We start from the raw sequence: 144,179 nt of genomic DNA on the forward strand, positions 1-144,179 counted from the left end.
AAGTTTTTATTTAAATTCCAGTTAGTTAACATACAGTATAATATTAGTTTCAGGTGTAGAATTTAGTGATTCACCACTTACATATAACACCCAGTGCTCATCACAACAAGTGTCCTCTTTTTTTTTTAAGAATTTATTTATTTATTTGAGAGAGAGAGAGAGAGCCTGAGTGAGGGGCAGAAGGAGAGGGAGAAGCAGACTCCCCGCTGAGCAGGGGGCCTGATGCAGGGCTCGATCTCGGGGCCCTGAGATCATGACCTGAGCCGAAAGCACATGCTTAACCGACTGAGCCACCCAGGCACACCCCAACAAGTGCCCTCTTTAATACCCATCACCCATTTAGCCCATCCCCCTGCCCACCTCTTCGCCAATAACCATCAGTCTGTTCTCTATAGTTAAGAGTCTGTTTCGTGGTTTGCCTCTCTCTCTTTTTCCCCCATGTTCATTTGTTTTGTTTCCTAAATTCCACATATGAGTGAAATCATATGCTGTTTGTCTTTCTCTGACTGACTTATTTCGCTTGGCATAATACTCTCTAGCTCCATCCATGTCATTGCAAATGGCATATATATATATCTGTCTATCTATCTATCTATCTATCTATCTATCTATCTATCTATACACACACACCACTTCTACTTTATCCATTCATCTATCGATGGACATTGGGATTCTTTCCATAATTTGGCTATTGTTGATAATGTTGCTATAAACATTGGGGCGCACGTGTCCCTTCAAATCAGTATTTTTGTATCCTTTGGGTAAATAGTAGTGTAATTGCTGGATAGTAGGGGAGTTCTATTTTTAACTTTTTGAGGAACCTCCATACTATAAAAAACAAAATTTAAAATTTACTTCAAAATTCTAGCAAAAGATACATTTAATGTAGGATATGTGTACGTGTTAAAGTATAAATGGTAAAATGTAGGGTGGTGCTTTCAAAAGCAGGAGTGCTTAGGTTTTAGCATTGTCTTAAAATATTCTGCATATGTTTTGAGCACCTACTATGTGCCAGACACTTAATATGCACCATATTCTTTATTTTTTTAAAAAAAGATTTTATTTATTTATTTGACAGAGAGAGAACACAAGTAGGGGAGCGGCAGACAGAGGGAGAAGGAGAAGAAGGCTCCCCGGCTGAGCAGGACCCTGGGATCATGACCTGAGCTGAAGGCAGATGCTTAACTGACTGAGCCACCCAGGCGCCTTATTTTTCTTTAAGTAATCTCTACACCCAGCTTGGGGCTCAAACTCACAACCCCAAGATCGAGAGTCACATGCTCTACTGACTGAGATAGCCAGGTGCCCCTGCACCATCTTCTTTAATCCCCACAATAGCTGGGAAAGGTAGAATTGGAGTTTGAAGGCAGGTGGCTTTGACTCCAAATGCTGAGCCTTTAATGAGAACTGACATATGTTATAGCATCAAACTTTTTTTAACAAAAAGAGCTTACAAAATTGTTTACATGGTTTAATTATAATTTTAGAAACAACACAGTATTCATTGAAAATAAAATATTAAAATAAAGTAAAATATTTTTTCTTACTGTTCTGCATTTTCTAAAATATTTTTACAACAGTCATGTAGCACATTAATTTTTAAGAACATAGAGTTTGAGAATTCTTGTATAATAGTGACATCGCGTGGCTACAAGGGATCATTACAAAAGTAACTTGGGAAATTCCTTTAATTTCAATTTGGGAGCTGGCTACTAGAGGGCAGCACTGAGCCTCATTCCGGTCAAGTTTTCTGGGGTTGAAGGTGGCAGAAAATTGGGTAAAGATTCCACCTCTCCCCTCAAAACTGCCATAAATAAATCGATAAATCAATAGCTCGATAGATAAACTAAATACCCTTAATTAGCCTCTTTGCATCCAGTAGCAATATAGCAAAGTTATTTAGCTCTGAGCCCTGGAACCATGCTGCTTAAATTTGATCCCTGACTCCACCATGTATAGCTGCGTGAACTTGGCCAAACACATAACCTCTCTGGATTTTATCTTTTTCTCCACCTCTGAGGTGAGAATAAGAATTGTCCTCACCTTGGGGTGCCTGGCTGGCTCAGTCGGTAGAGCATTTTACTCTTGATCTCAGAGTCAGGAATTTAAAACCCCACACTGGGCATAGAGCTTACTTAAAAAAATAAAATAGGGGCTCCTGGGTGGCTCAGTCCGTTAAGCATCTGCCTTGCGCTTGGGTCATGATTCCAGGGTCCTGGGATCGAGCCCCACATCATCAGGCTCTCTGCTTAGCTGGGAGCCTGCTTTTCCCTGCCCCTCTGCCTGCCACTCTGCCTGCTTCTGCACTCTCTCTCTCTCTCTGTCAAATGAATAAATAAAATCTTTTTATTTAAATTCAATTAGCCAACATATAATACATCATTAGTTTTTTTTCATATTTTCTGATTTTTAATAGGTCCTGTCAACATTTAACATTTATAATTTGTTGTGGTTTCTTTTTCTTTTTCTTTTCTTTTCTTTTCTTTTATTATGTTATGTTAACCACCATACATTACATCATTAGTTTTTAATGTAGTGTTCCGTGATTCATTGTTTGCATATAACACCCAGTGCTCTATTCAATACGTGCCCTCCTTAATACCCATCACCAGGCTAGCCCATTCCCCCACCCCCCTCCCCTCTAGAACCCTCAGTTTGTTTCTCAGTGTCCATAGTCTCTCATGGTTCGTCTCTCCCACCGATTCCGCCCCCCTTCATTTCTCCCTTCCTACTACCTTCTTCTTTTTTTTAACGTATAATGTATTATTTGTTTCAGAGCTACAGGTCTGTGATTCAACAGTTTAACACAATTCACAGCACTCACCATAGCACATACCCTCCCCAATGTCTATCACCCAGCCACCCAATCCCTCCCACCCCCACCACTCCAGCAACCCTCAGTCTGTTTCTTGAAATTAAGAATTCCTCATATCAGTGAGATCATGTGATACATATCTTTCTCTGATTGACTTATTTCACTCAGCATAATACCCTCCAGTTCCATCCATGTCGTTGCAAATGGCAAGATTCCATTCCTTTTGATGGCTGCATAATATTCCATTGTATATATATACCACCTCTTCTTTATCCATTCATCTGTCGATGGACATCTTGGCTCTTTCCACAATTTGGCTATTGTGGACATTGCTGCTATAAACATCGGGGTGCACGTACCCCTTCGGATCCCTACATTTGTATCTTTGGGGTAAATACCCAGTAGTACAATTGCTGGGTCGTATGGTAGCTCTATTTTCAACTTTTTGAGGAACCTCCATACTGTTTTCCAGAGTGGCTGCACCAGCTTGCATTCCCACCAACAGTGTAGGAGGGTTCCCCTTTCTCCGCATCCCCGCCAACATCTGTCATTTCCTGACTTGTTAATTTTAGCCATTCTGACTGGTGTGAGGTGGTATCTCCTTGAGGTTTTGATTTGGATTTCCCTGATGCCGAGCTATGTTGAGCACTTTTTCATGTGTCTGTTGGCCATTTGGATGTCTTCTTTGGAGAAATCTCTGTTCATGTCTTCTGCCCATTTCTTGATTGGATCATTTGTTCTTTGGGTGTTGAGTTTGATAAGTTCTTTATAGATTTTGGATACTAGCCCTTTATCTGATATGTCATTTGCAAATATCTTCTCCCATTCCGTCGGTTGTCTTTTGGTTTTGTTGACTGTTTCTTTTGCTGTGCAAAAGCTTTTTATCTTGATGAAGTCCCAATAGTTCATTTTTGCCCTTGCTTCCATTGCCTTTGGTGATGTTTCTAGGAAGAAGTTGCTGAGGCTGAGGTCGAAGAGGTTGCTGCCTGTGTTCTCCTTTAGGATTTTGATGGACTCCTGTCTCACATTGAGGTCTTTCAACCATTTGGAGTCTATTTTTGTGTGTGGTGTAAGGAAATGGTCCAGTTTCATTCTTCTGCATGTGGCTGTCCAATTTTCCCAACACCATTTGTTGAAGAGACTGTCTGTTTTCCATTGGACATTCTTTCCTGCTTTGTCAAAGATTAGTTGACCATAGAGTTGAGGGTCCATTTCTGGGCTCCCTATTCTGTTCCATTGATCTATGTGTCTGTTTTTGTGCCAGTACCATACTGTCTTGATGATGACAGCTTTGTAATAGAGCTTGAGGTCCGGAATTGTGATGCCACCAGCTTTGCTTTTCTTTTTCAACATTCCTCTGGCTATGCGGGGTCTTTTCTGGTTCCATACAAATTTTAGGATTATTTGTTCCATTTCTTTGAAAAAAGTGGATGGTATTTTGATAGGGATTGCATTGAATGTGTAGATTGCTCTAGGTAGCATTGACATCTTCACAATATTTGTTCTTCCAATCCATGAGCATGGAACGTTTTTCCATTTCTTTGTGTCTTCCTCAATTTCTTTCATGAGTATTTTATAGTTTTCTGAGTACAGATCCTTTGCCTCTTTGGTTAGATTTATTCCTAGGTATCTTATGGTTTTGGGTGCAGTTGTAAATGGGATCAACTCCTTAATTTCTCTTTTTTCTGTCTTGTTGGTGTATAGGAATGCCACTGATTTCTGTGCATTGATTTTATATCCTGACACTTTACTGAATTCCTGTATGAGTTCTAGCTGTTTTGGAGTGGAGTCTTTTGGGTTTTCCACATAAAGTATCATATCATCTGCAAAGAGTGAGAGTTTGACTTCTACTTTGACGATTCGGATGACTTTTATTTCTTTTTGTTGTCTGATTGCTGTGGCTAGGACTTCTAATGCTATGTTGAATAGCAGTGGAGATAGTGGACATCCCTGCCGCGTTCCTGACCTTAGGGGGAAAGCTTTCAGTTTTTCCCCAGTGAAAATAATATTTGCTGTGGGTTTTTCATAGATGGCTTTTATGATATTGAGGTATGTACCATCTATCCCTATACTCTGAAGAGTTTTGATCAAGAAAGGATGCTGTACTTTGTCAAATGTTTTTTCTGCACCTATTGAGAGGATCATATGGTTCTTGTTCTTTCTTTTATTAATGTATTGTATCACATTGAATGATTTGCAGATGTTGAACCAACCTTGCAGCCCAGGAATAAATCCCACTTGGTCGTGGTGAATAATCCTTTAAATGTACTGTTGGATCCTTTTGGCTAGGATTTTGGTGAGAATTTTTGCATCCATGTTCATCAGGGATATTGGTCTGTAATTCTCCTTTTTGATGGGGTCTTTGTCTGATTTTGGGATCAAGGTAATGGTGGCCTCATAAAACGAGTTTGGAAGTTTTCCTTCCATTTCTATTTCTTGGAACAGTTTCAGAAGACTAGGTATTAATTTTTCTTTAAATGTTTGGTAGAATTCCCCTAGGAAGCCATCTGGCCCTGGGCTTTTGTTTGTTGGGAGATTTTTGATGACTGCTTCAATTTCCTTAGTCGTTATAGGTCTGTTCAGGTTTTCTATTTCTCCCTGGTTCAGTTTTGGTAGTTTATACATCTCTAGGAATGCATTCATTTCTTCGATTATCTAATTTGCCGGCATATAGTTCCTCATAATATGTTCTTATAATTGTTTGTATTTGTTTGGTGTTGGTTTTGATCTCTCCTCTTTCATTCATGATTTTATTTATTTGGGTCATTTCTCTTTTCTTTTTGATAAGTCTGGCCAGGGGTTTATCAATCTTGTTAATTCTTTCAAAGAACCAGCTCCTAGTTTCGTTGATCTGTTCTACTGTTCTTTTGGTTTCTATTTCATTGATTTCTGCTCTGCTCTTTATTATTTCTCTTCTCCTGCTGGGTTTAGGCTTTATTTGCTGTTCTTTCTCCAGCTCCTTTAGGTGTAGGGTTAGGTTGTGTATTTGAGACCTTTCTTGTTTCTTGAGAAAGGCTTGTATTGCTATATACTTTCCTCTTAGGACTGCTTTTGCTGCATCCCAAAGATTTTGAACAGTTATGTTTTCATTTTTTTCCATGATTTTAAAAAAATTCTTCTTTAATTTCCTGGTTGACCCATTCATTCTTCAGTAGGATGCTCTTTAGCCTTCATGTATTTGAGTTCTTTCCAACTTTCCTCTTGTGATTGAGTTCTAGTTTCAAAACATTGTGGTCCGAAAATATGCAGGGAATGATCCCAATCTTTTGGTACTGGTTGAGACCTGATTTGTGACCTAGGATGTGATCTATTCTGGGGAATGTTCCATGGGCACTAGAGAAGAATGTGTATTCTGTTGCTTTGGGATGGAATGTTCTGAATATATCTGTGAAGTCCATTTGGTCCAGTGTGTCATTTAAAGTCTTTATTTCCTTGTTAATCTTTTGCTTAGATGATCTGTCCATTTCAGTGAGGGGGGTGTTAAAGTCCCCCACTATTATTGTATTGTTGTCGATGTGTTTGCTTTTGTTATTAATTGGCTTATATAGTTGGCTGCTCCCATGTTAGGGGCATAGATATTTACAATTGTTCGATCTTCTTGTTGGAGAGACCCTTTAAGTAGGATAGAGTGTCCTTCCTCATCTCTTATTATAGTCTTTGGTTTAAAATCTAATTTGTCTGATATAAGGATTGCCACCTCAGCTTTCTTTTGATGTCCATTAGCATGGTAAATGGTTTTCGACCCCTCACTTTCAATCTGGAGGTGTCCTTGGGACTAAAATGAGTCTCTTGCAGACAGCATATCGATGGGTCTTGTTTTTTTATCCAATCTGATAGCCTGTGTCTTTTGATTGGGGCATTTAGCCCATTTACATTCAGGGTAACTATTGAAAGATATGAATTTAGTGCCATTGTATTGCCTGTAAGGTGACTGTTACTGTATATTGTCTGTGTTCCTTTCTGATCTATGTTACTTTTAGGCTCTCTCTTTGCTTAGAGGACCCCTTTCAATATTTCTTGTAAGGCTGGTTTCGTGTTTGCAAATTCCTTTAGTTTTTGTTTGTCCTGGAAGCTTTTTATCTCTCCTTCTATTTTCAATGACAGCCTAGCTGGATATAGTATTCTTGGCTGCATATTTTTCTCATTTAGTGCTCTGAATATATCATACCAGTCCTTTCTGGCCTGCCAGGTCTCTGTGGATAGGTCTGTTGCCAATCTAATGTTTCTACCATTGTAGGTTACAGATCTCTTCTCCCGAGCTGCTTTCAGGATTTTCTCTTTGTCTCTGAGACTCGTAAGTTTTACTATTAGGTGTCGGGGTGTTGACCTATTTTTATCGATTTTGAGGGGGGTTCTCTGTGTCTCCTGGATTTTGATGCCTCTTTCCTTCCCCAAACTAGGGAAGTTCTCTGCTATAATTTGCTCCAATATACCTTCTGCCCCTCTCTTTCTTTCTTCTTCTTCTGGTATCCCAATTATTCTAATATTGTTTCGTCTTATGGTATCACTTATCTCTTGAATTCTGCCCTTGTGATCCAGTAGTTGTTTCTCTCTCCAGTAGTTCTCTCTTTTTCTCAGCTTTTTTATTTTCCATCATTTGGTCTTCTATATCACTAATTCTCTCTTTTGCCTCATTTATCCTAGCAGTTAGAGCCTCCATTTTTTATTGCACCGCATTAATAGCCTTTTTGATTTCGACTTGGTTAGATTTTAGTTCTTTTATTTCTCCAGAAAGGGTTTCTCTAATATCTTCTGTGCTTTTTTCAAGCCCAGCTAGTATCTTTGAAATCGTCATTCTGAACTCTAGTTCCGACATCTTACTAATGTCCATATTGATTAGGTCCCTGGCAGCCGGTACTGCCTCTTGTTCTTTTTTTGAGGTGATTTTTTCCATCTTGTCATTTTGTCCAGAGGAGCATAGATGAATGAGAGAACAAAATGCTAACAGGGTAACAATGACCCCAGAAAAATATGCACTAAACAAATCAGAAGAGACCTGAAACCAGGGGAAAAGAAAGGGAAAGAAAGAAAAAAGAAAAAAAAGAAAAAGAAAAAGATTAAAAAACAAAGAATATGATCAAATATGATCAGGCTGGTGAATAGATCAGTGCCACGCATTAGATTTTGGGCGTATTTTGGTCTGTTAGAAGAAACTGCCTCCCAAAATTTTAAAGAAAGAAAAGCTTATATATGTACAAAAATAAGGGTAAATATGATGAAGGGATGGAATATGACTGTAAAGATGAAAATTATAAAAGATTTTATAAAAGGAATTGATAAGAAGTTGGTTGAAAAAAGAAAGAAGAGGATTTAAAAAAAAAAGGGAGAGAATGTGATCAGGTAGGAGACTAGAACAAAGCCATACACTAGAGATTTAGGGTATATTTTGGTCTGTCGGAAGACACTGTATCCCAAAATTTTAAAGAGAGAACAACTTATATATATACCAAAAATAAGGTTAACTACTATGAAGGGATAGAATATGACTCTAAAAATGAAAAATAAAAAAGATTTTTTTAAAAAGGGATTGATAAGATGTTGGTTGAAAAAGGGAAAAAGAAAAATTCAAAAAAAAAGACAGTTAAAAAAAATTATCTTTGAAAGACTAAAGAATCATGGTAAAAAAGCCATGAATTCTATGTGCAGTATTCCCCTAGCACTGGAGTTCTGCCGTTCTCATTGATCGGTAAACTTGGTCTTGGCTGGCTGTTCTCGCTGATCTTCTGGGGGAGGGGCCTGTTGCCGTGGTTCCCAAATGTCTTTGCCGGAGGCGGAATTGCCCCGCCCTTGCCCGGTCCAGGCTAAGTCATCTGCTCGGGTTTGCTCTCGGGAGCTCTTGTTCCCTGCAAGCTTTCCGTACAGCTTTGGAGGACGAGAGTGAAAATGGCAGCCTCCCAATCTCCGCCCCGGGAGGAGCCGAGAACTCGGGGCCCCACTCCTCAGTGCGCCCCCAGAGAAAAGCCGTCAGTCACTCCCGTCTCCCCGGTCTCCGGCCGCACTCCGTGCTCACCCGGCCTGTGACGGAGCGTTTCTATCTCTGGCACCCGACCCCGTGTGGAGTCTCCAAACCCAGCAGATCCCTGCGGTGCGCTCCCGCGCTGCTCCTCCCGGGGGAGGAAGGGGAGTCTCCCCGGATCTGCCGCTTGTTGGGTCCCTGCTGGAGGAGCAGTGGCCCGACTGTGCCGCGGATCACGGTTTATGGCAACCCCGAGCTGAGAGCCCGCTCCTCGGCTCCGTCTCTGCAGCCGGCTTCCCCGCTCTGTTACCTGGGAGTTCTGCCACACTCAGGCACCCCCAGTCTTTCTTTGACCCCGAGGGTCCTGAGACATGCTGTCCCGCCAATGTTCCACCCCCGCTTAGCCACTGGAGCGACGTCCCTCAGCGGAGCCGACTTCTAAAAGTTCCGATTTTGTGCTCTGGGGCTCTATCACTTGCCAGAAGCGGCCGACGGAGTCCCCCTCCCCCGCCGTCTATCCTCCCGAATATCGCCTCGGATTCACTTCTCCGCACGTCCTACCTTCCAGAAAGTGGTCGCTTTTCTGTTCAGAGAGTTGCTGCTATTCTTTTCTTCGATCTCCTGTTGAGTTCGTAGGTGTTAAGAATGGTTTGATCCCTATCCAGCTGAATTCCCGGGACCAGACGAAATTTAGGTCTCCTACTCCTCTGCCATCTTGCTCCTGCCCCCCATCATTGGTTTTTGATGTAGTGTTCAATGATTCATCAGTTGCATATAACACCCAGTGCTCATCACATCACGTGCTGTCCTTAATGCCCATCACCCTGTTACCCCATCCCCCTGCTGACTTCCCTTTCCGCAAACCTCGGTTTGTTTCTCGGAGTCAAGAGTCTCTCGTGGTTTGTCTCCCTCTCTGATTTCTTCCCCTTCAGTTTTCCCTCACTGTCCCTATAATAATCCTCTGCGCTATTCCTTATATTCCACATACAACAGATGAATGGATAAAGAAGATGGGATTCATATTTACAATGGAATATTACTTAGCCATCAGGAAGGATGAATGCCTACCATTTATATCGACGTGGTTGGAACTGGAGGGGATTTTGTTAAGTGAAATAAGTCAGGGAAAGACAATTATATGGTTTCATTCATATGTAGAATAAATAAAATCTTTTTAAAAAAATTAAAAAAATATATTTCTAAAAAACAAAACAAAAAAAGAATTGCCTCCACCTCTTAGAGTTGTTATGAGAAATAAATGAAAAACCATACTGAGAGTACCAATAGTGCCAGTTGAGAAGAGATAATTGGTAATTATTATATTGCCTCCTACCCCAAACTATCCTTCTTTTAAGAAACAATATATATATGTAACTTGTTGAGTGCCATAAGTGGAGAGAAAACTTCGTTATTACTGCTGAATTCACCAAAGAACTTTCAGTGGGGTAGGGTTTATGTGAAACATTTAAAGAGAGGTTGAGAATTGCAGTTCAGAGCCTGTGCTAGAATCAGGCAGATCCGGCTTTGAATCTGGCCTGGGCAGGTTACCTGCTCTGCCTCAGCCTCATTTACCTAATATGGAGAAAGTAATATGACATGCATCACAGAGTCTTCATGACCATTGAAATGAGAGAGTGCCTTTCATGCTCCTGCACAGTGATTGGCACGTAGAGCTCACAGCTTCTGTTTTCCTCCTCATCCTCAGTGGGGTTAAACATGACACGGCAGCCCTTGTGGCAAAATGTGGACATTTGTCTAGCATCCGTTCTTGTAGTTTTCCTCTCCTACTCTCATTCATCTTCCCCCACCTTCCCTGCTCCCCAGGTTCTCATGTGACTTTCTGACTGCAACGAGCTACTTGTCCAAGCCTCATTCTGGATGATTAACTAGGAACACATCATTCTGGACCTATTTTTATAGTCCATGTTCCAGCCCTGCAGAGCTAGCTATTCATTCTGTGTCTCAGTCCCAAAAGGAATACGTAGATCCCAGGCTAATGCCACAGAAGGCCTTTGCCACTTTCCCATGAGGTATATAATTGGGGGTTCCCTGTAGTGTCTAGCAGTACCAAAAAAGTCATTAAATGTGAAGGGACTGTATTTTTGTCTCTGCAACAAAAGTTAAGAAGGAAGCCAGAAAGATGTGTCTGCCCTTGCAATCAGTCTTGTGGGGCGAGAGGGTCATTTTGGATGCTTTCATTCCACAGCTTCTTAGGAAGTAAAGATCATTCAGAGATAACTGTATTCTGTAAATTATTAGGCTTCGATATTGGGAATGTAGAACAGGAACTGATATGTTTCAATAAAATCCAGTAGGATCCCGCTAACGTTCCAGTAGGACAATATTTAACCAGATAGTGTGGCTGATTTCTGACCCAGTGGTTCTAAAAAGTCTGTAGGCATGATCCCTGATTATACTCATGGATGTGGAGTTTTTGAATATTGCTGGACTCACAAGGAACCCAAATAGTTGTTCTAAAATGATCATTAATTATACTGTCACTGAAGTCTGGAGATCCAATGGGTATTTTTGAGTCTATGGATAAATCCAGTGAACCCACCCTGTGATTTCTTTTATGGGGCAGTGGTTAAGAGCTTTGACTCTAAATCTAGACCACTTATTTTCTTCACAATCTGGGTCTACTACCTACTAGCTGTGTGTCCTTGGGCAAGTTACTTGAACTCTCTGTGCCTCAGTTTCCTCATCTATAAAATGTGGATGATAATAATACCAACCCTATAGGACTGTTGTAATGATTCAGTTATTTAGTATATGTAAGGCCCATACAGCATTGCCTAGCACATAGTGAGCTCTCAATAACTGTTAGCTATTAATATTTACAGAGAGGGGCGCCTGGGTAGCTCAGTTGGTTAAGCATCCAACTCTTGGTTTCAGCTCAGGTCATGATCTCAAGGTCCAGGGACAAGCCCCATATGGGGCTCCACGCTCAGTGGGGAGTCTGCCTGAGGATTCTCTCCCTCTCCCTCTGCCTCTGACCCCTCTCTAAAATAATAAATAAATAAATCTTTAAAAAATATTTACAGAGAGACACAGGGCTTATGGATCTCTTTTTAAAAAAATCACTTTAGAAATTTTATTTATGTGCATGGACTTTGTTGGAGCCCCACGGCCTTGGGCTTAAAGTCTGCACCCAAATCAGACTGTCTGGGTTTAAATCCTGGCTCCACTGATTAGTGGCTATGTGACTTTCGGTAAGTTACTTTAACCTCGCTGCACATCTGGAATTCAAATAGCATCTACCTCATGGGATCGTTGTGCAGCTTGAAGGAGACAGGGCTTCTAAGAATGCCTGTCACATCATCAGCACTCGGTAAATAACATTGCCTTCTTTATCTGCGCCTTGGTATCCTCATTTACAAAAGGGGGAGAATAATATCTATCTTCATGGCTGTTGTGAATATAAAATGAGATGATGTACATGTGAAAATGCCTACCATACTAAAAAAAGACAGATAATAATGAGTGTCGGCAAGGACACGGAGAAAAAAAGACCCTCATATGTTGCTAGTGGGAGGGTAAAATGGTACAGCATCTTTGGAAAACAGTTTGGCTGTTCCTCACAAAGTTCAACATAGAGTTATCCCATAACCCAGCAATTCCAGTTTTAGGCATATACCTAGGAGAATCGAAAATATATGTCCACACAAAAACGTATACGTAATGTTCACAGAGGCATTATTCATAATAGCTAAAAAGTGGAAACCACCCAAATGTCCGTCCATTGATAAATGAATGAACAGAAGTGGTAAAGCCAATAAAATGGAATATTATTCAGCCATAAAGAAGGAACAAAGTACTGACACCTGCTACAACACACATGACCCTTGAAAACATGCTAAGTGAAAGAAGCCAGTGACAAATGACCACATACTGTGTTTACACTTATATAAAATGCCCGTAATGGGTGCAGGATTTCTTTGGCGGGGGGGAGAGAACAAAAATGTTCCGGAATCGGATAGTGGTGATGGTTGTATGACCTTGTGATTATATTTAAAAACACTGAATGGTACACTTTAGACAAGTGGATTTTGTGGTATGTGAATTATGTCTCAATAAAGTTGTTATGTTTTTAAAAATGTCTGCCACATAGTAGCCCTAATTTAATACAAGTACTTTTCAGCCACCAACACCTCAGCTCATACCTTAGGAATCTAGAACAGGGCCCTGAACAAATGGTGCCCATGACAGAAGGACCACTCAGGGAAAAAGGATAGAGCTAGAGTATGGGAGGTTTGCAGAGGTGTGGGTTAAGTTGGAGGGAAAGGCAGTGAAGGCATTTAAGGGGACTAGAAGGAGAGACAAACTACACCTACTTTGAATTTTGCAGGGAGCCAGCGTGGACCATCTTTCATATCCTGGACTGAAATCACAGCTGATGAATGTTCTGGCATTTCAAGTTGTCCTTGAAATGGCGATGTGTGGCTATTCGAAAGAAAGGAAAAAGGAAGAAAACAGAGGCAAATCCGAGGGCATGTAAGTCTGATTTTGAAAGGCAGAAGAAGGCAGTAGTCCGGGGAGGACGCGTTTATCCAGAGGACTCTAACTGTTCGTTAATCTCTGGGTCAATGCATTTAGGTCAGCACTAACTCTGCTACAGGTGGGATCAATTTAAAGGATTAGAAGTGTCTGTCTAAATCCTAATCCCGCTCTTGGTCTGGGGATGCTGAAGAGTGATTTACAAGAAGGTTTACTATCCCTCTCAATTATTTACCCCATTAATGGAATTTATCAGCAGACTGGAGTCCTTGGCAGGATGATGAACATACAGAGGATGCACTGAAATGAACCCACAGGGTAACCATGCCAGAGATTTGCACGCACAGAAGGCAAATTGAAGACATTTGAACAGTGAATTACATGGTGAGTAGTTGACAGCTCTTGTTTATTGGAAAGATTGTAATGGGGAAGAAAGACAGCCCACGTGGGAGCTGAGACTTTTGACTGAGGTATATCAGTTTTACTGCACTATGTAGTAAAAATAAATGAAGCCAAAGAAAGAATGAAGGAGAGAAAAAGAAGGAAAGAAAGGGAGGGGGGAAGAACTTTCAACACTTTAAATCAAGATTTGGGCTCAAAGGTTCTCACCCCAGCTTTCATTTAGATTCACTCACGACTCTTTTTTATTTCTTCCTGATGTTGTCTTACACAAGCTGTTAAGTTGATTCAGGCTGTAATAGCAAATATCGATCATCCATAGAAGTCCTTGCCTTGACAACCTAGGATGAGGAACCATTTTCCTCAGAGCTATTTGTCATAGTCTGTCTTTGTACATGTTTAAAGAACAGTCGTTTTCCTTGTGAAGTCAGCCTTCCCACCAGATTGTGAAAGCCACCTGAGATGGAATGATGCATCCCTCTGCTCTAGCTACTTTCCGCGGAAGCCTGATTCCATGCAGGTGTTCGAATCTGAGTTACCTAAGCAACGGCCCCACAAGAGCTGTGGGTCAGTAGTATTCTATTTCCAAAATTTCGTACCTCGAGCTTCTAGTTATGTCCAAATTTCCCATTAACCCTAGGGGAGGCTTCAGCCAGCTTGTTTTGAAGACAGTGTCTTTTACAAAGGGCTTTATAATTTTGTCTTTAAGTCCAAATCAGCAAGTGAAGGCGTAGGGCATCTCTCTCCCTCCTCCCTTCCTTCCACTCTTCCTTCTTTCGCTTGTCTTCCTTCCTTGTCTTCCTTTCTTCTCTGTTTCCTACTTTTTTTTTTTTTTTTTAAGAATGAGTTTCCTTCTGTAAAATCTTGGGATCAGGAACAAGACTAAATCCTAGAGTAATATAGAACTTTCTGGTTCTACAGGGAGTCCTAGCAGAGTTTGAAATACCACGCAATGCATGAAATAGAGCCCAGAAAAAAAAAAAAAAAATAGAGGGACAAAATGTCAGCATGGGGGTTGTTTAACAAAGAGCAATAACAACTGAGAACAAATAGCAAGAGCTACTTTCTAACACGTGGGTTGAGGAAAAATCCATGTTGTAAGTGTGTAAACTTGGAAAATGCTATTTTAAAAAAGCAAAATTTTTAGTTAACTTTTTTTTTGTTGTGATAAGAACATTCCACCTGACGTCTACCCTCAACAAATTTTTAAGTGCACTATATAGTGTTGTTAACTATATGAACTATGTTGTGTGGCAGATCTCTAGAATCTATTCATCTTGCTTGACTAAAACCCTATACCCATTGAACAACTCCCCATTTTCCTTCTCTCCATAGCCCTCAGCAACCACTATTCTACTCTCTGCTTCTATGAGTTTGGCTATTTTAGGCATATCATTTAAGTGGAATGTGCTGTATTTGTCCTTCTGTGACTGGCTTATTTCACTAAGCATAATGACTTCCAGGTTCATGCATATTGTTGCATATGGCAACATTTCCTTCTTTTTAAGGCTTAATAATATTTTATCTATTTATTTATTTGAGAGAGAGAGTGGGGAGAGGGGCAGAGGGAGAGAGACATTCTTTTTTTTAATTTAATTTTATTATGTTATGTTATCACCATACAGTACATCATTAGTTTTTGATGTAGTGATCCATGATTCATTGTTTGCATATAACACCCGGCGCTCCATGCAGTACGTGCCCTCTTTAATACCCATCACCAGGCTAACCCATCCCCCCATGCCCCTCCCCTCTAAAACCCTCAGTTTGTTTCTAGGAGTCCATAGTCTCTCATGGTTCGTCTCCCCCTCCGATTTCGCCCCCTTCATTTTTCCCTTCCTTCTCCTAATGTCCTCCATGCTATTCCTTATGTTCCACAAGTAAGTGAAACCATATGACAATTGACTTTCTCTACTTGACTTATTTCACTTAGCATAATCTCCTCCAGTCCCATCCATGTTGATGTAAAAGTTGGGTATTCACCCTTTCTGATGGCTGAGTAATACTCCATTGTATATATGGACCACATCTTCTTTATCCATTCATCTGTTGAAGGGCATGAGAGACAATCTTAAGCAGGCTGCATGCCCAGTGCAGAGCTCGACTCGGGGCTCCATCTCATGACTCTGATATCATGACCTGAGCCGAAATCAGGAGTCAGATGCTTAACTGACTGAGCCACCAGGCTCCCCTTTTATAATGAATGAATGAATGAATGAATGAATGAATTTTTTGAGAGAGGGAGAGAGAGGGCTTAATATTCTCTTTGACATATAATACCACATTTTCTTTATCCATTCATCCATCAATGGACATTTAGGTGGTTCCCTATCTTGACTATTGTGAATAGTGCTGCAGTAAACACAAATGTGCACACAAACAAGCAAAAGGAAAAAAATGAGAGAGAGAGACTGAGAGAGAGAGAGAGAGAAATCAAGAAACAGACTCTTAATTATAGAGAACAAACTGATGGTTACCAGAGGGGAGGGGGATGAAATAGGTTATGGGCACTATTAAGGAGGGCACTTGTCATGATGAGCACAGGATGTTGTACGGAAGTGTTGAATCACTATATCGTACACTTGAAACTAATGGTACACTCTATGTTAACTAACTGGAATTAAAACCTTAAAAAACCTAAACATGCACATATCTCTTTGAGATCCTGATTCCAATTCTTTTGGATATATACCCAGAAGCTGGATTACTAGATAAGATGGTAATTACACTTTTATTACTTTGAGGAATGTCCACACTATTTTCCACAGCTACTGTACCCTTTCATATTCCCCCCAGCAGTGTGCAAAAGTTTCTGGTTTCTCGATATCCTTGCCAACACTTGATTTCTTTTTGTTTTTTGGGAATAGTCATCCTGAGAGGTGTGAGGTGATATTTCATTGTGGTTTTGAGTTGCATTTCCCTGATGATTACTGATGTTGAGCACCTTTTCTTCTTTTTTTCAAGATTTAATTTATTTAGGGGCGCCTGGGTGGCTCAGTCGGTTAAGCGTCTGCCTTCGGCTCAGGTCGTGATCCCAGGGTCCTGGGATCGAGCCCCACGTCGGGCTTCCTGCTCCGCGGGGAGCCTGCTTCTCCCTCTCCCTCTGCCTGCCGCTCTGCCTACTTGTGCTCTCTCTCTCTCTCTGTCAAATAAATAAATAAAATGTTTAAAAAAAAAAGATTTAATTTATTTATTTGACAGGCAGTGAGAGAGAGAGAGGAGAGCACAAGCAGGGGGCGTGGGAGAGGGAGAAGCAGGCTCTCCGCTGAGCAGGGAGCCTGATGCGAGAAATGATTCCAGGACCCTGGGATCATGACCTGAATCGAAGGGGAAGGGAGACCCTTAACCGACTTAGCCATCCAGGTGCCCCGTTGAACACCTTTTCTTATACCTACTGACCATTTTTAAAAAGATTTGTTTATTTTAGGGGTGCCTGGGTGGCTCAGTCGGTTAAGTGGCTGCCTTCGGCTCAGGTCATGATCCCGGGGTCCTGGGATGGAGCCCCACGTCTGGCTCCCTGCTCAGCGGAGAGCCCTGCTTCTCCCTCTCCCTCTGCCTACCACTCTGCCTACTTGTGTGCTCTCTCTATCTCTCTGTCAAATAAATAAATAAAATCTTAAAAGAAAGATTTATTTATTTTAGAGAGAGAGAGAGAGCATGAGTAGGCAGAGGGGGAGAGGGAGAGAGATAGAATTCTCAAGCAGACTCCCTGCTAAGCATGGATCCTGACGTGGGGCTCAATCCCAGGACCCTGAGATCATGACCTGAGCCAAAATCAAAAGTCATATGCTTAACTGACTGAGCCACCAAGGTGCCCCTTCCTACTGGTCATTTGTATGTCTTCTTCAGAGAAACATCTATTCGAGTCCTTTGCCCATTTTTTTTATATTTAAGATTTTTTTATTATGTTATGTTAATCACCATACATTGCATCATTAGTTTTTGATGTAGTGATCCATGATTCATTGTTTGCGTATAACACCCAGTGCTCCATTCAGTATGTGCCCTCTTTAATACCCATCACCCTCTAGAACCCTCAGTTTGTTTCTCAGAGTCCATAGTCTCTCATGGTTCGTCTCTCCCTCCAATTTCCCCCCCTTCATTTTTCCCTTCCTGCTATCTTCTTCTTCTTCTTTTTTTAACATATAATGTATTATTTGTTTCAGAGGTACATGTGCTATGGTGAGCGCTGTGAATTGTGTAAGACTGTTGAATCACAGACCTTTGCCCATTTTTTAATTGGGTTATTTGTTTTATTGCTATCGAGTTGTAGAAGTTCCATATATATTTTAGATATTAACCCCTTATGTCATATAGGGTTTGCAAATATTTTCTCCCATTCTGTAAGTTGCCTTTTCACTCTGTTGATTGTCTCCTTTGCCTTACAGAGCTTTTTAGTTTGATGTAGTCCCATTTGTCTATTTTGCCTTGTGGATTGTGTTTTTGGTGTCATATCCAAGAAATCATTGCCAAGACTAACACCAAGAAGATTTTCACCTATTGCCTTCTAGGAGTTTTATAGTCTTAGCTCTTATACTAAATGTATAAGATTTACACTAAATGTAAGGTATCTTTGATCCATTTTGAATTAATTTTTGTATATAGTGTAAGATAAAGGTCCAATTTCATCCTTTTTCATGTTCATATCCAGTTTTCCCAACACCATTTATTGAAGAGACTCTCTTTTCCCCTTTGTGTATTCCTGGCTCCATTTTTGAAGATCACTTGACTATAGGTGTGTGTGTTTATTTCTATGTTCTTTATTCTGTTCCATTGATTCATATGTCTGTTCTAATGCCAGTACCATAGTGTTTTTTATTACTGTAGTTTTGTAATATATTTTGATACCAGGAAGTATGATACCTCCAGCTTGTTCTTTCTCAGCATTGCTTTGTCTATTCAGGGTCCTCTGTGGTTCCATATGAATTTTAGGAATTTTTTTCTATTTCTGTAAAAAAATGCCATTGGAATTTTTATGGGGATAATACCAAATCTATACATTGCTTTGGATAGTACGGATGTTTTGACAATATTAAGTCTTCAAATCCATGAGCTGGGAATGTCTTTCCATTTATTTGTGTCTTCTTATTTTCTTTCATCAGCATTTTGTGGCTTTCAGTGTACAAGTCTTTCACCTTCTTGGTTAAATTTATTCCTAAGTATTTTATTTTTGATGCTTTTGTAAATGGGATTTTCTTAATTTCATTTTGAATATTCATTGTTAGTGTATAGAAATGCGACTGATTTTTGTATGTTGATTTTTTTCCCTGCAACTTTATCAAGTTCGTTAATCAGTTCTAATTGTGTGTGTGTGTGTGTGTGTAGTCTTTGAGGTTTTCCACATATAAGATCATGCAATCTAGGGCCTGACATAATTAACTTCTTCTTTTCCAATTTGGATGCCTTTTATTTCTTTTTCTTGCCTAACCGCTCTGGCTAGGAGTTCCGGTACTATGTTGGATAGGAATGGTGAGGGTGGACATCATTGTCTTATTCCTGATCTTAGAGGAAAAGCTTTCAGTTTTTCACCATTGAGTCTGTTGTTAGCTGTGGGCTTGTCATATATGGCCTTTATTGTATTGAGGTACATTCCTTCTATACCTAGTTTGTTGAGAGTTTTTATTCATGAAAGGGTGTTGAATTTTGTCAAATGCTTTTTCTGTATCTATTGAGATGATCATGTGATTTTTATCCTTCATTCTGTTAACGTTGTATGTCACATTTATTGATTTATGTATTTTGAACCATCCTTTCATCCCAGGGATAAATCTTCCTTGATCATGTGTATGATCCTTTTAATGTGGTGTTGAAAGTGAAGTTTTTAGAACTTGAGATGTGTAAGCATTGTGCTTAGGAGGAATGTGCTTAGGAACATGGATTATAACATAAAAATGCCAGCCTTACATCTGGAATAGACAGCTAATCACTTTGATCTGAGGAACACCAAAAGTCCCTCATTTTTCTACTCCAAAAGTGGTTTCTCCCTTTTGCCTATCTGCAACTGATACTCAAAATTGAAATTATAATGTTGGAGATTAATTCCTTTGGCATAAATTTTCTTGACCCCCTATTAAAAAAGAAACACCATTGGTTGGGGAGGAATATGGGAAATTTTCAAGTATTATTAATCTTTTACAAATCAGTGGAAATTATGTAAAGAGCTTCTTTTTTCTAGAGTTGTTTTTCTTTCCATTAATAGAGAGGGTGGAGAGAGTCAAACTAGAAGTTTGATGACAAACTTTATGTACTAGATGATTTTGTCGAAGGTGATTCCTGACTAAGGCCTAAAATAGAGCCTATTCAAGAACATAGTAATATAAAACATTTCATTTGTGCTCCATTTCTCTTCTTCACTATTTATTCGGCAAGAATTTGTCGAGTACTTATTATGTGTCAGATACTATGCAGGGCACTGGACATACAATGATGAGAAAAGCAAGCAGGGAACGTACAAACTTTACCTACATGTGAGCCATGTTGGTGGACATTATTGTCCTCTTACTTATGATGTACCTAGTTGCATTTCTTGGTGAAATTTCAGGCCATATATTTTCCCACTTTTAGAGTTTCAGGCCTAGCACAAATAAGGATCTCAGTGCATACTTGTTAACAATGAAGATAAGAAAATGAATGGTTTTAGGAACCGAGATTTTTCCGTGTAGTATAACTCCAACATTTGGTCTATGCGTGGGGGTTCACACTTCACATCGTAGGTATTTGATAGAGGATTCTAGACCAAAATTATAAAACAGTCAGGAACTGGACCTGCCAGATAGAGTAAGTACAAACCAGTTGTGGGAATACAACACCAGTGAAAAACTAATTAGAACAGCAAAGGCTAGAGAACGTTGAATGAATTCAGAAAGCAGTTTAACAGGTGCAGAGGTTTAATAAAATCACTGCCTGGAAGAAGTACAGAATCCTAGGATCAACGTATATCAGAGAAGAAAGGGACTTGCAGATCCTCTAGTCCAGCCGAGGGAAAAAAAGAGAGATCTAGAGAGGAGGAATGATAACTTCAATGTCACATGGCAAGTCAGTGGCAGAACTGGGCTCAGGGCTCAGGCCTTCTGATTCCCAATGCAGTCCTCTTTTTAAACAGCAAGGAAGAACTAGTATTTATTGAAAGAAAATTGTGAGCTCAGCATTCTATCTTATTTAATCCCTCACTTCAAAAGCATTAAATTAAATTTACCTCCATTTTGCTGGTAAGGAAATTGAGAATCAGAACATTCCAAAGTTGTACTCCCAAAACTTCCATTCTCAAAGACTAGGATTAGCTCTATATAGAATACAGTGTGACTGGTACCCCCCACCCCCAGTTGTGCAACATTGAACCCTGATTCAGAGAGCTGTCCCAAGACTGGGCTTGAACAGCAGAGGTAAATTCCTTTTGGTTGGATAACGAATGTGTTTGCTCCTCCTAGTTTACCCTGCCCCTCCCCCTCATTATGTAATTTATTCTTTCATGGGGGACTAAGGGAATTTTTACAACCACAGATGAATTATTCAAATTCACTTGGTATGGCTAGCAAGAAGGTATAATAATAGTGGTCTCAGTGACTTCACAGATTAGGGGCAGTCAACAGTCTATTTTAGTGCTTAATCAGTTGGGGTACAAATCCCCATTCTACCACAGTGTGCCCTCAGGCAAGTTACTTCTCCTTTCTGAGCCTCTGTTTCATCATCTGTAAGTGTAGGTGATAATAGTATCTGCCTCAAAGGGTTATGGTGAATTTTTTCCTTTTGATTGAGTTTTGACAATAAGATAATACGTGAGTTTAGCCCAGTGTTTGATACATAGCAAGAACTCAGTAAATCTTAACCTTTGTTACCCAAATGCTAATTTCTGGCTTAAATGTACCACTTCTGGGAGAGAACTCACAAAACTGGGTGTGTTTGGGGGAGAAGAGGCCGTTGGTTGGCCTCTTTGCCCTGTTGCTTGTGAACAGGACTCTCTTCCCCATACAGAGTTACCCTCTCTGTTGTCCACTCCTAGTGGTTGAAAGAGCGAGGTCCTCTAAGGACAGAGATATCATCAAGTTTAATAACCTTGTCACAATTCAGACCAGAAATAAGAACCTCTCACATGCTACCCTGAGAGTGCCCTGGCTCCCAAGTTTTGCCATGACAGATAAAAGATTTGGGTTGGGGGACAGTGGGAAGAGAAGCATGTGAGCTCTTGAGTAGAGAGCTCAGCTTGTAGTGTTGGGCTGGGAGCTCTTTGAAGGCTAAGTCTACATCTCATACCTCATCCATTGTGAATCTCACCCTCACGCCTTCAACACAGTCAGCACACAGAATAAATCTATTTGGGGGAATGGAGATTGGGGCTAGATTACTCTGACGATCTGGGAATAGATTTGAGGACCTTATGGATATAATCAGCCCAGAACCACCTTTCCACTACCCCCTAAGCAAAGTTGGAAGTTTCCCTTCTCCATTATATACACCCTTCAGCCTCTGGATCAGGCTGTTTTGTGAGACATTTCCTCCCTAAGTCTTTCTTGACCCTCATTTTAACCCACTTCACCTGTTTACAGATGTTGGGGTATACTATTGTGGTAGGTCTTTAAGATCCTGCAGGTGTGCCCCTGACTGGTCTCTTGAGGAATCAGACTTTCCCACAAAATTAGGAATGAGACTCAAGATAATAACCACCAGGGCTGACACAGGCAAAATTTTTGCCAGTAATAAACAACCAGTTGAGCTTGACTGGTACACACCAGCACTGATTATCAGCCCTGAAGAGAGAGACATGCCATTATTTTGATCTTTGGTTAGAATTAAAAATTCACTAAGGATTTTCATCATTAACATCTCCCCCACCTAAGCAATTCATTCATCTTCTTATGTCTGGTGGAGAGGTTATTTCTGACCTTGGATCAACCTTAATGTTTTTTTAATTCATTTCACAAACATTTATCTGATAGCTACTGTATTGGGAACTTGGCTAGGCATTAGGACTATGAAGAAGACCTCTAGGAGCTCCCAATCCAGGGGGCTCTGTTCCCCATAGGGAGTTGCGCTCATTATTGCTCATCCTTTGTGGTTGAAAGTATGAGGTCCCATAAATGTGGAGATATCCAACAGTATCCATGTCACAATAGAGACCAGAAATAGGGGCAATTTATAAATCAGAGTGACACCTTCCCTGATGGGTATAAGTATGAGGCACAGATGGAAAAAAACAATGAACTCAATCTGAAAGTGTTAACCAAGGCTACAACAGAGGAGGGAAGACTTCAATTGGGTCTTGAAGGTAAAGTTCATCAGAACACAGGAGTGGAATGTGAGAGGAGGGAAGAGGGAATTCCAGGCAGAAGGAATGGCATTTTCCAAATCCTCTGCCTGACAGGCTATGTGATATATGTTTGTAGAACTGCAGGAAATTTACTGCAGCGTCAGGTGAAAACAGTGGGCGATGGGGGTATAAAGGCAAGGGCTAGATGGAGAAAGGCTTTGCATGTATCACTTTGAAAGAGTTCTCTACATTTACTGACTCCATTAATTCCCATTCATTTTTGACTCACTGTGGTCCCTTAACTCGCAGCCTTACTCTGAATCCAGATCCAATGAACAGATCCTTTTCTATTTTTAGCTTACTTGACTTCTCAGTGGAGTGTGAGATGGGCTAAACACTTTTCATCCTCCAAACTTCATCCCTCTTGGATTGTAAGATACCACCCCCATCTCTTGGATGTTGCTGTCTCACTGGACTTGTCATGTAAGCTTTCATTATGACCTCCTTCCTCTCTGCCTGACCTTTAAGTGACATGGATTCTCAGTGTTTTGTCCTGTCTTCTTTCTTTACCTCACAACTCTCTTTTGTCAATCTTCTACATGTCTTCCATTATCCTCTATCAGTTGATTACATTCACATTTCTATCTCTAGCTCAGCTTTCTATAATGAGATCCAGTGTGTCTAATTGTCCACTGGGTATTGCCACTTGTATATTCTACAGACAATACCAGTTCACCATGTCTAATTGAATGTGTTATATCTCCATCCCCTTCCTCCAGTGTTCCTATCTCAGAGACTTGTATCATTTTCCAAGCAGTTGCCTAGGTCTGAAAAGCTCAAAATCACCCCGGAGTCCTTTTTCTCCTTACCTTCTCCATCCTGTCAGTCACCGAGTTGTTGTTGGTCCTACCTTCTTAATCTCCTTGACATTTTCTAATCTTGGTGGAGTTTGATTCCATTCTTCTACATCTTTACGACCCCTCTCTTGTTATCATCAGTTCCCATATGCAATTACTACAACAGCTTCCAACCTGGAAGCCTCCAGTCTTACCCACTTCCAACCTGTTCATCACACTGCTCCTTGAGCAATCTTTTAAAAATGGAAATCTGGTTATGCCATTTCTCTGCCCAAAACTATTGTCTACAGGATTAAATCTAAAAACCTATGAATGGCATATAAGGCTCTTGGTGACCCGTCCCTTGCCTTAGCTGACGTCATAGATTTGAGCAGAACAAATGTCTTGGAATTCCAAGTATCTAACAGATCCTTTTCTTTAAAAATAATTTTTAGGGGTGCCTAGGTGGCTCAGTTGGTTAAGTGTCTGACTTTGGCTCAAGTCATGATCTCAGGGTCCTGGGATCGAGTCCCAAGTAGGGCTCCACGCTCAGCGGGGAATCTGCTTGTCCCTCTCCCTCTGCCCTTCCCCCTGCTAGTGCCCTCTCTGTTTCTCTCTCAAATAAATAAAATATTTAAAAAAATAAAAACATTTTTTTAAAAAACCTCTGGGTCTTACTGTACTCTGTTCCTTCTGCCTGGAAGGCGCTTAGCACCAACCCCCTCATAACCCCATTAACCTGGCTAACCTTTCTTCCAATACTCAAGTTGGAGAGACAGTCCCTTCTCCCTTCTCACCTTCCATGAAATCGGAGTTTGGGTGATCCTCTCTATCTTCCTCTGCTGAGCTACTTAAATCATACTATATATTTTTTAAAGATTTTATTTATTTGACAGAGAGAGAGAGAGAGACAGCGAGAGAGGGAACACAAGCAGGGGAGTGGGAGAGGGAGAAACAGGCTTCCCGCTGAGCAGGGAGCCCAATTCAGGGCTCGATCCCAGGATGCTGGGGTCATGGCCTGAGCCGAAGGCAGACACTTAACGACTGAGCCACCCAAGTGCCCCAAATCATACTATATTTTTACTCTGCATTGCCATTATTGGTTTTTTATCTGTGTCTCTCTCCAAGAGGCATTATGGTGGAGAAAAATGAGCACATTTTAAACTATAATAATGATAATGATAGTAATATCGCTAATATAATGCTGAAAATATGCCAGACCCTGTCGTAAGCGCTTGCTGTATGTTTATCCATGTAATCCTCAAAATGCTGTGAGGCGGGTAGCTATTGCTGAAGTTGAATCAACAGGACTTGGTGATAGATTGAATGTGGGGGCAGAGAAGAAGGCAGAATCTCAGCTGACTACCAGGTTTCTGACTGGAGCAAGGGGGCCAACGGTGGATGGAGGTGCCATCTATTAAGATGAGTACAGGCAGTACAAGAAGAAGAGGCGTTTTGGTCAGGGTAGTGGGAAGAAACTTTCAGTTTGGGGACTGCCATTCCTTGCCATTCTTTTGTAGTGAATCTTTCCAGAAGCTTCAGGAATAAGGCAAGTAATGACTTTTTCCTTCTAACTGACAGACATTTGGAAACACCGCCTCAGGAAAGCAGGCTAATCTTCCAACATTTCTTCACTAGCTTGCTGGAAGCAGGAGGGCTATGTTTTTGGGACCCTGGCCTCTTTGTCACCTTATGCTCTGGTGTGCGGCTCCCAGAAGACAGCGAAGACACCATGGCCTTGCGGCCTTCAGGCTCCTGTGGTGCTTGCGCCTCCTGGCCCTCACGACCATCCCGCAGCAGGTGTGGGCGCCCCCTTACAAGATAGGGGTAGTGGGCCCTTGGGCTTGTGATCCGTTGTTCTCAAAGGCTCTGCCTGAGGTTGCTGCTCAATTAGCCATTGAGCGGATCAACAGGGACCCATCGTTTGACCCGGGTTACTCTTTTGAGTATGTGATTCTCAATGAAGACTGCCAGACTGCCCGAGCCCTTTCCAGTTTCATTTCTCACCACCAGATGGCCTCAGGATTTATAGGCCCTGCCAATCCTGGCTACTGCGAGGCCGCCTCGCTCCTGGCAAACGGTTGGAACAAAGGGATTTTCTCTTGGGCTTGCGTGAATTACGAATTAGACAATCAAAACAGCCACCCGACCTTTTCTCGGACAATCCCTTCGCCCATCCGGGTGCTGGTAACGGTCATGAAGTATTTCCAGTGGGCTCACGCCGGAGTCATTTCCTCCGCTGAAGACGTTTGGGTGCACACGGCCAACCGAGTCGCAAGTGCGCTTCAGAGCCGTGGTCTACCTGTAGGGGTCGTCCTGACCACAGGACAAGACAGCCACAGCATTCGGAAAGCTCTCCAGCAGATTCGCCAGGCTGACAGAATTCGCAGTGAGTGCTTTCTCCCCGCTGAGGTTTAAACGTGGCTTGGGCGGGGCGGGGGGGGGGGGTGCTAATATTACAATCTCCAAAAGGTCTCCTACCCTCGCACCCTAGGAGAGCACATTACTCCCCAGGTTTTCAGGCGGCCGCCCTCTTTCACTCACACTCAGGCTCCAAGACCGTCCAGCTTCAAGGGAGCCTCCTTTATGAACGAGATAAAGGTACAAAGAACTCGGTGGTTAAAATGCCCTTCGGTCCCAGTGCCTACTCTCAGCATCATGGGAGCCACCCCCCCCCCCACACACGACTTTAGCACCCCAATAGTTTCAGATCAGCCGAAGAGGGGTGCTCTTATCACTCCATTTTGGTCCATTCTTGTCACCTGCTTCATCACCTTTCGCTTTGGACCCGTCCTCCCCGGCCCCCACCATATCCCTCCCCCCTCTGCCCTCCGCCCCCCCCCCCCCCCCCCCCCCCGGGCCTCCCAAAACAGGGCTTATCTGTTTGCAGCACACAACTAGCTGATTCGGAGGGACCTAGCTGATAAATAAAAGCATATTAAAATGAGGAGACAGCCCAGATTTTAACCTTTCCCCTTCCAAGAGAAGGTTGATGTTCAAAGGTGATTCTTGCAGAGACAATGGACAAAGCATGAAGCAAAGGGCTGACCCAGCAAAGCTACCATCACCAGAGTGAGCTGAGTAGATTTGGGGGAAGAGGAGCCCTTCCTGGTCCTCTTGAATCCGATGTCTCTTACTTATTCTTATTGCCAAGCCCTTGTGGCACTTGGTTTCGATATTTTCTATTCCAGTTTTTTAAGGCTCGACTTTTTTCTGGAAAGTGGCAGTGATTTGTGGGAACACTGCTCATTTCCCCATTGCAGGCCACTCCACCGCTTGAGAACGGACAGCTCAGAAACTACTTGTCAAATTGATTACTGCTAGGATTAGTCCTGGTCCCAGTCATTTTCTTAACATAACAATGGGTTTGTTAGAGAATGGTCCGGGTTAGCCTGGCCTATACACAGAAGCCCATTTTAAGGTTCAAGTGTCACCAGTCTTGGACCTTAATTATGATCATTATGGGAAGATGAGGGCAAGAAGTTTTAGTTCCTGGAACTACAGTAGTCCGCTTCCAGCTCCGGTCTACAAGATCCTGTAATGTTAAGCAATCAGTGTGGCTCTGATTACTTCATAATAGAGCTTGATACTTTCAAAGCAGAGCACAGAATTATTTTGAAAGATACAAAACCATTTCCAGAGAGAAGTCATGCCAGAAACAGGCTCACAGATTTAGTATCATAACTTCAGAATATGTTACAAATCTTCACGAAGCCCAGTGTCTCCTGCAAGCTTACATTCCATGAGTGTTTCACATCCCGCCCATTCTAAATAGTATACTCTTTGAAATGACATTTTGGCCTCTACCATGAAATGTTAAATAAATCCAGGCTCTGAAACTCTTTGGGCTGTCAGACTGAGAGAAGTTAGGATTGAGTGCTCACCACCCACAAGTCCTTTGAGGCAGAGAGGTAGCAAATGTACATATCCTTGCCTTACTCTTCGAGATTCATTCCTTTAGGTCAACGGTTCTCACTCTGACTGCACGCTAGAATTACCTGGACATCTTTTCAAAATGACTGGTGCCAGAATGCCACCTCCAGAGATTCTGGTGGTCTGCAGTGGGGCCCCAGCAGAGGTATTTTCAATAGCCTCCCAGGTGCATGTGAAATGTAGCCAGGGTTAAGAACCACTGCTTTAGGGGCGCCTGTGTGGCTCAGTCGGTTGGGCATCTGCTTTCTGCTCGGGTCATGATCTCAGGGTCCTGGGATCGACCCCACATTAGGCTCTCATTAGCCGTGAATCTGCTTCTCCCTCTCCTTCTGTGATCTCTCTTGCTTTCGCTCTCTCTCAAATGAATAAATAAAATCTTAAAAAAAAAAAAAGGAACCACTGCTTTCAGTTAATGAAAATGCAAATAAATGTTCCTTACTTTAGGTTGCCAGTCATTTTTGTCTTAATATAACTTTGTTTAATCAGATTGCTTTCTTTGTAACAGTCTGCATCAGCCCATTAAAGGAATGGAAGTTTTAAGATGGGGTGGGGGAGAAGCCTAGGGAGGAAGGTCTGTGGTTATGGAGCAGAGGCCGACCCTGGGTAGGGAGGACAGCAAGGGGAAGTGAAGTAGGGACTCAGAAAGGGAGAGAAAAGGGAGCAAAGACAAAGCTCTGCACTGCAGGATTTTGCCTCTGGTTTCTGACAAAACATAGGCAGACTCAGATGGGGGCATGCTGGGACCTCAGTGACAGGAGTCAGAATGTGGGTAGGGGTGGGGAGCAGGGACACTGAGCCATCAGCTGGGCTATGGCCTGAGTATGACCTCTGACAGTGTGGCATATCCAAAGGTGTGCGGTGCTCACATTTGGTATAGCCAGTTGGTGGCATCTGAGGGCACGCCAAAGCCGTGGGTGGGGTGTGACGCTAGGAGGTGCGGAAGGGGAGTGAGTCAAAGTAAGATAGCCTTGTTGTTGGGTGAGAACAGTGTCCCCGCCAGTAGAAGCATGAGAAACAGGATCCGGAGTATGAACATAAATAGACTCTCAGGACTTGAACCAAGCAGCCTGGGGTATAGGGCCCAATTCCTGTCCCAATAGAAAGTGGGAGATCTGGTGAGAAACTGAGCCAGAGGCCAGTGAATACGGACTGGGGCAACAGGGCAGTGAGGAAGGTTACAACACATGAAGCACAGCATGTACCAGATTAAATCTCTGACTGATTTTTCTAGCCCCTCTTATCTGGTCGGGCCGAGACAGCTGAAGTATTCCTAGCTGTTACCTATCTTGATTGAAAAGGCACTAAGCTTTTTGTGTGAGCTCAGCTGAGCCTCTTCCCTATTCTGCTGGATATGAGGCTACTTCTTACACTGTGGGCCCCCACCTGAACCTTCAGAGAAGGACCTTTTGTGATGTACAAAATGCGGTGGAAACGGATCCTTTCCTTCGGAGAGGCCCAGCAATAATCTGGCAATAATAAAAATAGTTGAAAGATGGTTTTTGTCTGATCTGCTGCTCACAATAACAGTGATCCCAGCCCCCTGTGGTGGTGGTATGGAGGAATGGTGGTGGGGAGGAAGGGGAGAGAAAGCGAGTCTACTACGGGCTGGTGTGTGGCTTCTCGTTTCTGTAAATTTAGATTTCCAATTAAGAAGTATCGCTGGCACCTCAATGGAGTCAGAAGAACCGTCTTTCTCAGAAACAGGTCTAAATTGTGCTTACACAATACCGAGGCAGTACTAACATTTAATAATAAAGATGATAATAACAATGATAATGGCTGTGGGCTCTTTGGACCGGAAGCAGCAGGGGTGTTATTAGATGCTGCCATAGAGACAATGAAAGCAACCATAATACCACTTTACATGTGAACAGCTCTCTACAGTTTACAAGGTATTTGCATATGTTTAATCTCATTTAATCCTCAGGATTACCCAGAAGATAGGTATTTCCTTTCAAGTTTTACAACACCTGTGAGCCTCACAGCACAAGTGGGTAGGTGTAGGCCTTCTTAACAACAAACAATGGGGTAAGTGAAGTCCCAGAGAAGGGGAGATTCGGCCTCTCCCAGATGCTCAGCTCCTTTCCTTGAAGCTTCAGAAGCAATTACCAATAATCTTTGTTTCTGACAGAGTCAAATAGGAAAGATAGTAATCAGAGACAAAAGGCCTCAATTCACAGTCGGGGCTGCTGTACATATTTATGGAGGTTGTACCTGGCACCGGGGGATCTAGCTGAGTGGGCAGGAGGGCCAAAACCCAGTTCATTCTCTACTTAAACCATGAGCCCTGGTGGAAGTTTTGATCCCATGGTATAAAAGAGCATCAACTCACCGGGTGGAGCACCGGTGGGATTGCAATTCCCCAGAAGAGGTTTTTTGGTTTGGTTTGGTTTGGTTTGGTTTGGTTTTTGCTAATTCTCACAAAGGTTAACAGGAGGCCCCACTGAAAAGCTCTTTGGAGAACTTTTCAAATGGCTATTTCAAATTCTCCTCTCCTCTCATCACCTTTTTGCCTATGGATGCTTGGCTGACTGTGAAATCCTTTCCATTTGGGCTTACCGGGTTGTTGAACCTTTGGGGATGCCTTTAAATCCTTTCAAATTAGGAATGCTTCATTACAATATGATATTTAGTAAATAGAATACAGAATGGTCTTCTCTTGTTTGTCCAAAATTGAAGACCTTATTACTACGTTATTGCCAGGGATCTGGCTAGCCTCTTCCCACCTATTGAAAATTATTGTACATTAAAAAAAGACAAAGAAATAATAGCAACATTGGTAATAGCTAATATTTCCTGAGAGTTTATTGCGTGCTAGTCATTTTGTAAGGGCTTTGTACAGACCATCTCATTCAGTTCTTGCAACATCTCTATATAATAAGGTTATTATTTAACACACTTTATGGATGAGATTTCAGAGGCCAAAAGAGGTTGAATAACTTGCCAAATGTCACACAGCTAGTGAATGGGAAAGCCAGGCTATGTACTCAGGTTGGTCCAAAGCAGTGCCTCTCAAACCTTGGTGTTTACCAGAATCCCCTGGAGGGCTTGTTAAAACACAGATTTCGGGGTTCCCCCTCCAGAGTTTCTGGTTCAGGAAGGAAGCAAGCCTGGGGAAGGGCCCCAGAATTTGCATTTTTTAAAAAGATTTTATTTATTTGACAGAGAGAGAGAGAGAGAGATCACAAGTAGGCAGGCAGGCAGGCAGGCAGGCAGGCAGGCAGAGGGAGAGGGAGAAGCAGGCTTCCCGCTGAGCGTGGAGCCCAATGTGGGGCTTGATTCCAGGACGCTGGGATCATGATCTGAGCCAAAGGCAGACGCTCAGCAGACTGAGCCACATAGGCATCCCCAGAATTTGCCTTTTTAACCAGTTCACAGTGGTGCCCGTGCTGCTGGTCCAGGGATCACTCTTGGAAAACCACTGGTCTAATGAAAGACTTATACTCTGCTGCCTCCTGTCTACCTGAGGTATGTCCCCAAAGCATACTCACTTGAGATCGTGTGTGCCAGATAAGGTGTATAATTCGGCTCTTCCATTTTTCTTTCTTAATTGTTGGGTCCACTGATGAAATTCTTTGAAGCGCCCCAAGGTAGCCGGTGTTGGCCTTATTTTCCTACAGTAATAACAACAGTGATACTGATAATATTGTGGCTAAGAGCCTTCGTGTTGATAGGGCATTTGGTATAGGATTTGGTATGGAAAAGCGTAAGTAAATGTAAATGGTGAAAGACCACCTGCTCTCATGAATGGGTCCGATATCAGTAATGATAAAATTATTGAAGACCCAGCACAAGAGGAAGTCTCTAAAGAGGCATCCTGCATCTAAGCTTTCAACATTTAAGAGGCCTTATCTGTGTAGCAGCTGTAAAAAGTTGAAGAAAACATATGTTGCAAGGTGTGGAGAAATATTAAAAACTTATCTCAAGCTGGGCAGCGATGTGAAAGCAATAAATGCACTTGCAGTACCAGTTTTATTGGGTATGAGAAAACACGATCTGATGTAGGTGGTGGTCTCTGGACTTAAAGCCAAAAATGTGTGTGTCGGGGTGGGGGTACCCTTAGCTGATAGAAACAGTCACACAGCGCCCAGTGCCACGTTCTTACATTGTGCTTTGCAGCCGCCTGCACCCAATCACACTAGGGGGCGGAGCTTGGAAACAGTCAGATTCCAGAGCCTCCCACTCTCTTCTTATGCATCCATTTTATAGACTGAATAGAAGAAAGCTGACAGGAAGAGGGTCTGGATGTACTTCTTTCACAGAAATGTATGGCCAGATGGCTGAACCCTGGGGGAATGGGAGACTTGGGGTAAATCACAGAGCATGTCCCCTCCCTTCCTCTGGCTTTTGTACCTTCCCCCCCCTCAACATTTGTTAAAACAAAATAGGTTAAAATAAATGTCAGTGATAGGAGATGTCACAAAAGGGTTAAAATAAAGATAAAGAACAGTAGAATTCGGAGGGGGGTGTTTCTGTGGATTGGGAGCAATACTGTGGGCTCACAGTATGAATACAACTCCTAAGGACTAAGGACTTAGGTGTGAGACTGAGCCCGTTTTCCTCCACTAAGGACTCTATAGCCAGTAATCTGTGAGAAATAAAGAAGTGAACTTTGCCTTCTGAGAAACACAGTTCCTCTATCTCAAGGAACTATCAGACAGAATATTTCAATATAAGAAGAAAAGTGGGAGTTGAGCGACTTAGTAATAGACTTTTCCTGGAGTTTCATGATGTTTCTTGCTGCTAGTGTTGAGGGTGAAAGAGAAGGTCCTGGACAGGCTGCCCTAGTGGGTACCACAGTATGAAGACATAGCCACTGGGTGTCTTGGGTGGGGCTCAGGAAGCTTAGAGAAAGTGCTAGTATCATATTGTGGTGAGCTGGGATCTCAGCAGGATGTATCTCCTGATCCTTTTTTTGGCTATAGAGTGGCTGACTGTTAACAATCGGGATGGAAACTTACAAATTAGTATTATTCAATGATCACCCATTGACCTAGGCCTTGTCTAGGATTTAAGGTTTCTGTCCACTAATCCTTTCCTGACAACAACTTACAGGTAAAATCCCATTTTAATGAATGTAATTTTGAGATAATAAAGCTATTTAGTAAAATCATCATGTAGAACAGATGCATCCACAAATCCCTGTTCACAAAGCACTCAATCTATTAAATTAAGATGCTGTTGTTTGAATTCAGTATTTATGCTTTCTACTTTAGTCATGTTCAATGGCAAGGTCTTGCCATACAAAAAATGGAGGAGACCGTGATCATACCCTCTCGAGGCTTCCATTTTCTCATCTGTAGAATAATGAGGGGAATGAAAGGAACTAGTAGGTCTCAAAGAGTCTTCCCAGTTATAAAAATTCTGACTCTTTGTCTAAGATATCCTTAGTATGGGCCAATGAAAGAAAAATTACAAGGAGAGATTAAGGTTGAGGGTAAGGTCTTGAGCATAATTAATGACACTAAGCATTAAGGACAAGTATGGTAGAATTTACCTGCCCAGTAAATATCACTTCAACTTGTTTCTCCATACTAACCATCAAAATATGACCATGCCTCTCATCTCAAGGAACCCACAAAAGATACCCAAGTGTACAACCTCTCTGAATTTTTCAGGCATTCGTTTAAACAATGTTCATTGGGTGCATAAGATGTACCAGGATACAGAGATAAAGAAGACACAGTCCTTGACCAGTCACTGGGGACAGGCTGATGCTGAGAAAGGGGTACAGTATGATAATGATTGTTTAATAGCTGGTTCGTCGAAGGAAAATAGCCCTGATTTGTAACGTTTGCCAATTTTCATGGAGTGATTTCCATAATTACTCCCACCATGCCCAGTTTCAAGCTATCAGTCTGACACTGACTAGCGCACAAAATCCCTGAAAATTTAACCACAGGCTCTTGTGAACCGGCACCAACCAGCTCCAGCACACTTCTGAAGGGGTGTGACCTTGGGAGAGGTGGCTCTCCTCAGCTGAGGGCAATTCTCAGAGAGGTGTTAGCTATCATCTCCTAACACCGCCCCACCCCCAGCAGCTAGGAGGATGAGAGCTTCAGTCGTGAAGGCTGCAGCTGGGTGGTATACCACGGCACCCACTGTGCATAGTGTATGTTAAAGTATTTGCTGTGTTTCAACCAACACAAAGCACTTAATTCCATTTAACGTTCCATCTAGTGAAGTAATTTTAATATTCCTTGAAATGTAGTAAATACAATTTTATCTCTGTTGGGTAATCTTGGTCAAGTCACCTAATCTCTGTTTTTGTTGAAGATGCCAATATTGACTTGCTTACTAAGGATCCTGGTGGACGAATTGGCCAACTAACTGAAACACCTGACTTAACTCGTTTTTCCCCCTCAGTGGACCTGTTACTGGACTAATTTGACCAAACTGATTCACGTTTAATGGTGTAACCAAATTTAAGGACTTAGATGTCTTTGGTTCTAGATTTTCCATCTAAATCCAGCTCTTTGCTTGTCAAACCTCTCTGGCACTCCATTTACCCATTATGCAATACGTAATTATGAACAAAGGAGGCTGAATTCCTTGTGTGGCTCATGAACTAGCTCCAAAGATATCCCAGAGTATTTGAAGGAAGATTTAAGGATCAGAATACATGTAAAACCTCTTAGGGCAATTATATTGAAGGAACTAATGGTCATTTGAAAACTCAAAGTTACACTGTATGTGTGTGTGCGTGCATGTGATTTAAATCATCTTCATAACTTGCTAGTTACACCTTAAAAAACTGAAAGGTATCAGCTCTAAGTCAAAGGGGAAAGTTTCTGGGGGTATTTAACCAGTGTAAAAAAATGATTTTGGAAACAGATGAAGAAATATGTAAACGCCAAAGACCAGTCATTGAACGTAGTTAAGCGTATTCAGTCCCTGAGATTAAAGGTTCCGTGTAATAAAAAAATTAAAAAAAAAAAAAAAAAAGGTTCCGTGTAAGCACGTATAATTAATATTTACCAATAGCAATAGGACCTTTGCCTTTCTTCAAGGAGCTCAGAATACTTGCCAGGCATTATCTAATTAAACTACTCAATGTACCTGTGAAATGCTTTGGAATCTACATTTTAAAGATGTGGGCACTGAAGCACAAGTGGGCTTAAACTAAACTCATTTAGCATGCCAAGGGCGAAATTGGTTAGAAGACTTTCAGTCTCATGATCTTGCTGCCATTCTTCAACCGTGGCCTCCTCTAATCCACTCTATTCTAGCATGGCCTTGCCAAACAACATAGTTTCATAAGTCTAGGAAGAATTAAATAGACTGCAAAGTAATTCCAATTATAGGGAAGTTAGATTTTTAAAAGTTGAACATATCACCCATAATATTATTAGCATTTAGAGGTCAGTGTGAGCTAGTGCCACTCATTGCCTACAATGGCCACGGTAAGGGTGGGAGCAGTTGTGCCAAATCTATTGGAATGTTGTTTGCAGGAGCCGGGCCGTAAGTAGCAGTGGTGGCTCTGAGAATGTCCCCCATCCTCTCCCTCTAGCCTTCTTATTCTTAGGTACTAATAATAGCTACTATTTTTTGAGTGCTATGTGCTAAGCCCATTATATGAATTGCTCCTTCAATCATCACTACCACCCCATGAAGTACATATTTATGATCTCCATTTTATAAACGAGGCAGAGAGAGGTAAAGAAATTTACCTAAGGGTATACAGCTAACAGTAATTAGTGATGTTAAGATATAAACCTGAATCTTCCAATCCCAAAGCCTGTTCATTATGCTACCTCCCATTTGCTAAATTTGTCCTTGTTCCTGTCTAGTAGTAGGCTCTGCAGGCTATATACGTATCTGTGACATCCCTGTGCCTAATCCAGAGTCCCTGAACATATCTCAGCCTTAGCTCAGGGTTTCAACATCTTGATCATCTTAGAGGCATAAGATAAAAATCGTTTACCAGTTGGTTATAACACATTTATTTATTTCTCCCTCTGTGGTTTTTGGAATTCTATTTTTCTAACATATTACTGCCATAACCTCCCTGCTTTGTTGGTTTCAGTAATCATCATGTGTATGCATTCGGCCTTGATTGGGGGAGAAACTCAGACGCATCTCTTGGAATGGGCTCATGATCTGAAAATGGCTGATGGAACCTATGTCTTTGTTCCCTATGATGCCCTGCTCTACAGTTTACCTTATAAGCATACCCCCTACCAGGTCCTGAGGAACAACCCAAAACTCCGGGAAGCCTACGATGCTGTGTTGACCATTACAATGGAGTCCCAAGAAAAGACCTTCTATCAAGCCTATACTGAGGCAGCAGCTAGCCATGAAATTCCTGAGACGCTGGAGTCAGATCAAGTAAGTGCAGATTTACAAGTTATCATAAGCAGAGGCCCTCAAACATCAGGAAGGTCAATATTGTTCCTATGAAAAGCCTCTATACTACAGGCAGCCCAATCAAGAGCAGGCAACCACGCACAAATTAAGAACAACTTTTGTTTGCAGAAAACATTTATAAAACACGCATCATTGAAGCATTTTTTTATGTCAAGCCACCCACAATGACAGCATGCAGCCATGAAGAATAAATAAAATAAAAATATTTAAGAACAGGAGAACAAAGCTTTTTTTTTTTTAAAGATTTTATTTATTTATTTGAGACAGAGAGGATGAGAGAGAGCACATGAGAGGGGGGAGGGTCAGAGGGAGAAGCAGGCTCCCTGCTGAGCAGGGAACCCGATGCGGGACTCGATCCAGGGACTCCAGGATCATGACCTGAGCCAAAGGCAGTCGCTTAACCAACGGAGCCACCCAGGCGCCCGAGAACAAAGCTTTTATATATATTAGTGCTGTTCAAGGGAGCTAGAGAAGTCTTATTTCTGACCCAAGTTCAGCTGGTTTGAATAGTTCTAAATCTATTCAAAATAAAAGAGAGCTGGTATATGAGACCATATTAACTTTATTATTGATAAAACTGGTATTAGAGAATGCGGCTTCTGTTTGTAGGCATTTGAGCTTCCCAGTACTGAATCTGAGGATTACCCAGACTTCTCCACCTAGTCAACAGCATTGCAGGACCACCATATTCTGGCACCACAAAGGCATGCCTTTTGTAAAATGTACAGCCCAGAGGAGCATAGTGGGTGTGGGCTTCCTATATGTAGCTGGCTCCCAAGAGAAAGAAGTTAGGAGGGACTGGGCCATACATCTTTAGTTCTCCTTCCAAATTAACCGGTAAGGTAAGTCACTCCTCCTTTGTGGGAAGGAATGAGTAAGGGGACGAAGAGAGGTCAGGTGTGTTTTTGCTAGTAGAGCTATCTCGGTATGAAAGGAATCATTTGGAATGGGGAAGAATTCCTCCCTTCTAATATGCGAGACATGATATTTACATGTGTATAAATGAATATATGTATAAACATATTTCAGATTCAAATCACAAACACTTAAGGGCTGGAGAAAGGTAAAGGAGTAGGGAGGGGAAGAAAGCAGAGAAAGGAAAGACAAAAACAAAGAGGAAACATCCAAAAAAGACAAGGAATATGGGAAGAAGGTGGTGAGGCCAAAAATACCAGTTAGATTCAAAAAAAATACAGAGGGGGTTTTTATAGGTTGGAGGCTAGATGTAGAAGAAGGCAGTCATTTTTAGAAGTATTTAGAATAACACGTAAGTAGGATTAAAAGTTCTAGCATTTGCTAGCATAGTGTATTAGTTATAATGCTTCTGGCTGTAAGTAATAGACTGTTCAACACAAAATGGCCCAAGTGATTTTTCTTTTCAAAATTTGAAGGTATGGGTGCTCAAGGGGCAGTTAATTCATCAGCTCAATGATGTTATCAATGAACCAGGTTCGACTCATCGTTCCACTTTACAAGCCATAGCATGCTGTCTTGCCATCGTGATTTGGTTGGTCTTATGGTCCCATGATGGCTGCCACAGTTCCAGATATCACATATTATAGGTGGAATGGTCTCCAGATAAAAATGGGGACTGACTTTCTCTTGTCCCTCTTTTTAAGAGTGAGGAAATCTTTCCCAGAAGCTCCTCAAGCAGACTTCTCTCCATACTTTCCTGATCACATTCATGTCTCATATGCATACCTAAATCAATACTTTAGAAAGAGGAACAAGACCATCATGATCGACCCTATGGCTGTTGGAAAAATGTGAACAGAATTGAAATTCTGTTAGCAGGGAAGAAGGCTGTCAGGTAGGCAGCTGATAATGTCTAACACTCACATTCTCCATGATATTCTCCTTTATATCCACTCTTTATTTCTTTATCCTGTGGACTGCTTCTGCCTCTGAACAAATGATTCAGATAAGACTTAGGTTTAGTTTAAGTATGGATAACAAAGATTTTGCTGATTCTTGTTCTAAGAAAAAAGTGACTAGCAGAGATATTAACAGGGCAGATTTTGAACTTGATTGCTACTGAGATGTTTATAATAAATCTTTCTTTTAGGAGACACACACATGTTTAAAAACAAATGGTCAGTTTGGTCAAGAATTGCAAGAATCCCTCAAATTGCTAAGAATTGTTGCTCAAACCAGTTGTTTGGTATATTTATACGCAAGCAAAGAGATGGTGAATTTTTCTACTTTTTAGCCAATGATATGGCACCACATCAATACAGACTAAGTCTTTTTACTTTAATCACAAAATTGAGGGAAGGAGAAAGATGTGTGTGTATCTGTATTGTAAATCATACATACATATGAACAGATATTTTGATACAAAAAACTCAGACCTTCTACTCTTAATATTTGATCCAATCTCTTTGTGCTTGTGGAAAACATAAGGTAATTAAGGCAAGGAAAAAAAAAAGACACCTTTATCTTGGTTGCTAGGCAGCCTGCACTCTGCTTTAGACAAGAAAATAGAGCTAAAACAAAGAATCTAGATCTTATAAAACAGCTTATTTGGATGCATTTCCACCCCCACTTTGCAGGTGCCTAAGGTATACCCTCATAACCAAAGATTGAGAGAAGGATGAGACAGTTATCTTCAGATTTCTGATAAACAAAACCCCCTTTTACCTAAAAATCAGTTTGCTAAATTTTTGAAGGCAGCTGGTATAGCAGAAAGAGCATATGACAAAGAGTTAGGCACACTTGGGTTGAAATCCCAGGGTTCCACTCTTACTAGCTGTGTGTCCTTGGGCAAATTACTTACACTTTTTTGAGTCTCAGTTTTTCCATCTGTAAAATGGGTTAGTGATCTACATCTTCTGGGATTATTGCAAAGATTTAAACAAATCACACGTGTAAGGTAACTAGCAGAATGTCTGGCTCACAGCTACCTTCCTTTCCACTTTTTCTTCCATGGGGCCAGAATGACCTCATACTTACCATCTAAGTTACAATCTGATTTCAGCCCCCTAGTCTTGAAGTTTTCTGATTCCTGGCCAAAAAATCTCTCAATAGTTTCAGCTTTCAAGATTATTTTGCTTTCAGAATTCCAAATGGTATTTTCTTAGATCAAATGATGTAGTGCATTGTTTGCTTGTCCCTGGGCTCCTGTTGTTTTTGCCCTGTTCAGTCAAGAGATCAACAATTATTTGCTGAGCACCTGCCATGTGCCATGCATTATGTTGAACTCCAGATAGAACAGTAAACAAGACAAGATTTTTGTCAGTGGTATGTTGGAGCCGGTTTACAAAAGCTGATGGTGTGTACCTTTTCCCAGTTCTGTGTTTAGTGACATTGTGTTGGTAGCTAGAAACCAGCCATCGGGAGTATTTACACCACAGAAATTGGTAAATGATACAAGTAAGAGTTATTTTCCTTCTCATAGAGTTAAACACTTACTAGCACATCTCTTGTTCCTGATCTTATAGGGTGTAAATTCCAGTGAGAGAGATAGTAAATGAATAAACAAATGTATGAAAAACATGGCCGTATTTCTCTCTTGCCCAATAACTTCCAGTGGAATTGAAATTTCTATAGATAGGCTATATTGCCTTTAGCAGTGGTTTGCAATCTCTTTTAATTTATGCCCTTACTTCTTTAAAAAGTAAAACCAAAGACTGTCAAAGTAATATGTGCACATAGTTTTAAAGGTTAAGAAATGCTAAAAAGTTTGTGTCAACAACAAAGCAGTTCCTAGGCCTCCCCCCCACCTTTTATCAGAAGCAACCACTTTCTTGTCTTTTAGCTCTTTATTCTGATATTTACCTCTGGGTTTGTAAATACCATACTGCCACTGGTCTCTCTCTCTCTCTCTCTCTCTCTTTTGGTATCTCTTGATTAATCAACTTATTTATTAAATATTGAGAGAGAGGGAGTGAGTGGGGAGGGACAGAAGGAGAAGCAGAGAGAATTTTTTTTTTTAAAGATTATTTATTTTGAGAGAGAGAGAAAGAGAGGGTAAGAGCATGGGAGAGGGGCAGAGGGAGAGAGAGAGAGAGAGAGAATCTTAAGCAGACTCTGTGCTGAGCACCGAGCCTGATGCAGGGCTTGATCTCATGAGTCTGAGATTGGGGCCTGAGCCGAAACCAAGAGTTGGATGCTTAATGGACGGAGCCACCAGGCACCCCTTGATTAATCAAATTTAGACATTATTTGTTGACTTTCTCTTACAGTTGAGTATTTTTAGCTCTTATATACTTCCTTATGCGCCTTCAGACCTTCAATATAGGTACACCGCAATTTTTTGTTAAATTCATATTTGGTATTTTTAATATCATACCTATCTAAATATCATTGATTGCTGACCCATGTGGTATACTATGGTAACAATTCATTCTGCATGTAACTTTTGATTTTTACTGGGGTTAATAATTGCTTTATTTTTAAATTTGTTTACCTTAATTTGAATTTCGAAGTCTTTCCACATTGTCTGATAAAGCTGTAGAATTCTCACGGAACAATTTTATACATGGCAAAAACCCCTTATCAATTTCATTTGTTTTTCCTGAGGCTCTCTGTCCTCCTGTTCCAATCTAAACTTATTGCTCTCTAAAGCTTCTGCACAACTGTTATGCTAAGATCTCCCTTTTTATCACCCTGGAAGATCCCTTTCTCTTTTTTTTTTTCTGTGCTGAATCCACTATTCATGAATCTTGTGACTCCCATTTTTTCCCCCAGTTTACTCTTGTTTTGGTGGAGCACATTCTCTAGTGAGAAAGGTACACAGAAGGTAAATTTCTGAAATTTTGCATGTCTGAAGGTCATTAGTTTATCTTCACTATTGATTGATAGTTTGAGTGTATAAATCCAGGTCAAAAAGTCATTTTCTCTAGGGCGCCTGGCTGGCTGTCGGAGGAGTATGTGACTCTTGATCTCGGGGTTGTGAGTTCGAGCCCCACACTGGGTGTAGAGATTACTTAAAATCAATCAAATCAGATCAAATCAAATCGTTTTCCCTTAGCACTTTGAAGACATGGCACACTGTCTTCTTATTTCCATTGTTGGCACTGACAACTCCAAAGCCATTGTTATTCCTGAGTCTTTGATGCAAACTCTTTACTCCTCCCCATCTCCCCCAGAAGCTTTTAAGATTATTTCTTTATTCTTGATGTTAGGAAATTTCATGATGATGTCTGGGTCTTTGACATATATTATGCAGTATCTACTGTGGGGCCTTTCAATCTCAGTCCACCTGGGAAATGTTTGTATATTATTTATTTGATAATTTCCTCAACAACATTGTCTTTGTTCTCTCTGGAAATACTATTTGTTGTTTATAAGATTGTCTGGGTTGATTTTTTCAATTGTCTAATTATTTCTCTTGTATCATCCATATTTTTGCTATGTTACTCTTCCTAAAAGAGCTTCTCAATTTTGCCTTCTCTTTTACTAATTTTTAAAATTTTTTTCCTATCATATTGTTAATTTCCAAGAGTTGGTTCTTGTTGTTTGATTATTCTATTTTAATGGCATCCTGCTTTTGTTTTGTAAATATGGTATTTTCTATTATTTCTCAGAAAATAGTCACTGTACTTTCTTTGAAGTTTTTTCTGCTGTCTGTGTTTTTCTCCATTTCTAATTTTTCATGCTTCTTTGTTTTGGTCTTTCTATTTCATGTTGGAAGCTTTCTTTAACTCTCTGGTGATCCTGGTTGTCCATATTTAAGAATGAAGCTCTAAGAGACAGATTTGAAGGTGTATGTACATTGTGTGTTTGTTGACCAGTGGGCTTCAGCATAGGGTAATTGGCTAGCCAGTTGGAGTTTTTTGTCAATATCTGTAGATCTTGCCTCTTGGGCTACACTTTCTCCAGGGAAGAATACTCCCGTCTTCTTGGGAGTCATAAGCCTGGTTGTCACTATTCTAGGAGTCATGTTGGGGGAAGGAGCCTGGGACTCTCATTATTAAGTATAAAAACTTTAACGTCATCACTCTTTTTTGTGGCCCACCTAAATTTTACCTTCCTTTGGATTGAGTGTCCCAGCTCCAGAGCTGCTCTGAATCGATTTAACCTGTTTCCAGCAGGGTCTGGCTCTCCTCAATAGAGGTGGGGATGGCAGATGTCTAATCATTCCTTGCAGGGATGTTCAAAGGGCTGTCCCTCCTTTAAAGTTCTGCCTCACCACCACTTCTATAGTACTTGGTGCCTCTAACTCCTAAGCCTTTCTGGGATTCTCAAGGGGGAAATCTGCTTGTTGCTTACCAACATTCCCCTCTTCGGGTACTTAGGTTTAATTGCCCCCCACTCTGCTAAATCAGTTATCACTTTCCATCTTCATATTCAGTGGGTCAGAGTTACAGATATCCCCTATTACTGACAGATATGGAGGGTTGGTGTTTCTGTTCCTTGTTCTCCTTGTTTGGGAGTGATATTTGAGAGGAGGAAGAGAGTGAGGAAGAAAATCTTGATCTCACTAGCCTCAGTCAGGAAGTCATGAAAGAAAAAAGAAGTTACAAAAAAAGTCATTGGTGGATCTATCACAGTCAGTTAATTGACTTAGCAAGTATTTATTAAGCTCAGGTATAACATGGTGGTTAAGAGCATCGGCTTTGAAGGCAGAGTGCTGTACATTTACTTAAGCTCTCTGCATCTTCTTTTAATTATTTTAAGTTGGGAGTAATAATAGTACCTACCTCATAGAGTTGTTGTGAGGATTAAATGAGTTAATACACATAAAGAACTTGCCTGGCACCTAATAACCCCTCAATAAATGTTTATTATTAGTGTTATTAATGTTGTTGTTCTTTTTATTATTACTATGTGCTAGGCACTCTGCAGGTGATATCATGGAGAACGAAATAGAAATAAGGTCTCTCCCCCAATGAAGGGGAACAGTTTTACCATTTCAGGGTGCTAAGAACACTAGGTCTAAAATTAGGACTTTTAGGGGCACCTGGCTGCCTCAGTTGGTGGAATGTGCAATTCTTGATCTTGGGGTTGTGAGTTTGGGCCCCATGCTGGGTGTAGAGATTACTTACAAATAAGAAATCTTAAAATAAAATAAAATAAAATTGAGATTTTTATTTTCTGGTCACAAATTCAAGACTGGGATAAGGTACTTGACCACTATGCTTTCCAGGATGGTATTACTAGAGTTCTGTGCTCCTCTTCTGAAGTGCAAATAATAGCAGCTCTCATGTATTCAGTGCTTACTCTGTGCCAGGTAATTAACATAAATGGTCTCATCAGATCTGTAGATCAAGCCTACAAATTAGGTATTATTATCTCTACTTTATGGATGATGAAACTGAGGCTCATGGTAACTTTTCCAAGGTCATACAGCTGCTGGCAAGTGGCAGAGCTGAGATTCCAACACTAATCCGCTACCAGAACCTGACCATTTAACCACACATGAGCCTTAAAAAAAAATTACACCGTGTCCATGTCCAGTGCTTTATCCAAGGTAATATTACTAAGTAACTAACACTTTGATTTGAATGCGTTTTTCAGATTGTTTTCCTCTAACCTAGGAGGTGCTAGGACTTTATGAGGACCCATGAAATGAGAACAATAAATCAGGGGCACCTGGGTGGCTCAGTCGGTTGGGTGTCTGCCTTTGGCTCAGGTCATGATCTCGGGGTCCTGGGATCGAGCCCTGCATTGGGCTCCCTGCTCGGCGGGGAGTCTACTTCTCCCTCTCCCTCTGCCTCTCTTCCCTGCTCATTCTCTCTCTCTCTCTCACTCCCTCTCTGTTTGTATCAAATAGGTAAATAAAATCTTTAAAAAAAGAGAGAACAATAAATCAGAATGGAGAGATTGGGGGGTGGGAAGCCAGTGAAAAAATTCCTAATTTAGTCTCAGGATGATTGAGCAAGGATTATCACTTTGTGCCTTTAAATTTTGACTTCTGAAATAAGGGTTTAGTGCCCGCATCTTTTACTTTTGCTGTCTTCCCAATGCTTGTTTTCAGGAAAATGCTATTGGCTACAAATGCATATTGCTGGAACACACATTTGGGATAATTCTTCCAAATGTGGCCTTATTTGCCTAAGCAAAGGAAATCCTCTGGATTTCTCAGCAAGCCCAGGGGGGGACCTAAAGCTCCTGGCGCCCATTGCTTTCTATTACCTTAAATATAGGTGCCTGGCAGGGGGCTAGCGGGCTGCAGGGGATGTGGTTAGGGCTGAAGCATTCCAGGATGGGGCCACCAGAAACTTGTCAGGAAAGGTTGCCTGCAGCTTACGGTGGCTATAGTTGGCTTTGTACATCTTCTATAAAAAAAAAAAAAAAAATAGAGGGATCATTCTATAAAAAATAAAGGTATTGTGTTCATGAGGATCATATCAAATAGATTGGGTTTTAGCCATCTCTTGGCTAAGTCCAAGTGTTGAGACCATGCATTATTGGAGGTACCACCTTGAATAACAGGAACTTGATTACCGTCTGGTTTCATGATCTCTGCATGTGCCTGGCTTTTTGTTCAAAAGTGATGTTGCCATTTTGTCCTTCAAATGATGCTTTCTGACCCGGGTATGTTTCAATGTATGCTTCTAAGGACAAAATGCTTTGGAAGCCAGGTTTGTGTCTTGCAAGCACAGTAAATCTGAACTGATGACAGTCAACTTAACAACAGCATGAACCATTAAATTTAACAAATTCGAAAATCACTGCTCCTGACCCAGACCTTGTTTTCTTGGATACCAAGCTCCAAGAAGCCTAAGGTAGAGCTAGCTAAATTTGCTGAATAACGAACGATCAATTGTCATTCATTTATTCATAATTCATTCAATCAGGTTCAGGTCTATGCCGCAGGCAAAACTAATAGATTGAGTCATGAGTCGGTTCACCATTCTGGGCTGTGATGTCAACAAGGTCATCCGCCTGACAGAAACTCCTACCAATCCCATCATGCTTCTCTGGAGCTGTAGTCAGAAGCCGGGACAGAGGTTATGGAGAGGGCCCTTTCTTCCCTCACCCCACCTTCTACCTCTTCTCTCTCTCATTATTTGCAGCAGCTGCAGCTGGAGGCCTTTTATGGCCAATACTCACAGAGTGTGCCTTTGACTTATGGGAAGGGGCAATTTCTACTGCTGAAGGGCACGGAAGGGCCCAGTGGGTGAAACAGCAACACAAACCAGCTGGAACACAAATCCAAGCCCTCACAGTGAGCGTGGGCCGTTGTGACAGTTCTTTTACAACCCCGAACGCTATTGTACAGCTGTGCTCTTTCCTTTAGCTTCAGGTCCCTCTACCATATCTTTGTGGCTCTGTGTGTGTGTGTGTGTGTGTGTGTGCGTGCGCGCGCGTGCATTTGTGCACATGCACACGTGTAGTGTGTGTGTGTGTGTGTGTGCATGCCTCTGCGTGTGCTATGTGGTGGAGGCTGGAGAATCCTGAAAAACAGGCTTCAGGTTTCAGGGTTTCAGTCGTCTTGGAGAGTTGCTGTCAGTCAGCTCTAACGGGGGTCACTCCAAGAACATAAAGGGCAGCATAGCCTGGCCAGCTGAAAGCCCTGTGAGATGGGTCAACTCAGAGGTGAGGGTGTTGTTTTTTAATAGTTTCAATCTTTGCTCTTGGCTGTAGGTAGATACAATCTCTTTCCCAGAAGGCTCTGTGCCTTTCAAAACAGAATACTAGCATTTTCTCTGCTTTCAGGGGCTTGCTGCCCTGTGGTTTTTTTTTTTTTTTTTTTTAACTCATTTGTTTTACTAGTATTGATTTTATACTCCACCTTCCAGCCTTAACTTATTGTCATAACCTACCAAAGCCCCAGAAAACAGGCAGGCTCTCGCAGAAATCCTGAGGACGATTAAATGGAGCATCTGAGAAAGTCAAAAGGGAGAGTTAGTGAAAGCCCCTTAAGGCACCTCAGTGTGTGCTAGGGAACTAAGTGAGGATGCGCATGCCATCCGTTTGCCATGCCTCTTTCTATAGTGAGTGTTAAGGCGGGGCAGTGGAGAGAGATCATTGGATAAATACTCAAGGAACTGAAGTGTTGATTTCTGCCCTGATCTTAGTTAGCTCTGTTATCTGGGGCAAGGTTTTTGGCCTGAACCATTGGAAGAATGGAGTTGCTCTTAACAAAAATGGGGAAGACTCACTATAGATGAAGCAGGAAGATTTGAGGTGAAAATCAGGAGCTCGATTTTGGGTACATTGAAATCTAACATCCATGTAGAGATATCAGAGTGGGCAGTTGACTTATGAGTCTGGAATTTAGGAAACAGGTCTGAGCTGAAAGTATAAATCTGAGCTTTATGGCATAGATGTGGTATTTAAAGCCATGAGACCAGGAGAGATCCCCAAGGGAGTTAAGTGTTGTTGGAGAAGAGGACCAAGGACTGAGCTGTTTAATGCTCTCATGTTAAAAGATCAGAGAGATGAAGGGGAAAAAAAACCCATATACAGTCCAAACGGAAATGTCTGCAAGCTAAATTTGGTCCCTGTACTAGACCAAGTGTTGGGAAATTTCATAGGAGTTCACGCTTAAACAAAATCCACAGGTAATGCCTATTTCAAGCAAAAATGCTAAACTAGGAACAGAAAACCTGGCTTCTAGTCTGGATTTTATGCCCAGGTAAGTGACCTTGACAAATCGCTGAACTGCTTTGCTCCTCCCTTTCCTGTCTAAAGAGACAGAGAGCCAGACCAGATGATCTCCAAGTTTAGACATTCATGGTTCTAGACATTTTAGAGAGGAAGAAACTGAAGCCCAAGGAGAGGGGATTAAGTGACTTGCCTAACATTCTGGCTTTAGGAAGAGACCACAAGCCAGTGTGTCTTCTTCTTCTGTACTGTTTTAAACCCTGTATGTGTATTAGAATACCTGGGGTGCTTTTAGGAATACTGATTACTGGGTCCCAAACCTAAAGTATCTCATTTTGTTGGTCTGCATTGGGTTTGGCCTTGGTATTTTTGACACTCCTTGGGTAATTGACAACCCACTGTTCTGTAGACAGGGCATGGCAGTGTCTTGCTAGCTGCTACCAAACCTCTCTGCATCTTGACTTGTCTTTCCAACACGAAAATGATTCACTCAGTTCTAAACCCTTTTATTCAGATGAAGGAGGAGGATAGCTTTCTAGACCTGGTGAAACCAAAGTAGCAAGTATCAGCTTTCTCTGAAGCTCAGTAAAATGGCATGACCATAGCTTTCTTGAACTCCATCCTAGAGGTGAAATGTCATGGAAAACCATGAAGCCATGGCCCATGGGCGGTGGGGGGGGCTAGGGAGGGATCGTTCCCTCTTCCTCCCTACCTTTTTGGAATAGATACAAGTTTGTTCCAAAACCAAATTTACTAGGTTAATAAGCAGTGCATCAGGCATAGTACACCAAATGCTGTTGCTTTTACTATATTTATATAGCAGGCAGAGTTATGCTGTCCACCATAGAAGCCTTACTGCTTTACAGTGGTTTCTCACCAAAGCTTTGCCGCTTTGGACACCAACAGGATATAGGGTTTCTTGGTTAAAACCCACATTCTCCATACATTACAACATTGGGCTCTGTCTTTGGGGGGTGTTATGTGTCAGTATGTATGTTTGCATGTGTATGTGTGGGGTTGTGTGTTTCAACTGTATTCTAGCATTCACTTTCTCCAGGGAGCACGTGTCTAGGAGAAGAGCCATTTTGGACTAAGACAGGACACAGACATGGACTGTGGAGACACATTATTTACAGCCTCACCACACTCACCTGCCATTCTAGTAGTGCCAGCAAAATGATTTTATCATGCATAATGTACTGGTAATTAACCTGGTAAATTTCTTTTGGATGCTTCTTGTCTATTCCATACTTGTTTTTTTAGTGCCCTTTATAACTCTAAATCACTTTCTTAGTTTAGGAGCATAAAAATATATTGTGTATGGCTGGTTTGCTCATAAAATTGTCATATTTGATATATTTAAAGATGTGAAGGCCTGGGGGAGAAAAACAGAAAAATTCAGGGGAGAAACCAAGCAAGTCTTCAGAAACAATTGTTTTTTTCCTCTGGGTCTTCATAGCTCTCCTCCACTCAGACGTGCAGCCCATACTAATGAACACAGGCTTGGAATACACTCTGAGATTGCTCTAGGGTGACCAGGGCTCAAGATAATTGTAATTTTTAAAAATAGGTTTCACCGTTGTTTGGAACCATCTACAATTCAATTTACTTTATCGCACAAGCCATGAATAATGCTATGAAAGAAAATGGACGGGCTAGTGCTGCCAGCCTGGTTCAGCATTCCAGAAACATGCAGTTCTATGGATTCAACCAGTTGATAAGGACAGATTCAAATGGAAATGGAATCGCAGAATATGTAATCCTGGACACCAACTGGAAAGAATGGGAACTCTATAGTACTTACACTGTGGACATGGAAATGGAGCTGCTGCGATTCCGAGGGACCCCCATTCACTTCCCTGGTGGCAGGCCCCCTCGAGCAGATGCAAAATGCTGGTTTGCAGAAGGGAAGATCTGTCGAGGAGGTAAGGAATGGAAAATCACTGGTAGTCAATTTGGCTCAGTGTGGGTTATAAGGGAACCTCTTTAAGGGAAGGCGTATTTTAACATTGGAACACTCATAGAATCAGTCATTTGCATTCAGGGGAGATAAACATCTTGGCATTCCAGGTAGTTAGATTAAAATAATGAGGACAATGAGAGGTACTTTGCAGCCTTGGATAATCATCTACAATTTAAAAGCCAACCCCACTCATTTTCAAAATGATCCCACTCCCAAGGAGGTTTACTCTAAGAAGAGGAAGCCATGAGTCTTCTCCTTGGTCTGTTGTCGACTATGACCTGTGATCATTTCCCCTGCTAGAAAGATCACCTGTCCTTCCCTTGATGTATCCAAATCCTGTCAGTCAGGTCCACCCACAGAGATACCATTTCTATACCTTCTCTTCTCTGAACTCCCATTGAACTAAAAGTCTGTACCTCACAGCTTAGCACAAAATTGCTTTTCAGTTGTTTCTTGTGTATTGATTGTGTCTCCCCCTCCCAAACATACTGCTCCTTGAGGGCAGGGACCATAGCTAATAGTTCTTATGCACCCCCCCCAACCAACACAGTTGGCATCCAAAATATACTTGCAGTTTGACTGACTGATGGAACTCCTCTAGCTTGAGGAAGAGTGGAAACTCCATCAAATCTCTGAGAGCCAGAGGGGAACTTTGGAAAGATCCATATTATTCCTATGTGAGTGTACACCACACCCTTCTAAAACCACATGCATCTATTTGAAATGGACTTCAATTTCTAGTTTGCTTGAGTGTGACATACCCAACTACCTTGACGTTAGCGTCATATATTTCCTTCTGAAATCTTAGTAATCCATCCAAATGTTTAGGTTTTCTAGAGGCTAATTTTCATCTCACTGAAACCCTAATTATCAAAACCAGACTCACCCTTGAAAGACAAGTGCTATGTTACTCATCTATAACTCACAAGGTCTATGGGCTCCAGTGAATTTAAAGGTCTTTTATTTTATGAAGGTGACATAATACTTACCCTTCACAGGTGAGATAACATATTTATTCTCAAGAACTCTATTGCCATCCAACTTAAATTAAGGTACTCAAAGTTTTCTATTCGTGGACTTTTTCCTCCAAAGCGACACCCGGGTCAGCCTTAATTCATGTGATTTGTTATTGTCAGAATGGTGAGTGGTTTTGCCTCAGAACGGCGAAATTGCTTTCTGTGTCTATAAAGTCAACAAGACATACTGTGCTGTAGAAAAATGGAATTAAGTTAGGTAGATGTGGCTTGATTTTAGACTCACCAGAAAGCATGAGGAGCCACTCCGTGGTGCCCTTTATTTACAGCCTCTCTCTGACAATGCCATTCTTCCTCTCGCTCTCTACAGGCATCGACCCTGCCTTTGCTGTGATGGTCTGCCTTGCTTTGCTTATAGCCCTGCTGTCTATTAATGGATTTGCTTACTTTATAAGGTACATTTTTGGTTCTTTTTGGATATTAAAATACAAGCCCGTAATAGCCTTGTTAATATTTATTTCCAGGAAGTCATGTTTCAGTACAATTTCCTCATTATGTGACCCACTGATTTTCTGTTTTCCATAGCAGTTTACTGTCCCTACTGGCCCCATTTAGAGTGAAGTGTTTTCATGATGCCAAGAATAACTTCTTAGCTATGTTATCAGTGTGGTTGCCTGTGAGTAGATTTGGCTTGCCACATTATTGTGAAATAAGAGAACTAGTAGTTTAGGGCCTGTGTACTCCCTATCTATGCTCTCTTTTCCACTGGCAGAGTCTCCACTACCCATCTCTTTCCCCAAATGGTATGGACTAGTAGAAAATAGAATTGGGATATTTTAACCAGGTCCAAGAATTAGTCAGACTTTTCGCGAGAATCTAGGAGTTGGGAATAATGGTACTAGTTCACAGGATTGTAGCAGGGATTATTAAATAAACTAAAGCAAGTAAAACACCTAGAATAATAATACCGACTCAGAGTAGGTGCTCAACAAGTAGTAAGGTCTCACCTCCTTCCCAGGCACATGGGATTCTCCTGCTGATTGTTGGGAGCCCAGAATCCTCACTTTGACACTCATACCTTTTGCCATGGGTATTATACTCCAGATCCACATTGTCCTTCTTCCTTGAACAAAAGCTATCCTAGCTAATCACCAATATCATCATTATCATCACGTCTTTGTCCCTCTCCTTGAGATCCCATGAGAGGTGACCAACTACTCTGATGAATGAGTTCAGGATCAGGGATAAATGGCTGAAGATGGCTTAATATGATGCTCTTTTCTCATAATCTTTGCATTTTAATGGTTGAACCCTCCCCATATTAAGATGATTTGGGGAAAGTGAAAAATGAAATCAATCACGACCCTCCCACTTTACCTTTTCCATCCTGCTAACCACACCTTTGTTATCTCTCTGTAAGAGTGGTCCTGACAAAAATATGACACAAACTTGGTGGGGAATAGAATGGAGCTCCTTTGGCAAGTTCTGAGAAAAAATGTCCAGAGTGTATTAAGCAGCTGTGTAAATCTGGACAAGACACTAAACCTCTCTCTGCCAGAATTTTCTCATTTGTAAAATGAAGGGATTGGCTTAAGTGATCTTTAAGAGCCCTTCCAGCTCTGATGTTCTAACAAGTCCGTGAAATCCTGGCTTGAAACTCTAACAGGTGGTACTCTTAGCGTTTAGTATGTTGGCATCACTGTGAGAAACCACTACTATTCAATCTCCTCATATTAGAAACTTGATAAGGCCATACAGAGTGGTGGGTAGCTTGTGAATTGCTAAAACACACTTGACAAAGACATTAGTTCAAAGGAGGTTTTTTTTTAAATTTCTGCGACTGTGACATACTCCTGCTCAGAACAGAAATTTAATGTATTGAGTTTAGCTGTTGTCAAAGGCCAAAGTATTGAGTTAACATCGTTAGATGCTTAGTGAAAATAAATGTTATCCAACCAGAAAGCTCCCCTCTCTAGGGAGATTTGAAGAGTAATAGTCTCTGGCTGCCTGATGCCAAAACATCCCATGGCAAGGTTGAAAATGGAGTCACTCAGCTGCTTAGGTTACTTGTCAACCTCCCACCTCACCCCCTATGACTGGCCTCACTGGTTTTTCCCATGGAACGGACTGGTTCTTTCAGCTTAGAGTGAGCTCAATCTGCAATTCTTGGGAAGGCAAGGATAAAAAGTCTGTAAAATCGCGAGGGGGTTGTTTGGAGTTTGTGGGCTGAAGGGCCAAGAAGGCTGGAGAGGGACATGATTGGAGAGGAAAATGAGTTTGAGACAATTGGTACTCCAAGTGGTACTGAAAACTCAGAGATGGGAGAGAGGCACATCATTTCCCAGAGTCACTTGGTCCTTGGTTCTTCAGCTAACAAAGCACAAAAGATGCCCTCTCTTTGCTGCCTGCCTCCCTCTCTCTGCCCACCATGGCTGCAATCAGAAGAACTGAGCGTCTGATGAGTTTCTGTAATAGATGGTGATTACTTGCAGGAGAGTGACTCTCTGTTCCTTCCTTTTCTCTGTGTTTTGATTGTTTAAGTTTTTTTTTTTCCAGAAAGAAAGACGTGCAAAGAACCCAACCACCCCAAAACAAAGGATTCTTTGAACTCCTCCTTTCTCCGGACTCTGAACCAGATTGCCTCGCCTTCCTATAAAGCTCTCCAGTGCTTTGTAAAACTAATGATGATAATGATAGTAATGAGCTCTTATACTTTCATGGTGCTTCATGCTTTTCAGAGCACTTTCACATATATTATCTCATTTGATTTCCAAAACAACTCTATAAAGCGGGTAACGCAGGAACCATTATCCTGCTAGACAGATGAGGCCATGGGGGGCATGAAGAGGTTAAATTTTTATCTAAGGTCATCTGGCTAATTAATGACAGAATCTGCACTACACCCCAGGTCTCTGCATTGGGAGTCTGATTCTCTTTCTACTAGAGTGTGTAGCATGGTTATTTTCACAGGTGTGCCTGCTTTAAGACAATTCACTACACATATGAAACGGATAAGTTAGGGAGTAATGCTTTACTTTGCCAAAAGATTCATGTGCTCTACCCAAGAATTCACTACAGGGCTCTTTTAATTTTCCCTGCAGGGCAGCAGCTCCCACAGTGATAAGGGACATATTTGTTGGCAGACAATTAGAAACACATTAATTGTTTGTTTACAAACCAGTGGAATCACTGAGACAAGCGGACTGTGTTGCTGGTGCTTAAAGCTACAGTGACATCGAAGACTTCCTTACAGCAACTTGACAAAGCATTTTGATTCAGTGGTTGTTTTCCCCACTCTGGCACTGGGCTTTAATACATTCCACAGGGTGACCATTAAGGGGTTGTGGAAAAAGCGAAGCCAAACTGTAGCTGTCAGCGCCCCCAAGACAAAACAAAACAAAACAAAACAACCACGCAGACTAAATCCAAGGTATCCTTCAGGTCCTCAAGTTGTCAGGTCGGCTCAACTGAGATGACCTACCTGGCTGTGTGGGTAGACATCAAAAACTTCTATGTGTCTAGTAACTGATTTGTAGGAAATCATTATATTTGCTGCAAATTAATGGGCATGTTTGAAGAGAATCAGGTTTAAACTGTGTCTGTGTAATGCTCAGACAAGAGACCAATTCAGTAAAAGAAAAAAAAAACAAAAACCCGGTCAGCCCACTTGTTTGGAATCATGTAGACAAAGCAACCAACTGATTGAATTTTTCCACTTTTCAACCTGTCGCTTGGGCAACGCATAGACGCTACTTCGCAAGACAAGTGGTCTTGTGGGCAGAAATCTGGGCCCACAGCCAGGGACCAAGGATTGGAGTCCCAGCTCTGCCTCGGCCCAGGGAATCTCACAATTTGCTTAATTTTGTTTTGTTTCTTTAATGTGTTTTTGTGTCTATAAAACAGATTAATGCTTCTTGGCCTGGGTATTATTAGAATATATACTGTGGCGTATGAGAAAGGGTGTTGAGTTCTTTACGAGTATTACGAGGTGCTGTTTTGAATGTGCTCTTGATGTGGGATCACCATTTTATTAGTCTGACTTACTGTCCCCATGCAGCATCCTCACTCTTCCCTTTTGATGCCTCTTCAATAGCATCTTCATTTTTCTCTTTTGGTCTTTGTAACTCTGCAAGTCGTGAGAACCAGGGTTGCTATTTCTCTTTGCTGTGGGTGCTAAGGTAAAGACCTATGTGCGGTTAGTCTTCCCATTATCTCGTATATTTTAAAACTTCTATCATGGGGCAAATTTATCCTGGGTTTGCAAAATACCCAGCCGCCTGTGACCCTCTGATTTTACACTTGTTTCAGGCATCGTATAAATAAAATCCAGTTGATTAAAGGACCCAACAGAATTCTACTCACTTTGGAGGATGTGACGTTCATCAATCCCCACTTTGGCAGTAAGGTAAGGAGCATCCCCCTGTCTTGCTGCACTGTCTAACATGGTATCCACAAAGCACAAATGACTACTGAGCACTTAACATCTGGTGAGTCCTGGGGCGCCTGGATGGCTCAGTCGGTTAAGCCTCCAACTCTTGATGTTGGCTCAGGTCATGATCAGGGTGGTGAGATCGAGCCCCGTGTTGGGCTCCGCACTCAGCGTGGAGTCTGCTTGAGGTTCTCTCTCTCCCTCTCCCTCGGCCCCTCCCCCCACTCACGCTTTCTCAGTCTCTGTCTCTCTCTCTCACTCACATCAATCAATCAATCAATCAATCTTTAAAAAAAGCATGTGGTGAGTCTGAAATGAGATGTGCTGTAAGAGTAAAATACACTCTGGATTTAGAAGATTTAGTACAAAAACATGTAAAATATCTCATTAAATTAAAAAAAACATTAACTACATGTCAAAATGATAATACTTTGGATGTAGTTGGTTAAATAAAGCATATAATTAAAAAAATTTTTAATTTTTATTATGTTCAGTTAGCCACTGATGATCTCACCTGCTTTTTACGTTTTTTAATGTGACTACTAGGAAGCTTATAATACATATGTGGCTCAGGTTACAGTTCTAGTGGATAGTGCTGTCTTAGAACAGTTTTGTGAAAGCGATGCAGTGCACTTTGAGCAATAATGTAGCTTTGACTTCATATAACCCTTCTCTAGTCTATCTGAACTCCACATTTGATTGCTTGTTCCTCAAGGGCAGAGGTACATTTTCTCTTAATGTTAGCCCATAGCAACTGACCTCCTGCTGATGGTATAATAGGTGCTCGTAAAAGTTTGGTGAATGAATCAACTAGTGAAAATCAGTTGAATGTCCCCCTGGGTTCTGTTCTGATGGTGATTGGATTAAAACTGGTGCTCTTCACTGAATGCCTATACTGGCCCTGAGCTGGACTTTGTGAGCGATGGCACGGAGTCCCTGCCTTCAAAGAGATTATAGTTAAGTCAGAGAGGCAAATTATACCACACCAGAGAGCTCATAGCTGCCATATTGCACAAAAGACACTAGAAATATGGTAAACGTCAGAGGAAACGTATCAGTGGAAGAAGGTTTTTTTAGCGACCCAGCATTAGTGGGTCTTAAACAAGGATGGATAGGATTTGTCTAGGTCACAGGTCCCGAACTGGTAAGCACTTTTGTTTGACCCTTACAGTTATAAAAAAATAGTACCCAGAATTTTGAAATTGGGAGATTACACATAAAAATCTGGATTTCTGGGTGTTTTTTATTTTTTAAAAAGATTTTATTTATTTATTTGACAGAGAGAGAGAGAGCACAAGCAGGGGGGAGCGGCAGGCAGAGGGAGAGGGAGAAGCAGGCTTCCCACTGAGCAGAGAGCCTGACGTGGGGCTCGATCCCAGGACCCCAGGATCATGATCGGAGCCGAAGGCAGACGCTTAACCGACTGAGCCACCCAGACGTCCCTCTGGGTGTTTTTTAAAGGTTGGAAGATCCGTCAGCCTTGGGTATCATCGTGGCAATTGGTTGGGAATCAGTAGTAGTTGCTCTTTTTGGAAGAAGCATGTTCTCTGCAGTTTGACCCAGTTCCCGTCACTCTCTACTGTCTTATACTCAGCCTATGTCACCAATTTATATTTACCTTCCTGACCTGTGTAGGCAGAGCAAACAGCATAAACACAAGCTTGGAAAAAAGAAAGTGTGGGGAAGAGTTTTGTCAACTGTAGTAGTAATAGGAGAGGATGCCTCTTTGTGTCCAGTCTATGTGGCCAAAATAAAGACATTCATTTTTGCAAATTCTAGTATAGTGGTAGCAGGATGTAAGGAGAGAATGCAAACACATCTTATTTGTCCCCCATGAGCTACTTACTTGTGCTAAACCAGTGTACCAGATCTGAGAATTAATGATCTCTGTGACCAAACTGATCATTTGCCTAAATGTGGCACTGAACGGTATACTTGAACTAGTTGGCTGGGTGACGATGGGTTTACATGGCAATACTCCGTGCAGTTGGAATCAGATGAAATGTTCAGCTGTTTAGTTTAATTCTCAATTACAACCCTAACTCTTATTTGTTTAAATCATCACATATTTTTTGTAAGGTTGATATCGTGTTCCTGGAAATGTACTGCTGAATGCCAAAATTATCACTGTGGCTGAAAGCTACATTCCACCCTCATGCCATAAAAACGTATTGATGTTAGTCTCTATTTCTGAAGCCACCAGAGGACCCTGGGACTCACTCGGGGTGGTAGATTTTGTCTGGATTTGCTATAATCCCATATGCCTTGTATGAAATTTCCCACCTTAATCAGAAAGCGTAGATACTGAAGTGCAAGCTCTGAAGCAATCTCAATAGATAACCCGATACTGAGAAAACAAGTATTTAATTCTATGACAAGATATTTTATCCAGAAATGGGTAATCAGTAGTAAAAGCAGATGGTTAGAAATTGTTGTTCAAACCTAGCAATGTTTACTAAAGTTTTGGTTATGAGCACTAAACCTGTTTTTAAAAATCTTACTTCTGTGGTGGTATCCATGTCAAAATGACAGTTCATGTCGATTGCCCGGATGTTTTGGCTCTCGAGTGTCAAAACAACAAACAGATACTTTTTGGGCTGAATTAACCCTCTCTTTGTATAGGCCTTGCAATAGTCCAGTAAAGTGTGTAAAATCTCCACCTGTGCCTTCTCTCTTTCCTACTGAGACACAAAACGTGTTTGGGTTTCATTTGGAGTCTCAGAAAATCACCATAAATAAGAGAATAGTGCTACCTTCAGATGAACAAAGTGTCTAAGTTTTTAAAATCTTGTTCATGATGATAGATCTTTTCTTTCACTTGTGCATACATTTTGACATGATGAGAGTAAACAAAACAACAACCCAATAATCACTTTTCATTGCATGAGTGAGAAAAATGAAGAGCAACAGGGATTGATAGCCTTATAGGGAGTGTTTCTTTTATTTTTTACTGTTTTCGCCCCGGTGCAAAAAGGATGGCATTATTCTAGAACATAGCTCTTGGCCTCCAGGTCCCTTTTGGCTTTTGGCTTTTATCAGAGTTTCTGATGGGAAGAGGTAGGGGAAGCATACATTTTCCTTAATTGCTGTGTAGTCACAAACTTGCAGCTGCCTGTGTCTAATCAGTCAAGAAGCCAAGCCAAGAATTCCATCCAAATGGAATGTCTGAAAGTGTAAACTCTTGGTGAATATAAAATTAATTCAGTCTAGAAAAATTGGCAGGTCAGTAGAAGTCAGGTCAGGAAAGGAAGTTTTTAGAAGAAAGTAAAGCTGAAGCCCAAATCTATGTGGATTTTGGCAGATTCTCTTGCTTTCTCCTGTGCCCCTTCACGGAGAGGTCTATGTCTCAATATACAGATCTAGGTGCTCCTGCTGAGATATGAAAATAAAGAATGAAAGAGAAGTAGATTCCTCCTTGGCCTCGCTCTGTTGAGGAGAGTTCAGGTTTATGCAAGGGTTATGTGAAGAGTCAAGTTTTACATCTTGTCTGAATCGTGAGCTGTTGGGATTTCAACACATTAGGAGTTGGGTATAGTTTACTAGTGCCTTGGAATTTCGTTATAGTCTTGTCTTGGTAGAATGAACTTAACTCGAGGGCCAAATCAACTAGTGATCTTCAGTTTATCAAAGACCATTAAGAGCAGAGTATGTCAAAGTACTTAAGATTCATTTTTATTGGCAAGCAAGAGTGAAACAGAGCATGGTGTGTTCGAAAAAACACAAGACCGGGATATAACATCCACATTCCTCTTCCAGTCCCTATATCCCTCACTAAGTCTCTATTTCCTAGTTGTAAAATGGGGGTGTTAGAGTTGGGGGGCGGGGGCTAGCCTAGACAATACCAAATGTAATTGCTGGCTCTGAATTACTGTAATTCCAAGAAAGGCACATTTGGAGACATGGAGAAGAATATGAGGAACCTGTTGATTTATGATTTCCTCACATGAAATAAGTCTGCTGGTTTAGTTGAAGATAAAGCTGGTCGATTTTAAAGGTTACCACAGATTGCAGATAGCTCTTCCTCTTGTCATTCAATGGTACACTTCCTGGTCCTCTCTTACCAGACTTATGTGTACAAGTTAACAAATCAAGGAATAAGGAACTTGGCCTATTTAAGCATCAGACTCAGAAATCATGGGCAGACGATCTACTCACTCTCTACTGTCTTATTGCTTTGTGGGATACCTTCTGCCATTAATCTTGCCTGCACAAAGAAGGCTGCCATTCAAGATGGTATAACAAAAGGAGCCAGGCCTGAGAGCCAGAAGGGTGGGATTATGTGCTAGTTCTGCTATTGATTTTTTCAAAATGTTAGATGCTTATGTTCTTATTTTTGTCTATAGAGTGAGGGTCCCAGATTAAATTATGACTGGTGTTCTTTCTTGCCCCCCCCACCAAATCTCTGATTCTTTTTTATTAAGAATTTATTTATTTATTTATTTATTTATTTATTTGACAGAGAGAGAGAGAGAGCACACAAGCAGGCAGAGCTGCAGGCAGAGGGAGAGGGAGAAGGGGCTCCCCGCCAAGCAGAGAGTCTGATGCGGGACTCGATCCCAGGACCCTGGGATCACTACCCGAGCCGAAGGCAGCCAACTAACCGACTGAGCCACCCAGGCACTCCAAATCTCTGATTTTTTTATTTTTTTAAAAGATTTTTTATTTATTCATTTGAGAGGGAGAGAGCGTGCCTGCGAGCACAAGCAGGGGGAGGGGCAGAGGGAGAGGGAGAAGCATTGGGCTCCATCCCAGGACCCTGAGGTGATGACCTGAGCTGAAGGCAAATGCTTCACCAACTGAGCCACCCAGGTGTCCCCCAAAACTCTGATTCTAATCCTTTCTAAGAGATGGAGGTACCTGCGGATATTTACCTTTCTTTTGTGTTATATGGAGGTGAAGCATGATAGCAACCCTAGCCTAAAAAAAGTTGTGCTGGGGGATAGGTAAATTAATCTCATGTTTACAAAGTTCAGCTCATATAGTTACTCTCCAAGGAAAAAAAAAAAAAAAGAAAATGAAAAGCCAGATAAGCACAGTATCTATACCACAGTTCAATGCTTTGTCCTAAATCATGAGAGTTTTGTTTGTAACCTTTTTTCCTAATCTTTTCACAGAGAGGAAGTCGTGCCAGTGTAAGCTTCCAGATCACCTCAGAAGTCCAAAGTGGGAGGTCCCCAAGGCTCTCCTTTTCGTCAGGGAGTCTAACTCCAGCTACCTATGAAAACTCCAACATAGCAATTTATGAGGTAGGATATCCAACAGCTATCTAATCTGCTGCCCTCTTGAGTTTTAAAATGAGACAGTGATTTAAGACTTAGTCTTTGGGTGAAAACATTGAGGCTTTTGGAAAGTCTTTCCAGTTTTTTGTTCATTATCCACTCATGGACTTGTTTGGATGACCTTTTGGACAATGATTTTCCTCAGCAACTAATCTACTTACTTATAATTTCATTGATGTTTCAAATCCATCTATTTATTGTGCATGTGAAAAAAAGTCAGCGGATCCATACACTTAACCATGTCACTCGTTCTAGAAGATATGGGTATAATAATAGAAATGACTTCCCGAGTCACCTGTTTGTGATGGAATGTCTAGAAACATGTTTGTGTAGAGCTTTGGGCAAATCCCTCCCTTCAAATTTTAGTTGTTCTTCTATACCCGTTATCCTCTGATATTACTAAAATCTTTTAAAGATTCTTTCTTTTTTTCTCAGCCTGTGCTGCTGCCTTTTGGAGTAACAGGTGACCTTCTGCTGTGTAAAATAGAAATCTCTTTTTTTAAATTTCATTTAAATTTCCGTCTTACAAGCTTTAAAGAGGCCACCCCTGACCCCTTGTTCTAAGATACTGGAATTTGGCAACCAGAACAAATCTTGCAACAGTTGGAGAGATGAACTGTTTCTTCTCAGCAGGAAAGAGTTAAGCAGGGGGTAAGAGGGAAACTAGTCCCTCCCAAGTGATGCCTTCCCAGTGTGGTTTCCTTGTTTTGTTTGAAGATACTCCCAAAAGCAGCAAACACTCTCAACTTCAATAGTAACTACAAAGAAAGTCCAAAACAGAACAGAATGAGTTTTTAGATTGTCCAACGTATTGAATTTTCCAAGTGAGTGCTCTCCATTGGCCAAATAATTGACAGACGCCTAAAACACGAAGATTGCCATGGTATATATTTGCTCAGTGTACCTGAGTACTCTGACTTAAATTTGTAGCAGGAAACCTCTAGATCTTGCCTTGAAGCTCATTTAATCAAAGAGGAGATTTGCTTCAAATGTAAACTTGCGGTACTGGGGAATTGACAGCTCTGTTCTCTCAAAGAGCAAGACCAAGACAATCATATAGCTTTTGAATGTCAAATGCAGTGGGCTGATGGCTTTATGAATGTACTGACACCTCGAAGATTCTGAAATAAATCTCAGTAACATAAGGCAGTCTCTTGGTTTTTCATCTGTAAAATGAGGGGTTGAACTAAGTTCTTAATCTTGGCTACTCATTGGAATCTCCATGGGAAAGTGAAAAACATACCTGTGCCTAGCCTCCCCTGCTAGTAACTCTGCTTCGGTTGGTATGGGGTGAGTTCAGGCATTGGACTTTTTTTCAAGTTTCCCTATGTGTGCATTCAGGACTGGGGATGGCTGGACTAAGAGATCTCAAAGGCCTCTTCTGGCTCAGATATGCCATGGCTCTCTGATTCTGGGGAAGAATTTATGTGTTGAGTTGTAGTATGTTTTATTTGGTGGAGACAGAAGGTTATAGTGTAGAATTGAGAAGGGAAAAAATAAACATCTGTATGTAACTGGCCTTTAAGAATCTGTCAAATATTTCCTCATCTTGGGAGGAGGCAGAGAGTTGAGTTAGTTCCCATAATGACTGTTGGTCAGTCAGCTCATGAGTATTTCTGAACTGTATAGGCCAAAGGGGGCCTTTATCTGCACAAAAGAAGGGTGTTAGTGAGAATAATACCACACCATGATGTCAAGATTAGGCTGATGGCGGGGTGCGAGGGAAGACAGCCGAAGCTGGAAAACTGCCTGGGAAGGAGCCTAAGTTAATTGAATCAACAGATCAAACAAAGAGGTTCAGTGTGCCTTCTGAAACGGTCCTCTGTTGGGAGCGTTTTAAAGAAGATTCGTTATCTAGTTTCTGTTTAAAATAAATCAGATTTTCATAAGAATTGTTACTGGAAGATCTGCAAGTTCCAGCTAATGTGCCTGGAGTAGCAGACAGCTAATAGCAAAGGACAGGCTTCCCTAGGATGTGCCATAACATGGTCTGACACTGATACAGATTCCCACTTCGATTCCACGCAGAGATGCATCACCTTAGGACCTGGACCAGAAAATTGGCCCTTATTTCATAGATGCTCTTTGAGAGAAGAGAGGAAAGTCAGATGAGCAGACCGCTGGGGAGAGAGAACTGGGAATAGCAGATGCCGTGGGAACATGTCACCATCTGCTCTAATAGCCATAGTCTAGGGGAGAGGGGTGAGGTGGGCAATAACACAATACTGATACGCTCAGCGAGAACCCACTGAACTTACCCTCCCTCTTCATCTCTGACTCCTTCTGCCTCTCAACCTCTCCCTATGTTTTCCTCCTTATCTCCATTCTCTCTCCCCCCTCCCCGCATACCCTCCCCATTCATGTTCTTTTCCCAGAGCCCTTTTTCTTCTATGTTCCCACCTTCTTCTATATCTCATATAACTCTGTCTCCATCCCCCTATCCTTTCCACCAACCACCTCGCTCATCACAGAATTGTCCAGCTCTGTCCATTAGAAAACTGGGCTCGGGCCAACAAAGTGGTTGCTCGAAGGCCACCCCTGAATTTGAGGCACAGCCAGGTCCGGGACCTAGTTCTCTTGACTCTTGGTTAAGGCTCCATGGCCTTAGTGCAAAACTGATGGACTTTAAATTACTTCTAAAAACTTTAGTGGATAGAGTTTGATGTTTCTTCCTCTTAATTAAAAAGTGAATGATGAATGAAGTATTTTATCATTCACTCTCTTAAAAGAAAAAACAAAACAAATAATGTATGTGTGGTGAAGATAAAACCTGCCCTTCCTCATTATTCCTCTTCCTCATTATTCATGAAGTAGGACACACACAGACTCAATAAAAATTTGCTTATAAAGTTTGTGAGAATTATTTAAATCTTAAAATAAATACACACAAATCCCCCAAACCAAAGAAAGCCATGAGAGAAAGGAGCAATAAAGTGGAAAGTGGAAGACCTCGGTTCTGTTACTACCTAGGCTTCTGACCTTGTACAAGTCACTTCATCTCTTCAGACTTCAGTTTCTTTATCAAAATATGAAGGGATTAGAACAGGGATACCCAAGACCCTTTCCAGCTCTCAAATTTGGTGATTTGGCTGGGAAAAAAAAGCTTGGCTTAATTACCTCTAAAAGTTAATAAGCCAGAGAGAAGGCTAACCCCTGTCTGTAATAAGGCTGACTCCAGGAAGAAAGTGTCAGGTACTGGCTAGAGGCAGAGTCAGGGCTGCCAGTCCTGATGTTCAGGTTGTGCACTGCACAAGGGCACCATATTTAAGAGGGTGCTATTCACATTATAGACATGTACTAACTTAGAGGTGCAGAAGTGGGCAAAGAGGTTCTGACCTCCCAGCCTAGTTCGGGAATGAGATGGGGGGGAGGGGAGGGGGCTACTTCTCATATCTACATTTATACTAGCACACTCGACTATGCACGTACATAGTCACTGGTAAACATATGCGCACCTGATTATACGCTACCTTGACTATTCCCCAGGAGTTTTTTTGAAGTTACTCCTTTCTCCTGCCCAATATTCTTGGGGGTCCAAATTCAGCTTCTCTCCTCCACCTCTATAGCCTGACTCCAAACCTGACAAAGAGGCTCCACCTGGCAGGCAGGGCTCGGTGGTATGCAGACCAGCCATGCTGTGAATGGAATGTGTTCCCTGGTATCTGGAGGATGTATGAGTAAATGAGAGTGTGGTACACGCACATATGTATACAGCCAGGGCTGCTGCCCAACAGGGCAGGGCTGCCACAGGCTGTAAAATAATATTCTCACATGTCTGTCTGTCTGTCTGTTTATTTATTTATTTTTCCTCGAGGGAAAGCACCCTTTCTAATTAGCACGAAGGTGCCATTACAGCTCGTAGTGACCATGGCCAAGTAATGCGGTTGCAAAGGTGCTTGGAGAGGCTTTGTTGCCTACCGCTATCTCCCACACATTTGTTGCTTTTGTGAATTCCCAGGTAGAATTTTTTTTTTTCTTTCAGCTTAAACCTTGGCTTTGATCCCTCTAAAGGGCAAAGTCCTCTGAAGGCTAAAACTTGGAGCTCGTGTCTGGCCCTCATGACTTCGGTGATTAAGGAATTAAGTGTGGGTTGGAGCGTGAGACTCAGCCTTTCTAACCAGTTTCCAGGTGACCGTGATGCAGCTGGTCTGGGGCCACGCTCAGGGAATTTTTGAGCAAGAGACCAGGAAGGCTGCCTTTCGTGCTTGACTGTTCTGCTACAGGCAGGCGCAGATCCTGGACTTAATCTTGATGGGCTCTGTGGGCACTGAACCTGGCTGGCCCAGTTCTGTTCAGCTGCTGAAGGCCTCTGAGAGCCATTCCCTAGTTAAAGGGTTTCAAGTTCCTTGGCTCGAAGATGCCCTCTAACCCAAAGTGCGGGCGTGTAACTCAGATGGCCGCAGCTCCCGTTATTAGCCTTTGCCTCTGGCAGGTCTCCAGATGCAGTGCCGCAGCTGGATATATTCCTTAATAAGAGAGTGGTTACACTCTCTTATTCTTGGAATTTGACTGCACAGAGCTCTCTGCTTTATTATCTCTACCTGATGACAAATTGGTGCAGGCTGAAATGGAATCTCCAGGCTATAGGTAATAGATATGAAAGCACTTTGAAGGGTAAAGAGCACTGTGCAAATGCAAGGCATTATTATTATCAGGGAGAAAAAGGAATCTATATTTGTATTGCTTTTTTAAAAAATTTGGGTTGGACAGAAACTAAATAGGGCTTGATGACTGATGAATCCTTGAGGCTATGCAAGGAGAAGAAAATTATCTATCAGGTGCTGGTGTTAAAGTGAAGACAATAAAATAATTGTTGTTTTTGACTTGACAGCAGCCTTAGAAATAGCTGCTTTGTACTTAAAAAGTCAGAAATAGACTTCTGAAAGAGTCCAGATTACTTGTATTACTACGGTAGTACATTTGTGCATCCAAATAAGAAATGTTTAATCTACATTGAAGCCAATTGGTTTATGATTGAAGCATAAGAGGCCCCCAAAATGGCCTGTCCCACAAGAGAAAAATGGAGCAAGGTAAATGCAGAAAACATTTGCTGCATTACATCTCCGGCCTTACATCTCCCACCATGGATGCCTCAAGGCAGTAAGAATTACAACCACCAACCATCATCATTAATCGCAGGGAACCTGGTGCTATATCACTTAGCTATGAATAAGTGAAATGACCTAGCACTTTCTGCAGTTAGTGAAGGGAGTCATTGCAGAGTGGTATCATTCCCTTTCTGGGGCCTGCATACCTGCAATGGTTTCCTGTCTTTAGTTAATTGGAATTTTTACCTTTCACTTCTCTGCATGACCTCATATTTAAAGATTTGATTTATCTATCTATCTGTCTGTCTATCTATCTATCTATTGGGACAGAGAGAGAGAGTGAGCGGGGGAGGGTCAGAGGGAAAAAGAGAGAGAGAATCTCAAGCAGACTCTCCGCTGAGCATGGAGCCTGACGCTGGGCTTGATCCCACTATCCTAAGATCATGACCTGAGGTGAAATTAAGAGTCTGATGCTTAGCCGACTGAGCCACCCTGGCGTCCCTGCATGACCTCATTTTTAGCTCAAATACAGAATGACCATGTGGTGGAGGGTGATGGAGGAAGAACAAAGCCTGTTTGAGTTGATGGTCTGATTATAAACCCTTCGTGTGGAAGGGACATTGCTCTAAAGCTGTTGGCAACTAAGTCTGATCATTCCTCTCTGCCTTTTCTTTCTAGGGTGATTGGGTGTGGCTGAAAAAGTTCCCCTCTGGAGGTTTTGGAGACATTAAGTCCATCAAATCGAGTGCAAGTGATATGTTTGAAATGGTATGAGAAACCCTGGTTTATGTTCATTCCCACTAAAATTAATCCTTTCTCCAAAGTAACTAACATGAGCTGTTAGGAAGACCCCTTAACAAGTCAGTGTGGAGAAACTGCAGGGTTGCTATGGCAGAAGTATGGGCTCTGAAATCAAAGACACATGAAGGATTCCATTTCCAGCTCTACCGACTTAAGAGCTATTTTAACTTGGGTAAGTCGCCTAACCCCCCTGAGCCTTACTTTCCTTATTTGTAAAGGAAGTACTTCCCAGGGTTGGCATGAGGATGAAAAGAGATAATACACATAAAGCATCTTGCACATTTCCTGACACATAGCTTCTTTATAAAATGGTAGCTATTATGATTATTATTAAGTATATATCCCATAATCATTCAAAATCTCCAGTTGCCAGGCCTAGAAAAGTCATCTTGTAATTACTACTTGCATAAGAAAAATGGTGATTTCCCCAGTCCCACCAATTATGTTTAAAGAGTCCTTGGATGGTTTGTTTAAGGGAGCAGTGTGTAAATAAGGCAGGGATGAGGATGATTCCTCCCAAGCCATTTAAAATCTTGGCTCCTCCTTGAGCTTTGAGTCCATAAAAGTTTCACAGAGACTGTCTCTGGTTCCTTCAGACTCATGAGAGTGGGAATTTTAGGAAAGTAATAAAAGATTTCTTCACATCTATGAAGCAGGCAAGTTCAAATCAATCCAACAGGTACGAATCAGACACCTGCTACATCCTGAGCCCTGTACAAGTGAGAAAATAAAGGAAAGGAGGAAATGGGAGATATGTGGCTCACCATGGACAGGATGTATCCCGGGGATCAGATGAGATGTTATGATTTGGTATTTCTCTTACGTGTGGTTTTGATGCTTGGAGCTGATGGTAAAATGAGAGATGAATCCAGAAGGGGGACCAATGTCAGAGCTAGAATAGGCAATCCACACTGGTTTGATGATCCAGGATGCTAAACAGAGAGCTAACTTCAAAGTTGGGAGCCAAACAGGCTCAAACTTAGGGGAGCTGATTAACTAGAAGTATGGAAATAAGAAGATGGGTATTGACCCAAGGTAGAATGTGTCCATGATTTTTGGGTAATTTTTGATTTTGATATGACCTCAAACTTACAGAAATGCTGCAAGAAAAATTCAAGGAATTCTTGTATACCCTACCCAGATTAAGCAATTGTTCACATTTTGCCTAATTACTTTTCATTCTCTGTTTATAAGCTTTTGTATATTATTTTTTCTGAACCATTTGAGAGTAAGGTGTAGACATTCTGCCCTTTTATTTCTAAATACATCAGTGTGTATTTCCTAAAAAATGCATTCTTGTATATAACTATGGTATAATTATCAAAGTTAGAAAATTAAACATTGATACAATAATATGAAACTATTGTCCATATTTTAATTTTGTCAATGGTCAAAAATACATGATAGCTAATTTTCCCCAGGCCAATTTCCAATCCAGGATCACATATTATGGTTAGTTGTCATGTCTCCTTAGTGCCTTTCATCTGGAACAGTTTCTCAGACTTTCTTTGTTTTTTCTTTACCTGAATATTTTTTGAAGAATTCAGGTCAGTGATTTGGTAGATGGTCCCTCAATTTGGGTTTATCCCATGTTCCTCATGGTTAGATTTAGGTTATGCATCTTTAAGCAGAATACTACAGAAGTAATGTGTTATCCTTTTCAGTGCTTTATATCAGGATGCACACAATATCAATTGTCTCAGTTGTGATGTTAATTTTGATTACTTGGTTTAGGTGGTTTCAAAATCTACTAAATTTCTCCAGTATAGAGTTACTATCTTCTTCCCATTGTAATTAGCACATAATCTGTAAACAGATACTTTAAGTCTGTGTAAATATCTTGTTTTTCATCAAACTTTTGCTCACTAATTTTAGTACCCATTGATTTTCTTTTTTTAAATATTTTTAAAATTTTAATTCAATTAATTAACATATAATGTCTTATATTGGTTTCAAAGGTACCCATTGATTTTCTAACTCCAGTGTTCTTTCTGTGTTTATTGGTTGGTATTGTAGTGTTAAAGAGAGAGCCTTACCTTTTCTACCATTTATTTATTTATTCATACATTCATATCAGCGTGCATGTATGGATTTTAATTTTATTCAAATCTATCTATCTATCATCTATCTAAAACCATGAATTCATATTAATACTTCCAATTATAATTGAATGCCACAGAGTTCATTTTGTCTTTTCTAACCCTTTCCACATTGTGACTCCGTTCTTTAATAGTGAGAAAACTGGCTCCCATTATTCTCATGACATCTTCTTACGTGTCCCCTTACTGACTCGTGTGGCCATGTCAGGTGCAGATAGCAACTCAACTCTAGGGAGAAGGACAGAGTTTTCCAGAATTTACCATGTGAAAGGCCCCAATTCCTTTCTAGTGCTTTTATGAAGCAGGAGACGGAATTGACTGTGCCATCACTGTGCATGCATCCAACACTGCCTTGACCTCTTATGTGCCTTCATGATCTTAAAATGTTGGGACTGGATATCAGGAGCCAGACTGGAAAGCAGATCTTGGTGAGCCAGCTATAGAAAAGAGCCCTGCACAATGAGATGGATGTTCTTGAAAGGCAAACAGCTGGAGTCAGAAGGCCAAAGGACTGATGACTTTCAACATCCCTTTAGGGCCTGAATTTCTGCAAAAATGTGTGTAGGAAAATCAGGCAGTATCTCCCAGGCTCATGTTCTTCACCATCATCTGCAGCCGATTGGCATATTCCCTGTGCCATCTAACACCTTGGCTACTTAGTTCTTTGCCATATAATCTGTAATCATCTTTTCTTCCATTCCACTTTGGCCATCCACTGCTATCATTATACCTTGGGCTTTTTCATCATCTATAATTGCTACTGAAAATGCTTTACCTCCAAAATCATAGATTCAGACATCATACTCTTTGACTGTATCCTCCTTTTCTTTCACCTGTGCCTGTATTTTACAGCAGGTCTTCCTGTCTACTGACTTCTGCTTTCTTCCAACCCATAAACCCTTGTTTTGTATCCATCTTAGATTCCATAATCCATCATTTGAACACATTCTTATTTCTGACTTTCTGGTCAAATACATCTACAAAATCCAAATTCTGGATGATCCTAACTCTTGACTTTCTCTGCGCCTACACTCGAATAGCCAAGTATTGTAGCAGAAAGTCATGCAACAAGGTATATTGTTTTCACTATAAATCCATGTTTCTCTTCTTAAAATGCCCTTTACCACTGTCCTTTAAGTCCATATACTTTATTGGTTAGTTCACTTTCTACAACTCATACTTCAAAGATTCTCCATGCTCCTTCAGTCTTCAATGTTCTTCTTTTCTTCTATTTTTACTATTACCATTCTGCTCCAAACCACCATCAACTTCCACTGGAACTATTGCAATTGTCTTTTTTTAAAGTAATTTTTTAAAAGCCATTTTATTTTATTTTATTTTATTTTTTTAAAGATTTATTTATTTATTTATTTGAGAGAGAGAGAATGAGAGAGCAAGCACATGAGAGGGGGGAGGGTCAGAGGGAGAAGCAGACTCCCTGCCGAGCAGGGAGCCCGATGCGGGACTCGATCCAGGGAGTCCAGGATCATGACCTGAGCCGAAGGCAGTCGCTTAACCAACTGAGCCACCCAGGCGCCCTTAAAAGCCATTTTAGGTTCACAACAAAATTGAATAGGAAGTACAGAGTTCCCATACGCCCACTGCTCAAACTACATGCATGGCCTCCCCCACTATCAACATCCTGAACCAGAGTGGTACATTTGTCATAACTGATTAACATACATTGATACATCATTATCACCCAAAGTCCGTAGTTTACTTTAGGGTTCACTCTTGGTTTTGTATGTTCTGTGGGTTTTTAGAAATGTATAATGACGTGTATCTATCATAATAGTAACATGCAGAATAGTTTCAATGCCCTAAAAATCCTCTGTGCTCCACTTACTCATACCTCCCTCTCCCTAGTGCCTGACAGCCACTGGCAATTGTCTTTTAACTACTCTTTCCACATCTACTTTTATCACTCTCAATCTTTTCTCCACTTTGCAAAGTGGTCTTTTCAAAATAGAATCTGATCTTGTCAGTTTTCTACCTAAATCTCTTTAAATAGATTCCTATTGCTCTTTTCTTTGTGTGGAGATTTTAAATTACAGATTCAATTTCTGGAATAGATAGTGGACTATTCAAACCTTTTACTTCCTTTTGTACCACCTTTGGTAAGTTATGGCTTAAAAGAAGATTGTCCATTTCATATATGCTGTGAAACTCACTGGCACAAAGATGTACCTAATAAGCTCATGCAATCTTCTAAGTAGCCTTAGGATCTATAGTGATGCCCCCTTTTCATTCTTGATATTGATAATTTGTGTTTCTGCTTTCTTGATCAGTTTTGCTAGAGGACTATAGATTTTTAAAATCTTTTCCAAAGATCAACTTTTGGTTTTGTTGATTTTTCTTTAGTGTATGTGTGCTTTTTATATATTCTTACTATTTCCTTCATTCTACTTTCTGTGGTTTTTTAAAAGGATTTTTTATTTATTCATTTGAGAGAGACAGAGAGAGCAAGCAAGAGCATGAGTGGGGGGAGGGTCAGAGGGAGAGGGAAAGGCAGACTCCCTGCTGAGCAAGGTGCCCAACACATGGGGCTCCATCCCAGGACCCCAGGATCATGACCTGAGCTGAAGGCAGACACTTAACTTACTGAGCCACCCAGGTGCCCCTACTTTCTATGTTTTTAATTCGTTGCTCTTTTTAATTTTTTAAACTGGAAATCTTCCTTATTTTCTAATATAGTCACTTAAAGCTAGAACATTCCTTTTAAATACTGCTTCAGCTACATCCTGGAAGTCTTTCTTTTCTTTTTAAAAACTTTTATTATGGAAAATAGTAAACATATACAAAAGAAACAGAATAATATAACCAAACACCGTATGCCTGTCACCCAGCTTCAAAATTTATCAACATACTACCATTATTATTTCATCTCTAACTTGGTTATTATTGCTATTGTTATTATTTTGCAGTTCTCTATTTTTGAGGTACAATTGTACACACTGAAATGCCCATATTATAGATCTATAATTTTGATAAAGGGATATGCCCACATAGTTTAGACGTTATCATGATATGGAATAGTGGTCAGCAAATTATGGCCCATGGGCCAAATCTGGCCATGGCCTGTTTTTCACAGCCTGGAAGCTAAAAATGTTTTTTCATTTTTAAATGACTGTAAAAACAACAACAAATAAAGGAAAACAAAGATTATGCAACAGAAACAGTATATGATCTGCAAAGCATAAAATATTTATTATATGCACCTTTACAGAAAAAGATTGCTGACCCTGATATGAAACATTTCTTTCTTTCCAGAAAGTTCCTTTGTGTTCTTCAGTAAATTTGTGCCTCCCACAAAGAGGGAAACACTGTTCCAGGGTTTTTCCTATCTTACATTAATTTTGCTTCTTCTATAACCTCATAGAAGTGGTATCATACAACACCTCAACTGATAGTAATCCGTGTTATTGTGTGTGTATAAATAGCTTGTTCTTTTCATTGACAAATAGTATTCAATCGTATGAATACAGCACAATTTAATTATGTATTTTCCTGTTGATGGACATTTGGGCTGATTCCAATAAAGCTGCTTCCAATAAAGCTGGAATATGCTTTTTACAAGTCTCTCTTTTATTTATTTATTTATTTATTTTTATTTTATTATGTTATGTTAATCACAAGTCTTTTTATGGACACATATTTTAATTTCTTTTGGTTAAACACTTAGGAGTGGAATTTCTATGTTAAAGTATAGTGTACATTTAAGTTTATAAGACGCTATCAAACCTTTTCCCATTTTAATTTCCTGCATGCAAGTTATGAGAGTTCCCTTTGCTCTACATCATCAGCAATATTTGATACTGTCAGCCTTTATAGTTTTAGCCATTCCAGTGGGTTTATAGGGGTATCTCATTGGTTTTTAAAACAATTTTTTTTTATTAAGTAATCTCTATGCTCAAGGTGGGGCTTGAATTCACGACTCTGAGATCAAGAGTTGCATGCTCTACTGTGGATTGTTTAAAGCTGATGAATCACAGACCTGTACCTCTGAAACAAATAATACATTAATAGGTTAAAAAAATAGTAGGAAGGGAAAAATGAAGAGGGAGGAATCAGAGGGGGAGATGAACCATGAGAGACTATGGACTCTGAGAAACAAAGGGTTTTAGAAGGGAAGGGGGGTCAGGGGATGGGTTAGCCTGGTGATGGGTATTAAGGAGGGCACGTACTGCATGGAACACTGGGTGTTACACGAAAACAATGAATCATGGAACACTACATCGAAAACTAATGATGTAATGTATGGTGACTAACATAACATAATAAAAAAAAAGAAAAAAGAGTTGCATGCTCTACCAACTGAGCCATCCAGGTACCCCCTCGCTGGTTTTTTTCTTAATTTTTAATTTTTATTTTTTTATATTTTTATTTTTAGAGAGAGAGAGAGCACACCAGCAGGGGTGGGGGTGGAGGGGCAGAGGAAGAGGGAGAGAATCCCAAGCAGGCTCCACGCTCAGTGCAGAGCCCAACACAGGGCTGGATCTCCCAACCCTGAGATCATGACCTGAGCCAAAATCAAGAGTTGGACACTTACTTAACCAACTGAGCCACCCAGGCACCCCTTAAATTTTTATTTTTAATTATGATAAAAACATAACAAAATTTACCATTTCTAAGTATACAATTCAGTAGTGTTAAGTATATTTACATTATTTTTGCAACACATTGTCACAACTCTTTCATATTGCAAAACTGAAATTCTGTATCCATTAAACAACTCCCCTCACCCACCCCCCTCCAACTCCTTATAACCACCATTCTGTTTTCTGTTTCTGTGAATTTGACTACTTTAGCTATCTCATATGAGTAGAATCATAGAGCCTTTGTCTTTTTTGTGACTGGCTTATTTTATGTAGTATCATTGTGTTTTTAAAATAGATTTTTTATTCAGGTTTAATTAGATGTTCTATTCAATGAATTTTGACAGTTGCATACATCTCTGTAACCACTCCCCAAAACAAAATATAGAATCTGTCCATCATCCTAGAAAGTTCCATTTTCCTTCTCAGTCATTGCCCCTAGCCCAGAGGCAACTACTGTTCTGATTTCTGTCATCATAAATTAGTATTTTTTTCCGTTCTTAGATTTCATATAAATAAAATAATGCAGTATGTACTCTTACGTGTCTGGCTTTTCTCTCTCAACAGAGTACTTTTTAAGGTTAATTCATGTTTTTGAATGTAACACTAGTTCATTTTTTAAAATCACTGAGTAGTATTTCATTTTATAAATATATCACAATTTGTTTATCATTCTCCTGCTGATGAACATCTGGCTAGTTTCTAGTTTTTTGGTGTAATGAATAAGGCAACTATAATCTTTATTTAGTTGTGAAAAAGCACAAAATTAGCATTTTAACTTTTTTTTTTCTTCAAAGAATCAACTTTAACTCCAGGTATAGAATTTAGTGATTCATCACTTACATACAATACCCAGTGCTCATCACAACAAGTGCCCTCCTTAACTATTTTTAAATATACAGTTCAGTTCTGTTAAGTATAATCATATTGTTGTAAACAGATCTTCAGAACTTTTTTATCTTGCAAATCTGAAACTCTGTCTCCATTAAGCAATAACTCTCTTTTTCCCCTCCCTCCAATTCCTACTAACACCATTCTACTTTCTGTTTCTGTGAATGTGACTGCTCTAGACAACTTATATAAGTGGAATCATACAGCATTGGTGTTTTTGTGACTGACTTATTTCATGTAGCATAATGTCTTCAAGGTTCATCCTTGTGGTAACGTGTGACTGGATTTCCTTCCTTCTTAGGGCTGATCAATATTCCATTGTATGCTATTCACTCATTTCTTGATGGACATTTTGGTTGCTTCCCCTGCTTGGCTACTGTGAATAGTGCTCCTGTGACTATGGGTTTGCAGATATCTCTCTGAGACTCTGTTTTTAATTCATTGGGTATATACCCAGAACTGGGATTACTGTATCATATGGTAGCTCTATTTTTTAATTTTTTGAGGAATCATCATACAATTTCCCACAGTGGTTACACCATTTAATTACAATCCTCTCAACAGTACACAAGGCTTTTAATTTCTCCATATCTTTGCTAGTGCTTGTTATTTTCATTTTTTAAAAATTTTTTTGATAGTAGCCACCCTAGGGGGTGTGACATGATATCTCACTGTGGTTTTGATTTGCTCTTCTCTGATAATTAGTGATGTTGAGTATCTTTTAATAGGCAACTATAAATTTTTTAATTTTTTTTGTGAACATATATTTTTGTTTCTCTTGTGTAAATACTTAAAGAGCGGACTAACTGAAGGGTGCCTAGCTGGCTCAGTCGGTAGAGCATGCAACTCTTGGTCTCAGGATTGTGAACTTGAGCCCCGTGTTGGGTGTAGAGATCAGTTAAGAAAATAAAATCTTAAAAAAAAAAAAAAGAATAGACTAAATGAGTCATAGAACAGATACAAGTGTAACTTTATATAAAACATCCAAACAGTTCTTCTAATTGGTTATAACATTTTATACTACTATCAGAAATGTATGGATGTTCCATTTGTTCTAAATTCTCAGCAGCATCTTTTTGATATTTGCCTTTCTGGTGTGTGTGAAATGGTATCTTATTGTGGTTTTAATTTGCATTTTCTTGATGGCTAAAGTTGTTGAGCACCTTTTCATATGTTTATAACTTATTTGTGTATCTTCTTTTGTGAATTGCCCATTCAGATTTTTGCCATTTAATAAAAAACTGGGGTGTTTTTTGTCTTTTAATTTTTGAACTGTAGACATTCTTCGTGTATCCTGGATATAAACCTTTGGTCAGATACATGTTTTATAATATTTTTCCTCAGTCTGTGGCTTGTTTATTTTCTTAGTGGTATCTCTTGACGAGCAAAATTTTTAATTTTGAGGAAGGTCAATCTATTATTTTATTTTATTTTATTTTTATTTCATTTTATTGCCCATAAATCCTTGCCTATTCCAAGATTCTAGATTTAGGACTATGACCCATCTTGAATTAGTTTTTGTGTATAGACTGAGATAGTGAACAAGGTTCACTGTTTTTCCATAGAGAGATCCAGTGTTCCTACAGCAACTGCTTAAAAAAAGCTTTCCTTTCTCCACTGAGTTAGCTTCTCAATTTGGTAAAAATCAAATGACTATATATATGTAGGTATATTTTTGGACACTACTATGTTTCACAAACTCATTAATGTACTCTACTGCCAATATCACACTGCTTAATTATCATAGCTCTAGAGTAAGTCTTAAAGTCAAGTAGCGTAAACTCCTCCAACTTGTTATTTTTCAAGATTGTTTTGGATAGCGTCATTCATTTTAATTTTCAATAAATTCTAGAATTAGCTTCTTTTACTTAAGCAAAGGCTTCAGGAACTTTTGATAATAATTGTATGAATTTATAAACCAACTTAGCAACAATGGACATCTTAACAATACTGAATCTTCTAGTCCATTAATGTGGTATAGATCTTCATTTATTTAAGTTTTCTTTAATTTTTCTCATCAGTGTTTTGATGCTCTCACATTATATTGAGTAGAATTGGTGAAGAAAGACATCTTTGCCTTGCTCTTGACTCAAGAGGAAAATGATTTAATGTTTTACTATTGGGTTTGATGTTACCTGAAGGGTTTTTCACACGTCCCTATTTCTGATTTTCTGTGAAAATTTTTTTAATCATGAGGAGTTTTTTAAATATATTCTCTGACTGCCTTCAAAAGTTCATCTTTAGATTTCAGGTGTCTGACTATGATGTGTCTAGGTGTAGCTTTCTTTGTATTTAATCTGTTTGGGGTTCGCTGAACTTCTTGGATATTTAAGTTGATTTTCAAATGGCAGGAGTTTGAGTATTATGTTCCTAAGTTGTTTGTGTTTCTTCTTTTTGGGGTTCAGTGCAGTTTCTTCAATATTTAAATTGACGTCTTTCAACAAATTCAAGAGGTTTGGGGCCACCGTTTCTTATATTTTTTTCTTTTCCATTCTCTCTTGTATCCTTTTGAAACTGAAGTTTTGTATGTGCTAGACTGCTTGATATTGTCCCACAGATCCCTGAGACTCTACTCATTTTATCCCCAATCTTTTTTCTCTCTGTTGTTCAGATTAGTGTATTTTTTATTGCTCTTTCAAGTTCATTGACTTTTCTGTCATTTCCTAAGCCAATCTAGTGAATTTTATATTTTCTAGCTATAGAATTTCCATTTGATTCATATTTATAGTTTCTGTTTCTCTGCTGATATTCCCTATCTGTATATTCATTTTGCATATATTGTCTTTTAAGTCCTCAAATATATTTGGAATATCTGCTTTAAAGTTCTTTTCTGTTGGTTGCAACATCTATATCATCTCAGGGTTGATTTTTACTGACTGCTTTTATTTTTTTGAGTATAGGTCACATTTTCCTGTTTCTTTGCATATCTAAGGCTTTTTGGTTGATTGCTGAACATTATGAATGATACAATTTCTACCTTCAAGTCATGTCCAGTTTGGGGAATACAGTCTCACAAAACAAAAACAAAAACCACGAATTCTACCAATTTTAGTGTGTTTTTCAGGTTTACCTTTACCTCCATTTGTGTGTTTGGTCACTCTCCACTGCCTTCATGGTTTAAAAAATATTGGTCCATATGTTATGGGGGGTTTGGTCTATTTTGCTGATTTTCTCTTTTTCCCAGCAAAGTCCTTCGGCTAGGCTAAACCTGATCTTCAGCTTTTCCAAGGATTAGCAAATGTCCCCAGGGAAGAAAATGGCTGGCAACAATCTGCTTATCTCAGAAGGGCTCCTGCCCCTCTTAATTTCAGGTCCTTTTTTGTTTTGTTTTGTTTTGTTTATGCATATCTTTGTCATCTTTTAAAATATGATATTTTTGCAATTTATCTGGCTTTCTAATGTTGTGGTATTGGGAATGGTAGTCTGCCATGACTTACTATATCCTACATGGTATAGAAGTGCCTCTAATTGCTGTTAATATCAAGAAAAAGCTACTTAAAATGGTCTATTAGATCCTCTACGGTGTGACCCTGCCCTGCCTCTTCAGCCTTATCTCATACCACAATATTTCCCTTACCCTCTCTGCATCAGCCACACTGGCTTTTTTTCAGTCCTTGGATTGTGATATGCTCCTAGCACAGAGCCTTTTCACATGCTATTCCAATCTCTGGAATACTTTCCTCTCCCTTCTTTGCCTGGTTAATCCCACTTATCTTTTAGCTCCCAGCTCAATTGTCACTTACCAGGAACCCTCCCTCAACCTCTCTGATTGGTCAAAGCCCCAATTATACATACTTAGATTATGTATCTCTCCTTTATAGGACTTGTCAGAGTTGCAAGTTTACATTTCTTTTTTTTTTTTAAGATTTTATTTATTTATTTGACAGAGAGGGAGAGCGCAAGCACAAGCAGGGGGAGCAGCAGGCAGAGGGAGAAGGAGAAGCAGGCTCCCTGCTGAGCAAGGAGCCTGATGCAGGGCTCGATCCCAGAACCCCGGGATCATGACCTGAGCTGAAGGCAGGCGCTTAACCCACTGAGCCACCCAGGTGCCCTGCAAGTTTATATTTCTTTATGTAATTATTTAATTAAGAAGTCAGGGACCGTATAATATTTTGTTCACCCATTTGTCGCTAACCCTTACCTCAGGGCCTAACATATAGTAAGGTACTCAATACATGTTTGTTAAATTAATGAAGTGTTACTGGCAGGAAACATAGCATCAGGAATCTTCCACTAGTACCTGGTTAATATCTACTATATGACCATTGACCTCTGGTGGTAAAGAGTGAATAGACTGATACAAGGGTAGGAGGTCTTGAACAATAGCTCTCTACAACGAAACAAAACAAAATGAAATAGAGGAAGAAGACATAGCAGCCATTTAGTCCATGGAGGTAGAAAATCTTACTGCCAAAATAGGTACCAACGGCTGATATAGCAATGGCAGGCACTGATGTGGAGAATTAAATTTTCATAAGGGTCCATACCTAACACTAGGATAGTATTGCAGCTGCAGTGCAAGTAGGAATTATTCTGATGTTACAATGTCCCAGAAACATTGTCAAGCAGTTAAAGGCATCTTTAAGATAACTTAAGCTAATGCTTGGCTCAGGAGCAGGTTTCTCTGGTGATTGTATGCTTAAAGGTTTCATGTCAGATGCAGTACTAACAAACATTTTGGGAGACAGGACAATTTAACTCTTGAACATTTGATGATAACCACTTAGGGGCCTATTATTGAAGGGGTAAAGTACATGCCTATCCAGTAAATGTTCAGATGACCTTCTTGCTAAAAAAAGTGTTCCAGACATTCTCTTTTTCCTGGGGTTGTCTAAAATATCAGTAGGACATGACAGCATGTAGGTATCTACCTGGTTCCTATATGGGCTCTTATCTATTGGTTGTAGCTGAGGACATATGACTGTAATGATCTAGGGAAAACCTGGGCCTGAACTTTTTCCATGCTAGGGCTACTAATGTTAAGCTAGATTCTGTAACAAATAGACTCCCAAATATTTAATGTCTCAAACACAGCAGAAGTTTAGTTCTCATCCAAATAATAGTACAAGGTAGGTGTTCTTTGTTGGCAGGTGACTTCCTTCCAATATACGGATTCAGGGACCCAGGATATAACAATTTTATGGCCCTGCCATCTCCTAGGACCCTGTCATCATCTGCATTCATCTATACAAGTGAAAAATAACATGAAATGCATATATTTACTTCTTAAAAGCCTTAACCTAGAAATGGCATGTATTACTTCCTCTTACATTTCACTGCTTAAAATTCAGTCATATGGCTACACTTAGTTCCAAGGGAGGCTGTAAAATGTGGACTAGTTGTTTTCCCAATAAGAAAGGAAATAGATTTGTGTTGAATAGCTAACAGACATAACCACTTTGTATTCTGTCTTCCAAAAGAGGTTTAGAATCCCATAGTTTTGGCTGCTTGGTTCATAAGAGATGGCACAATAAAACCTTAATAGTAAGGGCCCACTTTGCTATGTGTGGGCTGAATTTCCATGTCCGCCTTAGCTGGTTTAAGCTGCATTGGACTAAGTGACTTGTAATGGGTGGCAGGCTTTTATGCTTAAAAGGCTGCTTTAATGGTCAATAGCTGCCATTCGCACCAGGGATAATTTAACCTCAGCTTGGATCACCCTGTTGGAGAAGTAGGTTCATATTCTAAGCCAGTGTATTCCATCTCAATAAATGTCCCACCATACTCCCAATGCTCAAAATAGAATAGTTTGTGATTTAATCCTTTCCTTTATTTTCCACATGAAGTATATATGTGTGTATATCTTTGTATATCTGTGTAAACATATTTATAGGTTAAGTTTCTATAATTAATAATTTATTACTGGTCAAATTCATCAGATATTTTTCTGTCTTCATCTTCATCTGACTTCTCTGGTATTTATAACATTTTCCTGAAATTCTTTCTGGCATTTACCTCAATTTCCTGAAACTCTTCCTGTGGTGTTCTTAATATTGTTCTAAATAGTCTTTTCTCCACTTTCTTGGCCTTATTTCTAAGTCTATTCAGGATGTTCTTTCTTTTCCATTTTTTAATTTTGATATTTCCCTCTTCTCTTTTTATTCTGTATGTTTTCTTTGGGCTATCTCATCTACTCCCATTAATTTCATGTACCATGCTTTGCATGCTTACAGTTCCCAAGTTTATTTATCCAGATCAGACTTCTTTCCTGAGCCCCAAACCCTGAATATCCAACTGTCTTTGGAATAGTTCCATCTTAATGTCTCACAGGCACCTCATTCTTAAGATGTCCCAAACTGAATTAATCAGCCTTCCCCACCACCAAAATTTTGTTTTCCCATCTGTCTTGGGGCAGATTCTCTAAAACCTGAGCCTGAGATGGAGTTTCTTATTCAAATTACTCGTTGAGAGAATGCTCCAAGAGAAAGGGAGTGAGGGAAGAAGGATAGGGCAGAAGTAATAGCTCAGCAAGTATGTGATCTCTGCTGGAGACTAGCTTCAGTATGATGTCATGGGAGAAATGCTAGAGTGCAAGTTATACCATGAGTCCCAGCTTGAGGCTAGGGAGTTAGACTTTTGTACCAACCCCAGGCAGTCAGTCATTGGCTAAGGTCTGTGGGAGGGACCTAACCTTTAAAGTAAGTTGGCTTCCATTTGGTTTGGGCTCTAGGACAATTTTCCCAAGAATGGGACAGCTGTGAGTTATCAGCCAACATTCACAGTGGCTGGGGAATGCACAGTAAAGGTGATATGGGTGGGACACCAACATATCCATTACTGCACCATCCCTGAATTCCTTATATTGGTGTGTGGCACTGCTATCTACCTAGGAATACCAGTAGAAATCTGGAAGTGATCATGGAGCCCTTTTCCCTCTCATCCCCTATTAAATAGTAAGAATAATAGGTAGCTGTTATTGAATGCCCATAATATAAATTTCAAATAGCATAGCAAGGTTCTCAAAGATGCTTGGGATGTGGTTCCTGTCTATCTCTCCAGCCTTGTGTCTCATCTTCCTTCCCTGCACTCTGTTCTGGCCACCCTAAACCTGTTGCAGTTTCCTCAACATAACATGCTCTCCCTCTCAGCCACTCCCACCCTGTAACCTTCACCTAGTCAACTCTTACTTGTCCATGACAGTCAAGACATTACCTCTTCAGGGAAGCCTTCTCTGATCCTTCAAGCTGAATAAATATCTGAGCTCCCCCAGCATGCCATCCTCCCTTCCATAAGAATACATTTCACAGTAAAATACAGCTGTCAGCTTACTTGTCTATCACCCCCAATTTGAATATGAGCTCTTTTAGGACAGTGATTTCATTTTGTTTAACTCTGCATCTCTAGCATACAGTCCAGTTCCTTGGACATTGTGGGCACACACTAAATGATTCTTGCATTAGTGAAAAAATTAATGATGCAAAGGGAAAATGTAGTCAAAATTCTAGATGTTTCTTCTGAAACAAATTTTGAAGATTTTGGCCTGATGTTTATGTAGGCTATTTATTTTAATAGATAAATATTCACAAATAGAAAATCTATTCCACCTTTCATAGTATGAAACTTCTTTATTCTTCCTGGCTCCCCAAGCTCCATTCTAGAGTCCCCAAAGAATCAGGAAGAAGGCCACAGCCCGAGCATTCACTTAATATACCAAGAGAGATCTCTCTCTAAAATCTCCCTCTTTGACCATTGCATTAATTTTCTATCACTGGCTATGATATTGTGATTTATAGTAAAAAATATATATTTGGTCTTCATCCATATTTCTAGCACAGAGCTCCTAAAACCCTTGGAATTTCCTAAGTGAGGAGGGTGGTAAAGGTGTCTTTTGTTATGTTATTGAGATTTTTGGATCATACCTAAGGATGGGAGCTGGTTGCCTGGGAACCAATCACTTGATTAGAAGGTTGGAGCTTTTCAGTCCCACCCACCACTGACTACTGGGGAGGGGAGAGGGGCTGAAGGTTGAATCAATCATGGATGACCAATGATTTAATCAATCATGTCTATGTAATGAAGCCTTCATAAAAACTTCAAAGGACAGAGTTTGGAGAACTTCTAGGTTGGTGAACATGTGGAGATTTGGGGAGAGTGGCATGCGTTCTGAGAGGGCATGTAAGCTCCACACCTTTCCCCCATACTTTGTCCTATGCGTCTCTTCCATCTGGCCATTCCTGAGTTATATCCTTTGATAATAAACTGGTCATCTAGTAAGTACAATGTTTCTAAGAGTTTTGTGAGCCACTCTAACAAATTAATTGAACCCAAGGTGAGGGGTGTTAGAACCTCCAATCTATAGCTGGTTTGTAAATGCCCAGGTGACTTGGGCTTGTGACTAGTGTCTGAAGTGTGTATGGGGGGAGGCAATCTTGTAGGACTGAACCCTTAACCTGTGGACTCTGATGCGATCTCCAGGTAGATAGTGTCAGAATTGAGTTGCATTATAGGACACCCAACTGGTGTTGGAAAATTGTTTGGTTATGTGGGGAACCCTTTCCCCCAACAGACACAGTGGAATTGGTGAGTAGAACCTTTATCACCATACCAAAATAGCACAAACATAGTGGCTTAAAACAACACCCATTTATTATCTCATTTTTCTGTAGATCAGAAGTCTAAGTGGGATCAGCTGGGTGCTCCACTTAGTGTCACATAAGGATGAAGTAAAGGTGTCAGTCACTCGGGGCTCTTATTTGGAGTCTCTGGGGGAAAATCACTTCTAGGCACAGTCAGGTTGTCAGCAGAATTTAGTTCTGTTCAGCTATAGGACTGAAGTCCTCATTTCCTTGCTGGCTGTTAGCTGAGAGCTGTTCCCAACTTCTGGAGGCTCCCCACAGTCCTTGGCTTGTAGCCTCCTTCCTCTCTCTTCAAAGCCAACAACGGAGTGTTAAGTCCTCACACTCTGAATCTCTCTGACTTCCTCTCTTCCCTCCTCTTCTGATTTAAAGGCTCATGTAATCAGATTAGGCCTACCTGCATAATCTCCCTTTTGCCATATAACATAACAATCACAGGACTAACATTAGGGACTGGAGATCATGCAGGCCAAGATTCAGCTTTTCACAGCAAGCAGTCATAGGAAGGATGAAGAGAAGGGTATGTGCCCTCAACTCTGGTCCCCAGTTGTGACAGGACAGTTGTGACTTTCCTCTCTCCCTCTGTTTCCAGATGAAGGAACTGCGTCATGAGAATATTAACCCTTTATTGGGTTTCCTCTATGATTCAGGGATGTTTGCCATTGTGACAGAATTCTGTTCCAGAAGGAGCCTAGAAGACATATTGACAAATCAGGATGTGAAACTTGACTGGATGTTTAAATCGTCACTTCTGCTCGATCTCATCAAGGTTAATGGAAAGACTGAGGAAATCTTGGATTTTCCCTATAGATTAGAATTTAAATGTTTTGGGATATTTTATTTTCCTTGGATCATTGTGATGATCTCATTCTTCTACCTTCCTTCCCAAGGTCTGCCCCCACCCCTTCTCATAGTCCCTTTGTCCATATCTGTTATTAAGGTACTGATATAAAAGGGACTTACTTGACCCACCCCTTCCCCCAATTTGAGGGCCAGATTTGTCCTTACTTTCTGTTGCCATTGAGCACTCTTTGCCTTAAGCAACCCTTTCTTCCATCCCATTTCTCTGCTTTCTGGATGTGGGAAAGTGTTCATTCCCAGATCTTTTGGTGCTGCTTAACCTCAAATCCTGGTTTTCACCTTCTAAAAGGTGGTTCAGTCTAGAACTAGGTGATAGGTCTTTGCACAGCATAAGTGTAGATATGTAACTCGGCATGACCAGAAAGCCAAAAGATCATAGGGTCTATCAGGCAGCACTTTCATTCTCTGAGGCAGGGACTATTGAAAGTCAAGGGGGTTCATGGATGCATCTATAGATGGGCTTTAGTGGAGTCCATGAACTCCTGGAAATAATATGCAAATTGTGTCTATGTGCATTTTTATGGGACTGAACTGGTTAAGCAATGACTTGTTGAGCTTCTTGCATATTGACCATAGTCTTGATCTTTATAGTGTGGCCTAACCCTTTTCAAGGTAGCTTTATAGACATTATCTCATTCCAATTCTCCATAAAATAAGTATGATTAGCCTCCTTTTACAGAGGCTCAGAGAAGCTAAATGAAGTACACTTTGTTATATAGTGTCTGCCATACATAGTAAGTGCTCAATAAATATTTATCGGCCAACTATTAAGCGGCAGAGCTGATGATAGAATTCAAATCTCCTGATTTCAATTCTAGTACTCTTTCCACTCAACCTGTAAGCAAGGTCCCATGAGTTAAGGGAGAAGCTTCTAAATGACAGACCTCTCAGGCCCATGATGAATGAAACCCAAACATTAGACAACCCCTGGGGGAAATCTCACCCACTGCAGACTCATCTTGGAAGTACTGGGGAGTGCAGACTTTCTGAGAGCACAAGATGTAAAGCATACAAATACAAAGGGGTGTCAGGGTGCAAAATAGAGCCAGATACTTAAAAAGGCTCAGCATAAAAAGTTCTGAGATGATTGCACCAGAACATGAATTTTATTTATATGTGAATAAGTAAACCCATCTGATAGAGTCCTCATAGATCACATTTGAATGTCATATAAAGTTGCCAAACAAGCTGCAAAGATCAACAGTATTCAGCTTTCTTCTTTTTAATTACAAAAATAATGTATTAAATTAAATTTAAAAATCAAAAGATATAAATATATATGGGAAAAATATTGACATTTACTCAACCCTCTTTCATATCCTCCCCCAGAGTTAATCACTGCTGACAATTTGGTGATTAACCTTGCAATTCATTTCATGTGTGTTTACATACATTCTAGATTTAGTTTTGTACCTTTCTATTTTTCACTTACTTTATGGCTTAAAGATGATTCCATGTTAGTATACAGAGATCTATTTTATTATTTTTAACTGCTGCAGAATATTCCATAGTTTGGATGTACCAAAATTTGGGCAGTCCCTTCTTGACAGATATTTATTGTATTTTTAATTATATAATATTATAAAGCGGAGCTGCCTTGAGCATTCTTGTGTATGTCTCCTTGTGCAGATGTACAAGCATTTCTTTAGAGGAGAAGCAGAATCCCTAGGTCACAGGGTATGCATGCTTTCAATTTTGATATCTACTGCCAAATTGCCCACCAAAAAGGATGTACCAATTTCCATTCCTGCCAACAGTGGATGGAAGTTGAGTTAGACCTTTTTGGGAGAAAATCAGAATCTTCCAATTCTTGGAAATTATATATGTATGGATCCATCCTATGTTTGAAATGTTAATAAATCTCCCAATAGCATACAATTCTCTATACACACAAGATACAATTCTTCATCAAAAGCATAAAATTTTAGAGCTGGAAGGGACCTGGAAGTAATTCTTGTCAAAGTTTTGCTTTGCCTGCATATAAGAAAAAAGAGACTGAATTCTGGACCATAATAGCTCATGCCATTAACAAGCTCAGAAACTGGCTCTAAAAGCACAAAATAGTTAAATAAGTTACTAAATAAATCCTGTTTGTATCATCTGCAGGGCATGAAGTACTTACACCACAGAGAGTTTGCTCATGGGAGGTTGAAATCTCGGAACTGTGTGGTAGATGGGCGTTTTGTACTAAAAGTGACAGATTACGGCTTTAATGACATCTTGGAAACGCTAAGACTCTCCCAAGAGGAACCTTCTGCAGAAGGTAAGCAATGTATTTATACCCTTCTGATGCACACAAGGTAACTCCAAAATTCAAATGAGAATATGCACTGAATTAAAGCCTCAGGCTGATTCAACTCCCCACTTTTGTTGAAAATTCAGCCTCATTTCCAAGCCAAAGGAGTTGAATGAAGTCTGCAGGCTGTAATCTCAGCACAGCCTACGCTTCAGAACAAAGCCGGTGCAATAATGTTGAGTTCCTGCTGTGGCAGGATTAGGCTGTATTGTTTGGAGACCCCAGGAGTCTCTGGAGGAACTTGCTGAGCGATAGGCACACAGTAGGTGCTCAATAAATACTTGTCAGATTGAATGGAAGGTAATTTGGTAGCTGGACCCCCACAAAGCCCATTCTGGAATGGGATGTCCCTAGAGCCTACCCTCACTGTCTCCGTCAGAGAGAAAGAAGCAAGGAGGGGGATCCCAGCAAGTAAATACTCTATGGGTTGCGCGGGATGGCTTCAGACAGAACTGTGTCCTTCTAGTAAATAAGTAGGCAGGCCTGTAAAGCGCATTTGGTGTTTTCTGTCTTCTATTAAGTGCCCTAGTGACAGCACCAAACAATGCCTGTAGGGGTCGTAACAGATCAAAGAAATGGGAGAAATCTGAGATGGGGAATTGGGAGTGGGTGAGTGAGAAATAGGAGGAAATGAGTTGACAGAAGAGAGGAAGGAAGAAAAAGAAAGAGTAAGAAGGAGAGAGAATGAATAGAGTTAAATACATAGAGGAAATTTGGGCATTAAAAAATTTAACCAGCATTGCCAGGGTGAAGAAAAAAGAGTGACACAAAAACACAGAGAACCAGACAACCCAAAAAAGACAGACAGAGGGACAGATCGAAATTACAACATATATTCTTAAAAGAATCTTTGGCAGTGTAAGTTTTAAAACTGCCGACGTGAGAGAAACAAAGACTGAAAGACACAGAGAAGCACGTGCACAGATACAGACAAGACCGCCCAGCCGTCAGTGGCAGCATCAGTATGGTGCGCAGGGATGGGTTGAATGTTAGGGAGGCATCTAGTCCAACTCTCTCATTTTACAGATGAGATAAGTGAGGCTCAAGATTTTCCCAAGTCCTACAGCTACTTAGCAGCAGTTCCAGAAATTCAATTCAGGTCTTTTGAAGACTGGCCCCTATATGCAGCTAAATTACAACTTATAATAACATTTTCGTTTCTCTGCCTATCCATGCTTTGGAGGACGTGAAGCTCCCGGTAATCACAATAAAAACCATTCTCTCTTTCTCTCTCTCTTTTCTCCCTCTCTCTTTCTGTGGACCTGTTCTTGTTGCCAACTTAGTCTTATGGTTATTGTTTGGCTAATTCCAATTTGAAAGCTTGGAGTAGTTGCCTGGTATTATGGCTAGGATGTTGGGGACAGCAGCTGCAGATTGGCAAGTACTTAGCTTCCTGTCAAGATGAGTCATCTACAAAAGATAAAACACAATGCCCAACTTCCCAGAGTTCCCCTTAATTCACAGGTTGGCAACTTGCAAACTTAAGAAACTCTGGTTTTAGAGTGGGGAAAGGATGGGGGGTGGGGGGAAGTGCGTGTGCGTGCGTGCGTGCGTGTGTGTGTGTGTGTGTGTACCCTGTCTGTGTCTTTCTCTGTCTCTCCTTCTTACTGTTTCATTTCACTCTCCAAATTGCAATGGCAGTCTGGATCTCAATCCATTCTTCACACACCGCAGCCAGAGGGAGTTCTCTCAACTGCAAATCTGATCATGTTAGAGCTGTGCCAAAATTCACTGAATGGCTTCCCATTGCTCTTAGGATAAAGTTCAAATTCCTTTACATGGCTTATGAGCCCTGTGTGGTTTGGGCCTTGTGGACCTCTCGTGCTTAATCAACTCCCCCTCCATCTCTGGGCTCTAGCAGTGCTGAACTCCTTCCAGTTGTTTATTTACCCCAGGCTCTCTCTTACTCCCAGACCCTCACACACGCTGTGCCCATTCCTTGGGACACTCTTCCTTTCCCACTCTGTTATAAACTCCTCTGAGTCTGGCTAGATTCTATTCCTTCTTCAGGGCTCAACTTAAATACCACTGATTCAACAAGAGACTTTCCATGACCCCCTCTGCTCAGCTAAGTTTCCCTCTTTATGATCCTTAGGGCTTTGAACTTTGTTGTAATACCATACTTTGTTGGTATTACGTGTTTAATTAGCTGCCTTCTCTCCCAACTCAACCTATAAGCTCTGCAAAGGCAAGAAACATGTTTGCCTCGCTCAGTGCCTTTCACTGTACCTGGCAGAATAAATGTTTGGTGAATCGATGAATGGATGAAATAAAATGAAATAAGGAAACTTGCTGCTTCCTCCATAGATGACAGGGCTAATAGAATCTTATAATTGCGAGCCTCTTGCAGATCATCTGGCTCAACTTCTGTTTTACAGATGGGGAAGCTGAGGTTCAGTAAGGTGAGCGACTTAGTGACCAAGCTAAGATTTTGAACCTCGGTCTCTTGACTTTCAGCTCTCTGTTCTTTTGCGCTTCACCGCACTGGCTCTCCACAATTGATTCTTATCACCACAGCAAGGCTCAGAGTTAGTACTGGCATCAGTAGATGCTAAACAAGCCAAAGTAATTTTTCTAGTTTTCCTAAGAGTTCAAGTCTAATGGTAGGTAGTGGCTCTTACTTGGCTCTAGAGTGGGGATGGGGAAATGGGGGTGGGTTGTAAGTGTATTCATTACTGTCCACTTTCAATTACATAAGTATAGCACAGATAAAGCCTCATTTTAGCCATTAACAACACACATGTAAGTGCTCTTTGAAAATACTCTTTGGTAATGATTGTATTTAATCACCCAGCTTTTTACTGGAGAGTTCTGTCCTTTTTTCCCTTCTTGTGCTTTTAAATGTATAGGAAAGAGGATGGCAGAAGAAACAGCTGCATTTTTCTTGCTGCGAGATAACCCTCCTGCCCTCCTCCTCCAAACCATATCAAAAATGTATTCCTGAAATCCCACAGTCAGAAATGCATTCCTTTGACCAAAGTAACATTCAGTCTCTTTGGGAGTTCTTTGCAAATATAAGTCCTCCTAGGCAAGAAGACATAAAGGCAAAACCACTATAGTGACTATATCAGAGACTTTCATGGGGGCGGGAGAGTGGGGGGTGTGTGTGTGTGACAAAGGCTGGGGACACCTGGAGGACAAGGAGGGAAGATGAGTACATGATTGGGGGTAAGGCTAGAATTCCCTATTCCACCATTTTGATCAGGATTGGCTTAAAATAGGAATTTCCAGGGTGAGTTTCTCTTTCCTGGGTTTCACTCACACACCAAAATAATCTCTGACCTTTCCATCCTCCTTCCTGCTTCACAGGAGCTTGTCCCCTGGGCTCCCTTCCCAATACCTCAAAATTAACAAGATGAAAAGGTAGCCAGCACTTTTCCCCCACTACCCCCACTCTCAGCAGACTCTTCTCCAGCCTTCCTTTCTGGACTTCAACCCCTTGTTTACTCCAGACCTTTTCCCGCCAAGGAGCACATTGAGTCCATCCCCAGCCCTGTTACTACCTTCTCCATTATAGCCTTCCTGTGTATCTGGTTCCCTGTCCTGCTGCTGCCGCCCCCACCCCCATTCAGGCCCCTTTCACCTCGCCTTGGGCTCTTACTGTAATAACTTCCTAACTGGTCTCCCTGACTCCAGCCTCTCTCCTTCAATCCAGCTTGTGCAGGTTGCCAGATTAATCTAACGAATACAGCTTTCATCAAATCCCTCTCCAGCTCCTGCACCCCTACTGCCTTTTGTATTCACTCCAAATGCCTTCATTTGGCTCTCAGGGCCTCTCACCTTCTGCCCTCATTCTTCTAGCCACCCTCCCTCCCCCACTTCATCAACCCCATTTCTCATTTCTCATTATTCCTTAACAGAGCCCTTCTCTTCAGCCAAGCTAATCTGCTTACCACCACCCCCATCTGCAATTTGCTCCTTTCTACTTCTTGTTCTTTTGCACGTACTGTTCTTTCTCCCTGCAAAGCCCTTACCCTCTCAGCTCTAGGAAACAGCATCCTTGACCTTTTTAACAAGATCCTTTAAGATCTAACTTTTCCAGGAAGCCTTCCTGGATTAATTTGATCAGCTCAGTTTTCTCTCTCTCTCTCTCTCTCTCCTTTTTTTTTTTTTTTTTTTTTTTTAGTTTGAGCCTCATGGAATTGTCATTATTCAACCATTTTTACCCATAGAAATGGCAATTTCATATGATTCCATGTAAAATGCTCCCTCCCACTTTTGACTACTCCATTTATATTACTAATGTGTGAATGTGTTATTTATTTATTTATTTATTTATTTATTTATTTATTTATTTAAGAGATAGAGAGAGAGAGAGGCACATGAGTGGGGAGAGGGGCAGAGGGAGAGGGAGAGAATCTCAAGCAGACTCCACGCTGAGCACGGAGTCTGATGGGGGTGGGGGGTGGGGGGCTCGATCTCATGACCCCGAGATCACGACCTGAGCTGAAACCAAGAGTCAGACGCTCAACTGAGCCACCCAGGTGCCCCACTGTGTATTTCTTTATATATTACTTAAATAGCCCTGCCATGTATTGCAGTTAGGGGGTTCACATGTCTGTGTTGCCCATTGCTCTGTGAACTCTACAAGGGCAGAGGCAAGGTCTAATTCATCTCTAGTGCCATCCCTGCACCTAGTGTAGTGCCCAGTACATAGTAGACCCTCAATAAATATTTGTAGAACTGACTTGAAGGAATTGTTGCATTTTCTTGCTCTGTGAGGAATAGAGGAGGCCTGGAGATCCTCTAATCCTCTTAGAGAAGACCTGGAGAAAGCAACTTGTGAATCCCTGAGCCCCAGCACAATCAAATTACCAGACACATATAGATCTCAGCAAATAGCAAATCCATGGCAACCAGAGTGGCTGTGCACTTGCCTTTCCCTGGAAGCCTGCCAATTGCTACTTGCAGGCTCAAGAGAGCAAGAAAGCAAGTGCCAGATAGTTTTTCTACTTTGAGCTTCTCTGTCCTGCCCCACACCTCCGCTCTATCTGCCTTCATGGTCCTGGAGTGGGGAGAGTAGTATGCTTTCTCTGTGTGCAATTTCTTAGATTCATAGATTTGGACCCTGGGCGGGGGGCACTAGCATGCCAGTCTGTCTAATAAAAATATAAAGCAGTCAATGAAACAGCACCCTTGGAACCCTTGAGGGCATTGCAAACACTGTCAGTTAATCCTCCCTGCATTCATTACACAATGCTTTCTTTTCAGAGTTGCTATGGACGGCCCCTGAACTATTGAGAGCCCCAAAGGGCAGCAGGTTAGGTTCTTTTGCAGGAGACGTCTATAGCTTTGCCATCATCATGCAAGAAGTGATGGTCCGGGGCACCCCATTCTGCATGATGGATCTGCCTGCCAAAGGTAAGCGGGAGGTGAAAAAAGGCCACTAGGGGCCCATCATGACCCAGATCATCAGCCTAACCCAGGCGGTTGTAATTTGCTGGAAGAGTGAACACAGTTATGTGTTTGTGCTAACTGCCTGCTAGTCTGCAAATAGCCCGTGTTGTGTGCAGGTGGGACTTAGAACTAAACAGATTTAGGCATTTTGAAGAAGTTTCCCAACCCAAGAAGTTGGCCCTTTCCAAACTGGAACATTAGCCAAGAACCTACAGGACCTATGTTGGACTTTTTTTTTTTTTTTTTTTTTTTTTTTAGCAGCCTCCTCTACTTTGAGACACTCCCTGTCAGGTGTTTCAGTACCCCTCATGATGCGCCTGGATGGCAAGGTCCTTCCATACTTTCCCTATGACATGCCATAAGCTTTCATCCTCATTTTTCATCAAAATGATTGCCTATCAGGCACAATCCATCAAGGAATGGTAAAATCAGTGGGCAAAAGTTTGAGGGGAAACAGGATATTTGCATAATCTAAGAGTATGAACCCACTAGATATGTAGTAATTATAAGTGGAAAAATAATAAATTTACTAGGGGAGGATGATCCTGCAGACACCACCTTAACCAAGTGATCAAGGCACACTGTCATCATGTACCCCCTGACATAATGCACTGAGAAGGGCACAATGTCACCTTTGTGGAATTTTTGCCAAAAAATGCATAACAATCTACCCAGGAGAAAACATCAGACACATCCCAAATGAGAGACATTCTGCAAAATAATTGGCCAATATTTATCAAAAGTCATGAAAGACAGGGACAGAATGAAGAAACATCACAGACTGAAGGAGACAGAGACACGATAATTAAATGCAATATGGGGTCTTGAATTGGATTGTGGGACAGAAAAGGAATATTAGGAATAAAATTGATGAAATTCAAATAAAGACTAGAACAGTAGTAATAGTAATGTACCAATAGTAATGTACCAACCATTGTACTATGGTTATATAAGCTATTAACATTAGAAGAAGCTGAGTGAAGGGTATACAGGCAATTATTATACAAGTTTTATAACTTTTCTGGAAGTCTAACTTTATTTCAGAATAAAAAAATAAAAAATACAAACAAAACAAAACAAAGAAACCCAAAATACTTAGCTATCTTTTGCCCCCACTCAGAGTCCCATATCACTCCTCTACTCAGAACTCCCTAACTGTTCCCCATCACTTGTCAATGAAGCCCAGATTCCTCACGTGACATACAAGGCTCTTTGAAATCTGCCCCTAGCCACCTCTCTAAGCTTATGTTCTGTTACTCCCTACACTCCAGCTAAACCACATGACTGAAAGTACCATGGTCTCTCTTACCTCTGTGCCTTCAAGAGAGCTGTTCATAGTCCTTGGAATGCCCTCACCTTCTCCCCACTTTGCCTCATCCAATTTTTGTCACCTCCTCTGGAAAGCCTTCTCTGACCTCTTCAGTGTGGGCCAGGTGCCCCCTCTGTGCTTACCTGTGTGGAATATCTGCTAGAACACATATTGTTGGTCCCTGTATAGCTCCTCCATTGAACTCTAAGCTCCTCAAGGGCATGAATTCTGCTGGGCCTAAATGGAGAGGTAACCCGTTCAACTCAGTGGTGTTCTGATAAAAAGATAAGGACTCCCTTTACCAGAGAGTGGATGAGGGCAGTCACTCTCCAAGGGGTTGGTTCACATGGAATCTATTACACTGAGAGCAGGGCACTGCAATGGAGAAACCATTACTGGTATGGGTCAACCTGGGTTGAAGGAGCAGAGGTGCAATATCAGAAGGAGCTGAGAGGTCAGAGGCAACAACCTCCCCTTCTTTCATGGAGACAAGGGGGCACTTACTATGGTATGAAGCAGCACTGTTGGAGTGTTACAGCCAATATAGGGGTGGGAAGGGCACACTGGTGGGGCAAGCAAGGTTTGGTGCCTGTTGGAGTTGGGGCTGTGGGGAGGGGGTTAGGGATAAGAAATGAGCTGAAGAGATAGGGCTTAGATTTTACCCTGTGTGTTATGAGAAGTCGTGAAAGGGTTTTAAGCAAGAAAGTGACATGGCCAAATTTGTGTGTGTGGTTTTTTTTTTTTTTTTTTTTTTGGTTCGTGTTTTAAGAATAGATTTATCTATTTAAATTTAAATTTAAATTTAAAAATAAATTTAAGAAGAATAGAAGGCTAGGCTGGAAGCAGAGAGAACAGTTTGAGGTCCAGTGTGGGTTGCTGAGGACATTGAAGGCTAACTATTTCCTCCTACTTCCAGGGAGTTTTCACTCTTTGTCAGTCTGCCTGATCTGGACTTCTCAGTCACTAATGGCTTTTGGGTCTGAATAGGGAGTTTTGGAACTCCCAGTTGAAGTCTGAGGCATTTGGAAGCTGGACAATGTAGTAGATTGAGACTGCCTGGGGTCAAATTCAAATTCTGTCACTTGCTAGCCATGTGACTTTGTTTTGTTTTTGTTTTTTTAAAAAAGATTTTATTTATTTATTTGACAGAGAAAGACAGCGAGAGAGGGAACACACGCAGGAGGAGTGGGAGAGGAAGAAGCAGGCTTCCTGCCGAGCAGGGAGCCCGATGCGGGGCTTGATCCCAGGACCCTGGGATTATGACCTGAGCTGAAGGCAGACGCTTAACAACTGAGCCACCCAGGCACCCCTAGCTAGCCATGTGACTTTGAACAATTTACTTTCTCTCTGTTCCTCATTTTCACCTTCTGTAAAGTAAAAATAAGGGCTCCTACCTCATCTGTTTGTAGTGAGAACCTAATGAAAGAATGCATTCAAAGTCCTTAGCCCATAGTCTGATACATGGTAAATGTTCCACTGAAAGTGAAGTTCAAGGACAAGCAGTTAGGAGGATCCAGATGAGGTCTTGAACTATTTATTGGAGTTCTTAATCCTCTTTCCTAGGGGCCAGGCAGGGCTCACAGCGTGCATCTGGGCTGGGCCTGGGCCTTCAGGGAGGGCTAAGTGGGTCTACTGTGGGGATTGGAAAGTTTAGATGATTTGGAGGTAGGTGAAGGGAGCCAGATCATTGGAGGTGTAGTGTTAGAATTGACATCAGATAGGACACATCTAAAACCTAAAACCTAAAAGCAGGATAAAGCTGTGCCTAAATGATACTACTGGCCCAACTGATTTTCTTGTCCCCTCCTCAATTGACTAATACTTCCTTTGCTCAGAAACAATTTACATTCAAGCCACTTGAGGAAAAAGCAAAGGAGATGGCCTTTCTGTGATTTTTTCCCTGGTTAACCTCTTTCTTTGCTAAAACTCAATGATCTTTGTCAAATCTTGGTGCTCTTTCTATGATTTGTACAACTTTCTCTTCTTACTCCCGGACAGAAATCATAGACAGACTTAAGAAGCCTCCTCCTGTGTACAGACCAGTGGTTGCTCCTGAGTATGCCCCTCCAGAATGTCTCCAGCTGATGAAGCAGTGCTGGGCTGAAGCTGCAGAACAGCGACCAACTTTTGATGAAATATTTAATCAGGTAAGGACTCTGTGAATCTTAGCACTGCCCAGAAGTCATCCTAAAGCCAGCCTACTGAAAACTAACTCCTTGGGTTCTCATCATATTGTGAAAGGAAGCTCTTGCAAGAGAAAAAAAAAATCACTCCTCTTGGGGAGGAAGCATTGGGGTGGCTACTTGGAGGCCTTGGATACTGGAGCATCCCCAGCACATCCTCCAAGAGCGCAATAGTTGATTTTAATGTGCTTCTGTATATGAACCTCTGTTCCAGACCATCCCCAACCTGACCTAACCAACCTTTCAGAAATAGAATTGAACCACTGGGCACTTGCAAGGCAATGGCATTGAGACTGTTAAAAATGGGTATCATAGAATAGATGCAGGTCCTCATAGAGCCATGCTTGCTTTGGAGATCCCAGAGAACTCTGCTGAGTATACCATTGAAGTGATGCCAGGTGGTTTTGAGGGGTTAGGAAAGACATAGGGTCTTCGAAAGATGCTCATGACTGAAGAAAGTGCAAACGGGGAGTACAAAAGCAGGAGATTTTTTAGGTTCCTAGAGAACTACTTGAGGCAATAGAGTGCACAAAAAATGGTAAACTCTCTCCTTAAGATACTAAATTTCTGAAGAGGCTAATTTTTTCCCTAGAGTTGGGGATAGAAAGGGGGAAATGAGGAAAAGGCAGAGAGAGCCCTGCTAAGGGGAGCTAGGGTGCAGTTCTTATGTTGGAACACGCAGCTTAGGGCTTTGTTGAAACTACAGGATACCAAAATTGAGGGTGCTCTCTGTGAGTGCTGTGTCAGCTCTGGTGGAGAGGCTTTTGAGCCTGGCTGGAGTACAGCACTGAGATGCTTTGTGAGTGGCAGGCATCTGAGGCGGAAAAAAGAAGGAGTTGGGTTGAAAGCCCGAGGGGCCCTCCATATGTAGTCATCCATGTCCCCAACTAACAATGCCTCCATTAGCCTGGCTGGGTTTCTTGAGGACACTCAAACAGGTATTCAATAGTATGGAAAAGGCAAAGGACCATGAAGGTCACATTTCTGAAAACTTTCCATGAGGCAAGAGAAAAAGCATTTGCCCTTGTGTTGATGCTAGAGATGTTATTTCAGAAGGCAGCAGAGAAGCTGGTGATAGATAGAAGGAGTGCACATTGTACAGCCTTCAAACAGACATTGGTGGGGCTGCCTTCACTGAAATGCTTTGGTGGAAGTTTAAATTGTCTGAAAGACCAGGATAGTCTGCGCACTCCCTGCAGCTAATAAAACTTAAACGGGAAGAGGAGGAGAGGGAGGCTCCCTGGGTTAGGCAATAGGGGAGCCTTAAACATCTGAGAGGTTATTACTGAGCAGGTAATACTGAGATTACCTGCAGGACCTTGGTAGACATGTCGATGTGGACCAGGCTCAGAAGAAAACTCCTGGTATCAGCTTTGGGGCATTGAGTGCTAAGGGGAGCATGTGTGGCCCAGCTGCGTAAGAAGGTTCATTGGGACAAGATTCCTAGATGTCTGCTCAGCAAAACTACCACCAGTCTTTTTATTGTTGTAAACACAGCCTTGTGCATGCTGAACACATCAGCAAGGAGGGGCTACCCCCTCGTGATTCCAGTGCTATGCCAAGCTCCCTGTCTCTGTAGATGGACAGGGCCTCAGGAGGGCACATTAAAAATCTGTGGCATGCAGCCACCTCTAAAGGATCAGGGCATAGAATGGGGCAAGACCAGTTGAATTTCTACATGAGCCTGACTGACATGAAGGGTAGGTGCTAGACCACATCATTATTCCTGGACTTCCATGGTAAGATGGTAAGAAATAGGGGTAGATCTAACCATGTAGATCTTGGGTCATATTTAAGAGGTCAAGGAACCATCCACTGTCCGAGAACTGGTAACACAGTGGCATTAGAAGTCAGGATGACTTCGTAGGTTGATTATCCAGAAGGGTAAAACAGTACTCTCCTGCCCTCTCTCCCCTTATTCCACTCACAAATGGCCTGGGCTCAAGACCAGATCCTATTGCCTTTGAAGTGGCTACTACTCATGTGAAAGCATCTGAGAGCTGGAGAATCCTTCCCAGAGCACCTTTGCTCGGACTTCAAAGAGCCAGAAGGGTAGGGGGAAGAGCCACTCAGGGAAAAAGAGCCCTGTGAATGGGCCAGGGTAACAATGAGGTTGAGTGGTGACTTTTCCTATTTATATCTAGGTTTACTTCTTGTGCCCTGGCATTTTAGAGGAAGGGATTTGTGATAAGGGGTCCTACTCTATCATCTCTGAGTTTGGAGAGTAAAAATTCCCCTGGCTCCTTGTTCTGTTTTACTTCCAGTTTAAGACTTTCAATAAAGGGAAGAAGACCAATATCATTGATTCCATGCTTCGAATGTTGGAGCAATATTCTAGCAACTTGGAAGATTTGATTCGGGAACGGACTGAAGAGCTGGAAATTGAAAAACAGAAAACGGAAAAGCTTCTAACACAGATGCTACCACCGTATGTGTGAACACCTGAGGAGTGTGAATCCTTGTAACAGTGTGTTCTATTAAAAATAGAAAAAAAAATTACCCATCAACTAACTGTTCCCTCCCCCTGTCCTGCACCCTCTCTTTTCCCAGTAGGCTTGAGTCACAACTTCAAATCAAAGATGAATTGGAAACCAAGGAAGTAGAGCACACCTTCCTAATTTCCCACTACCTGTGGAGCATGCTGGTCATTTAAGTTTTTGGTGCTTCAGTTTTTCTATGTGTCACTTCATGACTTTGCCTGGAAGCTGACCAATTAAAAGGAGTCAGTTCTTTGAGCTCCTAGAGGACAGTAGCAGAGTTGTTTTTCTAGGTTTTTCCTTCCTTAGTTCAAAGCCTTACCTGTTGATACTGTTTCCAAAATTTCCAAGGCACCTGATCATGTTGTAACATGATCTTCTAGGAGATAATTGGGGAAACTGGTCTCATGCAAAGCAACCACCTGGGATCATTCCCTGAGTGAAGGGACAGCTGAGGAAGAAGGAAAGCTGAAAAATCTCGACAAAAACACAGACCAGGGCTGTCTGTTCAGTGCTGTATTCCAGCATCTGGCAGAGTGCCTGGCTCATCATAAGCACTCAAAATATATTAATAGACTAAATTAAAGAGTTAATGTTTTCATCCAGACGACATCTTCTTCCTCATTTACTTGGCAGTGATTTTGGAGAAATTGTGTTCTAGCAGATGTGTGTGTGGCATGCAGGGAGGCCACTGTCCTCTGAGGAATAGCTGTGTCTACTTTTCAGATCAGTTGCCGAATCCCTCAAAAAGGGCTGCACGGTTGAACCTGAGGGCTTTGACTTGGTCACCTTGTACTTCAGTGACATTGTGGGCTTCACCACCATCTCAGCCATGAGTGAGCCCATTGAGGTGGTGGACCTTCTCAATGACCTGTACACACTCTTCGATGCCATCATTGGCAGTCATGATGTCTACAAGGTAAGTTATTGAGCAGAGAAATATATTCTAGAGGGAAATTTTTATATGATGTCAATATTCCAAAATTAAAAGGTGGAATTTTACTGAATGTTGTTATGTAGGAAGTAAAATTTATTTATTTATTATTTGTTTGTTTATTTATTTTAGTTTCAGAGGTAGAGTTCAGTAATTCATCAGTAACGTATAACACCCAGTGCTCATCACATCACGTATCCTCCTTAATGCCCATCACCCGGTTACCCCATTCCCCCATCCCCCTCCCCTCCAGCAACCCTCAGTTTGTTTCTTATAGTTAAGAGTCTCTCATGGTTTGTCTCCCTCTCTGATTAAGGAAGTAAAATTTAAATAGTATACCAGTTCCATTAGTATCTTATTTGAAATGAAGGCCAGACAGAATGCATAAAATTTCACATTTTACAAAATAACAGTATGAACCAAGCAAAAGATTGCCAGTCAGATTTCTCTTGAACTGTTTCCTAGAACTGAGACGAAGAAGAGGTTGGAGCCAAAAGGGTTATTGTACTTGAGTGGCTAAGTAACCACAGTGTAGGCAGTATCATGCTAGGTACTGAAGGGGAGACAGAAGAAGGATGGGTGCTTTGCCTGTAGTTGGTGACTGCTACAGAGTTCCTCTTGGTACAGCTTGTGTAGCTCTGACACATACTGTTAACATTTGGTTTGCTCCCTTAAGTATCATTTTTCTACAGGAGGGAACTCTGGCATCACATAGGTCAGAGACCTATTAGACCTGAGGCTCTTTGGGATTGCTACGGGGTAACCAAGAGCCCACCTCGTGGTCTGAGGTCTAGGGAAGTCATTAACCGTGAGGTTGCAACCCCCTGCTCCCACCTTCCCCCCACCCCTCCAGCTGTCAATTTCCATTCTTCCTATCCAAGATTGCAGAAGATGAGCAGAGAACAGATGACTACGTTCACTCATTTGGGTGCCATGCTTCCTTACTCTTGACTTTTATGTGTTGTCTTATCTCTAGGCAGAAAATGACTAAAAATCTTATAGCTGTGCAAGGCCATTTCCACGTTTCTGCAACATGGATACTTGTCTTATTGATGGAGAAATATGCCCCAGGCATCCCAAACTTTAGACAGCTCCTCTGTCCCAGGAACCAAGGTAGAGCTGGGGAATGAGTACCTCCATTCATTGGATCCTTCACAGTAGTCTGAAATGTTCCAACTCTCAAATCACACACAGGGCAGTATGTTTATCTCAGATTAGACAGGGCCCTTTCAGGTCAGGTAGAGAGCCTCAGGGTTAGGCCAAGCTACCTAAATAGGTCTCAGAAATAGACATTATACCTGTCAATCAGCCGGAGCTGCAAACTAATCAAGAAGCACACATGGAAACCACAGTGGAGGAAAAAATCCATGGAATCAGACTACCTGTCTTAACTTGTTGATCTCAAGCAGCCTGAAGAGAAAAACAAATCACCAAAAGCTAATTCAGTTGAAACTAAAATCAAAGATGATTCAGCGTGGGCAGTAACACAGCCACTGGTTTAATCAATGCAGCTGATACTGTTCAGACAATTGGTGGAAGTCTTAGGGATGAGGCCATAGGATATTTTGGTACTTTGTGGCTGCAGTAGGGAGTTAGTGGTCTGTTTCCAGGATAGAGCAGGGCTATACAAATCCAAAAATGAAATCTAATTTTTCAGTCCTGCTTATTAAAAACAACAGTGCAAAGGAAATAAAATTGAACCAGCAGTGAGTCACCAAACCTGTTTGTGTTTTCATTTTCTTTACCTGTAAAATTGGAATCACCTCCCTGGCACTTGATAATCTGAAATGGAAGTGAGAAGGTTACTGCAGAATTACAAAGCTGGTGATTTGTTTTCAGTTTCCGTTCTCCTGCTACCACCCAATCTCAACCAGACCCCTTTCTATACTTCCTCTGCCCTTTCTGTGTCCTTCTGCTGGCTCATGCCGCCCACAGTCCCTCACAGCAGTCTCTCACCAAGGCTAGGTAGTGCCCATGCTCCCTGCCCTTCTAATCTCCTCATCCATGTCTGTGGGGCTCCTGAGTGACTGACTCGTTTCGGGGAAGAGTCAACCACTATTCTTTGATAATGGCCAGCCAGTGAGTCTCTCCCTCCCATATAGCATTCACATTGTACCTGTTGCCTTCCTCTGTGCAGAGATCCTTTTCTCCAATTGCACCAGGAAAGGGAGGCCCTGGATGGAAGCATGGAGAGGTACAAAGTCCCATGGGTTCAAAGCATCACTGTTATTGGCTATATAGAAAGTCATGATGAGAGGCCTATTGCTGATTACTAAACTCTCTCTGGAGCTGAGTCATAGCCACCATCCCATGGCATGTGTCAAGACATATCAGTTTGGTGATGATAATGATGATGATGATAGCTTGCACTTATCCACCAGGTAGGTTTTAAGTGCTTTGGCATATATTAAGTTATTCAGTCCTTAGAAAACTCTATAAGGTAGGTACTGTCATTATCCCTATTTTACAAATAAGGATACTAAAGCACAGAGAAGTTAAGTGACTTGGCAAGGCCACACAGTTTGTAAATGGTGCATCTGGGAGTCTAACCAAGGCAGTATGACATCACAGTTTCGTGGTCTTAACTATTGCACTTCTCCAGAAAAGCATGGATTTTAACTGGATCCAAACTTATACTAGCAGTCTGACTGGCACATTTCATGGAAGTCCTTCCAGCTTACTTATCTTTTGGATTTACTTGAAATGCTTCAACTTACTAGTCACCTAAAAGAGTGAGCACACTTCTTTTGGGAAAATGAGGAATACAGATTTGCCTTTCTTTACAGGTGTCCAGCTCAAAGCAGCTGAGGGCAGATACTGCTGCCCTTTTGAGAGGTGGCACTAGGAGAGGAGGGGGTGGCTAATGGAAAAAAGACTCAGTTCTCATACCCAAGGGACTATAAACTAACTTCATCATATTAGCAATGCAAAGCAGAAGGAAAAGTCTCTTCCACCTCATTCCTTTCCCTTTCTCTATACTTGCCTTAAGGCTGCCCTAGCTCATTACCAAATCTTTGAGAGAGATGCTTGCTAGAGGAGTGCCTTATGCACCTTCTCCTAGGGTGTTCTTCCATGGACATCTATGGATACTCTCAGAAATGTCCCTTTTCCTTCCCCCAAGAATTACTTGGGGCCTGATAGTTCTCTAGGGCCAGCCAGGAAACTGCAAAGTAGCGTATGTCAGAATCTATGGGTGTGGGACCTAGACATCATTTTTTTTTTTTTCCCTGAAGCTCCTTAAATGATTCTAATATGTAGCCAGACCTTGAACCTCTGACAGTCTCTCTCCATCTTCCTCACTGTACAATAAGCTTCCCTCATACCACTTAAACTGTGACACACACACACACACACACACACACACACACTTATTTCCCTGCTAATTCTATTTCCCCTGATTCCCAGGTAGAGACCATTGGAGATGCTTACATGGTGGCCTCAGGCCTCCCAAAGAGGAATGGCAGTCGGCATGCAGCTGAGATTGCAAACATGTCCCTAGATATCCTGAGCTCTGTGGGTACCTTTAAGATGAGACACATGCCAGAGGTGCCAGTCCGGATTCGAATAGGCCTGCATTCAGGTAACCACAGCCAGCTAAAGTAAGAAAAGACATTCCCATGTGCCTCAAGAGAAGATTAGAAAAGGTCGGGGAGGGTAGTGCTTCCCTGTTTACTGGCAGCTGAATTATCCAGGTGTCTAGTGCTGCCTAATTTCTTTATGCCTACCCAACTTTCACTCTCTTCCCAGCACCTGCACTACCCCAGTGGGAAGCAGTCCTTGTTCTAGGTACCAAACCCTTTCAATCTACCTTTCTTGTTAGAGCCAACATTTCCTATGTGCCTCAAGGGAAGACTAGAAAAAGGGTAGTGTGCCCCTGATTACTTTGTGCCTAAAACTTCCCTCAACTGGCTTTTATGACATGCTCCTCACTCTCTGAATGCTTTTTCTCCATTTCATTCACTGGCTGTCTTGGCAACTCCTGCTCTTTAACTGTGGCTGTTCCCCCATTTTCTGCAAAGCTCTGAGTTGTGGTCCCCTTGCTCTCTGCACGTCTTGATTTCTGTTTCTCAACCCACTCCCACCTGGCTTTCATTTTCTACCATTGTCTGATAATCTCTTCTGTCTTTATCTGTCCCTTAAATATTGATATTCCCCAAGGTTCTGGCTTTCATCCACTGTTTTTCTCCCCTTACATACTCTCCTCTCATTCATGTCTATGATTTAACTACCACTTGTATGCTGACTTCCAGTCCCACTTCTATACCATTTATCTTACCTCAACCATACTTTGTCTTGGGTTGTTGCTTAATTACTTCCTGTTTAGTAGTCTCTTCTCTTTAATTAGACTATAAACTCCTAAAGAACTGAGACCATGTGTTACACTTCTTTTTTATTCCCCTTGGTGCCTAGCTCAGTACTCAATGAATGCATATGAATGGTGAGAAATGAATTAAAATGAAAAACATAAGTTTTGTAGTTCTTACTTATTTTTATCTTTATAAATTAAAGAAAGAAATTTTTGAAACAAAAACACTTCATTAACTTTCTTTTTTTGAAAGATTTTATTTATTTGAGAAAGAGAGAGAGAGAGTGCTCACGAACAAGGCGGAGGGGCAGAAGGAGACAGAGAAGTAGATTCCCCACTGAGCAGGGAGCCTGACATGGGACTCAATCCCAGGACCCTGGGATCATGACCTGAGTCGAAGGCAGACGCTTAACTGACTGAGCCACCGAGGTGCCCTTAATTACTTTCTTTAACTCAGGAAATAGCAAAAACATAATGCTGAACAATTTTAAATAGAAAGAGAACAGAGGCCAGAAAAGTAAGGGTGGAGAACTTTTTAGATACTCCTGAATTAGGTTTTCAGTATGGTTGCTGAAGTTTTATCAAGTAATGTTCACTGTCTGAACACCTAACATGGCCATATTAAAATGTAAGAACAAAACACATTCTAAGGGCAAATAGAATATATTCTTATCTATATATGCTGCTTGTCCATGCCCCTAACACAAAGGATTGAAAGTCAATTCTACTTCTTTTCAGATTTTCCAATTGTCTTAGCAATAATTCTCTTGGGAAATAAATAGCCCCATGAGATCCCTCCTTCCTACCCTAAGACATAAGAAAGGGTCACATTTTTTTTTTTTTTTATTACAACAAACACGCTTGGATCCTGAGTCCCTACCTGGGCCTTTCTGGTTTGGCTTTTATGCTTATTTGTCCCTGTTGACAGATATAAGTATCTTGGGTGTAACTGTGACTTGGAACAAGAGTGTAAATCAGAAGTGTAGTCATGTCTGCATCATTATAAACTTGCTTTCTTGTAGGGCAAAGAGTTTATTACTCATTGTAGGACTTCCATCAGATTCCCAGAGCTATTTGGTAGCAACTTTGTTCTTTTATGCAGCTACATTCCTTCCCTTGGCAGTGTTCCTCTATTAGCATTGGATATATACCTGTTGACTATAACCCCAACTGACTGCTACTCTACAGGGCCAGTTGTTGCTGGAGTGGTGGGCCTCACCATGCCCAGATACTGCCTGTTTGGAGACACTGTGAACACAGCTTCTCGGATGGAATCAACAGGCTTACGTGAGTACCTAAGTGATGGGATGGGATGGTAACCTCCTACTGTTGGAAAAGTGATTTTCAAGAGGGGGAAGAAGAGCAGGATACCTGATGTTTTAATGTTTTTTTTTTTTTAAATAAAAAATAATTTGAGAAGAATAAGATTTTATACACATATTTCCTGGTCTCTAATGGCAAGCCAGTAGGGGGTGATATTGGATTAAACATGTACCTTTCTTGTCCTAGAAATGAAGCTGTAGCTAAGTGACACTGAAAAAGTCAGTCAATTTGATCAAAACAACTAAAAATGTCCCGTGGGTACAGAAAAAAATTGGCCAGCCTGGTGGGGAAGTCATGTTGAAAAAAGAAAAAGTAAGGGACTGGCATTTTTAGTTTTTCATTTAGTTTGTGGAGACACACCCAGAATCAGCTGCCTCCCACCCAACTGCTGTTTGCTGCTCTAGTCCTCTCTCTGAACTTGTTAGGATCCTAGGAGTTCTGGTTTTATCAAATAGGCCCCTTGAATTTAGCTAGCAATAATCCCTCAACCTAAGGAGCTTGGAAATCTGAAATAGTCAATTCCAATTTGCCTGTATATAAAATCTGTAGTTTTTATCAAAACAGGCGTGGTGTCAAAGATACCATTTCTTGGTGGCGCCTGGGTGGCTCAGTCGTTAAGCGTCTGCCTTTGGCTCAGGTCATGATCCCAGGGTCCTGGGATCGAGCCCCGCATCGGGCTCCCTGTTCAGCGGGAAGCCTGCTTCTCCCTCTCCCACTCCCCCTGCTTGTGTTCTCTCTCTCGCTGTGTATCTCGCTCTGTCAAATAAATAAAATCTTTAAAAAAAAAAAAAAAAAGATACCATTTCTTCCCCCTCGCCTTCTTTGAGAATAAAACTGTACAAATCCTTATGCCATCTGTCTGTTGCCGGCACCTCTTTATGGGTTATTTACGGCCACTACTAAGGCGATGTCAGAATCACAACATGTCTTTCCCTTTATCATGGTTGAGCAAAGCAATTTGTTTATGCTAATATAGGAAAGCATAGAAAATGATAATAAGTTCTATATACAGTTTTCATGGGTTTTCTATTTAAAAAAAACACTTAAGCTCTTAGCAGCCCTGGTTTTGACAGCTACTAGGCAAGACAAGCTCTTCCCAAACTCCAGCAGTCTACGCAAACTAGTCTCTGATGATATGGTGGGCCTATATCACAGTGGGTGGTGCCCTATCTGACCCCACTCCTCATCACTCATGTGCAGAAACAGGCTTGCACAATGGGTCCAGTCTTAGTCAATCTAGCCTGTGCAGCCATGATTAAGGAGGCAGCACGGAACTCAGAAGCTGTTGTCAGAATAAATTTTCTGACATCTGGGAAAGTCTTCGAACTCCACAGACATGGCAGAAGCCATGGAAGTAGTCATCCAGGAACCGCTGCATGCATATGACTTTGTTCTTGAAGTGCAACCCAAGATGAAGTGAAATTGATCATGGAACCGCAATGCAGATTTGGCACAGCACTCTGGACTGATGTAAGCTTGTAGAAGACTGAAGTCATATTCTGGTCTGCACCGGGGAAACTCCACTCATTTCACATTGGAAATGTAGAGCTGAGAGCAGAAATTGAATTTTCAGATTTAGGCAGCACCTTGTCCAGTGATGAGTTAGGAAGAAGAAAATGGAGTGAATCATACACAGCAGGTGTTTATTAAGCACTGACTATGCAAGGAATGCATTGTGAGGGATACAAAGAAGCAGACACATGTGGTCTCAGCACTAAAGGAGCTGGTTAGTGTGCTTTTCTGGAAACTAATGACTGTGACCAAAATAGAGCATTAAGCTCCACACCTGATTGAAGATTTGTAAAGAGGTAGCCTCATGATGGATATGAGACTAGGACAAGTCAGAGGTCTATTAAAAATTAATTTCGTAAATATCTCCATTATGCCCAGTTGAATTCACTGATTCTGGAATGGAAGTAACTAGTGACCCAGTCCTGGAGTGATTCTCCTTGCCACATACCTGGGTGCTCGTTGGAAGGAGCTATCTCTCTCTTTTGACCTGTGTTCCCCACTAGTAGGATTATGACTGACAACCAGATGCTAGAATGGCATACACGGAGCTGGCAAGGGGCACCTAGATGAGCAGGTGGCTTTTAGGAACCCTTTTTGAGCAGAGGTTTTGGGTGACCATGACTTAGTGAGGAAGATACAAACAACAGTACTGAGCTGGAAGGAAAGTTATTATGTTATTATGTGAAAGTATTATAAGAACACATAGCAGAAATTTCTTGCAGTTCTTTCCAGCCTATGCCTTCCTACTTAGATTGTTCCTCAGCTTCTAAAAGAATTATTTTCTCAAGTGTGTGGGAATAAGTCTTGGACTTTTATTTAAGACTCAACTTGAACAGGTCTTACTTCATAGGATAACCGTTTTCAAGAAAGTCAAGGATTCTACCTGAGTTAATAATAAATGATTGTTCTTCACCAAAGAATTACACTTAGTTTCTACATAAAATTTATAGTCGTAGCTCTCCATGTAACACTCTTATCCCAGGTTGGGCTCACTAGTTGGAAAATAATACATTCGTGTGTGTATACATCTAGATGCATCCACCCAAAGGAAAGCTATAAATGTACAGTTGCCACAGAATGTTGACCAAGGTCTTGGGACATTTTTTCTTGACGTTCTATTTTCAGTGCAGCAATATTGGAAGATAGTTGTATGGATGTGTATGTAAAAAGACACCCTGTTGTCTCTTAAGTAGGATAGGCAGACCTTGGGAGCTCTGCTTTAGCAGCAGCCTGTAGAAGAAGCTGCTGAAACCTAACTTCCCTCTGAGGAGGTCCCATTTCAGCTGAGAGCACAGTAGTGGTAGCCGGTTTCTCAATCACAGTCGAGTTAAATTAACACCTTTCTATTGCATGGCCTTTCATCTGAGATAGTGTCTAGGAGGCTGATAGGTGCTATAGCTAACACCTTATTTGGGCCTGGTGAGGAAGGCCACCACTCCCCATTCCTCCTGTGAAACCCTAACTGAAGCTCCCTCTCGGGGACTTTTCTTAGGGTCTTATTCATTTAGGAGTGGGGGGCATTTATTACATTAATATTTTCTCATTGATTTTACCTGGAAGGATCCAAAGTCATGTCTGTCTTTCTTTTACAGCTTACCGCATTCATGTCAGTCACAGCACCGTGACAATTCTTCGAGCTCTGAGTGAAGGCTATGAAGTGGAGCTTCGAGGAACGACAGAGCTCAGGGTATAATGTCCTTTTGTTTTTGTTTTTGTTTTTTTTAAATCAAACCACTTGGACACACCTGCTTCTGGAGAGGTCATGGTCTGCTGAAAGAGTTTACCTGGATGTCTGAGACTTAGAGCTATAATTTGGGCAGAATTTCCAGCCCTATTTGTGGTTCCCAAGAGATTGTTCCTTTTTGCTTTGATTTTCTTCTCTTTAAAATATGGCCACAGTGAGGAGGATTGTTAGAACTCCTTCTGAATTTTTCAGACTATGAGCTGCATCTTTCTCTCTTAAAGGATTGCCCAGAATTTGGGTTTTCAATGAGCTGCACTATTATTTATTTAGATCTTCTAACTTCCATTTTGTTTACTCTTTGGCAGTTCCAGACATGATTCAATAAACTAAAGTATTAGTGAGTTTGTGTTTTCTATTTGCTTGCTCAGTGGCCACATTTCTAATTTTTCATCCACACCATTGACCCCCTTCCATTTACAGAGAGGCTTTATGTCTTCCCCAAAGGACCAGGAGGAATAAAGTCAGTTCCTGTGAAAGACAAACATTTTGTAGCACCTTTTCTTTCTGCTAGGACTATCCCTTGATCTAGGATTCAGGATTAGGATAATTTTCCCTTTTCTTTCTTTCTTTTTTGCCATCTCCACTGGATTCTTTTCATCTTCTCTGGATAATCCCAGAGCCCCTGACTTCCCCATTTGTAAGAGACTCTAGAGAGCTAATCATCTAACTTCTTCATTTTTAGATGAAAAACCAAAGCCCAGAGAGGTGAAGTAACTTGGTAAGGGTCACACAGTCAATTGATGGCAGAATCAGGCCAAAACCCAGGAAGTCTGACTTCCCACTCAGTACCCTTTCTACGGTACCATTGTGCATGAAAATTATTTTCTCAGTGATTATACTTGGGCAAAGCAAAACCCAGGTACTGAGTGATGCACAATTTGTTCCTGTCATTAACAAGCCTTCCTCAAATGGTGGCAATTTACGTGTAAAAGGATTTCAGAAGTTAAAGGTTGGAAGGCTTGATTCTGGTTGATCAGTTACTTTTCTGGCTAATTCTGGTTTGTCTCTTCCAATAGATCCTAATATCTTCTAGCAGATGGGATGAGTCATTTATGAGGGGACAGAGGTTCCTTTCCCACCTCTGCAGAGAACTCAGTGAGATGATAGGAGTGGCAAAATTACTTGAACAGTGAATCACATCACTCAAGGCTTTTGTGATCCCTCTATATATTGACATTTCTTAGCAGAGGAGGACAAAGGTGGCTTTATTTCCTGAGGCACTTTCCTGTCTGTATTGCTGGGCACAGATTCCATCATTTAAAAGCTGAAGAGCTAAAGAGGTGACACTTTTGAAACTGAAAAGGAAAATATGCCCCCACCCCATGGTTTTTATTGCCCCCCAAATTCCAGTCAGGAAGCATTATATCTTTGGGTGTTTTGAGTACAAAAGCAGGACTACTTCAAAAGGGCCCTTTGCAGCTTCACAATTTCCCTTACCCCAGGGAATTTGGGAACCTGCTACAGCAAGTTGGAGGAAGAAGCAGGGAGAGGCTTCCCCTAAGGCCACGTCAGGCCATGCTTATTGAGGTGGTAGAGGCTTCCTGATGGAGAGGGAGATACTGAGAGAGAAGAGAGGGGGCCCCAGGGGAAAGGAAGGGGCAATGTGAAGAAGAGAATAAGAAGTACCAAAGAAGGAAGGGAGAAAATGGGAGATCCTTTCTGCCTCTGTACCCCTGCCCCTGACCAGAGGCAGGTATTGGACATTACATAGTAAGGACTGGGGGACAGGAGATTCCTTGTTCTTTGGGGGCATGCAATATATCCCCAATAAGACCATATCAACCAGTACGCTTCAGAAATTCTGATTCAACATTTCCATCCCTCATTCACTCTGTGTTGTTGGAAAGCAAGAATCGCTTTAGTACATGGGTCAGAAGGACCACATTTGATAGCCTGCCAGGTGTGATGGCCAAGACGATGGTTGAAAACATCCTCTCTTTCAAGCTGGCTGATATTTGAAATTCCTTCATCAGAGCCTCTTCTCTTGGGCTCAAGGATTAGATCCAGGAACAACACTCTTTTCCCATTCCATCCCCTTCATTGGGGTGATGACACTTTAAGTTGTTTCCCCTAGTGGGAATCAAAAGTGTGGATTGGGTTGGGTGAGAAAAGAGAACATAGTGCAGTTGAGTAATTAGGTGGGTGGGGTTTACAAAGAAAGACATCAAACTGAGGAAGCTGAGGTAGATTGGGGGAGGACTCATTAGAGATGACAAGCTCAGCCTCTCTGGGGAGTTGTCCTGCCCACTCCAACCCCCTTTTGTACTCTACTGGCAACAAATCATCAGTGCTTAACTAGCCAATTCTGCCCTTTTCAATATTTCTCTCCTAATGGCCTGGTGATAAGTCATCTTATTACCTCTTCTCTTACATGAATCCTATTTTAGTTACTGTTTTACTGACAAGTTCGAAGCTTCTTGCTGAGACTTTGTATATTTTGAGGCTTATCAATTGTATTTACTAGGGCCTCTTAGGTAGATTTACATTCTGAGAAGACTTTCCTAAATGGTTGTTCTCAGCCAGTTTATGTCCTTGCCAGAGGTGGACACTTGTGACCTTGTCTCTGAATTCTGGGGCTAAATAGTATTTGATTCTCAGGCCCCTAAGCAGTAGTCCTGTTTTATTTGTGATTTCTCTTTTTTCCCCAACCTCTTCCAGCCCTATTGTCAACTCCTAACACTCACATACACAAGTTTGCACATGAGTAAGCATGTGCACACACATGTGCGCACACACACACATACCAGCAATTGAGCTAAGAAGTAATGAGGTTGGGGACACCTGGGTGGCTCAGTTGGTTAAGCGTCTGACTCTTGATTTTGGCTCAGGTCATGATCTCGGGGTTGTGAGATGGAGCCCTGCATCAGTCTCTGTGCTGGGCATGGAGCCTGCTTAAGATTTTCTCTCTCTCTCTCTCTCCCTCTCCTCCTGCCCCTCCCCACCTCCCTCTCCTCCTGCCCCTCCCCACCTCCCTCTCTAAGAAAAAAAAGAAGTAATGAGGATGTATTGGCAGAGTCATGAAGGTCAGAAGGTCTGGTCTGTAATTCTCATCCCATCAATGACTCAATGTGTGACATTGGACAAGTAACTTTATCCTTTCTGTGCTTCCATTTCTTCACATAGAGTCCTCTTCTGACCTGTGATTATCAGGAAGCTCATTATTCACAAACTATAAAATTCCCAACAGTTGCTTTTTGGCCTCTAGACCTGTCCCTTGACTCCAGTGTGTTGGAAAAATTATGTGGTATAGAAGGAAGAGCATTTAAAATTTGGAGTCTAAGATGTTAACTAGACTTATTATGATGAGCATTTTACAATATATATACATATCAAATCATTATATTGTACAGCTGAAACTAATATAATGCTGTATGTCAGTTATACCTCAATAAAAATAGCTAAGTCGTAGTAAAAAGAAAATAAATAAAACTTGGAGTTCAGTAAAATTGGGTTCAAGTTCCAGCTATGCCTGCTTATTGACAAGTCATTTAATTTCCATGAAACTCAGTGTCCCTATTTGCAGAATGACGTTAATAATAAACGCACCTTCCAGAGTTTTTGTGAGAATTAAAAAAGACAGGAGATGCCAAAGTGTCTTTAAAGTGTCAGGCCAAAGGAAGATGCTATTATTTGGTGGGGGGGGGGGTTGTCTCTGGGACTGCCTAGGGATTGATAACAAGTCAAGGGTGTGCTTTAGATTTTAGTTGTTGCAGCTTGTTCCCTCCCTTTCTCTCTCTTCTGCAGAATTTTGGAAATAGGGTGGGTAAACAGAGAGCTAGGATTCTAAGAATTCTCCTGGATGGGCTCCAAAACCTCAGAGAGCCCCTGGGGCTCCCCTGCATACTCTTTGATTTGGAAGCTTGCCTGAGTCCATAACACTCCCATTCTCTTTTGCAACCATTAGTTTTGGCATACCAGTGTGTGTCCCAGGACTCACCCAAATATCTGGACAATCCTGGCATCCACAAATCTCCCTTGGGGATTGGCACACTATCCTGATAGCCTCTAGATCTCAAGACAAACAGCCAAATATGCCTGGGGGTTGGGATCCTCAAGTTTGAGCTTTAAGAGTATGTTTTAGCAAAGTGAGGTCCATTGACACCTGAGTATTCCAAGTGCTCAAGGGTTGAGTTTTCCAGTGAATGGAACAGTCTATCTACTGAGCAACTGTTCTGTATGAGACACTGCACTAGGTACTGTGAGGAAAAGAGCTTAGGAGGCAGAAGATTTGGGCTTGTATTTAGAGCCCAAAACATGGCCTGACAGTGTTTTTATTTAACTGCACTGTGAGCTCCTGAAGGACAGAGCCATTTCTGTTTTTCCACACCTGGTACAGTGAGGGTAGAATAAATGTAAGAATGAGGGATATGAGTATATTTTAAAGTTGTTCACTTCTTCTGAAAACAGAGTGGCTCCAAACAGTCCAATTATTTGAGGTTTAGAGTGAGTTGGTTGCCAGCTAGTGAAGATTGGGCTGTTGTGGTATTCTCTTCCTACTTGCCTATAGTGGGCTTGTTCAGAGCCTTGAACCAAGTATCTGCAAAATGCTTTGAGAGTCTTCCATTAAATGTGCTTATTATTATTATTATGGTTGTTGTCATTATTGTTAAGGGAAGAATATATGTGATGTAAAATAGAGAACAATGGATTTGATATTTAAAGGGGGGACAACCTAATTGGAATTTCTAAGTTAAACAATTTAGAACTGTTCCAAATGAGATCAGCCAAGAGTGAGACCATATTTCAGATTAATGAGTTGGAAACACATCCCATTACTTTTCTCAGTCTTAGTAAACACATTTTTTTTCCTTATGGATTGGAGGAAATGAAAGAACAGATGAAAGACAGTTGAAAGGAGGAGAGTGAAACACATTGAGAGGAGGGTTTATTAGAAAAAGGGGAGGGCAAAGCAGAGACAGAAAACTTGGCTCCTCTGAGGTCATCACTTAGGCTCTGGGGTGACCAGCTGGAGTTTACACTCCCTTTCTCTTCTCATACCCATGGTTCTTGACAACCAAGGAACTGGGCTGTAGATGGAGGCCTCCCTGGGGTCTCTCTCTACCTGTGAGAATCCCTTGGCAGGAAGAAAAGAACACTGCAGAAATGTAGACCTCTCTAAGCAGCCAGGATGCCCTGGCCTGCACAGCTTGCTTTCCATTACTATTCCAATTTTTGGGTTTTGTGAGAGCCTTTGGATGGTGAGTATTTGGGGGAGGTAGACTCTGAATATATGTACTCTAGACAGGAAAGACAATGGGATGCCTAAGGCCAAAAGATCAGGGCAAAAATGACAAACAAAATCTTGAATTCAGCATCCAGATGTTTGGTTACTATGAAGCCAAACAACAACATGTTCCCAACGATGGAGCTGTGTGGCAGTGGGTAGACAAAACATCTGGATGACAGCTTCAAATGGTGTTCACTTTTCTTTTTCTTTTTTTTTTTTTTTTAGAGAGGGTGGAGAGGCGGAGGGAGAAGGGGAAAGAGAGAATCTTAAGCAGGCTCCATGTTCAGCGTGGAGCCCAAGGCAGGGCTTGATCTCATGACCCTGAGATCATGACCTAAGCCAAAATCAAGAGTTGGACACTTAACTGACTGAGCCACCCAGGTTCCCCCAAATGGTGTTCGCTTTTCATCTGCCTGCTGTGTCAGCTTATGGAGCTTGCCTGAGGCACAGGTATATATAGCAAGGAAGCTGTGTAGGAAGGAAGACTCCAGGGAGTGGTGATAAGGGGAAAGCAGAGGCAATTTCTGAGCCAGACTGAATGCTTATACCCCATTGATCAGAAGCACATCTTTGGGAAAGTTGGTTATAGCACATTTAAGATTTTCTGTATTTTCTATAATAAGGGCAAAGGCACAGAAGAGACCTTCTGGCTGGTTGGAAAAAAAGGCTTCACGAAGCCCCTTCCTCAGCCCCCACCAGAGGGCAAAGATGGGTAAGTAGAGTTCACACTTGGAGTCTTCCTATGCCCTAGTCTGCTCCACGGTCTTCACTATTTTTGTGTCTCTCCTGCCCCACAGGCAAGTGGGCCATGGCTTACAACCAGTGGAGATTGCAGCCTTCCAAAGAAGAAAAGCAGAAAGGCAGCTGGTGAGAAACAAGCCATAAGGTAATGGCCAGCAGGAAAACAGAGCACAGGAGTTTGCCAAATTTTCAAAGCTGGGGCTCCCTTTGGCAATGGGTGCCAGTCTCAGCCTACGCTCTATTGGCAGAGTGTGATGAAGTTGGTGAATTTCCAAGCTCCACTGAGTTGAGCAAAAACCTTGTGGGGAGGCCAGTTGCAGAGCAAGCTGCATCTGAGGGAGGTCAGCTGCCCTGGCCTGAGAGACCCTTGCCTCCTGCACTGATAACACATTTGGATGTTAACAAGGCTGGCCATGTCATCTAGTTATCAGACAGGAGCACCTGTCTGTTTCATTGTCAAGAACCTGGACCACATGATGAGCCACTTCACATCTTTGGAGATTCACATCTATCTAAGCAATACAGCAATATTATGATGACCCCCTTTTCCCAGGATCCATTGGCAAGACCATCTTTGAGGGGATATTATGTCATTTCCTCTGGAGGCACTGCCTGATCCCTTCTGAGGTTGGCATTGCCAACCAAAATAAGACTGTTTACTCCTTGACTGCCTGGCTTGAATTCAGGACAATTTCCCCCATTGCTCCTACTCCTACTAGAATGGTATGATTCTGAAGCAGCAACAACAGCCTAATTATCAAGAATTCTCCCCATATATTTATCTCTGAGGAATCCATTGCTTTCTGGGGCTCCTCTCAGTATCTCTTCTCTATCTTGCTTTCTTATTTTCTCTTTTATGGAGACTTTGACCCTAAGACCTATAGCTCCCTCTACATATACTTAGAAATCACAAGATTCTGAAGTAAACATTAAGGCATCTCCACACATTCCTGCTCCCTTGTTTCAGAATAATCACAATTCTAGCAGCAACTACCAAACGCATCCACATACTTCCTGTTTTCCCATTAATCTCTGTTTAACTTTGTCCGCTCTCTATGACTGGTTCTTTCCTAAGGAAAACCAGTGTATCTTCATTTCTGCAGCTATCACAGGTACCCTCTGTAAATCATACTATTCATGCTTCAGAAAGGCTTCAGTACTGAACATGTGTCTCCCCTGGAGCCCCCTTTACCACCCTCTGCCATCCTTCCACCTGGGACCTAGCTCTGTTTTTTTCCTATTGGTCAATACAAGCAGATTAAGCAGCTGGGACACACATTCGTCTAATTTCCAGGAGCGTTTTTTTCCCATGGGGAAGGAAACACACAGACACACATAGACACACAGTCGGTCTCTTTCTCTGTCTCTCTTTCTCTCACAGCAAGAAAGGTCTTGGAAGCTCTTGAAGGGTTTTCCCTTTGGTGGGATGGCCTAGGCATTGTGGTAGGCACTGTGCAAGAACCTATCCGTTCCTAAGAATGTGTTGGAGCTTATAGAAGACACTGCAGCTGACTCACCATCACTGGTTGTGTACTCTGGGGTCAGACCGGGAGGAAAGAAAAATGCTGTGAAAGGGGCACAGCTTTGGTGAACTGACTGTTGTGGCTGCCTCTCAAGCAGGGCCCTGCTGTCTCCCTAGTAGCTCCTTCCTCATGTCCCCAAATATCTACCACTTTTCAAACCTTTCTAAAGGTTATCACTTCATCTAGTTACTTGCCCTAGAATTTCACCAACTGGGCTATTTGGGGTTGATGAGCCTTTCAATCATAGATAGACCTTTTGGAGAGTAAGGGGTGATTAATTTCTCATATCAGAGTGAAGGTGAACTGAGCTAGATGTTCAGGAGCACCTGGAAATTTCATTTTGGTTGGGACCAGGAGAAATGAGGAAGTTTGGCAGTTATGGAGAATCGAAGGTCATAGTGGAGGTCTTCAGACAACACAAGAGCAATGGATCCCTGGGAGATGGGAGAAGGGTGAAAACAAGTATGGGAGTGGAAAAGTCAGTTTATAGATTCCCCCACTTTTAAACCTTTGCTCTGGGTTTTCTTTGGACACAAAGAATGGGAAGAAAGCATGCTTTTCCTTCTGCTCTCAGGACCTAGGACCTCTGCCAGAGCTCTAATATAACTGCTCCATGTGGGTTAAATCAGCCTTTGTGGACTGGCCTAGAAACCTGACCACTACATATATATAACACAGTTTCTATGGAGCAAGGCATTCCAAGTTCCGAATCATTGACTTATAAATGTTTAGGACACATCTCATTAGTAAGTTGAGGATTACTTATATATTAACATGCCCCCTTTTTTCTTAAATTTGTAAAAACCCTTATAAATAGCAACATCTAATTATGCAAACCTGACAAATATAATGTTTATTTGTTCAGTGATCCAGGAAAGTTTAGCAATTTGCAAGCTTTTCATGTAGAGTGGCATTGTGTGGCTTGGAGTCATTCATATTGAAATCCTGTGAAAGGCCTAGGATGGAGAAGGTATACTCACTGTGTTCTCTTTCTCCCCCCCAGGAGTGAATGGCTGTGAGATTGGAATCTTCTATTGGTGAGGCAATGGAAAAGCTCACTCCAGTTCAACAAATTGTTCTGCTTGGGCAAGAAATTAGTGAATGACTATACCTCTGAGGATGACCAGTCTACGGGGTTATTCGAGCCTAATTCCAGTGTAAGGAGTCCCCTGGGAAGTAACTTTCATAAGTTTTGTTCTTTACACAGCTATCACCAAAAAGGCCATTTGAATGTAAACTGCAATGGATGTGAACCCTAAGGAAGGGTAGAGAACCACCTCCAAGTTTAGTCATTCCAAAATAACAGGCCCAACTTGGACTAAGATAAGAAGGTCTCTATTTTCACAGAAAAAGTAGGAGGCACTTTGTTTTCTTTTTCATTTCGTTTGAATCTCTAGAAAGTATTTAATGAGTATAATTTATAACTCAGATACTATGAGATTAGTGCCAGGAAAAAAAAACTTCCAGCAAACATACATCTGAATCCCAGTCCACTGTGACCTCAGTTGACTGGAATGCATAGGGAATAGGGGGGAGGAGAAGAGTCTGGTTAATTGTGTTGTTTGGATAATTGAAGGCTAAGAAGTTCCTTTGTTTTCTTATTGCTTATTATTCAAAATCTTTCCACAACTGTCATGGTCTCTTTTCCTGTCTAAGTAAGGAGAATCTAAGCAACATAATTGAATTGTCCTCGCTAGATAGGTGAGTAGCTCACTGGGCCTCAGGGTTATAAATTCTGAACATGACGGAAGAGATGTAAGAGATATTGTCAGGGTAAAAGATACAGAAGTAGTGGATTGAATTGAGCAATTCCCTTTAGGTTTTATTCTTTTTCTCCCTTCTCCTGCCCACTCTGCCTTTCAAGCCCCTGCCCTGGCCCCTAAAATAAATCCCTTTGAACATTTGTTTTTACTTTGTGCTTTTAGTTTTCCAGATTCTACTTTCAAGGGGTTATTGGCAGTGGCTTGCCACAGTCACATGGACCAAAGCAATAAGACTTAAGTCACAGGCATGTTTAAAATAGTTAAGCAAGGTTTTCCTCCCTTTTATTATAAAAAATAATCTCTTTATTAAAAGAGCTGAACCCAAACATATCAGCCAGTAAAGCAGTTAATTCTTTTAGAACAAGCCTTTTTTAAAAAAGAAATACCTAGTGCATAATTTGATACCTTTCTCACTCATATTTAATTTTTCCATTATCAACTCACCCTGAATCTAAGCTTAAAGTCAAAAGCTCTTCCTGGCAGTTTCCCCTCCACTTTCAGTCAAAACACAAACACCCTCGGACTCTTCACAGAAGCTTAACCTCTCTCAGCCTCAGGTAGTCTATTTACTATGCTAAAGCTGTTCAAGAGGATGCAGAAGAGGCTGACGTTGCCTTTCAGCTTCCTTGATCAGAGTTTCTAATTCCTTTTTCTAGACATGGCAGAGGAGAAGGAGACATGAAATATCATCCTCTATTTGTGGCTAGGTCTCCGTCAAAAGCTGAGCTTTTAAGAATTCTATAGAGGCAAAAAAAAAAAAAAGAATTCTAGAGAGGCAAGGGCTAAGGGAAGTTTCCAAGAAAGATACCAACTCAAAACAGAGGCTTTCACTTCTCCTAGAGGAGGTAGGCACTGCCCTCTATTATGAATTGGAAGGATCATTGAGGGCAAGGGAGGGGGATGGGGCTGCAGCTCTAGGCTCCATGGATCAGGATTCTCCCAAACCTAGTCCAGTCCTTTCGTGCAGGAACTATAGCCCCAGGGCTAGGCCTGCAAAATATTGAGCAACAAGACCCACTGAGGAGGATCCATTAGCTCTGTGTCTGATCCTATCCCTTATTTCCCTCTTTGGATTTCTCAAGTCCAGCATGTCAACCAAACCCACCTTTTATAGCCTACTAATCCTGTCTTGTGCATGATCACGTCTTCCTTTGCTTGATTCTGTCATGAACCCCTATCTAAAACCAGTCTATTCTTTCTTGTATTCTTTTTCATTAAGGCCTTCTGCATTGACCAAAACTAAGCTCTCTTTAATTTGCTTAGCATTTTAATTATCTGTGGAGAAGAAAAACACTCTCTACTCCCATGAACCATTGTGCAGTAAAGCCTACTTCTTATATACAACTGATTATTTCTCTCTTCACCTGTTGCTAGTGCACAGTGTCTTGAGTTGGTGGTTAAGAGGGACCAAAATGATTTTTTATCACAGTTCTTTTCTAGCTTATATTCCTTGTACAAAACAAAATATTTAGAAAACAATTTGAATAATGTTTTCAAACAGATTTGAATTTGTTTCATCACCTCTCTTATATCTGCGTATTTCCCTGTGATTCGTCTCTTCTCAAAATAGATTATTAGAAAAAGAAAGCCAAATGCTAATGAATTGCAAGCTAGGTTCTGCTTATTTGAGGTTTTACTGTACTTTACAATGTAACTTTACAAAATGGTCATCCCATGGGACATCATTTAAGTCCTTTAGATTTTTTTCTTACTGATCTCAATGGCAATGCAGGTTCATTATAGAAAATTGAGAAAACACAGAAAGGTTTATAGGAAATTTAAATTGCTCAGATTCCTTTTAGATCCTTTATTCTATTTTATCCTTGTTTGGGCTCACTTCATACATTATTGCATGTTATTAAAACACCCACTCAGCCAAATAATACCTTAAGTCAGCTGATTCTCAAATTAGCCCGTTTTACTTTTATTTTATTGCTCGCCACGTTACTCATGTTTTTGGTGGTAGAGGCTGAATCTGCTTAGAATGTGGACAGCTTTCAGTGATCCACTCATTCCTTATTTCTCTTGGCATAGCTAAGCAGGAGGAGAGAGCAGATGGCTATACCTCATCAGAGAGCTCTAACTCGGTTTGCTACATAAAGATACTCTACCGAAAAGTGTTGTTCCAAGGACTCCCATTCTGTCTACCTTGTCTTAGACTTAATATAAACAGCTTTATTACCAATCTACTCATCTCATCACATTCTTATCCTTAATCCAAGTGGAATCAACTTGCAAGGAGTGGGAGGTGGCAAACAGCCAAATAGTAATACTTCATGCACGGGGTGGTCACATCTATGTGACATCAGACAATTGGATGTAACTTAAAAACTTAGTTGAATCAAGTAAGCATTAATGAGATGAAAGGCCACAGTAGATTGACCATTTTATTTTAACCTGTTCTCCAGTTAAAGCTGGTTGACCTAATCAAGCACATTTTCCATCTGGTTGGTTGCTTCTAGCCCATTAAAATAGTGGAAACTCTCTCTCTTACCCCTTTTCTGGTCCGTGCCATCTTTTCAGGTCAAGATAATTGATAGGTAGACCACAGACACAAACACAAGTTACCTTAAAAAATACATGATATATTTGTTGTTTGTGTGTTGCTTGGGTTTCTCTGGAGTTGTTTGTAAAAACCCTGCTATCTCACCTCTTTTCCCATTTGAATTTGCTGTAGGCAAGCAATAGTGGATCTTTTTCAAGGAGGCACTGAGAATAGAGGGGACCATTAATCTATATTCTCACTTTGGCTTACTGCAAATTAGAGTGGCTCCAGGAGCCATTAAGAATTTTTCAAAGGTGACCTAACTCCAAGCAAATAAATATGCACCTAGAATCATAGAGTTGGAAGGGCCTTGGAGATCATCAGCCCTGTTGAGATGTGAAAAATGATATTGGGGTCCAGAGAAGAGAAGTCATATTTTTATGGTCACCATCTAGTTGGTAGAAGAGGAACTGCTCTTACCAAGGTCAAAAAGAGATCTCAGTTATCAAGGACAACCCTTGACCTTGGGAACACTTCTTTTAGAGAACCTGGGCTAAGACCTCTAACCATGTATATGGGCACAAGCTTGGCAGGAATACTTTGGTTTAGAGTGTTTTGAGCTAGGTGACTGTACTGACATAACAGTCCAGAGAGAGAGAGAGAGAGAGAGAAAAGATTGCAGATTCCTAAATCACGTCTACCATGCAGACAGGATCTTATCCATAGCCATAAATATTCCTAAGTTGATTTGTCCCAAGTGTATGGAAAACAAACCTCCAATTCTTCCCAACCCTATGGATTCTCTTGTAGTTTATAGTACATGGCCTTAGTCCCATTTACAGAATTAGCCTCAAAAATATCTGAGAGGAGGCCTGACTTCAGAGGACATCTTAGGAATATTTTCACTGTGCCCATCATCCAAATAATAGCTCTAGTATATAGTGAGGGATGTCAGAGGAGAACTAAGCCCACGAACTTCAAAGCAAGATAAGAACTAATTCAGATTACTATTTTTGACACAACCTTTATCCTCCAGAACCATGAAATCTGAGTTGTGGGCATAGTTGTGTACCCAGTGAGTATAGGCTAGCCAAAGAGGGACTTAACTCCTGTGCTCACTGACTTCAGCTGCTTCAGGGGTGATTGAGCCCATCATGGGGAATAGCCCCAGGTGAACCTCTCATGACCATGCCTTCCTGGAATGAGAGATCGAAGGAAAAGCAGTGCAATTGCTGGGAGCCCTCTAGGGGGCTAGCTGATGGAGCTACGTTCTTTACAAGTGGCAGTGTGGTTAAGAAGCAAGACAGGATTGTTCTTTTGGGTATTCCTTCTTGGGCCAGGAGCAACCTAAAGTCAGAGTAAATTCGTTGGGATAGTTGTGAGTCTGTAGAACCTGCCCCATTGTCAGATTTGGGTTGACTTAGTTACTTACTGTCCCACAGGACAAACATTAACATGGACTATCCTCATTTATGCCTATAATTTGAAAATACAACATTACTTTCATGGTTTATAATGATAGTATTCCAAAAGAGTGTCATAAGGTGGTTATGTTACTCCAGAGAAGTAATTTTTTCCCTCTGTGTGTACCTCTGTCTGTATTTCAGTGTACTTTTCTGGGATTAAAGTTCAGGTCTTGTTCCAAAAATTTTACTGTTTGTACATTTTTATAAATTCCTTAGTGAAGTTCCAACCTAACTTTCTCTATCCTTCCTCTTACAGTTAATGCTCTAGCCCAAACCTATTACTTGCTCTTTCCCCTGACCTTTTCTGATTCCATGCCTTTATTTATGCTTTTCCTTCTATCTAAAATTTCTCCCCTGCTTCCCACCACCACAGGCCTAAATTCAACCCATCCTTGAAAGTCTAGTCAAATATTACTTCCTCCATAAAGCCTTCCTTTTCTCTGTAGTGATATGTCACTATTTCTGAATTTCTATAATAATTTTACCTATACTTCTTTAATGTTTATATAATACTTACTTGTTTTATATAGCTGTTTGCGTACCTGTCTCTCTTATATTCTGATCTAGAGAAAATAGTAAATGTTACAGCCTCTTGAGGACAGGAATCATGTTTGAGTCATCTTCGTACTCTGCACAGTGCCTGACACATATAAAAGGCACTCAATAAATATTTGCTAAATAAATAAATGAATGTTTCTATGCCTCTCTGTGTACTTTCCTCTGTGCATTTTTATCTCTTTTCCCTTTTTACTTTAATGTTTTTCTTCCTATACAGCTGTTTATCTCCTATTACCCTTTTCTATCTCTATTTCTAGATATGTAAAATGATATATTTATACAATTTAGTTAACTATTATTTTAAAAGTATATTTTGTATTTGTCATGTTTATTAAGTTGAGGTTAAATGCATTCCTTCTAACCTGAAAAGCAGTAATGTTTTCATATTCCCCTCATAAAATTCCAGAGATAAATTAAGTCACATTTTTATTATACCATTGTTGGTTAGCTATTTTTTCTTGATGGTTACTAACCTTTGATAGCAAAAATGTTCCCCATTCATGCATTGAATTCTATTTTTTATTTTTTTATTTTTTTTTAAAGATTTTATTTATTTATTTGAGAGAGAAAGAATGAGAGACAGAGAGCATGAGAGGGAGGAGGGTCAGAGGGAGAAGCAGACTCCCTGCCGAGCAGGGAGCCCGATTCGGGACTCGATCCCGGGACTCTAGGATCATGACTTGAGCCGAAGGCAGTTGCTTAACCAACTGAGCCACCCAGGTGCCCCTGAATTCTATTTTTTAATTTTTTTGAGGAACCTCCATACTGTTTTCCACAGTGACTGCATCAGTTTGCATCCTCACCAGCAGTGCATGAGTTCCTTATTCTTCACATCTTCACCAACACTTGTTATTTCTTGTGTTTTTGATGATTCATGCATTGAAAAGAATCCAGTTATTGTTTACTCTGGTTTTCCCTTGAAACATTGAGGGGAACCAATTTTAGGAATTATAATATTTAGCCAAGAGAGGTAGAGACTAAAGGACTAAGGGGGGCCATGATAGCTCTCTTGATATATGTGAAAAAATAAGATGGGGAGCAGGGTTTTGCTTTGTTTTATGGGGCCTCAAGAGATAGAATCTGAATCAAGTGATGGAAGCTGGAGGCAAAAGGTCAACATAAGGAAAAACTTTCTAGTAATCAGAAATGTCCAAAAAGGAATGTATGGGTCTCAAAGATAGTGAGCTCTCTGGGTTTTTTTTATTTTTTTATTTATTTTTAAAAATATTTTATTTATTTATTTATTTATTTATTTATTAGAGAGTGAGCAAGAGAGAAACAGCATGAGAGGGGAGAGGGTCAGAGGGAGAAGCAGGCTCCCCACTGAGCCGGGAGCCTGATGTGGGACTTGATCCCAGGACTCCGGGATCATGACATGAGCCGAAGGCAGTCGCTTAACCAACTGAGCCACCCAGGAGCCCAGTGAGCTCTCTGTTATTGGGGGTATTCAGACAGAGGCTGAATGGTCATGAGGAAGAGTAGATGATATTTCTAGCATTGTATGAAGGATTGGGATAAATGGTCTTTTGGTATTCCTTCCCACTTGAGTCTCTGGTTCTTGATTTTCTAACATGCCTCCTTAAAATAGACTAAAGCAGTATTCAAATGTTAAGAACACATGAAAACAGATCAATTCAAATTAAAAGCAGACAAGTAGTAATGAGAGGCAGAATTAGAAGCTTTAGATAGCCTCATGATAAATCACTGTTTTTGACCACTAAATTTTACTCTTGAGTTTCTTGGCAGTTAAGGTAGAAAGGGAGGAAAACAACAAAATTGAGTCACATCGTTCTCTGTCAAGTAAAAAAGTAAAATGACTCTGAGTTCATCTGCCTAGACAGACTTTTTCCCCTGCCACTGAATTCTAGGAGGAATTTATCATGTAATTCCTTATATAATAAGTAGTGTTTATTATAATGGACAATGTGGTTTTACAAAAGATATAGATATAATCTTCAAGTGGAAATGTCTTTGCTTCCCCCTAAAAAAAAAAAAACGGCTGTAAAATGTCACATCTTAAGCCAGTAGGAGTCTTTTTCCCTTAAAAAGCTAAGATATTATGGTTAAGGTAAATTGCTTTCTGTTGATCTGGCTTAATATAGAGACCTGGCACAGAGAACCTAGAAGAATGGACAGTTAACATGATCCTTATCTGCTCTCAAGTATCTCCTGTATCAAGTTACCTTTGGATCACAGACAATTTTTTGTTGAATTATCGGAGGAACATATAAAAAAAAATAGAGATTAGGAGTCTAAGGATTTGTGGTCTCTTCCAGTTACTTGCTGGCAAAGGACAGTAGAGATATGCATTCTGGTCCTACCTACCTCATAGGGATGCCGTGAAGATGGAAGAAGAGAAAATTGATGTCAAAGCACTGGAGAAAGTTAAAATTTCTAACCAAATGTCAGGGATGAGGGATAGTATTATTGCCATCAGACTGCATCTCACCAGGGCCTAAGCCTCAGGGAGGGCTTTGATGGTTAGCTACTGGGAAAAACCAATTTGTCAGATCTGCTATGAAGTGTCATTGCGTATCTACAGGGGTAAGGCATTCAACCTCAGAGAAAGATGATTTTATGAAATTAATGGAACTTTTATGGAGTAAGGACCCTTGTTGACCAGTGTCAGAGTAGTGTCTTGGTCAAAGGCATAGTCTAGCTACCAAAAGTAATTTAAAAATAATTCATATCCTTGCACTAATCAAAAACCATGAAGGGGATTCAGAAAAACTCATTGAAATCCTACTTTCTCTCCTGTTTTTTTTTCCATCATATTCCACAGGTCTCTAGTGTCTCTCTCTTCAACTCATCACCCCCTCCAACTTTTCCAGGACCTCCAGGCAGAACAATTCTGTTTTCTCAATATCACCCTTGCTCCAAGCACTTTATTATGTATATTGACTTAGAATTCAGCCTAAATACTTCCCACCTGCCTCTCATGTATTCTTGCTCTTTCTCTTCTTGATTCTTCATTATATAAGGCCAAAAATCAATTTGCCAAACACAGAAGGAAGAGGTTGAGTGGTAAAAATCTGAGAAAACAAAAGCCAACCTCTCTTTGATAGAGGAGAAAGTTGGGTTTAACATATACACATTAATAATTTTCACCCCATCACACCATGATATGGGTTTAGTCAGTTCTTCGCTATGGACAGATGAATTACCAGAATCACTCAATTTCACTCCTTTTTGTTATTAACCCAATTTCTCTTCTTTTCTACTCCAACTTATAAAATAGGCTTTCCCACAAAAGTTGGAAACAAAAATATTTGGAAACTGTAGTTAGATATAGCAAAAACCTCCTGGTGGATGTGGTCAGAAAAGGCAGCAAGCCTGGTGGAAGGGCTGAAGCCCCTCTTGAACTAGGTCTACACATCATTCTGAAAGATGCTATCTTCAACACACAGAGGGAGCAAAGAGGGGCTGGCTAAACTTCCCAGGGCTTTCTTTACCTGTCCTTTGCGGTGCAGCTTCAGTATTTGGCTCGTGGTGTGAAGTCCCTAAGCATTAGGAATACCTCTTGAAACAAAAATCCAACCCCAAATTCTAAAGGCAAGTGTAAATATTTCAGTAACCAATCATACCGTCCTTTTTATTAACAAAAATTTTGGCTAAGAGATAGAAAATTGAATTGAAAGCACTTTAAAGGCATGAAGAAAACATTTTTATCCTCTCATTTATAGCCCTAATACTAGCTGTAGAAGTAAAGAAATGCCAGCTTCTATGTATTATAGAAAAGGTAAAGTCAAAATTTAGTATGCCTAAATTTCTAGATCTCTTCAAGATTACTCCCAGATTAACAAAGTCAGTCACTTCAGTATCCATTCTACCTTACTATCTCATGTAAGTCATGGGATTTTGACACCAGATGGGATTTTCACTGATTATAGATACGGCGAGTAGTAGATGGCATAAACACAGCAATGAGAATAACTCAATGATTCATAGCAGTGTTGGCATAATGTTTTAAGAACTTAGCAAAGGCTCTTTCATGTATTGATAAAAATGCAGGTCAAGCTTAATGGTTGACGACTATGATATACATTCTTTATCATCTACCCAAATATCCCACCTACAGGACCCCAAATATACAGTTTTTGCACCTTCTTATTCCTTTTTCTGTTCCCAATAAATTTATAGAATTTTAAAGCTGGAAGGGACCTCAAATATCATTTAGTTCAACTTTCTTATTTCACAGACTGGGAAACTAATCCCAGAGAAGAAATTATCTTCTCCAAGTTTGCACAGCTGGTAGGTGGCAGAGCTGGGACTAGAACTTCTTTTCTGTTTCGGGTGCATAGTTACTATTAAATTTAAACATTGGCTATCGGCAGAGTATCTGCTGCTGAAAAGGCACCAAGTGTCCATAATAACTTTTGTGCTTCAGTTCAATATATTCTGACCCCTTTCCATTATGAAGCCAATGAATCATTAGTAATTAATTAGGTCTTCATGTGGCAATATAATTTCTAGCCTGCTCCATGATCTTGCATTTTCTCCCTTCCTCTTTGGCACTGACTGAAAAAGCTACACAAACTATTTTTTGGACGAGCTCAGTTGGTTAGTTATATCACATCAGTAGAAAGGAAAGGCCTCAACTTTTGATTATTTAGTCTACACTCTTAAGAATTTCCTGACTTATACTTTCTAAATGGACTTAGTCTTTAGACTTTACAAGGAAGTAAACCATGCTTATGTGAATAATATATTTATTCAGCTTTCTTGTCCCCCATGGGAGAAAGATTTGAAATTATCAATCTATGGATCAGTTTAGGATCACATATCGGCTGGTTAGTTTCCAAATCCTCTGACCTAAATCTTCTGACTGTGAAAAGTTACAACCAGATCGAGAATCTACTAAGAGCTGCCATATCTTCTAGGTAACAGTTTTTCAGACTAACTTCTTAAAATAATGCTTTCATGATATTAAGTTAACTGATTTCAAAATTCTATCCTGTACTTATGCCAGTGAGTGCTAATTCACTTATTTACGACACTCGCTAGAGTGGTAGTCTCTATTTTGGGAAAAAGAGAATTGAATTTATTCAAAGTCAGTTATAGGCAGTGGTGACATTAAGTTCAGTGGAACTGCAATTCTGACCTGTCCTCCCTGTTCCTCTCTCTGGTCAGTGGCATAGAGATAAGCTCAGCTTCCAAAGGACACTTTAATATATTGAATGCTAACCAGTGAAACAGACTATTACCCAGAGGACTGATATACCATCCACCTACCTGACTACAATAGAATAATTTGGAATAAGCTGTCTTCTAGAGCCTGTCCAAAGTCTTCCTCATTAAAGTAACTCATTGGTTAATCTATATCCTGTGACATCAGCTGGGTATTCATATAGCCTGGCAATCCTGGGCATGTGCTTGGAAGTTTCTCCAGTCATTTTTTATTACAGTGTCAAAGAGGTAGCACCAGATGCATAATAGTTGGAGTTTCTTTTCTGCTTCTCTTCCAATCCATTTCTGAACCAAGGAATCAAGGTAAGGTTGACAAATATGGCAAAGAAATCTGGCAAAACCCTTTTAATCAGATCCACAGAAGCAGCAAACCAGATAAGTGGTCTCCAAAGTGGATTTTTGTTTGTGATAGGGGTGCTGAAATGATCTTGGGTGTCTATTTATGAGAAATCAAGTCGTTGTGGAATTTTTAAGACTTACTTCCTTTTTAGCTGATCATCCTTGGAGTAAACATCAACTGTGGCTGTTAATTCCAGGCACCATTAGTTTTCTGAAGAGCCAGTTAACATTTTCAAATCCAGGAATTGCTAATCTATTGCTTTTGGCAGAAAATCTCATTATTGTCATTAGCAGTATCACTGTGTACCTACTATGTGCTAGAAACTGTACACACATGATCTCTTCTGGTCTTCACGACAGTCCTGGGAGACAGGTACTATTATTAACCCCAATTCACAAATGAACAAAGTGAAGCTCAGGGGTTAAGCATATTACCCAAGGCCACAAACATGGTAAGTGGCAAGCAGAATCAAAACCAGTTCATCCTGATTCCAAAGCCCATTCACATTCTACTATACTCACATGATGTGAAATTATCCAAGGAGACCAAAATAACATTTTCACTATAGACTTTGCAAGGCACTGGACTATTTGGAATTCTGAATTCTGGGAATTCTTTTCCCACTTGAGGGAACAGTTTCCTAGCTTTGAGGCTTGGTTCAACAGACACTTAATGGATGAAGCAGATACTGGAGAACCCAGAAGGGTGGGGGACAAGCATAGTCAGCAACCAGAGTCAGAGTGTGTGCTCTCTGAGTTTTGTCTGGCCAGATAAGTGGAAATAAGTTTCCTCAAAATGTGAAATGAAATACGCAAACACAAACCATTAAATCACGTTGCTGTTAACCAAAGTTCCAGCCTCTTAGAGGTTTTATTTCAAAGCATTTGACATAGGAAAAACTATTTATTGAACCATTTTTTTTCTTTCAGATGGTCTTTTATTTTTTATTTATTTTTTTTGTATTTTTTTATTAACATATAATGTATTATTTGTTTCAGAGGTACAGGTCTGTGATTCATCAGTCTTACACAATTCACAACACTCACCATAGCACATACCCTCCCCAGTGTCCATCACCCAGCCACCTTATTCCTCCCACCCCCCTCCACTCCAGCTACTGAACCATTTTTTTTTTTTAAAAAAAAACAACTTTCATATAGGGTCTCCTGGCTTGCTCAGTCATTGGAGCATGCAACTCTTGATCTTGGGGTTGTGAGTTCGAGCCCCATGTTGGGTGTAAAGATTACTTAAAAATAAAATCTTGAAAAACAGACAAACAATAAAAAACACTTTCATATCACCGACACCATCAATGCTTCAAGAAGCTCTACCTCTGCTTACAGAAGGGACCTCTGATGGATATTGAATACTGGAATTTGGATGGAACCAAATAAAAAACCAAATGCTAGGACTAGCCACACCTATTTGCTAAGCCACACTTTACCAACTGAAGCCAAATATTCTCACTGAACTGTAATCTGAACCAAAGTGTGTTGTTCATGCAAAAGAATGAAATTGGGCCACTTTCTTACACCAAACACACAAATAAATTCAAAATGGATTAATGACCTAAATGTGAGACCTGAAACCATCAAAATCTTAGAGGAGAACACAGGCAGGAACCTCTTTGACGTCAGCCATAGCAACTTCTTACTAGATATGTCTCCTGAGGCAAAGGAAACAAAAGCAAAAATAAACTACTGGGACTTCATCAAAATAAAAAGCTTCTGCACAGCAAGGGAAACAATCAACAAAACTAAAAGGCAACCTACAGAATAGGAGAAGATATTTGCAAATGCCATATCTGATAAAGGGTTAATATCCAAAACATATAAAGAATTTATACAACTCAACATCCCAAAAATGAGTAATCCAATTAAAAAATGGGCAGAAGACATCAATAGACATTTTTCCAAAGATGTACAGATGGCCAATAGACACATGAAAAGATGCTCAACGTCACTAATTATCAGGGAAATACACATCAAAACTATAATGACATATCACCTCACAACTGTCAGAATGGCTAAAATCAACAACACAAGAAACAACAAGTGTTGTTGAGGAAAGGGAGAAAGGGGAACCCTCTTACACTGTTGGTGGGAATGCAAACTGGTGCAGCCACTCCAGAAAAGAGTACGGAGGTTCCTCAAAAAGTTAAAATTAGAACTACCCTATGATTCAACATTAATAGGTATTTACCCAAAGAATATAAAAACACTAGTTCAAAGGGATACATGCATCCCAGTGTTTATAACAGCATTATCTACAATAGCCAAACTATGGAAACAGCCCAAGTGTCCATCGACTGAAGAATGGATAAGGAAGGTGTGGTATATATATATATATATATATATATATATATATATATATATATATATAATATTACTCAGCCATCAAAAGGAATGAAATCTTGCCATTTGCAACAATGTGGATGAAGCTAGAGAGTATTCTGCTAAGTGAGATTAGGTCAGTCAGAGAAAGACAAATACCATGTGATTTTATTCATATGTGGAATTTAAGAAACAAAACAAATGAGCAAAGGGAAAAAAAGAGAGAGAGAGAGGCAAACCAAGAAACAGATTCTTAACTATGGAGAATGAAATGATGGTTACCAGAAGGCAGGTGGGTGGGGGGAGTGGGTTAAATAGGTGATGGGGATTAAAGAGTGCACTTGTGATGAGCATAGGGTGATGAGTGAAAGTGTAAATTACTATACTGTACACCTGAAATTAATATAACACTGTATGTTAAGTAATTGGAATTTAAATAAAAACTTTAAAAAAGTGTGTTGTTTTCTTAACATATACTGAATTGATTCAAACTGGAACTGATGTTGCGCATTTTCTAAAGTGATTTAGCCAAAACTAACACAGAACTTCAAAATAATCTTAATATTAAATTTGAATTGAATTGATACAGATGTAGTGTAGTCAGTTTTGGTTCTTGATTGATGATGCCATGAGTTGAGCTCTACTCTGGAGAGCTCAGCTCTGCCTTGACTGAGTTGCTCCCTGAGTCATATTACCCATAAACCCACCCAAATTCTGAGAGCATGAGTAACAGACTAGGGTGGAAGAGTGTTGTCTGCTTTCATATACAGTGGGATGTCTGTGGATGTCATAAAATATGCACTGACCTCCTTACCGTTCCTCAAACACACTATGTATATTTCTTGCCTTAGTCTTTGCCATGGCACATGCTGTTCCTTCTGCCTGGAATACTTCGCCTTCACATAATCTGCCCTTTCCCTTTTTTCAGGTGTCTGCTCAAATATCAACTTAATGGAGAATGTTTTCTATGATTATCTTATCAAAAATAACACCCATCACACTTTTCATCTTCTTTTAAAATTTTTTTTATAGCATCCAACACCACTTGACAAATTATACCTTTATGTTTAGTTGTTTACAGATTGTTTCCCCCCACAGGAATGTAAGTTCCATGAGAGCAAAGACTGTTTTGTTCGCTGCCTTATCCACAGTTCTTAAAATAGTGCCTGCCATGTGGTAGGTATTCAATAAATATTTGGAAAAAAAGGAAACATGACATAAGATAATATGGCACAGTACAAAGAACATAACTCTGGGAGTTAGAAAACTCAGACTTAGTCTAAACTCTGTTATTAGCTTGTTGCAGTCTGGGACAAATCATGTCACCTCTCTGGACTTTGGTTTCCTCACTAGTCAAATAGGACTATTTGTTTCTTCTTTATCTCATTCATGGAGATATTGCTAGATTCAAAAGAAATAATATATATGGAAGTCCTTGGGAAAATAGAAGTTACTAGATATGTGTATGTTTCTTTCCAGACTACTGAGGTCAGGTGTTCTGCAAGAAGCCATTTTCACTGGTTTAACCTCGTGCAAACGTCATGTTGTCTTCTCATATTCCTAAACTAAGATAAGCCCCTGGGGACAAAAAGCAAATAAGCTACTAGTTAATGAGGCTGGTCAGGCTTAATCCTTGGAAAAGCATGCCCCAAATCCAAAAGGCCAGTCTAACTTGAAGCCAGAATCCCAATTGATTCTCTTTGCCAAAACTTCCACTGGCCCTGAGAATGAGCTGCACATTTGAAACAGAGACTCAAAGCAATGACCTATTTGGTTCAGCTACCTCAAGAACCAGGCTAGAGTCCCCTTAATCCTTCAGGATTTGGTCAATCATCAGTCTCTTAGATGGCCTAAAATCACTACGCCTGAGGAAATAAGCGGTTCACCTCTTTCCTGGCCATCTTGTTCTGCCCTCCTGTGGCTTGCCATGGACATACACTGAACAAGTCATCAAAAGTCACTAGATATCTCAGTGTCCTGGTGGGTGTCCACCTACCCCAAATCCAAATCCAATACAGCTAAACAACAAGCTGTTGATGAAGTCCCTGAATTAAATTTATGTGAAAGGTGCTATAGTCTGTACATACAAAGATTCTTATTCATCTTCCATCCATCACCTGGGCATGCCTTTAGGGATCATAGGCTGGCATGGTTACTTTGATGAAATATGAAAACAAATCTGCTTTCCCCCAAAGTTTTAAATGAATTGACTGCACAGCCATTGGCTAATGCTTCAAATGAGACTGACTACTCCATGCTGCCAGAATAATCCTGAGCTTTTAAAGGTAGTAAGGGGTGGGGTGGAAGAGGGGGTGGATGGTGGGTAGAAGCTGTGGCTGCCTGTGAATAAAGAAGAGAGAAAAAGGAACATTTAAAGAGTCCTCTGCCCCCTGAGTATAAAATAACTTTAAGGGTAGGTTTTGAGCTAGAGGAAAAGGGACAGGAAATAGACTTCCTTATTCTCTCTGCTTACAATTCACCCCATTGCAGCTCTACCTCAACCACTCACCACTTTGATTTTTTGTTTCTGGGGGTGGTGGGAGTAGGTTGGTCATGGTGAAACAAGTCCATCAGTGCCCCTAGGAGTCAGCTGCAACTCCTAGCTCCAGCCCAATCTGGGAGGAGCCCTCATTGCTTTGCTTCAGGCTGACCACACCAATCCCTGGCTCAGAAATTTAAGTGCTCTTGGCACCTCTCCCTCTCAGGTGTCTTATGGCCTAAGCCTGTCTTCCTTCCTCAGCCGTTTAAACTGGCACCAAATCTACATTCACAGATTAAGTTATTTGAAATTACAAAAGACATGCATACTTGTTGTCAAATTTTCAACAATACAAACATGTATAAACTAAAATGGAAAATATCCCTTTTAATCCCCCAATCTCTATCCCATGAGTTAATGCTGTATGCAGTTTGGTATGTATAGCTCTAGAAAATTTTCTATGTACTGTAAATTCAGCCAACTGAACCAGAGAAATTAAATTTTGAATTCTGGTAATGCCAGGTGTGACAGACCACAGGACAATTAGGAAAGCTAAAAAACCTTGGCTGGCATGGCATGGCTCTTTGAGACCCCTGCTGTTTGGTGGCAATGCATGTGCTGGATAACTGGTTGGCTGCCCATTAATAAGATGCTTGGTGAGACACATATGGGACCCCTATACTTCAGCAAGTTGTCACTAAAGCAGCCTAGAACATAGGCTGAACATTTTTAGCTTACATGGGTTGTGGCTGAAGCCAAACATCCATGCCAGCCTGAGAGATAAGATGTCTTGGTGAAGATAAAAGGCCAACATTTTTGGTGACATGACTTTTTGTAGGTGACTTTTCATGCTCCTGCTTGCTCTGCTCTGGTCCCTCTTCCCAAAACAAAAAGCCTTAGTCAAGTTAGTTAACTTAGCTAAAAGTTCTTAGTTAGAGAGGACCCAAATAAATACAATCAGAAATGAAAGAGGAGAGTTAACAACTGACACCACAGAAATACAAAGGATTATGAAACTACAATGAAAAATTACATGCCAACAAATTGGACAACCTAGAAGAAATGGATAAATTTCTAGAAACATAGAACCTTCTAAAACTTGATCAGGAAGAAGTAGAAAATCTGAATAGACTGATTACTAATAACAAAATTGAATTGGTAATAAAAACTCCCAACAAACAAAAGTCCAGGACCAGAAGGATTTATGGGTGAATTCTATGAAACATTTAAGTAAGAGTTAATACCTATTCTCCTCAAACTATTCCAAAAAAAATAGAAGAGGAAAACTTCCAATATATTCTCTAAGGCCAGCATTACCCTGATATCAAAACCAGACAAAGACACTACAAAAATATAAAACTATAGGCCAATATCCCTGATGATCATAGATGCAAAAATCCTCAACAAAATATTAGCAAATTGCATTGAACAATACATTAAAAGTATCATTCACCACAATCAATGGAATTTACTCTGGGAATGTAAGGATGGCTCAATATCTACAAATCAATCACTGTGATACACCCCATAAACAAAATGAAGACTAAAAATCAAATGATCATCTCCATAGAGGCAGAAAAAGCATTCGACAAAATTCAGCAACCATTTGTAATAAAAACTCAACAAAGTGTGTTTAGAGGGAACATACCTCAACATTATAAAGGGCTTATGTGAAAAACCCACAGCTAACATCATACTCAATGGTGAAAAACTGAGAGCTTTTCCTCTAAGATCAGAAACAAGACAAGGCTGTCCAACCAGTTCATAATACTGGAAGTCTTAGTTGCAGCAATCAGACAAGGAAAAGAAAAAAAGGCATTCAAATTGGTAAGGAAGATGTAAAACTGTCACTATTTGCAGATGACATGATCCTATACATAGAAAACCCTAAAGACTCCACCAAAAAAAAAAAAAAAAAAAAAAAAAAAAAAACTATTGGAAGTAATAAATTCAGTAAAGTTGCAGGATACAAAATTAATATACAGAAATCTCTTGCATTTCTATACATGAATAATGAAGTAGCAGAAAGAGAAAAGAAGAAAACAATTCCACTTACAATTGCACCAAAAAGAATAAAGTACCTAGGAATAAAATTAACCAAGAAAGTGAAAGACCTATACTCTGAGAACTATGAAACACTGATGAAAGAAATTAAAGATAATAAAAACAAATGAAGATATTCCATGCTCATGGATTAGAAGAATTGATATTGTTAAAATGTCCATACTATCCAAAGCAATCTGCAGATTCAATACAATCCTTATCAAATACCAATAGCATTTTTCATAGAACTAGAACAAATAATACTAAAATTTGTATGGTACCACCAAAGATCCTGAATAGCCAAAGCAATCTTGTGAAAGAAGAACAAAGCAGGGGGTATCATAATCCCAGTTTTCAAGATATACTACAAAGCCACAGTAATCAAAACAGGCACAAAAATAGACACATAGATCAATGGGACAGCATAGAGAACTAAGAAATAAATCCATGCTTAGATCTTCAATTAATCTATGACAAAGGAGTCAAGAATATACAATGGGGAAAAGACAGTCTCTTCAATAAATGGTGCTGAGAAAACTGGACAGCTACATGCAAAAGAACGAAAGTAGACTACTCTCTTACACCATACACAAAAATAAACTCAAAATGAATAAAGGACCTAAATATGAGACTTGAAACCATAAAACTCCTAGAAAAAATATAGGCAGTAACCTTTTTGACATTGACCTTAGCAACATTTTTTTAGGTATATCTCTTTAGGCAAAAGAAATAAAAGCAAAATTAAAGTATTGGGAAGATAGCAAAATAATAAGCTTTTGTGCAGTGAAGGAAATTATCAACAAAACATTCTCCCATGAATGGGAGAAGATATTTACAAATGATATATCCAATAAGGGGGCAATATCCAAAATATACAAAAAGTTTATGCAGCTCAACACAAAAAAATCTGATTAAAAATGGGCAGAGAACTTGAATAGACATTTTTCCAAAGAAGACATACAGATGGAAAACAGACACATGAAAAGATGCTCAACATCACTAATCATCAGGGAAATGCAAATCCAAACCAGAATGAGATATCCCTTTACACATGTCAGAATGGCTAAAATCAAAAATACAAAAAATAACAAGTGTTGGTGCGGATGTGGAGAAAAAGGAACCTCTGTGCACTGTTGGTGAAAATGTAAATTGGCACAGCCAGTGTGGAAAACAGTATGGAGGTTCCTCAAAAAATTACAAATAGAAATACCATATGATCCAATAATTCCACTACTGGGTATTTACCCAAACAAAATGAAAATACTAATTCAAAAAGTTATATGCAACCCCATGTTTATTGCAACATTATATACAATAGCCAAGGTATGGAAACAACCTAAATGTCCACTGATAGATAAATAGATAAAGATGTGGCATAGATAGATATATAGATAGAAGAATATTAATCAGCCATAAAAAAGAATGAGATCTTGCCATTCACAACAATATGGATAGACCTAGAGGGTATTATGCTAAGTGAAATAAGTCAGACAGAGAAAGACATACCATACGATTTCACTCATATGTGGAATCTAAAAAACAAAACAAATGAACAACCAAGCAAAACAGAAAGAGTCCTATAAATACAGAAGAAATAAAATAAAATAAAAATAAAGTAAAAAAAAATACAGAGGACAAACTGATGGTTACCAGGGGTGGGGGGTGTGGGGAGATGGGCAAAATGGGTAAAGAGGAGTAGGAGATATAGGCTTCCAATTCTGGAATGTATATATCATGGAGACGAAAGGTACAGCATAGGAAATATAGTCAATAGTATTGTAATGGCGTTGTATGGTGACAGATGGTAGTTACATTTGTGATGAGCATAGCATAACATATAGAGTTGTTGAATAGACTGATTACTATTTCAGTAATAGTAATCAGTCTATTCAAAGAAGACATACAGATGGAAAACAGACACATGAAAAGATGCTCAACATCACTAATCATCAGGGAAATGCAAATCCAAACCAGAATGAGATATCCCTTTACACATGTCAGAATGGCTAAAATCAAAAATACAAAAAATAACAAGTGTTGGTGCGGATGTGGAGAAAAAGGAACCCCATGGTTCCTATGAAACTATGGGGTAATGAAACTATGAAACTAATGAAACTAATGAAACTAATGAAACTAATGTAACATTATGTGTCAAGTATACTTCAATTAAAAAAAAAAAAAAAGCTCTTAGTGGAAGAGTCCCAGATGCAACAGAGGAAAGTGACATACATACATGGTGGGTTCATGGCTAGGGATTAACCAAGCCAATTTACTTTGGAAGGGAGGAAGATCTGGGAGTTAGATTTTTGGAACAGAGAACTCATTTACATTTAGTCCTTCATCCAGAGCACCCTCCAGTCTGACACATTTAAGTGCCTTTCCCTGCCACCCACTCACAGATTTTATAAACAGTTTTCCCCCTTGGGTCACAAGTGAAGAAGCCCTGCAAGGGTGGAGGTCAGGTATTTGGCCTGGAGTAAGGATTATGGAAACCCCAGCAATGGGAGAAAGAACCGAAAAACTAGTGGAAGCCAAGTGCATTGCACCCTGATGTCTGCTTCTCAGAACCAGGTTCAACAGAGTCAGATTTTTAGCATGCTTGCAAGCATTCACTTATTCACTCCTCACCTCATTTTACCAAGGACTCGAGGAAGTTAAGAATGGCAGCTGTTCTATCATACTTTAAAAGTGCCACACAATGGGAAGTGACACCTCTTTCTCTAAAGTGGGTAACTACCAAGCAGCAGTAGGGTTGAGCCTAAGATTTGTAGAACTCAGATTATAAAACTCACTGGTTTAAGAAATATGTTGCCTTGTTCAGGGAGTTACTAGTCTAATCATGTCTAAAGATCACTGCAGTTAGGCTATAATGTAGAGACCCACAGAATGGCAGAGCTGGAATGGGCCAAAAATCATACAATTGATCTCCCTAATTTTACCCTAGCCCTGGGAACACCAAGGAACACCAATGCACATAGTCTCATCAGACCATGGCCATGCCATTCATCCTCCCTTGGGGTTACCACTGGCCTATTAGAGAGATCAGATGACTTTGTGTTATGAGAAAGGGTCCTTTTACCTTGCAGCTTTTGTGTTTCCACTCCTCTATGGGCTTTGTATTTGTCTTGCCTTGCTTCCCAGCTTTAACCATGAGAAGGAATTACCTACATGCAGGCTACCCCAACACTTTGCCATTGTCAAATTTCCTTTTGGGATGTCCCCAATTTAACAAATTATGTCTTTTAATCTTGCCAATAGCTAGGAGGATGAGCCTGAGAAGTGTGTGAGGTTCACATCATAAAGCAGTTAATTTATTAATAATTCTGTGGCTACCCTCAGTTCCATTAACAAATCGGCATGGCATGTGTGCCTTTCCCCAGGCATCTCATTAAGCATTTGATAAAGCAGTGATTAGCATTAGCATCACTAATACCTGACACTGGCTGTGTTCCTTGTATCTGAAGATTTACTTTTCAGAGCAGGAAGCAAAATTGAGTAAAAAGCAGCAAGCAAAGAAAAGGCCTAGAGAGGGGGAAGATGTGTTGTTGGAAACAGACTGGGTAGCTTACATCAGTGCCCCCCAGAATTTAGAATTTTGCAGAAGAGTACAAATCATTTATTTAGGGATGCATAGGTTGCTTGGCTTTTATTTTGTGAAACAAAAAAACCTCTACAAGCAAAAATCTCCATAATTTCATTTAAAAATTTTAAAAAATAAAAATTATACTTTAGCTCCAAAAAGGTAGCAAGGACAGAATAAATTTAAATTTAATTCATAAAAAAACTCACTACTTTGTCCTGATTCATCTAATTTCTTTTTTTAAAAAAAGATTTTATTTATTTATTTGTCAGAGAGAGAGAGAGCACAAGCAGGGGGAGCAGCAGGCAGAGGGAGAAGTAGGCTCCCCGCTGAGCCAGGAGCCCGATGAGGGACTCCATCCCAGGACCCTGGGGTCGTCACCTGAGCTGAAGGCAGACGCTTAACCGACTGAGCCACCCAGGCATCCCCTGATTCATCTAATTTCAACACAGACCAGTGGAAACATGGTCACAGACCGGAACTGGTCCACATATTGGCTTCTGGAAAGTTCTGGTCTATATGAGAGCTAACAATCTCAGCCTTTTGGAGGCAACCTCCTGGCTGGTCTGGGATGACACTGGCTAGTCTTCCAGAACAGTCAGGTGTGAGGACATAGGGTAAGAAAGTTCTGGACCAAAAGGGTAGAAAGATGGAAGGATGGTTCTTCCCATTATCCTTCTGAGGCATGAGGGTATGCTAAAAGCAGGGATGTCCTATCAGCAGAAAAATAGGTTTTCTCGAAACAATCCAGTATGGTCCCTGGGTAAAGCAAGGTAGCACAAGTAGTCTTCCCAAAGTATACTCTCTTCCCTACCTTTCCAAATGTGCACACTTAGGAGGACCCATCTTTTCTAAATACTGGTTGCTTACATCATGTATTGAAAGGATGAAAAGAGCCTTCTAGTTAGAGTTCAAACACCCAAGTTCTAGTCCTGGTTCTGACACTAGTCAGCTGTGTGATTTCTGGCAAGTCCCCTGTTCCTTCCCTTTGAGCCATGGTTTCCTCACTGGGATAATGAGGGAGTTAGACTAGACATATCTGCAGGCCCCTGTAACTTTAACATCCTCCCTACACTACTCCATCCCTTATCCAAACTGACCTCAGCTCATTCCCTGGCCACTGCTTCACTTGGGGCTGATGGAGGCTTCCCTGGTAGCTCAATCCTTGTTTACCAGCAAGTTTCCTTCCAGCTGCTGCTGGATTGGTGGCAGAAGCTTCCTCATCCTGTTTTTACTCCTCTGCCCCATTACAGGTTCAGCAAGGTCAGCTCAGGATGGCATTTCCCCTACAGCTTTGCATTATATCACCAAAAGAGTACTTCATGCTGGGGTCTGCTAGCTGAGAACTAAAGGTCACTTCAGTAATTGCTCATGGCTCTCTAGCTATATGCTATTTCTCTAATAAACTAATTTGTTCATTTATGATAGACAAGATTGCCTTTGGTCCAAAAACCCTTTCTGAGTGGAGGTCTCTATGGTCTGGAGGTTTCTTCTAAACCAAGTTGCTCTCCTACATTAGTTATTGCTGGAGCTGTGCTATCAAGACAAGGAAAAGTGGAGAAATTGGGAGTTCAAACTGGAGTTGGATCAGAGGAAGAAAAAATGCAGTTGAAGCAGAAGGGCTCACTCTTCCAACCACTCCTTTCCCTCACTCTCTATCTCCCACCAAAGGGCCACTACAGGCCAGAGAGACCTGAATTCATACTCCAGCTTGGTCACTTATTAGTTGCATGATCTTGGACAATTTTCTTAACCTCTCTTCAGTTTTCCACATTTGTAAAGTTAGGAGCATTTTTATGCGGATTAAATGTAAATATACATATAAAGTCATTGGCATATAGCAAGCATTCAATAAATGGTAGCTATTGGGCACCTGGGTGGCTCAGTTGGTTAAGCGGCTGCCTTCAGCTCAGGTCATGATCCTGGAGTCCCAGGATGGAGTCCGGCGTCCAGCTCCCTGCTCAGTGGGGAGTCTGCTTCTCCCTCTGACCCTCCCCCTCTCTTGCTCTCTCTTTCTCTCTCATTCTCTCTCTCTCAAATAAATAAATAAAATCTTAAAAAAATAAGTGGTAGCTATTGCTATTCCTTAAAACAGCTCTGTGGAACTTTCTATTGCTGTATAATGAAATCTTCACTACCCTTCTGGGCAGACCCAGATAATCTCCCCACCTAGGCATGCCTATCAGAAAGCAGGCCAGTCTCATCAGAAGGGTGAAATATATATACTCAGGCTGACAGTGACAGCCAGGCATCCGTCTTCAGTCCACATATCAGGGAAGAGCTCACTGTAAGATGCTGCAGGTTTCACTATATCCCAGAGAAGCCAGCCTGAACACTTCTGGATCCATCCTAGTGGTCATGAATCATCATGGGTCAAAGTGAAGACTGTAAAGGTGTCTCTTTTCTACCTGTGTCTGGCTTATGGTATTTCTAATCCTGACAGCCCTGCAAGATAAATATTACATCCCATTTTCCCACTAGAGAAAGAGGCAGATTAGTTTCACATGTTACTATGGCCGTGGGGGTGCCATGCTCTACTTACTAGGTTAGCTCTGAGATAATGTTAATGCTCACTATTATCTAGTGATACCCATCCTTTTGTGTGGGGGCCCAGGAAGTAAGGTGCTCCCCTAGAGGACAGACACCAAGATGAAAAAGGAGGCACAAAACCACAGACATAAACTCTGTCAAAGACAATGTTACATATTTGTCACGTCTTGTTTTATTTTCCTTTTCTTGGGCTCACAGGAAAGTTATATTTCTCATCCTTCCTTGCAATTGGGTGGGGACAATGTGATTACATCCTTGCCAATGGGATGTGGAAGAAATGATGTATACTTCTCTCTAGTCGGGCCTTTAAAATATTTTTAGCCCTCTTTCACCTTGCTGCAGAGAACTTGGACCTCATGTTGAAATGGTGCCATCACAGAATGGAAAGAGCTTGGATTCCCAAGTTGTCCAAGTTGGAGAAGAGCCCCTGATGACTCTCATCAGATTTTATTTATTTTTTTAAGATTTTATTTATTTATTTGTCAGAGAGAGACAGAGAGCAAGCACAAGCAGGGGGAGCGGCAGACAGAGGGGGAAGCAGGCTCCCTGTGTAGCAAGGAGCCCGACGCGGGACTCGATCCCAGGACCCTGGGATCATGACCTGAGCTGAAGGCAGCCGCTTAACCAACTGAGCCACTCAGGCGTCCCTCTCATCAGATTTTATATGTATATGAAAGAAACTCACTGAGATATAAGAAGAGTCTATTTGTTTTTATACTATAGCCTATCATATCCTGACTAATGCACATAACAGTCATATATAGTTAGAAATATGTATATAATCTAAGGAATAAGTAAAGAAAGAGATGGCAGAGAAAATGGTTTGGCATGCCAGGGATGAAGGAATAATGAATGACAAAGTGGATGGGAGTAACACAAGATGGGCAGACAGTGTAGGAGTTTTTGGAGTAAAGATCAAAAGAACCCAAGAATGCCTGGCCCTCTGTGCTTCCTGTTTCAGATAAGAAGAAAATTAATCCTTAGCTCTCAATGAAGCTGCTCCCCCATCCACAAGGACAGAGCAATGCTGGGTGAGAAATTTCCAGTTTCTTAGATCAGGCCCATGTATTACGTGCATCCTGGTTGAGCGGATGCTGATTGTCAGCAACCCCTTGAGCTAGAAGCGATTTCACAGATTGTTTAGTATATTTTCCTCAAATCTTCCTAAACAGAAAGGAATTTTCCTGTTTTCTGTCCTGAGAATAGACAAAAAGAAGTCTCTTCTGGTTGGGTACAATGGCCCAACCCATCCAGGTTGCCCTCTCAATCAGAGGTACCAAATATTACATGGGAGAGTGGTCTCTGCACTCCAAACAAGGTATGCACATCTGGTTCCCAAACTGCCAAAGATCCACTCTGGAGTTGATGTTTGTGTCCTCCTCCAAGCCTGGTCCATTGCCTGCCAGCAATCCAGACTGTCCCTTAAAGTTCCCCTAAAGCCCATATGCTTTAGTTTAAGAGCACTTCCTCTTGTGCTGTTGTCAATAGAAATGGGGAATGCCTATTACCCATTCTGGCTAATTGCCTCCATCCAGCTTAGCTTCTTCCCTAGGCTGCTAAGTTAACTGCCTTTCATTAACCTAGGAAAACTTTACTTCTTGGAAAGCCTCCCTTGGTGAGTATTCCGAGCCTGACAGCAGCTGTATTCCTTCCAATGTCTAAGGAAGTCATTGAGCATTTTACAACTTCTTGATGAAGTCTCAAGAGGAAGTGAATTCTCAGCTAGGTTGGGCCATCCACAGTCTCCCAGGGGACTGTACAGTGGCTTGAGGAAAACCTCATCCTGGCCTATTACAACAGTGCTGCCTTGCCAAAGTACACAAGGCCAGCCACTGCACTCTGTCGTGAGCTGAGCCAAAGCGATGGAGGGCAGAGTGCAAGAACAGCAGGGCTTCCCTGACCTGACAAGTCAGGTGGTCAATCAGTTCTGTGCCATGCAGGAGTCATTGCAGCCAAGTTAGCACACTTGTTTCCACCCAGCCATGCTGAAAGCAGCACAGATTTCCAAGAAATGCCTTTTTAGTTTCTGCTCTTAAAAGGGGTGTTGAAAAGAACTAGAGAGAAAGAAAGGATGAAAGAATGAGAGAGAGAGCAAGAGAGAGAGAGAAAGAGTGAGAGAGAGAGACTGAGAGAGAGAGAGGAGAGGGGAGGGGAAGGGAAGGGAGAGAAAATGAAATGAAATAAAATAGAGCAAACCTTGCCTCTGAGTGTCCCTGAGTCATGACAATGAGCTGTGTTGAGATCATATTTACACATAGCTGGATAACCAGAATGTGTGTATCTGGTAAATTCACAGCACTGGAATTATGGCAGGAACTTAAGAAAAAGGAAGTCCTCCCTGCCCTGATATGCTTTATCCTGCTATCTAAACATACCCACATGGACTTTAGGACAATTCCAAGAAAGTACAGCAGATGTAAAGTAATACAGTCCAAGTGGATTTATAGAAGTGCTTAGGCAGTTTCCCTCATGCAGCTTAGCACCCCATCCTGGGGATGGACAACTGAATTTCTTTTTTTTTTTTTAAGTTTACTTATTTATTTAAGTGATCTCTGCACCCAGTGTGGGGCTCTAACTCATGACCCTGAGATCAAGTGTCTCATGCTCTTCCGACTGAGCCAGCCAGGTGCCCCTGGACAACTGGATTTCTTAAGTCCTACTGCCTTACCTATTGGCCCAAATTGCTATCTGGTTCCACCTGAAAGTTACCCATAGTCTCCCTCTGGTGGCAGCTTTTTAAAAAAAAATTTATTTTGTTATGTTAGTCACCATACAGTACATTATTAGTTTTTGATGTAGTGTTCCACGATTCATTGTTTGTGTATAACATCCAGTGCTCCATGCAGTACGTGCCCTCCTTAATACCCATCACCGGCCTAACCCATCCCCTCAACCCCCTCGCCTCTAAAACCCTCAGTTTGTTTCTTGGAGTCCATAGTCTCTCATAGTTCGTCTCCCCCTCCAATTTCCCCTCCTTCATTTTTCCCTTCCTTCTCCTAATGTCCTCCATGCTATTCCTTATGTTCCACAAATAAGTGAAACCATATGATAATTGACTTTCTCTGCTTGACTTATTTCACTTAGCATAATCTCCTCCAAGAGTCATATTGATAATAATACGTTAATTATAGGAGACCTCAATACTCCACTCTCAGCAATAGACAGATCATCTAAGCAGAAAATCAACAAAGAAACAAGAGCTTTGAATGACACACTGGACCAGATGGACCTCATAGATATATACAGAACATTCCACCTTAAAACAACAGAATACTCATTCTTCTCGAGAACACATGGAACTTTCTCCAGAATAGACCACATACTGGGTCACAAATCAGGTCTCAACCGACACCAAAAGACTGCGATTATTCCCTGCATATTCTCAGACCATAATGCTTTAAAACTGGAACTCAGTCACAAGAACAAATTTGGAAGAAATTCAAACACTTGGAAGCTAAAGACCACTCTGCTCAAGAATGTTTGGGTCAACCAGGAAATCAAAGAAGAACTCAAACAATTTATGGAAACCAATGAGAATGAAAACACATCGGTCCAAAACCAATGGGATACTGCAAAGGTGGTCCTAAGGGGAAATACATAGCCATCCAAGCCTCACTCAAAAAAAAAAAAAAACAAAAAAAAAATCCCGAATTCACCAACTAACTTTACACCTTAAAGAACTAGAGAAAAAGTAACAAATGATGCCTAAGCCACACATTAGAAGAGAAATAATTAAGATTAGAGCAGAGATCAATGAATTCGAAACCAGAAACACAGTAGATCAGATCGACGAAAATCTGGCGGCAGCTTTTGTGGAGTTCTGATACCTCATTAAAGTTTCAGGTGAAGCACCAGACACCAGCAACCCAGTATCTCCATTGCATTCAGTGCAGCAGGGGAGACTTAAAGGCCAACATTATGAGGAACTGTGTTGGTTCTGGTGACATGGGAAGGAAGTAGCAGGTACATCTTCAATGGACAGAGAGGAAATAAACACATCCTCTAAATAACTAAAGGCAGGGGTGCTGGAACAGATTTAGGTTTTTTTTCTAGATCCCTTTCACCTCCAAAATTCTGTCATTAGTACTGCTATTTAAAAAACTATTTTATTTAGAAAACTGTAAACTTGGCTTCCTTGACCCCTTGCCCTTCATTATAAGGGTGCAGTTCTATCGTTCAGCTTCCTTATAGTAGTTAGCTTGTTTGGGAAGGCTGTGTGTGTCTTTGCATGTGTCTGTGTAACTATGTGTCTATTTCCTTCCAAAGAAAAAAGATACCTGAAGAGATATACACACATACCTAAAGGTGCCCCCCAACCCACTTCAACCAAGACAGGCTCAATTTCTAGGAATTCCTGAAACCAGGGTACCCACACTTGAAATTGCTCCCAAAGTTGCCTTCCACCTTCAACAAGCACCTGTACATTTCCACAAAGCCATCGGGGCTAACAGGTGTCTGAACAAGCAGGGGAGAAAAACAGCATAAGCGGCAGAGAAGAGGGCAATGAGGGCTAAGGCATTACCCCTTTTAGATTAAAGTTGTTTTTCCTCTGGATCTCTAAGAAGGAGGACATTTAGATGACAAGATCCTAGGGCAAGAAGGGACTTTGAGAAACAGTCACATTTAAATCACTCTAGGCTGATGCCACAGCACACTTATTTTAAAGAATTTTTTAGAAATTCCCTTAATTAATGTTTGTAAATGTTCCCTTTTCCTAACTTATATTCCTTGTGTTGCCACAAGCTTATTACTTCTTGGTTGCAGGTGGTGATGTAAGTAGTGATGAGTGGGCTTTCCCGTGTGAGGCGCTATGGGGTATACAAAGGAGGTAAACCTTCAAGATCAGGTCACCCTCTCTGCTTGACAGAGAATCCGGTTGCAGTTTGGACAGCTCAGAGCCCCAGCCTGAGGGAATGACATAGGTTGCTGGCCTCAACAGGCCAGGCTAATAAGAGCCAGCAAAGAAATCCCGCTTAAGTGTGTGACACTTGCCCAGAAAACATTCAGAACCATTTTTGCTCTTATTATTTCTGGGAAGTCCTGCAGGAATCGTCAAGAGTCAGAGCATTTCTTAATTTCCTGGTACTTTAGAGATTCCTGGCACAACTAAAGAAAAACCAAACCAGAAACCAACTTATTTCGCCAGCTTGTCTGTAGAGGTGTTATTTTCAGTTCTCCAAATCTAGCTTGAGGCTCCTTTTCTACTAATGCTCTGCATCCTAGAGGAAAAACTGATTCTTGTTTGATTGATAGGTCATGTGTTTCCACTTAGCATGTGGCAGTCAACATATTATTCTCATGCCATCTTATTGGTACTGGGAGCTGTGTGGATTGGGACCTGTTAGTGACATTTCAGAAAAGATGTGACAAAGGCATTAGTTTTTCGAGTAGCTGGGACACAGTGTGAAAAATACAGGAGAGTGCAAATATAGAGACACATGCGCACATGCAGCACACACAGACACACACACACACACACACATACACATGCATAAGGTTCTTGGCTTTTCCAACCTCCTCTCCCTAGCACACACCTTTCATACACACACATAAACAGCTACAGCAGCAAAGCTTGGCCTCGCATATGTACCCAAATAAGAGCTATAGTGCTCACATCTGGATCGAAGAAGTTAGATTCTTTGTAACTCTCCTCCTCTCTCACAGATCTTCCTCCAGGCAAGGTAATCTCTAGATAAAAATGGGGGGGGGTTCTTTCTCTTAATGTCCTTCTCCCTGCCCTGTGCCCAACTCGCCTGCCCTCACTGCCATATCCTGCTAAAGCACTCACCTATCCTCAACTTACCTTCTTTCCAGTGGCCTCTTCAGGGGCTGACCTTACCTCGTGTTCTTCCTGTGCAGAATAGTGCATGTCAGAGTGGCAACCTGGATGGTAAAGTCCAGCAAAAGCTGAAGGGACCATTTGCACTTCTGTGCCCTTTCCAGACTCCTCTGTGGTCAATCACCTATGAGGCCTTAACTGAATGAAGAACTATGGGTTATGCAAAGGAGGAGAAATCAGGTTCTGATCTCAAGAACCACACAGTATAGCTAGGAGGAAAAGGTTAACATACCCACTGGATACTGAAAAACTGGATATAATGGTGGAGAGATGTACTCAATTGTGAGCAACTGCATTCTTACGGTAAGAGCTGAGAGGCCATGGAGGCTTCCTGGTGAGATAGAATAGTCTGGAAAGATTTTGTACAGGAGGTAGGAATAGACCTAGTATCCAGTGAGTCTCACCATGCAGCCGCATACTGTGATGGGTTGGCAATCAGCTCTGCCTGGGTGTGTTGGGGTTTGGAGTTGGGACAGAGGGGATAAGGAAAGCCATAATATAACACTTCTTACTACAGTCTTCCT

The 144,179-nt window shown here is 41.0% G+C and overlaps 1 protein-coding gene across 1 annotated transcript; it reads left to right on the forward strand.

The window, feature by feature from the left end:
• The first annotated feature begins 25,406 nt into the window (after positions 1-25,406).
• Positions 25,407-115,033, forward strand: GUCY2F (guanylate cyclase 2F, retinal). Its single transcript, XM_032392820.1, has 19 exons — positions 25,407-26,136; positions 35,707-36,008; positions 48,115-48,469; positions 49,852-49,936; positions 53,790-53,886; positions 59,025-59,156; positions 64,916-65,005; positions 81,792-81,968; positions 84,167-84,323; positions 89,568-89,717; positions 93,061-93,209; positions 95,510-95,673; positions 96,449-96,641; positions 100,062-100,236; positions 102,151-102,249; positions 105,390-105,484; positions 111,392-111,480; positions 111,566-111,654; positions 114,036-115,033. Exons 1-18 carry the CDS (start codon positions 25,407-25,409, stop codon positions 111,651-111,653), a joined length of 3,327 nt encoding a protein of 1,108 aa, XP_032248711.1. The 3' UTR covers position 111,654; positions 114,036-115,033.
• The last annotated feature ends 29,146 nt before the right edge of the window (positions 115,034-144,179 follow it).

Source organism: Phoca vitulina, unplaced genomic scaffold (genome assembly GCF_004348235.1).
Source record: "Phoca vitulina isolate PV1807 unplaced genomic scaffold, GSC_HSeal_1.0 scaffold69, whole genome shotgun sequence".
NCBI lineage: Eukaryota > Metazoa > Chordata > Mammalia > Carnivora > Phocidae > Phoca > Phoca vitulina.

What these genes read in the sequence shown, in the direction of transcription:
- GUCY2F (XM_032392820.1), top strand. Translation starts at nt 25,407, where the DNA reads ATGTTTTTGGGACCCTGGCCTCTTTGTCACCTTATGCTCTGGTGTGCG. An exon ending in TTGATGAAATATTTAATCAG is followed by an intron (nt 93,210 to 95,509) that starts GTAAGGACTCTG and finishes TTTTACTTCCAG; the next exon opens with TTTAAGACTTTCAATAAAGG. An exon ending in CTAACACAGATGCTACCACC is followed by an intron (nt 95,674 to 96,448) that starts GTATGTGTGAAC and finishes TCTACTTTTCAG; the next exon opens with ATCAGTTGCCGAATCCCTCA.